This window comes from Diuraphis noxia, unplaced genomic scaffold, assembly GCF_037042655.1.
Source record: "Diuraphis noxia isolate RWA-SAM2 unplaced genomic scaffold, SU_Dnox_SAM2 contig0001, whole genome shotgun sequence".
NCBI classification, from domain to species: domain Eukaryota; kingdom Metazoa; phylum Arthropoda; class Insecta; order Hemiptera; family Aphididae; genus Diuraphis; species Diuraphis noxia.
Window position 1 is genome coordinate 14,265,507 of NW_028301711.1, and position 132,674 is coordinate 14,398,180.

General features: G+C 31.9%; 13 protein-coding genes, 1 long non-coding RNA gene and 1 pseudogene across 14 annotated transcripts; 7 read left to right on the forward strand and 8 right to left on the reverse strand.

The window, feature by feature from the left end:
• Positions 1 to 26,948: 26,948 nt before the first annotated feature.
• Positions 26,949 to 30,208, reverse strand: LOC107172066 (DET1- and DDB1-associated protein 1-like). Its single transcript, XM_089216490.1, has 5 exons — positions 30,128 to 30,208; positions 29,960 to 30,062; positions 29,221 to 29,350; positions 28,337 to 28,398; positions 26,949 to 27,092 (listed from the first exon to the last, which is right to left on the reverse strand). Exons 2-5 carry the CDS (start codon positions 29,960 to 29,962, stop codon positions 27,015 to 27,017), a joined length of 273 nt encoding a protein of 90 aa, XP_089072616.1. The 5' UTR covers positions 29,963 to 30,062; positions 30,128 to 30,208; the 3' UTR covers positions 26,949 to 27,014.
• Positions 30,209 to 39,928: 9,720 nt separating this feature from the next.
• On the reverse strand, positions 39,929 to 40,928 carry LOC149059856 (uncharacterized). Its single transcript, XR_016189772.1, has 3 exons — positions 40,817 to 40,928; positions 40,109 to 40,162; positions 39,929 to 40,018 (listed from the first exon to the last, which is right to left on the reverse strand). It is a non-coding gene; the product is annotated as an uncharacterized LOC149059856 (long non-coding RNA).
• Positions 40,929 to 48,479: 7,551 nt separating this feature from the next.
• LOC149059857 (uncharacterized) lies at positions 48,480 to 50,489 on the forward strand. The gene is made up of 2 exons (XM_089217841.1): positions 48,480 to 49,069; positions 50,400 to 50,489. Exons 1-2 carry the CDS (start codon positions 48,699 to 48,701, stop codon positions 50,425 to 50,427), a joined length of 399 nt encoding a protein of 132 aa, XP_089073967.1. The 5' UTR covers positions 48,480 to 48,698; the 3' UTR covers positions 50,428 to 50,489.
• A 349-nt stretch (positions 50,490 to 50,838) lies between these two features.
• Positions 50,839 to 51,273, reverse strand: LOC149059858 (uncharacterized). The gene has a single exon (XM_089216483.1). The coding sequence runs from the start codon at positions 51,271 to 51,273 to the stop codon at positions 50,839 to 50,841; it is 435 nt and encodes a 144-aa protein (XP_089072609.1).
• Positions 51,274 to 51,408: 135 nt separating this feature from the next.
• Positions 51,409 to 52,321, reverse strand: LOC149059859 (uncharacterized). Its single transcript, XM_089226562.1, has 3 exons — positions 52,033 to 52,321; positions 51,827 to 51,961; positions 51,409 to 51,485 (listed from the first exon to the last, which is right to left on the reverse strand). Exons 1-3 carry the CDS (start codon positions 52,319 to 52,321, stop codon positions 51,409 to 51,411), a joined length of 501 nt encoding a protein of 166 aa, XP_089082688.1.
• Positions 52,322 to 53,855: 1,534 nt separating this feature from the next.
• LOC149059860 (uncharacterized) lies at positions 53,856 to 54,595 on the reverse strand (annotated as a pseudogene).
• A 6,510-nt stretch (positions 54,596 to 61,105) lies between these two features.
• Positions 61,106 to 63,918, forward strand: LOC149059861 (uncharacterized; the record flags this gene model as incomplete). The annotated part of the gene is made up of 3 exons (XM_089226588.1): positions 61,106 to 61,350; positions 61,420 to 61,626; positions 62,132 to 63,918. Coding segments are annotated over exons 1-3 (2,151 nt in total), but the record flags the coding sequence as incomplete, so codon positions are not given.
• A 5-nt stretch (positions 63,919 to 63,923) lies between these two features.
• LOC149059862 (uncharacterized) lies at positions 63,924 to 64,612 on the forward strand. The gene is made up of 3 exons (XM_089226600.1): positions 63,924 to 64,375; positions 64,431 to 64,497; positions 64,609 to 64,612. Exons 1-3 carry the CDS (start codon positions 63,982 to 63,984, stop codon positions 64,610 to 64,612), a joined length of 465 nt encoding a protein of 154 aa, XP_089082726.1. The 5' UTR covers positions 63,924 to 63,981.
• A 19-nt stretch (positions 64,613 to 64,631) lies between these two features.
• Positions 64,632 to 66,233, forward strand: LOC149059863 (uncharacterized). Its single transcript, XM_089215981.1, has 6 exons — positions 64,632 to 64,901; positions 64,964 to 65,096; positions 65,149 to 65,325; positions 65,388 to 65,492; positions 65,553 to 66,075; positions 66,137 to 66,233. The coding sequence occupies exons 1-6, from the start codon at positions 64,632 to 64,634 to the stop codon at positions 66,231 to 66,233; spliced, it is 1,305 nt and encodes a 434-aa protein (XP_089072107.1).
• A 1,546-nt stretch (positions 66,234 to 67,779) lies between these two features.
• Positions 67,780 to 69,418, reverse strand: LOC107169171 (uncharacterized). Its single transcript, XM_089226604.1, has 2 exons — positions 69,101 to 69,418; positions 67,780 to 68,688 (listed from the first exon to the last, which is right to left on the reverse strand). The coding sequence occupies exons 1-2, from the start codon at positions 69,416 to 69,418 to the stop codon at positions 67,780 to 67,782; spliced, it is 1,227 nt and encodes a 408-aa protein (XP_089082730.1).
• A 2,846-nt stretch (positions 69,419 to 72,264) lies between these two features.
• LOC149059864 (uncharacterized) lies at positions 72,265 to 73,512 on the forward strand. The gene has a single exon (XM_089226610.1). The coding sequence runs from the start codon at positions 72,265 to 72,267 to the stop codon at positions 73,510 to 73,512; it is 1,248 nt and encodes a 415-aa protein (XP_089082736.1).
• Positions 73,513 to 73,796: 284 nt separating this feature from the next.
• Positions 73,797 to 75,597, reverse strand: LOC149059865 (uncharacterized). Its single transcript, XM_089226620.1, has 4 exons — positions 74,492 to 75,597; positions 74,347 to 74,427; positions 74,189 to 74,281; positions 73,797 to 74,129 (listed from the first exon to the last, which is right to left on the reverse strand). Exons 1-4 carry the CDS (start codon positions 75,185 to 75,187, stop codon positions 73,797 to 73,799), a joined length of 1,203 nt encoding a protein of 400 aa, XP_089082746.1. The 5' UTR covers positions 75,188 to 75,597.
• A 745-nt stretch (positions 75,598 to 76,342) lies between these two features.
• Positions 76,343 to 77,282, reverse strand: LOC149059866 (uncharacterized). The gene is made up of 2 exons (XM_089226624.1): positions 76,901 to 77,282; positions 76,343 to 76,670 (listed from the first exon to the last, which is right to left on the reverse strand). The coding sequence occupies exons 1-2, from the start codon at positions 76,993 to 76,995 to the stop codon at positions 76,343 to 76,345; spliced, it is 423 nt and encodes a 140-aa protein (XP_089082750.1). The 5' UTR covers positions 76,996 to 77,282.
• A 22,910-nt stretch (positions 77,283 to 100,192) lies between these two features.
• LOC149059867 (uncharacterized) lies at positions 100,193 to 100,789 on the forward strand. The gene has a single exon (XM_089226650.1). It carries the CDS (start codon positions 100,193 to 100,195, stop codon positions 100,787 to 100,789), a length of 597 nt encoding a protein of 198 aa, XP_089082776.1.
• Positions 100,790 to 119,908: 19,119 nt separating this feature from the next.
• Positions 119,909 to 125,151, forward strand: LOC149059868 (uncharacterized). The gene is made up of 3 exons (XM_089226661.1): positions 119,909 to 120,605; positions 120,714 to 122,428; positions 122,473 to 125,151. Exons 1-3 carry the CDS (start codon positions 119,909 to 119,911, stop codon positions 125,149 to 125,151), a joined length of 5,091 nt encoding a protein of 1,696 aa, XP_089082787.1.
• Positions 125,152 to 132,674: the final 7,523 nt, after the last annotated feature.

Sequence of the window (132,674 nt, forward strand, 5' to 3'; positions counted from 1 at the left end):
TTCTCCATTTACTGTAAACACATTAGGATAAACTTCTAATTTATCAAAAAACATCATAAGTAGTTTTACTCTTTCTTCATACAACGATTTTGTACCTCCATACAACGCTAGATTTTTAGCAAATTGCAAAAAATTATTTTTTGTATTGTTTATGTACGTTTTGTAGTTTTGATTGTCCGTATAGGAGACAGCAAGGGCGACTACTACGGAGTCAAATGGACATGTTTGGCTTACAATGTATGTTTTACCTTTAATTTTTAACTGGTTTGATATATTCCCGTTAAGAATTAAGGTTTTTTTATGTGACCTCATTCTTGATCTGTTAAGAATTCGATCTATTTCAGTGCATGGTTCTGTATACTTGGTTGGTCTGTTTATTTTTTCTCTTGGTTTTTTAAGTGGTCCAGTTTGTTTGTTGCTTAATCCTTTCCAAGTTTCTTCGGCACCCAAAGTACCATAGCTCTCAATAGATGAAGAAGATGAGTCATTTAAGGTATTATTAACATCACTTGAATCACTTAAATCATTTAAACTTAATACATTTAAATCTTGGCCTTTGTTTAAGTCTGAACTGATATTTAGGCCCACCTCATTATTTTCGTTTTCATCTCCTAAACTCATTTGTCTACTAGGTTTTTGAAGTGGTTTTGTCTGTTTCTTAGTTAATCCCATCCAAATATCTTCGTCACTCAAAGTACCATTGCTCATAACAGACGAAGAGGGTGAAGAATTTGAGGCATTATTAACATCACTCTCATCACTGGGATCTTTTAAATTTAATACCTTTAAATCTTGATTTTTATTTGAGCCTGAACTTATGTTTAGGCCCACCTCATTGGTTTCATTTTCCACTTCTGATCTTATATGTGTGACAGAATATGAGTTATTTGAAACATTAAAACTCTCACTGGAAATCATATTATGATCGTTATTAATTTTTTCGTTGTGATTGTTCACCATATGCTAGTTTCATTGAACTATCAATACTTATAATATGTGTGATCACAAATCTATCAGCAGATATCGGCCCATACTCGTGTCGTAAAATGTTTGACTTTAAGTTGGAAAAATCTCCTTCAACAGGTGCTGACGTTGCTGAATCGTAAGGAGACATAAAATACTGTTTCATCACATTGCTCCAAAGAGGAAACTGTTTACATAGCCTTAAAATATTTTTACTGATCTCTAGTGAATAATATGCGTTTAAACGGTTACCAACTATTGACGAATTTAAATTACATCTGGATTTTATATTATCTAAGAAATTTGCCATTTTTGATCCTAAGGTCTTATCAATTTTAATTTCATTCAGTGTCTCATCATCTTTATCACTTACATCTGTTGTGGTCATTAAATAAGATTTTCCTATAAAAAGATCAAATTTTAAAATCACAATTAATTTGTAATCACCAATATAAGAATGACTTGGGGTTTTTTTTAACTTGAATTCAATCTCTAAAAAATATATAATCAAATACTTTTTGGTAAACTATTAAATCCATTAATCTCTCTAATAACTATAATTTTAAGCAAACTCACAAAAATATTCCTACAAAATCTTATCTACAAACCTCACTAAAAATTATCTACAATCCCCATTCCATATTCTATTAAAATATTATATTATTTTCCAACATAAATCTCTTATCTACAAACCTCATTAAAAATTATCTACAATCCCCAATCCCCTTTCCATTACTTATAAATATATTTTAAATTATCATGTTGTCATTATTAATAAATAACTTGTTGTAACATGTAATATGTTGATACATTTTCATTTTAATAAATAAAAAAAAAAATATATTTTACTTTTTTTTAGCTATTAACAACTGAATTTTTCGATTTTTTTTTTATATTGACACAATTTTTTTGGCCGAATCAAAATCCTTGATAATGTAATACAAAGTTCCTCATAAGTTAGTCTTATAGTCGTTAAAAAATTATGAAAATATCGGTATAATTTTTTTTTATTAACGTTTGAAGTTCAAATATTGACAACAATTCGTCAAAATCACGAATATTTGCAAATTATTTTGTATAATTCATAAAAATTTTTGTATTAGTAGCTAAGAGTTGAACATTTAATACAAGATTTTCCATAACGATAAAAGTTTGATAAAATTGTTTATTGAATTTAGGAAATTAATAAGAACGCAGTTATTCTTTACGACTCAATGTGTTACTAATTTAAAATAAATAGATACATTTTTTTAAAACCGAATTTAGTTAATATTTTTACCATATTAATTTTTAACTTTTAGCTTAATTATATTATTATCAGAGAATATAACTAATTAGTTAGGTACACTAACGAATCGAAAATTACCTTTGATGTTTTCTATTAATCGTATTCTGGCATCTTCAGATGGGCAATTAACTTGTTCAACACCGTTATCATATTGTCCATCATATTCACTATATGAAACTGTTACAATATCAGTTAAATGACCTGTGAAGCTGCTTAAATCTTCAGATTGTATTAATAAAACCACGCATCTGTAATTATACAATGGCATTAGAAAATATTAATTGTAATTTTTAAACTGCCTAAGACCCTAGCTTCCATATTATAACAAAATGTTATATTATGTACCTACCTTACAAAAAAGTCTTTAAGGTGTGGTGTCCTTATTTGATTCCAACATTTCCATCGGCACACGAGCTTAATAAGATGCGCAATATCAATTCGCACATAACAGTTTAACATACGATCATTTGATGTCCCTTTTAATATATCCAGGCATACATCCACGTAGGCATGAAGTGCCATTCCATCACAGAATGCTCTTGTTATTCCATCTAAAAGAGCCATAGAGTAATCACAGACTGTTTCTTGTGGTGCTTTTACTCCATCTTTAAGCCACATATTCAGCCACGAAAAAATGGTAAATGTGTCCTGTTTTTCGCTTAACATTTGTGTGACTGAAACTTGAAATTTTTCAGAGGAGATAACAGCTTCATACAGAAAAATATGACTACTTAGTAAACCTTCTTTTGTCCTTTTTATTTTCTTTACAATGCTTCCTGTCGCATCGATTGCCATTCGAACGTAAGATTTTCGATGATTTTTATATATGACCAATTGGGATGGTGTCCAATAATGTGTTATAAATGGATCTGCACAAATTAAGTGGATTGAGCCAGCATATTTTGAATGTTTAAGTTCAATCAACGACATTATTGGACACTTTTCTGTTATACCCAATTTTAAGTCTTTTTCACTTTGCTTACATTTTCGTAATACATCTTTATTATACAAATTGGCAGGAATTTTTTGACCAAATTTTAAAGTATTAGTGGCATTTCTTCTCCAGTTACTCGCACAGTCATGTAATAGCTCTTTTCCTATATCACGACGCTTTTCACCATTCAACGGTCTTTTAGATGTATGTGTAAGTGTAATGTCCATATTTTCTATAACTATATTAACAAGTAATGGCATAGCTTCATCTGGCTTGTTATCTGCCCATCCAATCAATGTAGCACCACATTCTTTACAAAATCCGGAGAAATGAAGAAAATGTTTAGAATTACTACAATCAGTGGCCACTCGACAACGCTTATAAATAAAATTACAAATAATTTTGGAAATCTTAATTAAATAGTCATTGATCGTATTCGTCCAAATACCTTGTTTTAGAACCGTAAATGATTTTTTATTTGTTTTCTTACCATATTTAACTTGAACGGGACCCATTTTTATATAATCGCGATATGGAATATCTACTTTACAGATTATTTTTCCATCGGACGTACCCTCAGATGCTTCATCAGTTTCAGATGTATTCATGTTATCTGAATTTTCACCACCCTCTAAGGAATCATATACTAAAGGTTTGGAAACAATATTTCTAAGGATTGTCTGCCATGAATGAGGATCCTGGTAGACACTGATGAATAAATGTTGAGGTGTCAATTTCCTATCTAGTTTTTCACTAATTGTATTCCACAATTCATGTGAATAAGGAATAAGTTTGCCATTTGAAGAAAAGAGATCATTTGCCACTAATTTCAATTCTTCCAAAACAATATCTTCACTCACTAAAGGTTTTCTTCCAGGTTTAGCCTGCAAAAACCATGTTATTACATTTAGGTGACACAATTTTCCTAATAATTATTATTTAATTCATAATTGGTACAATTGAATTTATCGAAAAAAACACTCTCGTATGTATTTGAGATGTGCTGGAGTAAAAACAAATTTAGGGAACTGACTACTTACGTGTGTGAAGTTGCCCCCCCATTATGTTTAAATAAAACCGGGATAATTGTAAGTCGAAAAGCTCAATTAACTGAAATTTCATAATAATTCATAAAATTCTAGTATGATTGTTGAAAAATTCAATAATTTTAATCGAAACTTTGACTGGTTGTCATTTAGCCAATTTTGATTTTAGAGCTATGGTAAAAAGGACCAAATCGACTATTAAAATTATTTAATTAAGTTTTATTTTATTTGAGTTTAATGTTATGATTACAATATGTATATATAATATAATTTATATTACATAATTTATAATATACTGTTAAGAACCCCTGGCCATATTAGTTAGTATATAATATAGCTAGCGTATAATAATATTGTACAGCGGCGACTGTCTGGAAGGATTGCTGTGACAGCAATTCCAGACAAGCGCTGGCTATAGGCACGGCTCGTATAGCAAGCCGTGGCAGTTGGATTTTAGAATAGTAAGACAGAACATTGTTATTCTCTTCAGAACATTTTATTGTCAGACCATTTTCTAACTCATTATATTAATTCCATAAATTTATTGTAAGTTTTCTTTTCAAATTAAAATATAGAAAGTAATAATTAGTTCGAAGTGTTTGTTCTTTAATTGTGTGCGGACATCTCAGGATCGTCCGTAACATTTTGGTGGCAGCGGTGGGATACGCCGATTACCAGTATCTCGTTACTACAGACAATAATCGGACTAGACTTTCAGAAGTATATTGGAAGAAAAGTAAAACGAACAATCAGAAAAGTGGAGCCATCTGAAAACAGAACATTATACACAAATCGCGTAAGGTAACATTTAATAATATAAAATATTATAATTTTATAATATTTTATAAGGAGGCGTACATTGACATATATAGTATATACATCTATATGGTGTGTATATATATATGCATACTATAGCGTGTGAACGTGTAAACGCGCGATCAGCAAATTCCCGTTGTGGCGTATTACGTACATAGGTCTAAAAAAAAAAAAAAAGATATATATATATTGACGACGGGCAGCCGCCGTGGAAGTGACCCTGGCGTACGTTCTGCCGCCGCCGTCGTAGTGGTGACATCAGTGTCGTCGCCGCCGACGTTTGAAAACTGACAACAACACAGTTACTATGATAATACGTTTATCAGAGCCGCCGTGCACCGACGTCGTTGTTTATAAACACGATAGCGCCGCCGTAACGACAGAACATCAAAATATTACGATATATTTACGTAATCTAATCACCGAAGTGAAACCCAATAATTAAAAAATTAGTTATTGGTCCCCGCGCCAGCAGTTTCGGGGCGTAGAACATCGTTCCGGAGCAGTTAAGGTGTCGAAGAGGAAATTCGACGTGTTATTGTTCCGAGATCAATTCGACGCCGTTATCAGAGCATTCAGAACCATACGCAGTCGGACATCGAACATTTCATTTCATTGCATTTCAAAAAAAAAATTGTGGTGGTCGTGAGTATTTAGCAATAAGTTATTAGCTCTGTTTATAATTAAATATTTTTTTTTTTTACAAACATAGGATAGTTAGTATATACTGTATATTACGTAAGCCTATGGTAGGGAAGAAATTTATTTTTTTTTTTTTTGTGAACACATGTTTCTCAGTGTTTGATTATACTTATTTCTTTTTATTTTCTTCTCTCTCTTTGCGTTATTAGAGTAAACCTTTTATGAAGGTTTCAAGCCCATTTTAATGAGCACAAATTCGGGGAAGGATTCAACCACCAAGGGGGCAGATACGTCCATTTCTGACACCCCTACCCCTACACCAAGGGTGAGTTTGCCTGTAAGGTACTCAAATCCCGACAATCCCGATTCCGAGCGTCAAGTACACGAACTTTCCGTCGACCATTTATTAATTAGGGAAGCGGATTTGACTGCAGCAACAGATAATCTGTTAGCTAAAGTTAATGAAGAAATTAGTGAAATAGATTAAAGTTTAATTCACGTCGCCCAAGATACCACTTCAACAGAAAATTCAGAAAATTCTCGAGATCCACAACATATTAAAATAAAAACTCAACGGACCAATCAAGAAAAACTTTTAGACTGGTCTGAGCAAGATTACAATACAACGGAGAAAGAACTTTGTGCAATAGTATGGGGAGTTAAACAATACCGACCGTACTTATATGGGCAGAAATTCAACATTATTACAGACCATCGAGCGTTAAGCTGGCTTTTCAACGTAAAGGACCCCGGGTCCCGACTAATCCGATGGAGGTTGAAATTGGAGGAATACGAGTATGAAATCCATTATAAGCCAGGCGCTAACAACACCAACGCGGACGCATTAAGTCGAATCAGAACTGTCACGACTAGATCCAAAACTAAGTCAGAACTTTTAAGACTAGACGATAGCTCAACGTCTACAAATGATTTCGACAGAATTGAAAACACAGAATCACCTGAAATCTCAAACCCTTCGGAACCTCTAAGCAATACAGAACCTTCAGATGATTACCAACTTTTTCTCAATACCGAAGCTAAACCTACTACCAATGTAATTGAGCTAACAGGAAATATCTTCGATTCAGAACCTACTACATCAATAGCACAATGTGTTTCCGCCGATTTCAGTATGTCTCGAGGTATCGCTCTTCAAATGAGACGGAAGTTTGGACATGTGAACCAATTGCGACAAGAACAAAAATCAGTTACGGAAGTAGCTGTATTTCAGTTAGAACAAAGAACAATATTCTATTTAATAACGAAAGAGCATCACTGGCAAAAGTCTACATACAAATCAATCTATATTTGTTTACAGAAGCTCAAAGAATTGTGTATGGATTTAAAAATAACCAATCTCGCGTGTCCAAGAATGGGAAGTGAATCAGACGGACTACAATGGGAGATTATCCGAAACATGCTTCGAAATACCTTTAGGAATTCGAACATCAAAGTCTGTGTCTACACCAGAGAGCAGTTAACAGAAGATCAGAAAATACAGAAAATAAGAGAATTACATGAAAACCCTCTAGGAGGACATCATGGATTAACCAGAACGTTCAATAAGTTGTATGAAGAACATAATTGGAAGGGTATGAGAAAACAAATCAAACAATTCATAAGACATTGTCCGGATTGCCAAAAGAATAAAACAGCAACCAGAACACCAAAAGAGCCTATGGTGATTACCAGTACAGCTACCAGAGCCTTCGAAAAGATATTCCTAGATGTCGTCGGACCATTACCCCGTACACATAGTGGGAATTCTTTCATTTTAACGTTACAGGATGACCTCACTAAATTCGCATGGGCTTCCCCCATGGAGAATCATGAAGCAAATACGGTAGCACAACATTTTGTGACCAAATTCGTATGCTTACATGGAATACCGCAAAGTCTAGTGACGGACTGTGGTACGGAGTTCTTAAGCAACGTTTTTAAAGAGGTGTGTAAACTCCTCAAAATCCGGCAGACGTCGACTACACCTTATCACCCTCAGAGCAATGGCAGTCTCGAAAGAAGTCATCGCTCTCTAGCAGAATATTTACGAAACTTTATCGGAAAGGATCAGCTAAACTGGGATACAAGAATCCCGTATGCGATGTTTTGCCACAACTCCACTGTTCATTCAGCTACGAAATTCCAGCCGTATCATTTGGTTTATGGAAATTCTGTAAAAATCCCCACATCTCTCACTAACGAACCAGAACCTCAATACAATTATAATGACTATCAATATGAAGTCAAAAGACAAATGCAAGAAGCTCAGGCTTTGGCAAGAAGCAATTTGCTGGAAGCAAAGAGTAAGTCAAAAGAACAGTATGACAAAACAGCGAAACATCAAAGTTTTGAAGTAGGACAGAAGGTTTTACTGCAAGAAAAAGCCCCAAAGAACAAACTGGCCCCGAAGTGGTTAGGTCCGTATGAAATTTTGGATGTAAACCCCACAAATAAGAATGTAACCATAAAAAAAAGTAACAAGAAAAACCAGACCATTCATCAGAATCTACTGAAGTTATTTCATGAAAAAAAAAAATAAACCAGAAAATTAATTTGTTCTAGGAAACTCATTATGGCGTTCTTTGGAGTTTTCAAGAAAAATACATCAATTCCGAAAATTATAATCCTGATAATGTGGATATGGGATAGTACATCAGAAGCTCAAGAAAATTATAACATAACTACCTTCCCGGACCACAAAGGACTCTATTACGAATCTCATGGAATGATCAAAACTTCTTACACTGCATGGAACTTGGTAACGTATGTGGACATTAAAATCTTGACCACAAATTATGATAAGTTGATGACCCAGTATATTGAAATGGAGACAATTTGTAAGCAAATGATAGCAAACTTTTGTAATGCAGAAATAGAAAACATTTGTAATCAATTCCTTCACCAATTTTCTACTACAACCCGACCATATTTGTATGAAATCCAAATAAATCGTCGTAACGCAATGTTATCGATAGAACATAACTCAAACAATGAAATTCGAAATCGCCGAGGATTGGGAGGCACCTTCAAGCGCCTGATCAACGTTTTGTATGGTGTATACTCGAAAATCGACACCGAATTCATTTTTAACCAAATCTTAGAATTAACCAAAAACAAAATTCGAAATATTAATTTAGTCAAAGAAAAAACAAGAGTTGTACAAGCAGAAATATTGGACGCGAACCATACTTTGCAGGAAGTCACAGAGCATCATCAGAAACTTGAAAATAACTTACGGTATTTACAAGGACTGACTAAGGAAAGTATCGTTAATATTAACAGATTAGAATTCAAAAATAAGCTGTTAGAACAAGCCTTTTTATTTGAGGTAACTCTAAATCAATATGCTTACGAAACACAGAATCTTATTGCCATTATAAATGCAGCACTAGATGGCAAAATCCACACTAGCGTAATTACCCCCAGAAAATTGATACAAGAATTAAAAGAAATTAAAATCAACTTACCCATGGGAAATAGCCTCCCTATAGAACTAATACCTGAGTCCATGCCAAACCTTTTCAAAATCTCTGAAAAAACGATTTTTGTGCAAGACGAGTACTTAATATTCTCTATTGAGATACCTTTAGTTGCAAGTAAAGTATTTAATGTGTATCGACTCATTTCATTACCAATTCTATATTCTACCAATACAGTAATTTTAATCGAACCAGAAGTTGAATATTTGGTAATTAACAATGATAACGAGGAATTTTTCACTATAACAGGGAAACAGTGGGAAGCATGTGTAAATTTAGGAACCTATAAATTATGTAAAGGTGGTCAAACATTTCACCGCCGCTCGAGATCAAACCTTTGTGAAGTAGCACTTTTAGCATATCAGACAATCCCAGAAACTTGTAAAATAAAATTGGTAACATTAACAACACCCATTTGGGATAAGTTAATGGATTCCAATGCATGGTTATTTTATACACAACCAACTTTAGTAACTATCAAGTGTGTGGAACCCCCACAAATAGTAACGTTAGAGATCTCAGGCGTAGGAAGGTTGACTACCTCCCAGGATTGTGAAATCCATACAGATTATTCCATTATATTTCCGACAAGTAGATCTAATAGAAGTATCTATACAGATTTAATCCCGGAGAATAAAAAACATGAAGTATTATTATCAGAAAGTCTTAAAAATATAATTCCTCAGAACCTAAAAGACATAAGTATCATACACGATTTCAATTCTATTGCCAAAAGGTTAGTAGAAATAAGTAAATTACAAAAGGTGACAACAGACCCTTTAATAATATTTCAAATGGAATTTCATATGGTACTTGTGTATATTTTAATAATAACTGTAATATCTGTAGCTAGTGGATTAGCTATTAAGTTTAGAAATAGAATAATTAGAATGTATTCTCCGGATATACCGAATATTTTAACATTGAATAATCAATAAGTAGATATTATAAGCATAAAATTTAGTTGTTAACACATATTGTACGGAACATTTGGAACCATTAGGTCCCTAAGTTCCATTTAAGTTGGGGGGTGTTAAGAACCCCTGTTCATATTAGTTAGTATATAATATAGCTAGCGTATAATAATATTGTACAGCGGCGACTGTCTGGAAGGATTGCTGTGACAGCAATTCCAGACAAGCGCTGGCTATAGGCACGGCTCGTATAGCAAGCCGTGGCAGTTGGATTTTAGAATAGTAAGACAGAACATTGTTATTCTCTTCAGAACATTTTATTGTCAGACCATTTTCTAACTCATTATATTAATTCCATAAATTTATTGTAAGTTTTCTTTTCAAATTAAAATATAGAAAGTAATAATTAGTTCGGAAGTGTTTGTTCTTTAATTGTGTGCGGACATCTCAGGATCGTCCGTAACAATACTTATAGTATATTTATAGTACCTACACTCTGAAAAACATTTCTAAAAAATATTATCTTCATAAATGTATTAATATATTATGATAAATAGAAAGACCTGAATACTGGGTATTGAATTAAAAATATCAGGTACGAAATCGTGCGGCCGGCACATATCAACAAATAATATAGGTACCTAGATTATTAAATTAAAAACACATTGTAAAAGCAATATTATATCGCATAGCTGAGCAATGAAAAAAAATGTAATCATAAGAAAAATATTGACTAATATTAAAAAATTGTTTATTCATAATATATTAGGTATATTTTTGATATTATAAGATCATCGGTTATAGAAAATATTTTACCCCTCGTTGTTGATTATGATAATAGATAGGTAACGATAATAACAATAAGAGAGTCATTCAATCTAATATTGAAATATGCTTATGTAACTAATTACTATAACCTATAATAACTAAGTCTAAGCTACAAATGTTGATCGTACCATCGTTATAAAGTGGTTGAAATATAATATGTAAGCGTACTTAAGAAAAATAATAGGTAAACCTAACCTAACCATCAATTTCACGTATTCACCAAATTGTTCTATGAAACTTCATATTAGATTCTGAACGAAGTGATGAATGTATTGATTTTACAATGATGTGTGTTTTTTTTTTTTTTTTTGTGTCTGTGTACAGCATAACTAGTCGAAATAATGCTTCGATTTCAAACTTTGGGGGTGGTTTCCGATGTAAAATTGAAGATCCTTGGTACATTATAGAGGTCAAAAGTAAACATTTTCCAACAGTTTTCAAAAAATCGAGAAAAACAAAAAAAATATGACAGAAAAACGGGAATTTTTACGCAAAATCAGTTTTCGACCAAATCGATTTTTTTATATGGTTGTAATTCAAAAAATAATCACTTTAAATACTTGAAATTTTCACCAAATGTTTATGTTAGTGTTCTCTATATACAGTTTAATTTTCAAAAATTTTTGACTTTTTTTGAGTTATTTATAGACCACTGAAATTTACACTATTTTTGAGAATTTTTTTTTGAAGTGTCGGTAAAAAAAATGTTGGACGACCAAAAAAACTTGAAAATTTAATACAAGGTTCCTTATGAGTTTTTCTTATTGTAGCTAAAAAAAATTAAAAATCGTAAGTCACAATTTTTTTTAATAAGCTTTTATAGTTCAAATTTTTACGAAATATGTCGAAAACGCGAATATTTGCAAGTAATTTTGAAGTTGAAAAATCATAAAATTTTTTGCGTTTATAACTAAGGATTAAAAATACAGCACTAAGTTCTCCATAAGTTTTCCTTCAAGTAGCTATAGCGCCTATAGAGAAAACTCGAAGGATCGTTATAGAAAAAATTTTAAGTACGTTTGAATTTTAAATTTTTACGAAATAGCGTAACGATAACGATTTATCCTGAAACGATTTTAAATATTTGTTATTATTCAAAAAGTATAAGTCCTAGATACTTGAAAATTTTACTAGTTATTAGGATTGGTATTTTCTTTACATGATTAAATTTTCAAAATATTTTGACTTTTTTTGAGATATTTATAGACGACTGAAATTTTCAATTTGTCTGAAAATTTTTTTTTGAAGTGTCGATAAATTTTTTTGGCCCTATCAAAATACTTGAAATTTTAATGCAAAGTTTCTCATAAGTTATTCTTATAGTGATTAAAAAATTATAAGAATACATGGGCACAATTTTTTGGTATTAGCATTTGAAGTTCAAATATTGACAAAAATTCGTCAAAACCAAGTAAAAAATTCTTATATATTTTTCTGAATAATCGGGATAAACAAACAAAAATTAAGGGAAAACGGGAAATTTTACGCACAATCAGTTTTCGACAAAATCGATTTTGATTATTGATGTAACTTTAAAACAAATGACCATTGATACATGAAATTTTCACCGAATGTTTTTATAAGTATATTCTATCCGCCATGAAATTTTCAAAATTTTTTTACTTATGTTGTACTATTCATAGGTATATGCAATTTTTGATCATTATTAGTTTTTTTTTAAAATTAATATCGATAAAAATTTATTTTTTGGGTAGAAAATATTGAAGATTTAATACAAGGGTCTTAATATATTGTTACAATAGCAGTTGAAAAATAAAAGAAATTCATAGTCACAATTTTTTTTTATAAGCATTCAATTTTTAATTTTGACATAATACGTAATAATCACAAAAATTCGCAAATTGTTTTAAGCTAAAAATGCATAAAAAATTTTCTTTTTAAATCTAAGATTTGAAAATTTAATACAAGGTTCCTTAAAAATTTTTCAATCTTTATCACAAAAAAAATGTCCACCGGAAATTCAAATTAAATTTTTATTAGCATTTGAATATCAAATATTGACAAAAATTCGTCAAAACCATGAATATTTGCAAATTATTTTGTAGTTCAAAATTCATAATATTGTTTGTATTTATATCTAAGGTTATACAATTTAACACTAAGTTTTCCATAAGTTTTGCTTAAAATAGCTTTAGAGAAAATTTGAAGCGTCATTATAGGAAAAATGTTTTGAGCGTTAAATTTTTATGAAATCGCGTAATGATAACGATTTATCCTCAAACCAGGTATATTTTTATCTATGATAATATAAAGTATTATGAATTATGATAACTACATGCAATGTTTTTGGAAAAATTGATTAACCATGCCTTATTCAAAATGCGTCCTAATTGAAAAATAATTTATTTGTTTCAAAATAGAATATATGACAATATTTAAATAAAATATATCTTAGACTGACAAATCATCTCCGTTCAGAATCGTTTTTCGTATACAATGATACCTATCATTGCATTCAAATTTAATCCCATCCATTACAGTAACCTACTGTACAGCAGAGCGACATCCACGACTTACCCGCTTTTTTTTTTTTATTAATTTTATTAATAAGTACCTATACCTAACTAATTAACTAACCATCAGCGCTTAAGTCTAATTATATTATCGTACTCAAGGTCAAAAACTACAAATAACGAACAGAACAAAACATTCTTAGGTTAACTAAGTACAATAAATTATTATACAAAAAAATTAACTCGCCTTTTTTTGTTCCATAACGATGGTTGATACGAAAGATTATTCACAATCACTAAATAGTCTTAATTTATTATTATGTTCAATAATATAATCGATATTAGAATAATTACAATTATTTAAATAAAATTAAGTATAATAAATTAAGAATAAACTTCAAAGCTTACGTACAACTTGTACAAGTAAACACGTGTTTTACATTTTTACTATCTAGTATCTTCCGTCACTAAAATACCAACATGGTTTTAAAACATTGATTTGATAATGGATACTGATAACATAAAAAAAAACATCTCATAATAAACTGTTACAAAAATAGACATTTTTACATTTGTATTGTTCCCCGGTTATCTAGTATTCTAGACTCTAGAGTGTAATCACTAATCAGTAATCCAACATTCTAACTTTATAAAAATGTTTAAAATGACATAGTTAAATAATGGTTTTTTAATACAATAATCGATCTTTTAGTTTCGTGTTATTTAGCACACATTTAAGGTACATATGTTGCGAATTTCATTATTTAGTTTTATACTTCTAATACAAATTGATAATACAATTTTTACAAGGAAAAAAATGTTAAGGTTGAAATACGTATATAATTCAGCAAAAAATTGTCTAATTTGTAATAAACTAAATTAATCATTTACGGCAGTTACCTAGATTGCCTGATATGATGCTTTTCAAGTAAATTATCCTCGTGAATTAAGCATAGGTACCTACACTTTTCTATCAAAAACATTTTTGTTTAACAATATCAATGTTCAGTTTGCATCGTATTCAACATTCCACAAAAATAGGTACAGATGCATTGAAGCCCGAATTCAAGTATTACATCATTTAACATTAATTAGTAGGTGCAATTTAAAAAATACAATTAAATGTAATTATACTTACTTTCGTCATCTTCATAGGTGTATTAAAATGAATAAAAAAGTTAAATAAAACTTCACAATTCTAATCGGTACATTGAAAAAACCGGCAATAGACCTATTAAAATTAAGTCGTTTTCATCTAAACGTGTTGAGATGTCACGATTCACGATCACAAATCACAATGGTCAGGCGGGTATCATAACAAACATATCATAAATCACATAAATGATAAAAATAATGAACAATTTAATTGGTATATCATGATAACACTTCACACTATTCACAAAAATTAACAGATCAAAATGTTGGTTCATAAAAAAAAAGATAATGATATTTTCTTTACATAAATAAGTGTGGTGTATTATAACAGAATTTGTATTAATTACCTACACAGCCATTCGTTGTCTCCGTCTTATCAGTGCGTAACATGGAAAACTTTCGCCGAGCAGATCACATTTAACTCTGTCAATTCAAAAATTTGAGCGAATCGACCTATTATGAAACTTTATGGTAAGAATATAATCAGTGTTTGTATGTAGGATTTTTACAGTTGTTCAATTTTGTAGTAAGTTATAAATAAATAATAAATCGTAAATAAAACATGCTCATAACTCCTTTAAAAATTGAACAATCGTAAAAAGCCCACATACAAACACAGATAATGTTTTAACCCTCCAAATTCAAATTACATAATATGTAAATTCACTCAAATTGAAAAAATCGGAAGTAAACGTGATCTGCTAACCGTAAACTTGCTATGTTTCGCACTTGTAAGAAGGAGACAAGAAATATCTGTGTAACGTCCTCTTTCAAGAGTTTCAAGAATTATTTAAAGCATATTCAAAATTATCACATAATAGGACATGGATACAAAATTAAGTACCTGGTACTGGGTAGATAAGTAAATAATTATGTTATACAAGACAAGTTTAATATTCATAACATTATTTCTTAAGTTAAAAAACATGATGGTTGGACTTCACAATAAGTATCTACGCACTAGTATCGACAGCGTACTTTATTGTATTTTAATGGTTATCCGAAAGATTTATCATTGAAATATTCAAAATATAGCTAATATTCAATGTTTTAAAATTTTTTTTTAGTGTTAAAAATAAAAAAACATTATATAGGTATAAAATTATAAAATTATTTATTAAAAATATTCAAAAAGTAACAAATAACAAATAATTATAAATGCGCGGATCGAAATGATGAGTGCGGTAGGGAGGCGACTTGCAAATGTTGAAAACGGACTTGCTAATACTTGAAATTACTGGGGGATGTTTTGGTACAGGTTTGGAGTCGTTCGGGTAAATCGGTAGGGCCAACTTCACGGCAAAAAACCACCCCTGTGAGGAAGGGAGGAGACTTGCAAATGTTGAAAACGGACTTGCTAATACTTGCAATTACTGGGGGATGTTTTGGTACAGGTTTGGAGTCGATCGGGTAAATCGGTAGGGCTACGTGAAGTTGGCCCTTACTTTCATGTTTTTTGTTTTTGACGAAACTGCTGACTTGCAAATTGTATTAATGAACTTGCAATTACTTGCTAATAACTTGCTAAATATTGATTTATGTTTGAAGTCTTTAGCATTTGCTCGGAGGGCCAACTTCACACACGTTAAGTTGATGCATGAAATAATGGATTTAAAACAAGTAATTATTGATAATTTTGTTAATAGAATGTTGGGTTCTTAATAAAATATTATTTGCTTGGTACTAATAATGTAATTTAATTTATAATAATTATTAATTGAGTTAGGATGTTGATGACTTGCATTTTTTTCCTTTGATTCTATACAATGCTATCTTAGCTAAAAAATTTGATTCATGCTCCCTAGATAGATATTGTTTATTAATAAAATAATTCATATTTTAAATTACTATTATTTATTTAGATTTATTAGATTGTTTTTAAAATCATTTTATTATGTTTTTAAAGCATTTTTGTGTGTTTTTTTAGGTCATCAACATCCTAACTCTTTTTATTAATATTATATTAATAAATTAATATTATTATTGTTGTTTTAATTTATAATTTATGTATTACATTTGAACGATTTTTTAAATTTATATTTTAAATTAAAATAAAAACTAACCTTTAATTTCAAGGGCGTCTTTAAAGGTAGGACATGTCCCCCCTGTTATTAATAAAACAGATATCTATTTAAAAAAATGAAAAAAAATATATAATGTGTATAAATAAGACCCTCTATTAGATTGAATCTTCCTTATAATGGAAAATGTCAGAAGTCCCTGCTAAAATAATATAAGATAAATCTACCACCCTATAACGGAAAAAATGGTTGGTCTCAAGCGATTCAGTTATATAGGTTTTACTGTATGTATCAATACATAATAATTTTATTCTTATTTATACACATTATAAATATTTTTTCATCTCTTTAAGTAGATATCTGTTTTATTAATAAATGAAAGAATCAAGTGCTATGTCTATGTTAAATTGTTTACATTATATTATAGACTGGTTTAGTTATTTACGTTTGTATCAATATAATAAAATTTAACAAACTTGTTAACAAAGGGTAGTCAATGTATTTAAAAATACAATGTCCCCTGGATTTTTAAATATGGACGCCCTTGTCTAAAAAAACAACTTCTAACTAAGTAAAAAATTTGGTTAATTTTGAAATTAACTTATTAACTTAGATCATTTTATATTTAAGTAACTTAACTTCAACTATTAGATAAAAGTGGCCAGGTTTGATTGATAGGAAGTTAATTAATTCTTATTTATAATAAGGATGAATCAACAAAATAGAAACAAATAAACCAAACATGATAGACAAAAAACTGTAACAAAAGACTGTAACAAATAAAATAAGAGTGGAAATACAGAGAACATTTTTATTTTATATTTAATAATAAACATAATAATAATTTGTATTTATATTTAATTAATTTGTTAATTTGTATTAATAATTTTATGTGTTAATTGTATACTATATTTTTACAATGTCAATTTTAAATTTAAATAAATATAAATTGTATGTACATTTAAATAAATTTGTACAATTATTTACATTACATCATGTGTTATATGATGCATCACATGAGACCAAAATGTTCTGCTATAAGAGCATTTCTCAGACTAGAATTATTATGTTCTGGCTGGATGGCATCTTCTATATCCATTAATTCGTTAGTTAATAACTGTGTAATATTTTCAATCTCATCTGGTGGTTGTGGATCATTTTCCAAACGAGCAATGTAGTGAAGTATGGCACAGGACTGAATAACTGCCATTGACGTTTCCATTTTCAAACGGAGTCCAAAAAATAAGACAGGAAATCTTCGTTTCCAGACTCCAAACGTCCGTTCCACCACATTACAAGTCCTAATCTGAGATTCATTGTATAATCTTTCAGCCCTTGTTGTTGGATTTTCTATAGGTGTTAGTAAGTAATAGGATAGTGCATAGCTGGCATCTCCCAGAATTACACAATCTTTAAACTCATGGAGATCCATTCTTGCCCTGAGCCTGCTATTTGCAAAAATATTGCTGTCATGTGCTGACCCTGGCCAACGTGCCACTACATTCAAAAACTCCAAATTTGCATTAACCAAAGCTTGTAAATTTAGTGAAAAATACCCCTTTCTGTTTCGATATTGTTCTCCGTTTTCTCTTGATGGAGATTGCAACTTGATATGGGTACAATCAATTGCACCTATTACTTTTGGAAAACGGGCTATACCATAAAACTTCATTTTCACCTCCATAATCTCTGCAGTTGTTTTAGGCATTTTGATATATCTACAAAAACAAATTATAGATATATTCATATCAGATATCTGTACAGTGGCATAACAAAAATTTGGGCCCCCCGCAAAAATAAAAAATGGGCTCCTAAAGGTTATGTATGCTGTAGCTATGTATGCTTGATATACCAAATATAACCCTATAACTAAAGGCCCAAATTACCGTGCCCCCCTGCAATGCGGGGTCTGGCCCGTACTCAATTATACCACTGTGTCTGTACCCTTATTGTACTACATATTATAATTAAGTAACGGCCATCAGAATAAAAATAGGTAGAGTAATTTTGTAGTTTACAAAATGTTCGCAATGTAACAATTTTTTATAATTTAGGAGATTAATACTACCTACAAATATTACGACGAGTTTGTTTTGGCTATTATTATGAAATGTGATAAGATAATGTTCATGTTGTCGTTTATAAGATAAATATAAATTGCAAGTGACAAGTGGCTTCGCAAAAAAAAAATAGTCGATTAAAAAAAAAAAAATATGTATTTTTAATAAAATAACACAAAATGTTAATTAATTATTAAGTAAAAAGTAAAGTATGTATATATCTTTTTTTTATTCCGGAATACTAACGATATGTTGAATACTCTTCGCATAAATCAAAGAAATATATTCTATAATTATACAGTTACTTACTTATCACTTTTTTTAGCTAATGCATAGCTGACACGCTTTACAATTTGTCCAGCAGCTGCAACGCTAACACCACTAAAATCACCGGCTGTTGTTAGAAAATTCCCCGTTGCAAAAAACCTCAAAGTTAATAACAATTGAATCATTGGAGAAATAGCATTGTTTCTGAAATATTGGTTTTTAACATTATTACAAAATGTTTACAAAATTAATTAAAATTAATAGTATGTTAAATTACCTGTCTGTGGGGTATTTTATCAGATCAAGTAACTCTTGCAGGACCATCTCTACAGTTTGTTTCTTTAAACGAAATCGTTTTTGAAACTCTACTTCGTCTAATAACTCGAAGTAATTTTTGCGTTCTGCAAAATTTTTTTCTTTCCGAATAGGAACGTTAAGTTCTGCCATTTCATGTTCAAAGTCAGATGAATCACTATCTTGGTCAATTAAACCGTAGTTATGAAGAACTCTATCCATAATAATTTTTAATTGTAACAAAAAAACAAAACAAAAATGTATCCACAATACTACTTCGAAACTCCAACGTCGAATTAAAAACAAAAATGAATAATCAAATGATGATAAAAACTATTGTTGATAACACAAACCGAGAGATTTTATTTAACCGGAGGAATACCGGCCGAATTCGGCCGGTTAAAAATCCGACCGTAAAACTCCCGGTAACCGTAGGCGTTTCACATAACCGACGTATGTAAGAACCAACTGTCCGTTAAATTTCAGTTTAACCGCCGGTTAGTGCTAACCGACACTTAACCGGAGATTCAGTGGCGTATATCTATCTTCTCAAGTAATGCAACTGCATGGGTTGTCACAACTCGGGGTGGGTGGGGAGACTAGATGGGTTGGTATCAATGTTTTGTGTTTTCGATATAAAATTTAAATTATTTATAGATACTTGATATTTAACCTAACCTAACCTAACCTAACCCCGAAGGCGGCCTGGACGCGCCGCGTCATCCCTGACCTGGCAAGATGGCTTGGAAGGACTGTCCCGTGGGTGCCTCTGACGTTCCACATGACACAGGCACTCACGGGCCATGGCTGCTTTGTATGGTACCTCCATCGCATGAACAGGGCCGCCAGCCCTCGCTGCTGGCAGTGTTCGGGCGAGTCAGACACCGTTGAACACACTCTGTTCGATTGCCCCCATTGGGACGGCTTTCGCGAAGCCCTGAGTGCCAGGATTGACCATCGACCGAGCACTGACGACGTTCCGGACATCATTTGTGGACCGGCGTTCGAGCTCCTGCCGGCGGACGCTCACGGGAAGGATGCGATCCTAAGAGAAGCCGAAGAGCGGTTCAGGCTGTTCTACGGCATGGTGGAAAACATCCTTTCAGCCAAGGAAGAGGAAGAACGGGTGCGACAGGCCGTGAACCGACATAATTCACCATAGTTAATCGCAGCAACAATTGATTTGTAGTCTAAGGCAACTAGGGATTACCGTTGTAATGTATTATATAGCCCAATTGTTCATGTAATAGCAGCGAGTGGGGGATTGGCCCGCCGCTGCTAACTGTCGTATGTTTTTGTTTTGAACAATAAACGATGGTGGCTGGAGGAGAAGTACTGGCACCATAGTTCCTCCTCCAGTCCTCGATACCATAAGGAAAAAAAAGAAAAAAAAAAAAGATACTTGATATTTATATAAAAGATAAAAGTAAACCTTAAGATACTAAGAGTACTGAGAAATAAGTAGGATTTTGATGAAGTATGAAACATTCATTGTTTATACAGAACAAGATAAGCAATCGACAAGACATCCATAATCGTGCTAAATGGATATTTATTTATTGTGGTGCGGGTCCGAGCAGGAGATAGTTGATAAATCTATTTATATACTTACCTAATAAACGTGAATTATTGTAATACTGTTAACAGTTAATATTTTTCATGTTTACTACCAGTTATATCGATATCAGTCATATCAATTTAAATTTAATTTTTAATTTTTACTTATTACCAATATTATTATTATATATTGTTATATACGTTTTTGTATAAAGTGTTTTTGTATTACGAATCACGTTTAATTTATTATTGATATTATGAGTGACAATAAAATAAAAAAATGTCGTTGCGGTCGTACTCAAGCAAATTTGAACAATACAAATTGGCTTCGGCATTTAGAAAGTTGTACAATTATGAAGGCATTAAAAGATACGCGCTCTATAGCATCATTTTGCACGAAAAAACAAAAACTTGAACAAATTTGCGAAATCCATACAAACTTGGGTAAGTAGGAATTTAAATTTTAAAACTATATTATTTTAATTAAGTCAGTTGCGTATTTATGGGGGAAAATTAGAGATCTGCCCCTTGACTTTTTTTTCATTATTTTTTATGTTATACATATTACAATTATATAAGGTTTATGCAACTACCTAGGTTTTTACACAATTTTGGGGACCCGGCCGCTAGAAGTCACGACTTCCGAGTAAATTATTTGAGGCTCTACTATTACGAGTAGTTAGTAACGTTTTTAACACGGTTATCTTCACGGTGTATGTATCATGTTGTACCTATTGGTGATCCACAAAATATTGTGACAAATCAAAAAAAAATACAAAGTTATTGTAATTTCTTTTATAATTTTATGAAATGATCTACACAAAAAGTGTGTTAAAAAAATGCATGGGATGCATTCGCATACCCTTGCAACCCACAAATGAGGCCACTGTATCATAGTAATACTTAATGATTTATATACAAGATAATCATGAACAAAATTTGTATAACTATAAAAGCTATTAAGGTATGACAATCTACATTAAATACAAAATAACTTGAAAATACCTAACCCATGTAAAATGTATTTATGTGTCAATTATAAAAATTGTGTACTATTTAAATGGTACTTACTATTTAAAATAAACTGGAAAATCTTATGCGAATTTCATGTGAGCAAGATGTTGACATAGATAATGAAAAAATTATTAATTTATTTGCTCAAAAAAGTAATGTTTTGTCAAAGGCTTTACTCTTTTAACTGTACAATGTTTTCTTTATCATCATTATTCATATTATCAAATAGTTTTGTATTTAATAAATTTGAAATGGCTTGTGAATAATAAATAACATTTTTCTTTAAATAGTTTTGTGAGTAACTTTTGTTTATTTTGTTTATTTTCTGCAACTACTTATATTTGCCACTGTTGCTAGGTGGGTATGTCAAAGTTATCATAATAGTTGTGTCCATATAGCAAAAAATTGAGATGGGCGCCCCTGTTATAATATGATGTACCTAGTATGTGTGTTATAAATAATTATATTTATGAATGTTAGTAATGATACTTCCTAATAAATATGATATATAATATATAAAATAATATATATATATATAATAAATTGTAAAATTGTAGTTAGCTTCACTAAAATTATTCAGATTTCAGTTTTAAATTGTACATCTGTACCTATTATTATTATTATTATTTTTTTTTTTTGTAAATTAATGCAGAAAACACTAGTGAACTAATGAAATTAGATGTTGTTGATGTCCAACCTATCTTGACTACCCAGCAGTTAAATTCTCCAAAGTTATTGAACAAAGATATATGTAATAACAAACCAATAACATTGGAATGTATTGAAGGTAAATACATAATTTAAAAATATATTATGTACCATGTATGTTTTAATTATATTTATGAATGTTACCTACTAATATCAATAATAATTTTAGTTTGTTTCACTAAAATTATTCAGTTTGAATATAATTATTTTTGTTTTTTTGTGAATGAATGCAGAAAATACAAGTGAACTAATGCAATTAGATGTTGTTGATGTCCAACCTATATTGACTACCCAGCAGTTAAATTCTCCAAAGTTATTGAACAAAGATATATGTAATAACAAACCAATAACATTGGAATGTATTGAAGGTAAATACATAATTTTAAAATATATTATGTAGTATTGTGTTTAAAATTTATTTGTATTTGTATTTTATTTTTATTTTATAGAAAAAGAAAAGTACTTATTTTTGGACAATGATCCTGCTCAGTTTTGTTTAATAAAAGATCTTTCATATGAATTGATATCAAAAATTTTGGAGTTAGGTCCTTGCCAACCACAACCCGAAGAACTCCCTGAAAAATGTTATCCAAAAGATAATAGGCCATAGATTTATTCCAAGCTTATACAAAAAGAAATTACCAGATGGGTCAGTCATTAAAAGAGATTGGTTGTCATATTCTAAATCAAATATGCGAATGTTTTGTTTAAGTTGTATGTTATTTTCTGGAAAAGGCAAAGAAACCACAAATAAAGCTTGGATTCTAAATGGTTTTGAAAATTGGTCAACTTGTTCTCTCAGTATTACTGGTCATGAGGTGTCATCAGCTCATGTTTTTTCATCAATAAAACAAAAAATTAGACAATCTTCCTTACCACTTATACCTTCACTTACATCTAAAAAAAAGAAGTATTTATGAACCGTGAAATAATCAAAACACTAATTGATATGACCTTATACTTGGGACGTCATAACATAGCATTTAGAGGCCATAAAGAAGATCGGCAAAGCACTTTAAAAGGGAATTTTAGAGACTTATGCTCTCTTCTTTCAAAATATTCTCCTACACTGTCAAATTATATTGGTCAATTGGAAGAAATGGGATTAATGGGTTTATTTAATAAACGTCCTCAGTATTCATTTATCACATGTCATAGACAAAATGATTTAATAAATTCAATATCAAAGTTTATACAATTGAAAATTGTCAATGTCATTAAAAAATCAAAGTTCTTTAGTATTTCTATAGACTCAACCTTTGACTTGTCCCATAAAGAGCAAGTTTCCTTTATATTTAGATATATAGATGAAGACACTTTAGAAATAAATGAACGTCTTCTAAGTTTAAGAGATACACCAAAAACCACTGGAAAAAATCTTTTTGATACATTTAAAGAAGTTTGTGAAACTCATTGTCTTGACTGGACTAACTATCTTATTGGACAATCTTACGATGGTGCATCAAATATGAGAGGTCAATACAATGGCATTCAAAGCTTAATTATTCAAGAAAATCCACAAGCAATATTTGTTTGGTGCTGTAGTCATCGACTCAATCTTGTTGTCTCAGATTGTACAAGCATTTGTACAAATGCTATGGATTTATTTGGAAACCTTGAGAGATTATATGACTTCATTTCTTGTAGTAAAATACGTAGTTCATTATATGAAAATAATTTGAAAAAGTTGTATCCTGGTGAGCAAGTACGTAGATTGAAGAGAGTGTCCACTACAAGATGGATGTCACATAAAGCAGCTTTGGATAATGTTTTAAAAACTTTTTTAGCTATTATTGAAACATTAGAAATGATGTGTGATAGTAATGTTACATGTGATAATAAGTCAAGATCAGAAGCTAATGTATTTTTGAGTTATTTACTATCAAAGAGATTTGTTTATACAGCATTTTGTTTTAAAACAGTTTTTACCATTTTAGAACCGGTATCAAAAATTTTACAAAAAAAGACTATGATATTCTTTCAGCAACACTTTTATTACAAAGTAAATATGAAGAATTAATCCAACTACGTACAGATGAAGCTTTGAAAAAGATAATAAGTAATGCAGATGAATTTATTGAAAATACTAGTTTGGAATTTTCATCTTTAGTAGAAGGACGAGTTAGAAGAAAAAAAGTGATGTGTGGAGAAACAAGTCGGGATGAGCCATTGGTATGCTCTAATACAAATTTCCGTGTTAATACCTTTTTTGTAGTTATTGATCGAGTAACTTCTGAACTAAATCGACGATTTTTTGATCAAAGTGAAAATAATGTACAACAAATTGGTATTTATAAAGATATTGCACTCACGACTAAAAAACGAATAAAAGAAGTTCAATTAGATTCAAACAGACTTCCTAGTGATGCGTTTATGGCATTTTGTGGTGTGTATGGAAAGTATTTGAATATTAATGAACTTAAATCAGAGTACTTGACATTCACTAAATGCATTGATGCTTTTTTAAAAACAAATGAACTCCCAACCAGTCTCCATGATCATCAAAATAATGATATCAGTGATGACAGTAACAGTGATAGTTGTCAAGAAAATGAAGATATAGATGATGTGTTTAGTGAAAACCTCGGAAGTTTACTACCAATATTTAGGTTAGTATTATACTTAGAGTCTTAGAAGGTTGGTCTCATTAACTACCATGAAATTAATCAATCTAATTGTATCTTTAAATTATGTTTTTATTTATTTTTTTTAGAATGTTCATGAAAAATAATCTTGTTGGTATATTTCCTAATATATACATATTTTTAAAAATATCATTGACATTACCAGTGGGAAGCGTTTCTACAGAGAGAAGTTTTTCTAAATTAAAATTAATTAAAAGTAGACTACGTTCTACTATGACAAATGATAGGCTAGAAAGTTTAATGACTATATCTTGTGAATATGATATTAATATTGATTATGAAGAAGTAATCAATTTATTTAGTCAAACTAGTCCTCTATTGTTTAAAATATTAAATTATTAATTTTTCATCTCCTATGAGTATAATTAATCATTTATTGTATTTTTAATTTAATTTTAATTGTAGAAGTCTAATAGTATAAATTTAGTTTTTGTGTGTTTATTTAAATACCTACCCTAGTACCTAACCTAACCCTTTACTTAAAGAATTGGTTTTTTATAAAAAAAAAAAAACAAATAGTAATAGGTAAACAAAAACAATATTTGAGTTTATATAAAGATGGTAGCTGGCTCAACCCTTTGAGCTGTGGCCTGTGGGTGGGTGTCCATTTTTTTGTATTGCATGGCCTTCTAAACTTCCCATATACGCCACTGCGGAGATTGTAAGAACGTTATTAAATAATTGGAAATATGATATGATATGATATATGATATATTATATTTTGTTAAACGTTATGTTTTGTTTTGTGTTATTTATTTATTTATGTTTATCGTTTTCCGTTATAATTACGTTTACAAATTTCAATCGTTTTTTATCAAATATAACGTTATAATCATAACGTTATTATAACGTTTGCAAGCCCAGTGACTATTATTGTACATTAGTATATCATTACATGTGTTCTATATTTTATTTTTAGTGAGACATTTTGTATGTTACCAAATTCGCGTTCAGCAAAATCAATTCTGTGTTTCTATCTTGAATTATTACAATTTTACAATTTAAAAAATTTTAATATGAATAAAAACCTTAAAGATTAATTCTAATTAATAAAATATTCATACCTTGATAATAAGTTAATTTACTCTTATGTCTTATATTTGGTTAACAACACATATTGATTTTACAATGAGTATAATGTATGATATTGATATATATGAATATTGTACTATTTTCTTTACCCAAATCATAAATTTATTTATTTTAAACGCGACAATCTATCCTATTGAATAAATATTTAATAATTTAGTTTAAATTAAGGACCATTAAACTATTGAGCTTATAAATTTATAATAAACATGGCCTAAGCTAAATATAAATTTTATTTATTTTTATGTTTATGTATTGAGCTATGTGAGTTTTTGAATGCACGCCGGTACTCGTAACATAGTATAATATATACTTATACACAGAGGTGTTCCCATCAATTTTTTAGAGAGTATATTATATCATTAAATATAAACATTTAATACGATAAAAATATTTTTCTTATGGTTTATTATAATAGGAGTAAAGCCGGTAAAGAGCGTGTCAATAATAGGGAAATAATTTTAAACCAAATGTTTTATACATCCTATATATATATTTATATTGCATATATTTTGTCAGTTTTTAATATAAATTTCGTCAGTATAATGATGGTATAATATCGATCCTGATTGAGAGCATACACAGTATACCCATAATATTGAAAAATAACCTTGAGAGTATACGGCATAATGTATTATACTCTGTGAGAACACCCCTGCTTATACACATGTTAAAATAATCAGAAATATATTGTATTTTGTATTACATAAAAATATTTAGGCTAAATTAGGAATTTTAGTCAAAAACATTAAAATAACTTGAATTGGAATTATTTTATTGCAAGAAGTTTTAAAATATAATATCTGAATCTATAGTAGAGTTAAACTCTTGGACATTTTTTAGATGTAGAGCCAGATTCTTCACTTGTTGCTTCCAATGCTCTTTTTTTACATCCATGCTAGAATATAAATTATATATATTATCATACAACATAAATATTAGTGTAACTAATTTGATTATAATTTATAATTATTTAAAAATTAATATTAAGATTAAAAAAAGTTTTATAATATTGTTAAGTGGTTCATAGTTACTAGCTAAAAGTTAATAATATTAAAAAAATATACATATACCTACTAATATTTTAAATATTATTAATTAGGTACATATTATTATTAAAATTTGTGTATAAAAATGTAAAACCTAATACATTTATATGGGCATATGACTATTTGGAATACAAATAGTAATATTTCTGAGATTTTGTTGGTAACAAATTATGATCTGAAATAAAATGAAAGTTAAGTAAATACTAAATAGCTGTTTTTTTGAATTATTACATTTTGAAAAGTCTCATCACTACATCACTTAGAAGTTAAAATCTGAAGAAGATAATTTATTAAATTATGCTTGGAAATCGATATAAGTAATAACCTTTACTATGTGTAGTACAATTAATTTAAGTAAATAGGAAGGTTCATATAACATAGGACACTTTAAATTTAAGAAAACATTAACATTTTTAAATACTTTTCTATAACATAGCTTAAGATTGCATACTTCAAAACAACATTTTTAGGTAACTTGATATTTTTTACTCTTATGAATGATATGATGAATTTTTATTTTTCTTTTCCACAGCTGAATATTATTAAATGTGTTATAAAATACAATTTCATACAAGTTGTTCATTAGTATTTAGATAAGAAAAGTATTGGATATTTTTGGGAGTACCAGGGGAATATCTAAATTTAAATACTATTAACTCATTACTCGTTAAAATTTAGATTTTATACATAGAAGTAGTAAAAACATTATTCTACTTTGGAATACAGAATCATTTAAAAAATTGAAAAACAATTAAAATTACAAAATCGAAAAAAAAATTGTTTTCTTAAATTTTTGTTTTTATCAACATATAATTATGTAAAAATATTTTCAAAAATGTTAATAGTTTTTGAAATAACTAGTCTTAAATTAAATTAATCAACTGATATAAAAAGCATCGAATATATAATATGCCCTAATATATAAATATTTTATTAGTGCCTATATTGGATTTAATTGCAGAACAGAAGGTTTTATTTTTTTTTTATTTTATGAATATATCAAATAGCAATAAATGTTAAAATACGATATTATACTTATAAATTAGTTAGATTGAAGTTTTAGTTAAACAGGTACTTTGAATTATACATTTACCTTTTTATCCCATCGTTTATGTAAATACTGGAGTGACAAATGTGAATTGTCATTAACAATAACTGAAATTAAGAATAATTTAATTTAACTTAAAAAAAATAAAACATAATATTAAATGAGATACATATTATATTACAGTAATTCTATTACATTCTAAAATCTATACAGATTAAGTTCAAACTAATAGTTTAAAATGAATATTGTATATGATAAATATTAAGTGGATAAGTATTTAAAAAAAATGTGAATTTAAAAATAAAGAATGTAACAGTACATTCATTATTTTTGATGTTATGTATTATCATTGAGTTCAGATAGTATATAGATAATAGTATCTATACTCAATGGTATTATCATTATAATATATCAGTTTAAATTTATACATTTAATTATATAAGAAAGATCTAATTATCAAATTTTAAAAAATACCAAAATTCTATTTGAAAAAAGAAGACACATGCAAATTACCATATTACATTTAAAAATGCATGTGACATGAGTTCTCCTATAATGGACTTAAATTGTTGCATCATACTGATGAGTAAATTGACTATGGATGAAAGTTTATTAAGTCCATACCACTGAACTAAATATATGAAATTTGTAAAATGAGCTTATACGGTATGCGTAATATGCATTTTGATTTAATATTTAATATATAATAATATTATGATGAAACAATTTTAATTGATAACATTACATTTCACAATGTTTTCCAAAGACTCAGAATGCATAATATGGAGACTTCCTATCAGCCTAATATTTTGATTAATACATGTGTTCTATGTATTCAATTCAGTGATCCATACATAGGTACTTGCTAAAGTATATTATCATTTAAAATAGAGTATAATTTACTACGAAATTATAGAATTACTACATACTTTGGCTGGGAGATTGGTCATTTGTTGTTATGTAAACAGCAGCAGGTTTGTTAAAATCATTTTTTGGAATGAAACGGGAAAAATTGCGTTTGTCAATGGATGGTAAGCCATCCAAGAATTCAGCTATAGACTGAAACATATAAAAGGTCAATTAAATAGTTTATTCATCATTTGTAGATTAGAAAAAAAAATTATTCTGAATCCTCTATTATAAGCAAATATTTAAATACAATAAATCAAGTGTTTTGAAAAAATAATAGCTAATACTTAACATATTATGAAATTATGATTTATAGGTATATTAAATATAATCTTGTTTTTTTTTATTGATTTTAATTTTTTATACATTATAATTGCTTCAATAGAAGGTATTTGATTTTTGTATTTTTTCATATATATTAACGACAAATATTTTGATTTATATAATATACAATATACATATATTAAAATTATAAAATGCAGATAGGTTCTTTTACAATAAAGATAATAGCTGAACCGGGATAGGTAATATAGCTAGGTTTCAACAAAAAATATATGTACCTACAATAAAAGTCGTTTAATAGGAACACTTTTGGACCAAGGTGATTTGAGTCGATTGACCGATTGTTGTTAAATGGTAATTAGTTTTATATGTTATGAAAAAAAAATGAAGATCTAAAAAATCTAAAAAATGTAGATAGATGCTATGAATAAAAATAAATTTTGAGGGGGTACGTATACTAAATATTAATAAACTCACCATATCGGACGCTTCGTGGTCGAAAATATACACGGAAAAGTGTATGTCAACCAGGACGCTTGTTCTGGAAACGTGGGACGCTAATATTATCTTCAAATAGATACTGTAAAATGCAAATATAAGTTATGTTATATAGTTTTATTACTTGTGAGCAACAACGATTTCTACCAACGTCTGTCTGGTGAAGTAAGATACCGTTGTTTGTCGGAAAACGAAATTTTAGCTAGATTGTAGACAGTAGGTGATGAACTTACTGATGATTGATGAAAAACTGGATAAGGTATCAAAGTGGTCACCAGTGTTGCCAGCTAAACATTTTTCAAATCCCACGACGAGTACTACAAATTACCACATTTTATTATAATTTCCCACATAAAAAATTTGGCGCTCGCTGAGACGAGCGTCTGGAGACAGCACCCTCGGAGCAGTTTCCCTTATCACAATACCATTATCACATAACCAACCAAGATACCGGTTACAATGTTTAATACCATTTCTTTGGTTAATACTTTATCAGTATAGTTGATATTAAATTATTTAAATTATTACCATAACACAGCGATTCCCAACCTCGGGTCTCGACCCAAATTAGGGTCGCGGAGGTTTTTATGGAGGGTCGCGAAATTATGATATTTTTTTACGGGGGGGGGGGGGGGTCACCAAAAGTTAAATTAAAAATATTAGGGTCACGTTTACAGTGGCGTGCCCGTGAAATTTCAATGGGGGGGGGGGAATATATTTTATAAATTTTTTGGTAAAAGTACATTTAAATTAACTAGGGTTATCCAAATACAAAAATTGTTAAACATTATATGTTCATTCATGCATAATGAGTATCATTCTACAATTAGAATTAATTTAAATAGCCACACACTATTCACTATTGTTTAAATAAAATGACAAAATTAAACTAAAAACATTTATAACCTTTATTAAAATATTTAATATACAAAAGAAAAATAATTCTAAAAAACAACTTAATTATTCCAAACAAAAATTTAACCGCCTAGATTTTGTACTCATCTCATTAATGACTTCATCAGTATTTATTTTAATGTCTCGATGAATGTTCATCAGAGCTAAGCCGTTTAATCTTGCTTGTCCAATAGAATATATAAATGTTTATAAATGTCTATGGTAATATACTAATATCTAATAAGTTGAAGTCAACAAAAAAAAGTCAATGGGGGGGATATAACCCCTAAACTCCCCCCCTTGGGCACGCTACTGCACGTTTATAAAAGGTTGGGAACCGCTGGCATAACAGCATAACTTGTATAACAAAATATACATAATTATTTTGTCATAATTAGGGTCAGTCTAATTTACTGAACTGCTGAATTACTGAATTACTGAACTGGAGCCTAAGCGGCCATAGCGTGGGTTAATAAAGTCCGAATAGGGTAAAACTCCAGAATTACCATTGTAATACCCCCATACAGCTCCCCACCAAATTTCAGATTGCCCCGTCGAATTTTACCTCAAGGTTACCCGTCGCAGAAATATCCAAAACCTAAAAACTTACCCGAAAATTATGAAAATTTGTACACGGAATGGGATGTACCGTACTTAGATACGGTGAAAATTACTAGTTCCTACTGCGAAAACCCACCCAGTTATAACGCAGTTCAGTAATTTCTTAATGTACGCAAATCAGTAAAATCACGGCCACCGTTCAGGAAAACTGCTGAACCGCTCTCAAACCCATAATACTTTACCGAAAATTATGAAAATTTGTACACGGCATGGGATGTACCGTACTTAGATACGGTGAAAATTTCTAGTTCCTACTGCGAAGACACACACAGTTATAACGCAGTTCAGTAATTTCTTAATGTACGCAAATCAGTAAAATCACGGTCACCGTTCAGGAAAATTGCTGAACCGCTCTCAAACCCGTAATACTTTACCGAAAATTATTAAAATTTGTACACGGCATGGGATGTACCGTACTTAGATACGGTGAAAATTTCTAGTTCCTACTGCGAAGACACACACAGTTATAACGCAGTTCAGTAATTTCTTAATGTACGCAAATCAGTAAAATCACGGTCACCGTTCAGGAAAATTGCTGAACCGCTCTCAAACCCGTAATACTTTACCGAAAATTATTAAAATTTGTACACGGCATGGGATGTACCGTACTTAGATACGGTGAAAATTTCTAGTTCCTACTGCGAAGACACACACAGTTATAACGCAGTTCAGTAATTTCTTCATATATGCAAATCAGACCTACGCGCGAAATGATAAGAATCATGTATATTTTGTTGCATTACAACATTTCTAGGGCACTTACTAAAATAAAGTAACGTATTACAACAGTCAGTGACTTAGAATTTATCCAATTGACCAAGGTAAGCCGTTATTTAGATTTTTTGAATTGTTGAATGAAGCAGTATTTTGTACAACTCAATGATTTTATTATTTATAATACATTATACTTAAGTGCATTCTTATGACAACTGCTGAACTGCTCATATATATTATATTTTAAATAAGTTTTTAGAGCATTGCATTATTCGCCTACATCATAATGTGTCTTAACATAAAAAGGTCTTAAGATCGAGCCACATGTCCTACAAGATATCAATAAATGCATATCAGTTGTACCTTTTTGTACCTGTAGTGTATTGACATTGGTATAAGTGTCAATTTTTGGCTCCCAACGTTGTGTGTTATGTATTCTTGGAAATTAATTATGAGGGTTATAGATAGATAGTTACTAAAATAAAGCAATGTATTACACTTGAGTCACTAAGAATCCATCCATATATTGTATAATTGAAATGAAGGATTTGCCATTTGTGCCTGAATGGTAACACATAAAACGCATGAAGTTGTATGTATTAGTGTATCACCTCATTTAAATCAGAACTGTCATACCCAAATCAGTATAATTATTAATTCATCCTTCTTTAGGGTGTCTCACAAAGATCTGACATATAGAATAACTTTTGTTGTATTCAATATTTAAAAAAAAAAATATTACATATAATTCATAGACACTTGCGCTACCTACATTTTTAGCATATTTTTTATTTTTTAATACTGAAAATAAAAAACTTAGAAATTGAAAAAAAAGTCTTTGGATAAATTCAAAATAGCGTATTTGTGAATCGGATTATTAGAACAATTTTGATTGTAAAAAGATTTATCTAAGTCAAGTAGTTTATTCTTTATATTTTTTTTTCTAATTCAATATTTTCTTGGTAATTTGGAACATAATAACGTTTTAGAAAATATGATTTTTTTAGAATTTGCTAATATGAATATATTTCTTAAATTATTTTATAAAATTTACATTTTTTGTCATTCGTTTAATTTGCATAATCTTTTTATTTTTTATTTTTGTTGTCAGATCTTTCTGATACACCCTGTATATTATGTGCCATTGAGTATATATAGTAAATTAGGCTTTTCATTTTTAAATTAATCTTTATCATACAATGTTAGTTTTGTTATAAAAATATACTTATATATTATAAAGTAAGTAGGTTTAAATGTTTTTTTTTTTTTTTTTTTTTTTTTTTACCAATTAAGTAGAATACTTAACTAAATGATATTTCAATATTTGTAATCCCCAAATAAAAAAATTGTATGTCTATAGCGCTTTGAGCTTAATCTCATATTTTCTTAATAATTAATAATCTAAATAATCTCATATTATTATTATTATTTTTTTTTTACATCTATTAAGATACGGTGTCCAAGGCGTGGCTATGTCGCGACTACACTGTTTTTACCCGATTCCTATGGACAGGGGGTCTATTCTCAAAGGTATCGAAAACCACTTTCGATCAAAAACTGATTTTTCGTAAGAATTCTCGTTTTTCTGTCTTTTTTTTGTTGTTTTTCTCGATTTTTTTGAAAACTGTTGGAAAATGTTTACTTTTGACCTCTATAATGCACCAAGGATCTTCAATTTTACATCGGAAACCACCCCCAAAGTTTGAAATCGAAGCATTATTTCGACTAGTTATGCTGTACACAGAAAAAAAAAAAAAAACACACATCATTGTAAAATCAATATATTCATCACTTCGTTCAGAATCTAAAAAAGCAGGTAAGTAAGTGGATGTTGCTCTGCTGTACATTAGGTTACAAGTGGGTTACTGTAGTGGATGGTATCAAATTTGAATTCAATGATATAATATCATTGTATACGGAAAACGATTCTTATTGGAGACGAGTTGTCACTGACAACTTGTCAGTCTAGGATATTTTATAAAAAATTAGGGTGCTAGTGTAGCGTGCGATCTACCAGCTCGTTTCTGAAAATATAAAATATAAAAATCATCCACATAAAATAAGATTGGTTTTAGACACTTTAGTCGTCGTTAATTATGTATGTCGCCCACGTATCTTCTAAAAATGTACCAGCTCGTTTCTGGAAATATAAAATATAAAAATCATCCACATAAAATAAATTTGGTTTTAGACAATTTAGTCGTCGTTAATTATATATGTCACCTGCGTATAATGTCGCCATTCTAAAAATGCAATGAACAAATCTGGTTGACTTTTCTGCCACATCTTCCGGCAATACTGATCCAAATGTGACTGAAGCATTTGGATAGGTATGCCTCTCTTTTTCTTCAGTATGGATATTTTTGCATCCAACCATGATCTTTCAACACCCTGTGTGTGGGCACCTGTTAAGGGGTCAACATAATTTTCTTGGTGATAAACAGTTACATGAATGAACCTTTCTGGGGGTCTATTCTCAAAGGTATCGAAAACCACTTTCGATCAAAAATCGATCGTAAATATCGTCTTTTACGATTTCCGCAAAAATTACTATTCTCAAACGTTTTCGACAGCTAGTTCGACAGTAATATTCGACAATTCACAACGACAGTGAATTACGTGTCGAAAACACTTTACGACAATCGTCACTTATCATTATTATTATATTATTTTGTTTAAACTTATAATTGGTGAAATTTATAATTTACAACATTACAACCATGGCATTTGACCATGACTTGGAAGATTATATGCTAAATAACATCGGAAATATGGACATATTTAATATTATGAATATAGAAAATATACCAAGGCGTATTTTACTAGTGGAAGATCCATTTGTTGGTAATAATCATATTTATTTTTTTAACACAGATATATGAATATTAATATTGTTGTACAAACATTAACTACTATTGACTATTGTACCTACTAATTTCAAGATATTTGAACATAAGTATGTAATTTGTGATTTTCATAAAAAGAAATATGGTTTTAATTTTTAATTTTTCAGTTTTTGCTAATTTTGATGTAAATAGATAGATATGTTTGTTTTAACTATTGGAAAATTAATTTCAATGCCTAAGTTTTTGAAACAGAAAACTTTTCTATATAATCATGTACATTTTAATTTTTAGAACTTAGTGATAGACAATTTATTGGAACTTATCGGTTGAATAAGATGCTAGTTCGAGAATTATTAGACATTCTGACTCCATTTATGGTTAGTTCTGTGACAAATGCTGGCTTAAGTATACAAAGAAAGGTTTGTAATAAATAACAATGTTGTACAAATATAAGATTATTGTAATTATATTATATTATGTAATATTTTTTTGTTCTGTTATTCTTTAAGTTGTTAACTGCTCTAAGATTTTTTGCCAGTGGGAGCTATCAACAAGATATAGGGGAAAATAGAGGTTCTGCTGTAAGTCAACCTTCTGTTAGCAGATGCATTACTGAGGTAATAAATGCTTTTAATTGTCCAGAAATATTAAATAAATATATTCATTTTCCAAGTTCCCTTGGAGAACTCAATGATGTCCGTTTTGGGTAAGTATTCTGTTATTGGAACATCTTAGAAAATATTGCATTTATATACTTTCATTACTAGATTTTATGAAAAATTTGGTATACCTGGTGTAATAGGAGTTATTGATGGGACTCACATAGCCATAGTACCTCCAAAGTCAGAGGATATTATTTATCCGGAACATGTATATGTTAACCGTAAAGGGTATCATAGCATTAACACACAATTGGTAAATCTATTTTAGAGTATAATCAACATTTGGAATTTAAATATTTTTTTATACTGTGTTAAAGATTTGTGACTCTAATATGAAAATTTTAAATGTATGCGCAAAATTCCCTGGAAGCACACATGACAGTCATATTTGGCGTGTTAGTCCTGTTTTAGGACTATTAAAACATTTACACTCAATTGGACATACTTCTTATTTTTTACTAGGTAGGTACACCAATTTAATTCAAATTACTAATTTATTGGTTCTAGTAACTGTTGACTTATTTATTTGTAATTTAAATAGGTGACTCTGGGTATGGTTTAAGACCATGGCTATTGACACCACTTACAGAATATCAACCAAACACCCCAGAAGCTAGGTACAACACTTGGTTGTGTAGAACAAGGTCACTGATAGAGCGGTGTAATGGTGTTTTTAAAATGCGTTTTAGGTATTATTAAAATGTGATTATATATTTATATTACCTAGACCAAAAGATAGAAATGACCAATTTGTTTTTTTTTTTTAGATGTTTACTTAAGCACAGAGTGCTACATTATGCACCAGAAAAAGCATCAAGCATAATAAATGCTTGTGCTGTGCTTCATAATATTTGTATAAGCAACAATTTACCTATTATAGACAATGATGGCGAATTTGAAGAAAATGATTATGGCATTTTAAATAATGCAGCTATTAATGAGCCAAATGCAACCCGTGCAAATACAGAGCTAATAGCAGGAAAACGAATGCAACAACAAATAATTAATTCATATTTTAAATGAATTCAGAAAGCTGACAAATAGTTAAAACATTAATAGTTTATTTATTTAGATAAGCGTATTACTAACAATGTATATTTAATGTATAGGTTCATAGTGGTTAGTGGGTCTTACACCACAAAATGTATCACAAAATAATAATAATGATACTTAGTTTTTTATATAAACATTTAAAATTTAACTTTAACAAAATAAATATTACCTCAGTCTTGTAGTTATGAGTAGTATTTTATTACCATAAAATGTATCACAAATTAAAAATAATAATAATAACAATACCTAGTAATTATTTAAAATTTACAATTTAACTTTAACTTTAACAAAATAAATATTACCTCAGCCTTGTAGTTACGAGTAGTATATTATTACCATAAAATGTATCACAAATTAAAAATAATAATAATAACAATACCTAGTTATTATATAAAATTTACAATTTAACTTTAACTTTAACAAAATAAATATTACCTCAGCCTTGTAGTTACGAGTAGTCTTTTACCATAAAATGTACATATCACAAATTAAAATTAATAATAATGATACTTGGTTTTTTCATATAAACATTTGGAATTTAAATTTAAATTAAATATTATTAAATATTGTCTTATAGAATATTCAATTATAAATTTTAATTTTAATTTATAATATTTATGTTTGCTTCCATTAAAGCCAACTTCCTCTCTTTGACAATGGCAATCCTTTCTAAGAGCAGCAACTTCTGAGTGTAGTACTCTTTAAGAATTTTATTTCTGTCTTCACTTATGCTAATTACTTGTAAAGATGCATTGACAGATTTTTGAAAGACATCTAGTTTACTAGAACATTTTTAATTAAAACCACTTTAATTATGTTTTGTATGTATAAGTTTTAGGTATTACTTTCATACCTTGCAAAATACAAGTTCATGTTAGGTAATTTAAGTTTAAAATACATACACTCAACCATATTTCGAGTGTCCTTATTTAAAGTTGTAATTATTGAAATCTCTCTTTAAATCTGACTATCAAAATTAATGGGTAACATTTGATTTTTTTAATACATAGTATATGTCAAGGCCCCCTTGATTGAACAGAAATTAATATTTTTTATAGCATATGATTTTTTTACATAAAAAAAGTTTTATCCTTTCTTTGAGTGCCATTGTCACTAATAAAATATCAATATATTACCTGTTTTTAGTTTTTAATCCAACTTTGTCTTCCCTCTTGCTGTTGTCTTTACTGGTATTATCAGTCATAATAAAATCTTGTAATGGTCTGTAATAAAATATGATTTAAATATATTATCAAATAAAATGTGTAAAAAAAAAATATTTATAGTTACATTATGTCCGTAGACACAAGTTCGATTGATCTTGGTAGTGATAAATCTGGCAAACAAGTCTCTGTCTCACTTTTTTCGTAATCAACTTGTGATTCAACTAGTGGACTAAAAAATATTATATTGTTTGGTTTAAAAATGTAATTATTTTAATTACTACTCTCAATTGTTATTGGAATTTTCAATTGTTTTATTATAAATTATTTTATTAAATATTTAATGCTTACTGTAAACTATTGGTCGAAGAATCCACTGTAATTTCATATCCCTCAAAAGAGACGATGGGTTCAAGTGTATTTGGTTGACCATAAATTGGTACATCACCTATTATACCAACAATTTTTTCATCTAATGGTGCTAACTCATTCTCTAACTCATAGCTCCCTCCACCTGTTTTTCTAGTACTTTTTTTAAGTTCAATACATCTTGTTTTGGCATTACACTTCATATCTGTCCAACACTATTTGGTATAAAAATAAAAAATATGTAAAACAAAAATTAGTGATGAGTTAATTAATTGGTGTTAATAATTAATATTAGTCATTATTCATTAATAATTACTTTTCTCCATTTGTCAGCGGTCTTGTTAGCACCAACCATAGAATTTAATAACTGAGTTATTTGTTCCCATAAATTGTGAGCCTTTTTGTGGGTGAAGCTGGAGGTAAATTTACCTCTTTTTAAATCCGTATTATTCTCCATAAACTCGACGAGTGCTTCCTTCTGTGCATTTGTTACGGACCTTCCTTTGCATTTCTTTAGGCTCATAGTGTTATAGTTATTATAAATTTATAACTTCAAAGTTCAAACTAACTACTAAGTACCTATAAGTATTAAGTATTATAAATACTTTAGGCTTAGATAGTATTTGGTAATAAATTGGTATGATTTAATAATATTAATTAACTTTTGTTATCATTCAAATTAATGATAACAATTAAAAATGTCATGGAAAAAATATGATTTTATTCGACAGTCGAATGGAGTGTCGAAAGTAATTTATTATATTCGACAGTTGTTTGAGAATACGATTGATCGAAAATATCGATATTAACGATCGAATATTGTCAATCGAACCATATTGTTCGATTATCAGATTCGATACCTTTGAGAATAGGCCCCCAGGTGTCCAATAAGCGATTGCGGCCTTGCGGCTATGAAAGAGTCGCTGCGTCTGTCCTGCGGCTCTACTCAATCGAAAGCAGTGCACAGCGACAGTCGCCAGCGGCTTTTGCTATTTCTATTGTATTTTTGTATGCTAATAATATTTTAAATACCATGGCCGAATCGCAAAACTTTACCAAAGTTGTATTTTTGCCCGACCAAGAAGAGATATTCTTTTTACTATGTTGAGTAACTTATCGAATTAATGTTTTGATTTTCAACTTCAGTAGCTTTTCCTGTTCGAAATTGAATCTAGTTGGTGCATTGGGGAGGTCATTTTTTGAAATTCCCAATAGTTTTCAAAAGCACCGTGAAAAACCAACAAAAAAAAAAGCTGGTAAGTAAGTGGATGTCGCTCTGCTGTACAGTAGTTTACAAATGGGTTACAGCAGTAATGGATGGTATTAAATTTGAATTCAATGATATAATATCATTGTATACGAAAAACGATTCTGATCGGAGACGAGTTTTCTGTCTTGGATATTTTATACAATATTAATTATATTATTTAAAAAAAATGTAGGTACCTATAAAATAAATTCCAAATTAATTATAAACAATTATGTTTAAATATTATGTATCTGTTTTTTATTTAGTTTTATATGTATTTTTATTGTTTTACATTGATTATAATTTTATGATTAAAAAATATTACTATTATCGTATATTTTGTAACAAAGAATGTCTAAAAAAAAAAAATAAGTTTCATTGCTTCCTGTGTTGTGCTTCCTCGGCCACCTAAGTCTGAGCACGCCTATGCTTTTCAGCGTCGTCCGGGGTTAACACACGGTATGTAACTGAAAATAAACATTTTTAATTTAATAATATATTTTGTTACTTACAATAAAATATAATAATAAGTTTTTTAACTTTTCATTGTTATTCACCTGTATAAGGGCAGTCTCTTCTTCGGTGACCATATTCATAACATTTTGTACATTCTAAAATCATAAAATATTTTATAATTATTACAAATTACTTGCATAACTGCAGTAGCAGTGGTGGTTTATCCCAAATATGGGCCTGTGTGCAAAACTAAAAAATGGTCCCCCCCTTCGTTTTTTTATTAAATAATATCGGTATAGATATATAAATTCAAATGTAAAGTAAGAATTTTTATTCTAAAATTCTAAAATCTTATGCAAATCTACAAGGTACTTTCTATTTTTGTTAAAATTTTAATTACATAAGAAATAAGATGAAATTACGTCATACAAATAAAATAAAATAATAATGATAAGAATATAATAATAATAATAATACAAATTTAATGTTCGTTTGCGTGCTTTTTTTTCTAATTATTTCTTTTAAATTAAACTGACCAGTTTTTATTTTTTCGTAAATAACTGTATTTATTTATTTATATTCTTTTTTTTGTGGAACGTTGAAAAATAATGGCCAATACGCCCCCCAAGCCGAGGACCCGTGGCATTTGCACACATCGCACACATGTAGGACACTCCACTGAACTGCAGGTAGTATATTACAATTACGTTACATAATTGTTTTTTTAATTATATTTTTTTTTTTTATGAATTCTATTAAGCTTTAAAGAAATCATGGTGTAGAAAAAAAGGTAATGTAATAATACTCACGCCCTTTGAATAGCGTATTCAGCCGCCTTCCATCGCTACTGCCGCTTCTGCTACTTGGCGTGTTATCTTCAAGTGGTGTCCGGTCTACGATGATTATGTCGGCATGCCGCTCGCTGTCACCGTCACCGCCGCCACCACTATGACGCCCACGCCCACGATGATGTTCACCGCCACGATCTTCATCATATCTTAGTCTTTTACCGCCTCGATTGCCTTGCCGTCCTCGATCGCCACCACCACTACCATGAGGCACACGGACGTTGCCGCCGCCGCCACCACCACCACGACGTACACGATCACCTGCACCACCACTTCCACCCCTACGAAATCCATCATACCATCGTCGTTTTTCGCCTTTCCAGCCTTGCCGTCCTCGATTGCCGCCTTGCCAATTACGTCGTCCGCGTTCGGCACTACGACCACGTTGTTGTTGTGGTCCCCCACGGGAGGTGGAGGTCACGGTCACGGGAGGGGCGGTAGGAACGTTGAAATAAGTTGTAGGGGCCACATTGCCTGGTACCAATGGTAACTTTATGGTAAAAGTAAATTCCATCTAGAACATAAAAACAAATTAATTGATTTCATCCAGAAAACTATTGTACTATTGTTTCTTATACAAATAACTAGGTACTATGGAAATAAAAACCGGTAGTCAGAAAAAAAGCCAAAAAAAAAAATCCAGGAAAAAAAGCCGCGGGAAAAATAATCCACAGAAAAAAAAGCCATAGGAAAAATAACCCACGGAAAAAAAAGTCAAATTGCAATAATGTTCACACATTATTGGTCATATCAAAATAATTAAAGTATTATTCAACATATAAAATTATTAAAAAAAAAATAAGTTTAATTATTGGTCATATAACATATTGTATACATATGTATTATATATTATATTATATTATATTAATAAAAAATAATAATAATACACAGCCACACAGGTTATATTTCTTACACCCTAGATGGCTAGATATGTATAAGTATAATGTATATATTGCATATACAACGGTATATAGGGTGATTTTTTTTTAAATGTAAAATGCAGTATGAACTTAATAATTTCCTTAATATATTTAATGAAGGAAATCAAAACAGTTTAATTTTCCCTACAGGTGATGACAAATACAAAAAACATAAAAATAAAATAAAGGTTGTAAAATAAATAAAACCAATACATTCATTGCTATTTAGAATCTAAACTATATTAATTACGATGAAATAACAAATAATAAATAATAACATATATCATAAAATTTTAAATAATACCTAATTTAATACTTTAATTTTAATTGTTATAAATTTAATTATTGCAATTTTACTTTTTTTTCCTACATTCAAAAAAACCATACAAGCAGTTTGGAAAGTTGCCTATATTCTTATGACAAATATAGTATTAAAGTCTTATCGTGATATTATGCTATAAGCAAAGACCCGGTTATTTTAATAATACATGATCAATTTAGATGTGTACGGGGTAAAAATCGTCCGAGATAAAATTCACCTAGCGTAACAGGCGACAGTTTGATACGGAACTATCTAAACATATCCTAGGTACGTACTACGTACATTTTTTATACAAATGGTTAGTAATAAACTAATAATAATTAATAATTAATAAGAGCTGTACATTTAGTGCATTCAAATCTAACGAATGAAGTATGAAATTAACTCGAAGTATAGGTATAAATACAAATCATAAAATTCTCGTATGTGAAACATTTTAAATTAAAGATATTATTAAATTAGTACGAGTGTACAGAACGTTATTTACAAAATGAAAATTAAATAAATAAAAATATTTTAACAGATGGAATTAATTATACGTATGACGTATCTAAAAAATTAAATAATGACATCATAAAAATGCTTAAAAAGGACCTAATAAATAAAAATTCATAATGGCATTTCAAACTATGAGTCAGAGGAGATAATATGTCTTGTCTTAATAACGTAAAAGAATAATGTAATTTTCTACAAATTCATCGTCCAACTGTTCTAGTAAACAATACCTTATAATAATATACCTATCCAGTATCCATAATAGGTATCTATATAAATGTTAAAAATTAATAATAATAATTATTATTATTTCATTTAAATAAGTATGATAAAGTGACGGTAGTGATAGGTCTAAGTGTCTAACCACTCTAACCAGGTAGTTTATTATTATTTTATAACATCTATATCTTAGTCGATCGTAAACGCTTATCGTGAGCAGACGTGCACGACCTCCGTCCGTTATCGCTATTCGCTAATGGCGTTCTATTCCCAGTTAAAATATGTCCCGTAATATCCCAGAACGTAATCTATCATCATCGTCTACCAAAGACAGCGAACAAAAAAGCAAAATATTTGTTACTCCCAACAGATACGCCTCTCTCTCCGAAGATGCTGATTCTCCTCCGGAGGTGTTCAGCCCTCCACCCGTCAAATTGTCATCTCAGGATCAGCTCAATATGCCGCCGGCCAACATGGAGTCACCCTCTCCTACTAAAGTTCAGACACCTCCCTTTTACGTAAGTGAAGGATACGAAATTTCCACGCTCAAAAACGCTCTATTTGATATAACTGAATCGTCGAACATTCTATTTAAATCAACTCCCAAATATTTGATTATTCACGCTGGCACCGTAGTTGCCTGGAACACTATTTTTAAATACCTAGCCGATAACGAGCAGTTCAAATTCCATACTCACTTGCCCAAGCCATTAAAACCGTATAGTGTATTTATCAAACACCTCCACCCGTCTACGCCCGTGGAAGACATACAAAACTTTATCACGGATAAAGGCCATGAAGTTATTCAGGTCACCAACATTTTACACCGTACCAACAAAAATGCACTGTCTCTTTTTCGTATCGATCTAAAACCTGCAACCAATAATAGCGACATTCTTAATCTGGACTCGCTGTTACACACCAAAATCAAAATTGAACTTCCAAAAAAAAAACGTGCTCCTCCTCAATGCAAGTCATGCCAGGCTTACTTTCATACAAGTAACTTTTGTCACCATAACCCTCGGTGCGTCAAATGCGGAGATAATCACCTCTCCGCCGAATGCTCAAAACCACCTACCACTCCCGCGAAATGTGCATTATGCTCAGGTCCACACACAGCCTCCTACAAGGGCTGTCCCGTGTACAAAAATATCATTAAAAACCAAGCCAACCTCAAAGCAACAAAATATAATGAACTTCTCAAACATAAGAAACTTTCTCAGCCGATTCAACAAAAATCAAATTACTTAAATCCGAATACTGCTCCTACGCTCCCCCCTCTCCAAATTCCTCCTCTTCTTCCCGTAGCTTCCTATGCCTCTACCACTAATTCCAATAACAGTTTATCACATAATAATTTCCCAAACGATAATTTGTTAGCTAAGTTTATCACAGAACTCTCCGCTCTTATAAATCCACTCATTTCCCTCCTCACCACTATTCTACAAAAACAATTTACACCATAATCCAATTTCTTTTTCCCTCAATCAACTCGCTATATATTATCTTTATCAAATTAACTACGCACTCATTATAATTTACGATACTATTTCATTACTTTATATCATTAATTAATATTATATAAATTATCAAGACTCTTCTCAATGTATAATTATATAATTTTTTTTTTTTCTTTCTTTCTATTCTTATCTATACCATTGTAATTATATACTATTGTAACACCACACTGTCATTTATCTATATCTTGTACTTATATAATTGTCGAGCTATAATAGTTTTTACTGAAAGCTAATTAATAAAAAAAAAAAAAAACATCTATATCTATTGTTTACTAACAATATATCTACTATTTACACTATACAATAATATTCTATTGTATACAAAATTACGAATACAAATACGATGTAACTTTTAGCGTTAATGTATGAAATTCAGTAATTCTATAAAATAACTGGTTACTATACAATTACGAGTACTTTCAGTTAATGTATTGAATGACTAATGAGTCAATAAACACATACTTCAATTAGCTATTCTACATACTAACTAGATATTTTATAAACTAACAATAACGGTTTAGTTAATGTATTTAAAACTATTATCTATTGAATCTAACCATAAAATATAAATATAAATATTCACTTTTAAAAAGTAAATTCTGATTTATGTAACGTAAATTTATTAGAATTATTAAAATAAAAAATCAATAGTTATCAATAATTTTTAGAGTACAATTTTATTATTATAAACTTATTCTATCATTATAGTTACAATTATTAAATTACTATTTTTTTTTTACAATTTAAAATTTATTTATTAGTACTAGTACTAGTAGTATTAATACTAGTTACTTTTTGGCTGGCATTTAGAGTTACAAATTAGTCTTATTATTTTTACAAATAAAACGACAAAGGCAACAAATGTTGTATCTTGTATGTTGTCTAATCTACTACTGGTCATCTACATTGCGATATAAATTTCATACATTAACGTAAACCCAACTGGTTCATATTATTATTATTTATTATTATAAATTATATAGACCGTAGACACTATAGAGTATAATATAGCTTATTACTAATGAGTTGTTTATGGTTTATACTGAATAGCGACTGTAAATTTAATTTCTGGTAATACCACTGGACGGACTACGGACTGTACTGTTTAGATTGATTAGAATGATCGGAAATATTCTCAAAATACCCGTGATATACAATATAGTATAATATACTGTTATCGTGAGTCACGAATTCACGATACAAACAATCGACAAAAGCATAACGCGCTAACGCTGTAGACCCTCGGCAGCCTGCTGGTATATGTGTGTGTGTGTGTGTGTGTGTGTGTGTGTTTAGATTTGTGTTATTGCTGATTATTTAATATTCTACGTTGGCGATCGCCAGTATAACATAAGTTCCATGCTTATTCTTTTTCTAGGAAGATTTCTTGAATGTAAGTATTTATAATTATTATTATTTATTATTAAACGTGTTTACTATTTTAAGGCAAAAAATGTAGGGATACAGTAATTACTAATTTCTTTACCTTATATTATATAATTGTATATTTGTATTACATTAGTGACTAATTTTATTCGAGGAAGATTTTGAAAAAAAGTTTCTTCCTAGAAATCTTTAACTACCAACCAATAAATAATTACAATAATAATAATAACTAATAAGTAATATAGAAATGTTTTTTATGAATTTCAAAGTATGTACAATATTTCTTGTTTTATATTATGGCACACAAGTCACAAACACATAATGTATAAAATGTTAGGTATTTACAATTTTAAGGGGCCTGCGCGCGACCTGTTTTTTGCTCTAAAACATGCGTTACAGGAAAAACTCTCATGTCTCGTAGAGTGATCAGATTTTGATAATTTTTTTTTCGTTAAAAAGAGGAAAACTTTTTACTGTGCGCATGGATCTTTGATATTCAATATTCAATTTATTAGTCCTATAATAAGAGTTTGAATTTTACACATTTTTATATGTTTTTAATTCTTATATTATTATTTTTTTTAGCAATGTAATCAAAAATCGAAGTTCAACGCGCCCTGTAAAATATTGTCCTCTTTCTAACAAAAAAAAATTATCAAAATCTGATCACTCTACGAGACGTGAGAGTTTTTCCTACAAACCGTGTTTTGAGCAAGAAATTAGGCTTGTAATTTTTCTGCCTACCATTACGTTGACATGTGCATGCGCGTGCGTAGATAGACCCGCATATTACCGATGTCCCACCGCACTCACACTAATGATCATTTACAACTAACACAAAGGTATCGGGCGGCGGTTCCAAGTATACAAATTGCCTAAATGTTACTCCTTATTTAATAGCCGCGAGCAGACCCCTTAAAACAATTTTTATCATACGTTTCAGTAGCATAATTTTTTTTTGCCAGTTCGTTACACCTTGTATATATTTATATTTATATATCGTTTTTAAATGTTAGATTTCGATTTTATTTGTACCTTATATTTTTAAAAAAATATTTTGTTTAAAGTAAAAAATATTACAGAGTTACTGGAAGCAGAAAAATTAAATATAATTGACGCTATGCAATTAATTGAAAGTACAGTAAAATCTTTTGAAGAAATAAATGACGAAAAAAGATTGATGCATTAGTGGAAAGTGCTGCAACCTTTGCAAAGAATTGTAATGTAGAGCCTGAAAAAGATTTTAATAAACATCATCGACGTCGACTCAAACCAAAGAAAATAGACGAAAATTCTGAGACTGCTGCCGTGATTGACTTTTCTCAATTTTATCGCAAAGAATTCAAAATTCTTTTGGATATTTTTACATCGACTGTCAACAAGCACCTTCAAAGTATGGTTACATTATTACAACCTTTTCAAGAAACCTTCCGTATACCGACAGACAGGAAAAACTGCACAATAGATATGATTGAGGCTATGATAAAATTATGTTCGGAAATACTTTTGGATGAGCCAGAATGTTTACACTCTGAAATTCAAATCTTATTAGATGCTTCCAAGGAGTGTAAAACATTTGATGATATTTAAAAAAAAGCATGCGTGTTAAGAAATGTTATACCACGAGCATTTCGCATTGTAAAGCTAGTACTAACATCACCAGTGTCATCTGCATCCAGTGAACGTTCTTTTAGGGCCGATTTCACCAACGCAGTTAATCGCGGTTAACTCACCTTAATCACGATTAATATTGATAACCAGAGATTACGGATTTCACCAAACCCGGTTAAGCGTAACCGCTGCTTAATCACGATTAAGAACTAAGCGCCCAATTTCGGCCGATTATCGTCCTTAATCGCGGTTAGTTTTCGAAAATATTGATAATGTTATCAATTATTAAAATATTTTCTGTTTTGTATGAGGATTTTATATTTTGTTTAAACTTCAATTGTTTTTTGGTTTCAAATATATTTATATTTTTACAAGATGCACCGAGCTCGTAAACGTGTGTTTCAAATTTGTTTTGAAAACGATGAAGACGACGAAGACGATTTCATAATTTTCGCTGTTCGCCGTCCAAGATGGATACGGGAAAGAGCCGAAGACTTCGATAGTCTGGATGATCGGGATTTCATTACGAGGTACAGACTGACAAAACCTACAGTTTTGTCAATTCTGGCAAAAATAGAACATCATCTCGAGTATGAAACAGACAGGTCAGTCGGTGAAGTTGGAGCTTATAATAACAAAAACTTTTCAAAGTACCTATAACAGTTTTTTTTCCGACAGAAATAACTGTATATCCCCGATTAATCAGTTATTATGCACTCTACGATTTTATGCCACTGGATGCTTTCAAACCACTGCAGGGGATCTGTGTGGCTTTAGTTCTTCAACAGTAAATCGGATAGTGCATAAAGTTAGTTGTACTATTGCGTCCTTGCGTAGTCAATATATTAAATTTCCTGGAACACCAGAGGAAATAAGACGGAACCAGTTAAATTTTTACAGAAGAGCCAAGTTCCCAAGAGTCATTGGTGCTATTGACTGTACCCATGTGAAGTTGTGGGCGTTGTGGCAATCACCAGGTATTTACAAAAATAATTAATACTTAAACCTGTTTTTCTTATTAGTAGGTACAAGTTATTACACCCGTAGACACAATTTTCTAACAATATAAATGTAATTAATTTATTTTTATTTTTACAATTATAGTTACATTTTACATTAGTGGTCTTTCTTTCTGAATTGCAGGTGGAGAATCCGCTGAGCGTTTCCGGAACCGCAAAGGATATTTTTCGTTAAACGTTCAAGCGATATGCAATGCTAATTTGGAAATAATTGATGTTGTTGCAAGATATGATGGAAGCACTCACGACTCCAGAATATTTCGAGAGTCAAAAAGAAGAGCTTTATTTGAGCAAGGAGTTTATGGGGACGCAGTACTGGTAGGAGATAGTGGCTATGCCTCTGCAAATTACATGATGATACCACTACAAGAATGCCATACACCAGCGGAAAACTTGTATAATGAGTCACAGATAAGGACGAGAAATGTTGTTGAAAGATTTTTCGGTGTTTGGAAAAGACGTTTTCCAGTAATGGCTTTAGGTTTACAAGTAAAACTGATGCGTGTTTTCCCTATCATCACTGCAACATTAGTATTGCATAATATTGCCCGAATAGCTGGAGAAGAAGTCCCCAGAGGCTTTGATTTGATACTCCCTGCTCCTTGGGAAGAAATACTTGCCCAGGATAACATAGACATTGAATATGAGCCAAACCCTATTAATCGAAGAGTAACACAGCAAAACAGTGGGCGACAGGCGTTAATAGATGGTCACTTTGAGAGGTAAATTATGATTAAATACAATAATATTAATAAGTTGATTGCCCAATCAGAATAATATTCATAATAAATATAAGTACATAATATATAGAGCTTTGAATTTGTAAGAAAATTCATTTTAGTACCATCAAATTTATTTTTAATTTTTTTGTTAGCCTTTATTCAATTTTTTCTTTTTTTTTTCGATATTTTATTTATTTTCCAACTATAGTTTAAAAATGTATAAGAGAAAAAATTTACATTGCAATAGTTGGACACTCCCCAGCCATTGGCTGTGTTTAGTTAAATAAGTATTGACTATTGAGCTTAAAACAAGTAGAATAGGAATGCTTTTTAGTGAAATGTTAGATAGGTATTTGTTTATTATTATTTATTTCCAATTAACAAGTACCTATGAGGGTATTCAATATTGCAGTTAATAATTCAAAATTATAACAATACTATTGTGTGTGATAAAAAAATTTTACTCAATTATTGTATGATTGCATAATACATAATAAATTAACATAAAAAATATTTGTATTAATAAAAAATAATAAGATTTAAAAAAATGCATTACCTACATTTATTATGTATTAGTGAACAGCATAAAAATAATAGTTATTATAGTAGAGACTTGTAGTATAAACCTATGGTATAGTTACATAGTGCATACAGTTGCACTTTATAATAATATAAACTGTTCTATCAAATTATTGGTTTTAAAAAATCTTTAATCATAATTCACAAGTAGATCATATGATTCATGTCTCATGCTTATATTATTACACTACCAGAAAATCATAGAAATGTGTACACCTATAATTTCTATTTTCAAAAGTATACCTACATTTGTTTTACAATTACAAGTATGTAGGTACTTGTATCTATATCTTCAATTATTTGAATTAAATTATGAATATGTACATTCCATTTTAGACAATTGTCAATATACAGACCTAAATATTTAACTATATGTACATATATGTTTTAAAAATAGATGGGCAAACATTTTCACATTTTTTGTCAATACATTTACAAAATGTAAAATAAATGATTTATTTATTTATTATTTTTTAATTTCAAAAATTTAAATATATTGTATTCGACAAGGAACCTTCATAATATGAAGAATTATCCTTAATGTTTTTTTATATAGTTAATTAAAATGTTTCAATTAGTATAAAAAAAAAAAAAATAGAATCATTAATATCATAATTTTTTATTGAGATTTTTCCAGTCACAACTTTTATATTTATTTTTGTTGATATTATTAGATGTTTGTTGAATATAATCTAGGTTTATTTTAGAGTACCAATTTATTATCTAACCTTTTTCTTGTTTTTTGTTTCAGATTAATCACACATGAACAAAATGATTAGTGTTAAGCAATATGTTTACTCACCTACAACATGTTTTGAAAATAAATTATTGTTAAACCATATTCTATTTTATTTTTCTGTGTTCCAAACAAAAAAAAAAAATTATAATAATATAAAATATGATCTCTGATATCCTTGTTTTGAGGTATAATATATTTTATTAAACATAATATAAAAACAAAAAATTGAAATGTATAACATAAAAATAAATTTTCTGTGGTATATAAAAACATAATATTATAAAAACTTGAATTAAATCATAATAATAATAAAATAATAAAAACTTGAATTAAATCATAATAATAATAAAATAATAAAAACTTGAATTAAATCATAATAATAATAAAATAATAAAAACTTGAATTAAAACATAATAATAATAATAATAATAATAAATATAACAATAAATAATCAGTCTATGTTATCAGTCTCATTATTTCTGTCAAATACCCATTCTGTTCCAGTCTCACGCTGGATCTGGAGTTTCAGTATTTCAGTCTTCATTTTTTCTTGTTTTAATTTTTCTTCCTCTTGTAGTAACTTTAATTTTAAGATTTTAATCTGCACTTTGTGCTCTTCTCCAGCATCCCTACTCATTGCATCAAGAGATAATTTTTTGGCTTCCAAAAATGTTTCTGAAGCTAATGTGGTGTTCAGAACTGGTCTTCTTCGTGACACTCCTTTTTTGCCATCTACATCTTTTGGGGGAGTTAATACAGTTATGGGCTGAATGTCCTCTGACATATTAGCATTAGTTATATTAGTTGACATTTTTGAAGTGGAGGGTATTGGTAGGGATGCTTTTGGAGGCTGGCGAAGAGCAGCGGATATCTGAGTCTTCATCATGGCAGGATTGTATTGAGACCAATTATTTTGCAATGAAATGTCCTCATCTTCTAAATCATTATTGATATCCTATAATAACACAAGAAGTTATGAGGTATACTTAACTATAAGCTTTTGATATGATGGGATTATTAATTAATTAATGTTACTGACCTCAGGGCATAACACATCTTTTACAATAATTTCTTCAAACTCATTAGTATCTGTTTTATCTGTAATATATAAAAAGTTAAGTAAATTTGTCATTAAGATATTATTAAAAATAAACATATCATATAATATCGTAATCTAGTGTTTTAAGCTATAGTACAAAAAAGCTTTATATTTAAAAAAATACATTTATGTTATACACAAATATTTTTTATTTAACAGATAAACAACCCTATTGTTTATTTAGTTAGATATAGTTTTAAAAATATTTTGGTTCTATTTCTGTTACTATGTATTTTATTTTAAAAAGGATCATTTTTTTTTTATTATTTAATATTAATTTCTTAATATTTTTATGAATCAAATAATGTTATAATTATAACTATATAATAAATAGACATACCAGTGGTGATGTTGCTCATACCCTCTTCATAATTGTCGTCATATATATTATGAAAGGGTTCGACATGTGGCCGAATAAGCCCCACAACCATGTCTACTATTGGATCAGCTACTACTTTCCTCGCTTTTCCTCCTCCTAAAAAAAGAATAGAATATCAATTAATAAAAATGTCAAATCACATGATTTATGTAATGTGTATGTATTACCTGTGCCGTAATTATTATCTGCTTGCATAGCTAATGCCGCCTTCGCCTTCCGCTTAAGATTTTCCCAAAGCGTTTTCAAGCTATGGGAGTCTCTTGGGTAAGTTGATGATGTCGCGGTGAATTTCTCAGCAATTTTTTGCCATTCAGCGTTTTTTAATTTCACACTCACCCCATCCGTCTTCTTGCATTCAATAATATTGAAGTGCTCAGTTACTAAGTCCAAGAGAACTGACTTCTCCACGTACTCAAAAGTACGCTCTCGTTTCCTCTTTAAATTTTGACTGTCCATAGTTTAAATTTGATGACGTATTAACTATTAACGGTAATGTTAATTTTAAATTCAATTTGGTATTGTAAACTATAAAATACAGTACAATATACGTCTATACAGTACTACAGTGTACAGATAAAAATTTTGAAATTGAAACACGAAAAACGATCAACGAACTGTTGTTATCTTATCAGACGACACAGCTGACCATGACTATAGATACTAGTAACGTTAATCACGATTAATACGGTTAATCGAGGTTACCGTAATCGTGTTTAGTGGAACCGTGATTAACGTGGTGAAATCCAATTGAGAATAAATCACGATTAACTTTTAACCATGATTACTGAAATCGCGATTAAAGCTTTTTTGGTGAAATCGGCCCTTAGTCGTTTGAAATCAGTTTACAACCACTTACGCACGACAATGAGTGACGAGAGACTTGATTCTTTATTGGTACTATTTTCAGCTCGAGATATTGTAGATAAAATAAATATTCGGGAAATCGTTGACAAATGGTCTCTCCTCAAACACCGGCGTGTGAAAATATGAGCTACAGACTAGTGTTTAGTATTAATAAATAATAATTAGAAATTGTGTGACTACTGACTATGTATAATAATATTAATATAAATTGTATACTAAATATATATGTTTTTGTTTTTTATATAAATTATAATGATGATAACTATATACAAATTTAATAAAGTATTTGAATACGTACATTTGTTTTGTATTAGCATTTTACTCATACATAAAAACATAAGTATTACTACATTTTTTTCTCGTGATATTAATGTAGTCGGCAATTTTTCAAACTGATAACCCCCCCCCCCCCAAATAGGGGAGCCTCGGAACGCCCCTGATTACATATGTTTTTGTGTACTTTATTTTAATTTACTAATTAATAATACTTCAATTAATTTTCTATATTTAGGTTTTTAAATTTAAAAAAATCAGTACAATACAATGCATATTTGACAGTGATGTCCACCACTACTAATAGGTAACAAAACAGCCTGTGTTCCTTGTAAAAAAATCATAACCTCTAATCACATTTCTTAGTGTACAGAAAATAATATATATTAATATATATATATTGTATCAAACCACAAGACTAATAAAAATTACAAACAAATGGTGATAGGTCATAAATACATAAATAAAATAAAATAGAATAAATAAGTACAAATTAAATGTAATATATTGAAAAAGATAATATGAAAATAAAAATAATTGCACATTTTTAATTAAGTATTATATAACATTTGTGAGTATTAAATTGAGCACATATGTCACATGTCTTTGTGTACAATAACAACTTAAAAAATATATATATATTTAATAATTAAAATAAAGATACAAAAAATAACAAAAAACAAACAAATCCTTCAAACACAAAATTTGAACACAAAATTTGAACATCAAAATAATTGAACACTGCTAAGTATTAAATATTTACATACTTAAATCATATTTCTTTGTGTACAATAACAACTTTTAACCTACATAATATATTAAATTAAGATAAAAAAATAATTGAGTGTTTGATTTACCTATTGTTATTGATTAAGACGATTAAGTACTCCTTAAGTAGTTTATTTTTTTCTTCAAGCAGATCATTTTTTCTTTTTCGCTCAACAAGTTTTGAATTTTGAATGTTTAAATAATTTTCATAAAATTTTTGTTTGTCGTTTCTTATCATTTCAAGCACATCAGTTCTGGTACCTTTTCTCTTTAAATTCCTTACATTTTTTTTTTTAATTGGTTTTCTTACCTGGTCTTCAACAGGCCGTAGAGGACCAATATTTTCAAATTCTTGTTCATACATTATATTTTCATCTATAGTTCTTTGCAGAGCTGGTGTCTCATTACAGGATGTTGATGTACTTTTTATAACCTCAGTTTCGGTCAACAGAATATCTGAGTTAATTCGTTTGGATTTTTGGAATATTTCTTCCATTTGCTCCTCAAATTCAAAACTTTTTCTTCTTTTCTCAGTTTTTTTATTATTGTTAACAACAGATTTATATGATCTAACTTAATGTCTGAAACTTGTTTTTTACTTGTGGACCTGATAATTTCAGTCCAAATTCTGCATTTAAGATGGTAGCTATATTTTCATATAGAATTTTGAAACTATGGATTTTACTCCCAACGTTCTTATGGTTTTTTTTTATACTCATCAATTAGCTTGAGACTAACATTTCTTGACCAATGTGTATATTCATTAGAACGACTTGGAATAGCTGGAGTCTGGGTAGGATTATGCATTATGATAAGTTCACTCAATTTAAAAAAAAATAAAATGTTTAACAAATAACAGATAAAAACATTTCATTAAAAAAACTAAAAACTATTATATTTCAATAATATCTTTGGTTGTTAAAGTATAATTTTTGTTGAAACTGCACTGTGTAAGAAATGTATAATTTACCTCATATTTATTTTATACCTAATATATATATTATTTACTAAAAAACTAGAAAGTAAATTTACTTAAGAATAATATTAACTTATCTGTTGTCTTAATGATATTAATTAAGTATTTTCGCCCCCCCTTTTTTTAAGTATCGTTCTTTAGGCTCTTTACCCTTCAGAACAAAATAATTATAGTCACACTAAATATGGTGTTTCAAGCGATTATAGACTTCTATTTTCAATTAATCTAATTAAATTTTACTAGCCTTCATAAACGGTTTCCATTATTATTTTGTCAACGTATCTTGAATCTTCAGTGCGATTGTTTAAAAATACTCAAATAAAAAATACAGGTATAATTTAAAATGTGTTATTTAATTTGAATTAAATAGTAGGAAAGTGATAACAAATATTGAATAATCACGTATAATAAACAATCTATTATCTAATAAAAACATTCACATTCGTGTTCCAGCGGATCACATAATTTTATTGTTAGATACCAACTTGTTATTTTAGACGCTTGCGCATTCAAATTAATATTAACACCTTTTTTGGTTTTTTGGGTATATTTTTAAATATGTTTGTTTGAAAATAGGTATATTTGATATATTTAAAGGCCAGGCATATATTTGCATATTTTGAATTTTTTTAATGCATATTTTAATGATATTTTGGTCATTAACATCTGAGCTCTAATTATCACTGTTATAATTCTTCCTAAATTTAGAATTTGATTTTCAAAAACATATTTTTAATTGTTATTAATGTTAGTATAATATAATTCTATATTGTAAATATAATATTATTTTAAGAATTATTGTTTTCATATTAAATATGCTCAACTTTTTTTTTTTTTTTTGGTTGAAATAAAAATGCAATATCATAGGTATGGGTTTTGTTATCCTAAAAATTATTTGCTTTAACCTCAAGGGGAATCTAATCTTAGTTTAAAACTTAAAAAAAAAATTTGTTATTTGAGAAAATAATTTTAACCATTGATGATACAGAACGACAAGTAGCTAAAAAAGATCACGATGAAAATATTATATTTTCTGTGCGTATCAAATTTACAAAATGTCTTCGTTGTTATATTTTCTGACCTACATACAAAACAGAAAATATTTCAAAAAATTGGTAGGCATTGATTGATTGATCATTGTGCACATATTATGTTAACACTGAATAACAATAAAATTATAAATATTACCGGTCGCGGAGGACAGCTGGTCACACACACACACACATAATTATTACCGTTATAATTATTGTTTTATTTTTGTATGTTTTAAATTGTATCCCGTGTGAATTATATAATATAAAGATAACCGCCGCTATCGCACGCCGCCGGATCGGCTGCGCAAATATTATTAGCACGGCCGCCGTGACTTTTGTCTCGTACCGTACGTTGTTCCGACACCATAATATCATCGCGTACTTAATAATATTATTTTATGAAGTTTTTATTCAAAGGTTGTTTGCCATTATTGTTTTTTATATATTATATTGTCGTGTCAGAAGGGCCTTACACTATAATTATTGTTTTCTTGGTGCTAATTGCTAAAGACATCATATATTTATATTATTTACTATTGTAAGCCATAAAGGCCAAATATTATTATATTATTGTTAATTTGTTGTTATTGCCGTCGTGTATTATTTTATATTATTTAGCACAGGACCAGCTGGCCAGTCTGCGCTCCACAAATTGTGAGTTTTTCTTATTACTATCAGGCCTACGACACTCTCCCAAATCCCAATGTTAATTGAAAAAAGTGGGGACATGGCCTTGAGCTCATGGGTACTACCATTTTGTTAGTTATGAGAATCAGCTGACGGCTCATATCAGATATTTCAATAATTGATAGTTGATACTTGATACCATTATGATAACACAGAAATTTTATTAATTCCATAATTTATTATTTATTATTATGCTTTAATAAATTATATTATATCGTCAAACATGTTTTTTTTCATTTTTGTGCCTGTGTGCAATGTTTTATAATAATATAATATTAAAGTAATGGTGTTAAGCCGGATTCCCACGACTGGTGTATTTGGCCAATATTTGGCACTGGTGGTTACTTGCCATGCCGTCGGATCGCCATACTTGTACAATTATTTGTCACTGGTGTCGTTCCCGGCGATTGTCGGTAAATGTGACACAAGTCAAAGGAACGGCCAATATACTTGTACTATTGATCCCACGACCGGTTCGTATAACAGCCAGCAATGGGAACAGACAACAGTGTACTTGGCTACTTGCACTAGTGCTCCGGTATTGGCGTACTTGTCAAGTACGCCAGACGTGTGAGCACCATATTCGTGCACTGGTCAAATGTACAATTATTGGCGTATTTGGCAAGTACACCAGTCGTGGGAATCCGGCTTTACATAATCACACATTAATAGAATTAGTTTAAATAACAATTGACAGAAGACATTCTTGTTAACGTGGCTTGAGAGAGTAAATAATAAATTGATCCAACATAGTAATGTCTTTAACTTATAAATATACATAATTTACAAAGGTTAGTGAAATAAAAAGATTCATATGAGTATGTATATGGTTGTATTTTTTATTATGAAGCACATAATAGCAATTTTATACATTCATGGATAATAATAAAAATGATCAATATTTAAACGTTAGAATTTTTAAAACATGTAGCACCATCATAACACCAAATAATTAGTTAAGGGGATTCGATAATACCGTAATGTTCTGCCTTTGTCTAACACACACATGAAATAGGATTTTGTATATGTTTTTTGCCAAACATACCAATTGATCTAATGAAGCGATAAGAATTATGAAAACAGATTTTAATTAGTCGTCAAGTCTACTTGAAATCGACTTTCTAACATATTTGAAATCTGATTTTAGAATTCTTATTACTTCATTAGATCGATTGGAATGTTTGACAAAGCACACGTCCAAAACCCTATGTCACACGTGTGTTTGTTAAAGGCAAAAAATAACAGTATTAATCCCTTAATAAAATTTACAGATTGGATAATATTTGTAATTTTCTACTTCGACTACCTGTACCTAATGCCTTAATACTTTTGTTTGTTCTATTTAGAGTACTGAAAATTTTATATCTGAGGTATAAATTAATAAGATATGTTCTAGGGAAATTTTCACAAGGATGAATCAAATAAACATTGTTCATAAGAGAACGAAGTTGTTTACCTACATTTGCTCTTGCAGCCAAGGAAGTAAAATTTTGATTAAAAATTGATTCCAGAGTAAAAACATATTGGTAAAAACTAGAGTCAGGCATCATGAATTTACCAAACACTGAAGAAGTATCTTGTTCATAATTTTTTAACAAACAATAAAACGTTTCACTTGTTAAATTTGTGGTGGCCTTTCCAAAATTGAGACAAGTGTCACAATTATGTACTGCCATACATTTACTTATTAAATATCCACAAACATAGGCTAAGGCATTTTGTTCAGGTAGATCGAGTATTTTATAACTTGTTCCCTCAACAGATAAAGCTTTCAACACAATTGGATTTTTTTCTGGAAATAGTGCTTCTAAATCAACAGATGGTGTATCATTTATAGTAGTTAAAATTTCATCTAAATCAGCTATACAATTAGCTCCTTCAGAGTGTTCAAAAAAATTTAAAGAAAAAAGTTTTTTAAAAGTACGTTGGAATTGGATGGGAGTTGGATTAATACAATTTCCATTTTGTATACGTACAGTTCCAAAAAAGTTTTCGAGTGAATCTTGATTTAATCTATAAGTATATAGTACTAAATCCTCTGTAGGATATTCTTTCTGTACATTTTGAAAAAGTCTTAATAAACCTGCTATTGACACTAACCATCCATTAATGAATTTCAAATTAAAACTTTTATTAATAACTACCCATTCATTTTTAACTGTGTTATAACGTTTTATCATTAAACACTTAAAATATTTAAACATTGATTTTAAGAATTGTATTTGAAAATCAGAATGAATAAAAGGTAGACAAAAACATTTGGAATTGGATGGTTCCTCTTCAATATTTATTTCAGTTGAAATTGGTCGAGAATTGAATATATCAAAAAGATTATCCATGGAATTAATAAAATCAATTGTATGAATAGCTTCACCTGTTAAGTCACCAGTCAACATACAAGTTTCCATTCCAGCAGCTACAGTTTTGCTAAATACTTGGGAAGCAACTTTAACTTTCATTTTTTGAAATGAATTTGGATTAAGATGAATGTCAGTTAATTTAGGTGCTAAACGAATATTACGGGTCTTATCTGCTGAGTAAAACTTTTCTAAATGAACTTTTTCAGCAATTTTATTATTACATTCAAATTTATAGTTGAAAAAGTTATTCCTTGTTGCTTTAAGTAAATGAGGAGGATCGAACATAAAAACAATTTCTTTTCCAGATACATTAAAATAAGGGGTTTCTGGTGTAATACCTTGTTGATCAGCAAATTTTTTAAAATTAGACCCCAAATCAGAAATCATTACTTTAACATTAAAAGATATACTGGATAATTTTGAAATACAGTTAAAAATTATACTTTGCAAATCATAACCAGAACAATTAGACGCAACAAAAAAGTAACATAGAGGCTGCTTCCAAGTATCATGCAAACCACGAATCATAATTACCATTACTGATTTAGCTAGCTCATGTGTTGTGATGGAGCCAGTGTTATGATATCCAATAATTTGATCTTTAACAGTGTTATAATAAAGAAAAGCTTTAATAGACATCTCGTCTACACATAATACACATTCTTTACTCTTTGCAGACATGGAACTACCTTTTAAAGTTAATACTTTGAACACCAAGTCACTAAAACCAGGATTTATTTCCCAACGTTCAGTGACTCTTTGTAAAGTTCTTATACTTGGCAAATTAAAAGATGTTTTAATCAAACGATATACTTTAGGCCCAAGAAAATGAATTTTAAGTGCAAATTGTTTCACTGAATTAGAATATCGGAAACCTTTCGTTGATTTGATATTTAAGGAAGGTTGTGATTTAACAAACTTAGCGATGCCAGGCCTTAAAAATTTATCACATAACTCATGGAAATCTTGAATTGTGGGATGTTTTGCTTTATCTACAGATTTCTGTAATTTAGTGAATTGCCTAAGTAAGTCTTTATATTGATCATCTTTATATTTCATACTTTTCCTAAGTTTACGTTTACGGGGAGTATCTGATGATAACTGTAAAGATGTTTGTGTCGAAGTCATTGAATAAGAGCTACTTGTTGATGCTAAAGACAAATTTGAACTACTTAAATTACTTTGGTACTTAAGTGACAATGGAGTTGAACAACTTTCAATAACAGTAGTATATAATAGAGCATTCAGAAGGCTGCCCCTTGCAACCCTTGCAACCCTTGCAACCCTTGCAACCCTTACAACCCTTGCAACCCTTGCAACCCTTGCTGCCCTTGCTGCCTTACTGCCCTTGCTGCCCTTGCTGCCCCGCTGCCCTTGCTGCCCCTCATCCTCGTCTTTACTCGTCCTCGTCGCCGCCCGATCACGCACGTACGCGACGTATATTTACCCCACCCCACCTCATACACCTCCTGAACCCGTCTACTCATCACGTGACCGATACATATTTTGTATATTTACCCCCATAACATTACATCATAACATATAATGAAATCACTAGCTTTCACGAAATTTAATTTTAGCTGTTAATGAATAACCGATCTATAATACAAAATATCTTAATCGTTTAACAACAACAACAAATTAAAATACCTATTAGTGAATAACATGCAATGGAATCACTAGCTTTCACGAAATTTACTCTTACATCGAATAACCGATCTATAATACAAAATATCTTATTCGTTTAACAACAAATTAAAATACCTATTAGTGAATAACATGCAATGGAATCACTAGCTTTCACGAAATTTACTTTTACATGTTTAGTATGATTTAAATAGAATTATTTATTTATATTTTAAATATCATCAACTATAATATTATTATGAAAGTATTAACCAGTATAACACATACTTATCATTTCCATGTTTAATATATCACAAATACAATTATTTATTTATATTTTAAATATCATCAACTATATTATGAAAGTATTATATAGTTAAATGAAACAATACTATTACTGTAACCAGCTATTAATAATGTCTTAATCGCTTACACGTTAGCTCTATATTGTATCTCATACCAATTAATAGACTCATCAACACACATATTGGCTCTGTAAGAACCGACATTCATTCAGTCTGTTCTCAGTCTTACACAATTGTAATTCTGCACTACGTTTCTATCAGTCTTATAAATTGTTCTGATATTCGCTCTACGTTTTTAAAGTCTCCAAACAATTATTTTACCGTTTACATTTATCTACTATTATTTTTCATTTACCTACCGTTAAGTGTTTTTTTCACAGTGTTTAATTTTAAACATTATATTATATTTTTCGTTTATTCCTTTACTAACTTAATATGTTTAACTGCGATCAGTGTCCGTCGGTGTTCGTGCGTAAATCCAGTTTAATCGTGCATCAAAATAAACATGCAGGTGTACGTTTTCCATGCACTGTATGCCCTTCAACATTTTCATCCAACCCACATCTTATTAGACATTTGAAGAACATTCATGGTATGTATTAATAATATAAAGTTTTATTATTTCAACCTTATACAATATTAATTTAATATTTTTCCTAAGGTATCGTCAACGTTCCGACTCACTTGAGACCATTGCCAACTGCACCGATCATCGATCAATCAACACGATCAAGCGTGATTCAATTTACTCCAGCTCAAGTCCAGATTGCACCGGAAATATCTGTTCCCGATGTCCTGGCCGGTGGATCGAACATGTTAACCGAAGACGAAATGTGTATGGAAGCCATGGACGAATTTGAGGATACAGGTTAGTTTTAAAAAAATATATACGGAATATAGTTTTTAAAAATAAATTTTAAATATAAATTCTATATTTTTTTTATTTTTTCAACGCGTGATTTTATTATATAAATTCTATATTATTTTAAACTTATCAAGTGGTTTGTGAAGTGATCAATGGTATAATAGTTGGAGTATTCCGGCATTGTATCGATCAATTCACTCGTCGCATCCTATGGTATAATAGTTGGAATACTCCAACTATTATACCAGTTGTCAGATCGTTTGATAGATTTAATTTTTTCAACGCGTGATTTTATTCTATGATATTTATTTTATCAGCTTAATTAATTTCTAAGTTAAATTAATTTTAAAAATTATAAGTCAATACATTTTATTTTTCAGTCATGATTTTAAAAAGACATATATTATTTTATAAGCTGTATAGATTTTATTTCTCACTCGCAGGTTGATTAGATTTTTATTAGATTTATTTATTAGATATTGATATTAGGTATTTTTTATTTTTAAAGATTCTTACACCGTTGCCGTTAACGGGAAACGTGTTTCGACTGCTAACACCACCTCAGCTGCTAGGGTAAAAAAGACGCGTATGGAAATGGTGAAGGCCCCCGGATTCGTGGAAATTTCGTCGTCTGCGAGCCGTAAAATCGTGTGGTACTATGCTAAAAATATCGGTAATACAATGATTTATTCAGACTTTCTTCGACCCCTCATGCCTGAACTAATAAATTTATTAAAGACCTCCATACAAAAACACGCAATAAAATTTAACCTTAAACTCGAGGCGATATACAACCGGCCCAACGTCCCCAATTCATCGGAGAACCGGGCGTTCAAGACAGTAGCAGTTGAAATTTACCCTGACAGCGATTTTAGAACTATTGTAGAGAGGGCGTACATGAAGTTGGTTCAGGAGAAAGACGATTACATCGGGAGAGGAAGCGGTTTCGTCCTAGAGTCGATAGACGGACTATTAGTAGGGGTGTATAAATATATGCCGATGGGTGGATCGTCATATATTCAGTTACCTGAATATATCGACAGGAAGCGGGCCACCATCAACCCACAAAATATAGACCAGGAGTGCTTTAAGTGGGCAATTTTAGCGAGACATGTTACGGGGCCGTCGGCATTTCGTGTGGAGGGAGATAAATATAGTCAGCATGAGGGCAAGTACAATTTTGACGGTATTTCGTTCCCTACACCTCTGTCGGATATCGGAAAATTTGAGAAAAATAATAATAACGTCTCCATAAATGTATACGGCCTCGACAAAAAGTTCCAGGCGCCCCGTAAGTACCCAACGTATGAAGTGTATCCCCTGCGTGTGGTCGACGAAGAAAAAAAGGAACACTTCGACTTGTTGATGGTAACGGACGGTGACAACTCGCACTATGTGTACATTTCAAATTTTTCCCGGCTTATTCGCAAGCAGAAAACGAGACACAATGGGAGTGTCATTTTTTGTAAAAGGTGCTTCACGTCATTCGACAACCAAAATTTAAAATACAAGTTGAGCGGACAGGAGGCCCTGGACCAACACAAATTGATTTGCGGGGCGCACAAACCAATTTTACCGGAGATGCCGAAGGAGGGTGATTGTGTTGAGTTCAGGGCGTGGAAAAAGACAGTGCGGCATCCTTTCGTTATATACGCAGATTTTGAGGCGATCTTGGCGAAGTCGGAGGAGGCAAGAGGGTGTAGTACCACGATTATTCAAAAACACGAAGCGATGAGCTACGGGTTTTTGGTGAAGGCAAGCGATGACGTGCCGGCGGATTTATTGGTTCAACACGAGATACCGGCGGGGCCGGTAATCTATAGAGGTAGCGAAGACAGGACGGATGTGACGAGACATTTCATGGAGTCGATAGTTGAGGTGGCCCTGAAAATCGAAGGTCTGATGAAGACGAATATTCCTTTAAAAATGACTAAGGGTGAAGAAAAAACACACCAAGAGTGTATAGAGTGTAATTTATGCAAATGCATATTAGTCGGGGACGATAAGGTTAGGGATCACGATCATCTGACGGGAAAATTTAGGCAGACCTTGTGTTCTAGATGTAACTTAGAGTTACAACAGCCTAAATTTGTCCCCGTTTTTTTCCATAACCTTTCCAACTATGACGCCCATTTAATAGTAACGGAACTTGGGTATGATACACAGACTATCAACGTTATACCGAACAGTGAGGAGAAATATATATCTTTCTCGAAATATATAAGTAGTACCTTCACTGTTCGGTTTATCGACACGTTCCGATTTATGGCGTCGAGTTTATCATCCCTGGCTGAAAATTTAGTTACACCCGAACATGAGAACTTCCGTGAGACAGCCAAACATTTTGTCGCCGGAGATATGCCGCTCGTGACTCGTAAGGGGGTGTACCCGTACGAGTACACGGATAGTTGGGAGCGGCTGGAGGAGACGAAGCTACCGAGGAAGAAGGATTTTTACAGTACATTGACAGAGACCGGGATTAAGGAGAAGGAGTTTGAACACGCGAATGAGGTCTGGGACCACTTCGGCTGTACGACGTTGGGTGAGTACAGTGACTTGTATTTGAAGATCGATGTGCTGTTGTTGGTGGACGTCTTTGAAAACTTCCGCGATGTATGCATGAGGGCTTATAACCTGGACGCCGCCCATTATTTCACCGCCCCAGGCTTAAGTTTCGATGCGATGCTTAAGTTCACGGGGCAAAAGCTCCAGTTATTGCATGATTACGATATATTGTTGATGTTCGAAAATGGTCAGTATATTTTTTTTTTAAATTAATATATAATAATCTTATATATTTGTTATAGGTATACGTGGAGGATTGGTGCAGGCGAGCAAGCGATATGCAACGGCGAACAATGTAAAGACCCCGGGGTATGACGAAACGAAGGAGAAATCGTGGATAATATATCAGGACTGTGAGTATATTTTTTTCAAAACTTTTTAATTTTTTTCTTACTAAATAATATTTTTAAAATTGTATAGGTAACAACTTGTACGGGTGGGCAATGTCCCAGTACATGCCGTACGGTGGGTTCAACTGGGTTGAACCTACATTGAACGGATTGAACGATTTAGACGACACTTCACCCATAGGACGAGTGTACCCAAGACACTTGCATAACGGACATAACGACCTGCCTTTCCTGCCGCGAAACAGCGTGCCTCGAGGCTCGAAGGTTAGGAAGTTGATGGCGACATTTGAGAAAAAGGAGAATTACATCATACATTATAGAAACCTACAGCAGGCCATTAAGAATGGTTTGATAGTTGAAAGAGTAAATATTTGTATTTTATATGGTTTTAAACAGATTTTTAACATTTCTCTTATTTTTTATAGGTACATAGGGTTATTCAGTTTAACCAGTCGGACTGGTTAGCAAAATATATAGAGTTGAACACCGAGATGAGGAAAAGAGCTACAAACGCGTTTGAGAAAGATTTTTTTAAGCTGATGAACAACGCTGTATTTGGTATGTTACTTTATACTATTTATTATATTTTATTAATATTTTATTTTTACAGGTAAAACAATGCAGTCTAAAAGGAAAGAGATGAAGATGGAGTTGGTGTCGTGTGAGAGGAGATTACAGAAACTCATTAATAAGAGTACATTTAAACACTGTACTACTTATAATGAGAATCTTAACGCCGTAGCGCTTGAAAATAAAATTATAAAATTTGATAAACCTATATATATTGGTAAATATACTTTTTAAATTACACTTTTATCATATATTTATTAACATATTTATTATTTACAGGATTCGCTGTACTAGATATTTCAAAAACAATGATGTATGAGTACCATTATGATGTCATGCAGAGGCATTATGGAGACAGGATTAAACTAATGTATACTGATACAGGTAAATATTATATTAAAACTATACTCATGTATATAATATATTAATATCATTCTTTTTCAGATTCACTGATTTACCATGTCTATACTGATGACTTTTATATAGACTTGGCGGTCAACCATAACTTGTTGGACCGGATGGACACCGCTAACCTGCCCAGTGACCATCCATGCTATGTGGCGGAAAGAAAGAAGATCCCGGGATACTTTTCCGATGAGGTGGATGCTAATGCTATTACAGAGTTTTGTGCGTTGAGGGCAAAGTCCTACGCTTTTAATGTATATGCAGGAGAAGAGGATGCGGTGAGAGATAAGAACGACAAGGATAAAGTTGGTGGTGAAAAAATCAAAGCGAAGGGGATAAGAGGTCATGTGGTTAAAAACCACATGACTCTTGAGGATCATAGAAAGTGTCTGTTTGATGAAGAAGGAGTGGAATTATGTACAGAGAATGTTTCAATACGGTCATTCAATCATCAACTCATGACGATAAAGACTAAAAAATTAACATATAACAGCTACGATGACAAGAGGGTGGTGCTAGTTGATAAAATACATACACTAGCACATGGACACTATAGTATAGAGTAAGTTATTATAAAATATATATTTAAATTATTTTACTAACATTTTCTCTTAATTTTACAGAGGAGATGATATATGGTCTGAACTTGAGGAAGATGGAGGGGACTGGAACGAGGAAGAGAAAGGAATAATGAGAGAGCTTCTACATTACATAACCTGATTTTATATATTGTATATTTTTTTTATTGTAAATATTAATATATAGTTTGTTATATATTGTAAATATTATCATGTTATATAATTAAACTTGAGATAGATTAATGTGCATATTTTTGTAAATGCAGCACATAAACTTGAAATTATTGTAAATAATATATATGTTTTATTAGTTTTAAGTTAGATTAGTACATTTCTTGTATATATTTTTGTAAATGCAGCACATAAAATTGAAATTATTGTAAATAATATGTATGTTTTATTAGTTTTAAGTTAGATTAGTATATTTCATGTATATAATGTGTAATTGTTAGATGTTTAAATTTTTTTATGTTTATAATGTATAATTGATAGATATTTAAGTTTTTTCATGTTTATAATCATGTTTTTCTGTTTCAGGTATAGATGGAAGCCAATATTAGTATAATTAAAAAACCTTAAAACATAAATATGTTAACATATAAAATAAAAAAACAATGTTAAAATATAATTATGTTTATTAAATAAAATGTATACAACACAATTTTTTAAGAATTATTTATAAACCATTTTCTTATAGCAAATACTTTATAGAATGTACATTGTATAGGATTAAATTCCATATGAAAAATACAACAAGGTAGAGTTTCATCGTCACATATTTGGTCCAAACGTGGACATCCAAGGTCTTCGATGTTGATGAGTGCGACTTGAGGTATAAATTCCATAAGAAGTTGTTTTTTCTGTTCACCTTTGACATAAATGCATGTGAACTTTAATGAATTCAATATTCTACTTAGTTCTTCATACTCAACATCACCATATTCTATAGATAGTTTGTGATAGTTACGTTCCAACCACTTGTTAGTTTTTCGACTCTTATTGTCCTGTATAGTTTTTGAATTTTTAAAAATCCAGTGTTGAGTTGCCCATGTTTCTGTATCGACTATAGATAATTCTTTAATAAAATATTTATTGCCTGCTCCAAGAACGCATTGCATGTCTGCGATAGCCGACGACATAATTACAGGTTTATAACACTGACATAGGACTACCAAACACGATGGTGTATACAGCTCGACTGAAATTATTTTTCAATACCGCATGACTCTAACCAACTATTTTATTCTGAACAAAATCAAGTTTTCGTATTATTTTTGCTTTCCAGGATTATCAAACGTGAATTTAATTCTGAAATGTATGCTCCATGATTCGGTAATGAATTTTCATCAAATATTCCGGTTATACGATTTATTTCAGCTTTTAATTGGGCCACGTCAAGTCCCTGGATAGCGATCGCTGTACTAGTTTCTGCACAGTCATTAAATAGCTTCGACATACGATTTTCACAATTTAATAAAGACTTATTACTTGATTCAATATTATTTTCAAGCAATTGTATCTTATCACGTATATTAACAATATTACTTTTCAAAGTTTCAATTTCTTTTTGTTGGAGTTTCACGTCATTTAGTATCGTTTTGTTACTTGACTGAATATCTGATATAATTCTTTTAGCATCGCTCACCTGAGAACTACCGAACACGTTCATAGTTATAAAACGATTGACACTATTTTTTGACATCACGTGTATTTATCCAACTATTGTGTGTATTATCGAATCCTAACCACTTGACATACATTTGATTCTGTTTTTTACGTATAATTTTTTCAATTAAATATTCGTTTGGGAAATTAGTTTTGTTTATTTCTTCAGAGTAAAAAAAACCTGCAATAGGTTTACCCATATAATCTTGTAGTTGATAAGTAACGGGTAATGTTTTATTTATTTTGATAATCTCGAATATTTCTGTAGACCAGTTTGGTAAATAACCTTTTGTGAACACACCCTTTTGTGTACTGATACGAACGTTATCGCCAACTTTAAACTTATTTTTTACAGTATTAATTTCACGATGTTTTATTACCACCGAAGCGGGGTTGGAATCTGCTTGTATTGGTGTCATTCCTATAGTTCTATGGTATGAATTATTGTATTCGTCAAGTAACTTTGGTAAAATTGAAACCCATTCGTGAGAGCCACGGGCAGTGAACTCCTTATACATTTTTCCCTTCAAAGTACGATTGAACCTCTCTGATATGCTGGCCTTTAGAATACTGAAGGTCGAGTATTTATGTATGCCATATTTGATCATCAAAGCGTCGAAAGTGGTGTTGTAAAATTCTTTTCCGTTATCGAGTTGTAAAAGTTTCGGTGAACGATCGAGTAATATTGTAGCCATCGCGCTAGTAACTTCTTTACCCGATTTACACTTTAACGGTTTCGCCCAGGCTCGTTTAGTAAAACAGTCAATCACAACCAGGATGTACTTGTAACCACCATTTATCTTTGAATATGGTATCATTTCAACCAAGTCAGCTTGCCATAAATCATTTTTTCCATAAACGTTAACTCGACGCCTAGTGAAATTTTTCCTTGCTGGTTTGTGAAGTTCGTTAGCGATTCCCCGTTTAGACATCTGGAATTCGCTTTATTAGTCCGGCCTCGTGTAATTCATCGAAAATCGATATTATTTCGTTTGAAACACTTGTATTGCCAGCTGCTTTTGACGCGAGAAGTAGACGTAATCGATCGACCAACTCGTTTGGATTGTCCCAATACACTAAGTTATTTTTCTGTAATTTTATAGACAGCTCGCCACCCGAGGGGAATAATTTACTAATAATTGTTGAATATTTAGTACCACCCTTTTTTATTTTATTTCCAACTGTAGATAAGTGTACCGATGTTTGAGTTAATATAGATTTATACTCATCTAAATCGTTTTCGGTATAAACGAGTGGATTTTTCAAAAATAATAACTGTATAAGACCCGAGGTTAAGGTATAAACATTACTGTCGATAAGTAAAGTGTTTTCTAAGAATTTTACTTCTTTTTTACCCAAGATAATATATCCGTTTGGAAGTTTTTTCGGACCATAGATTTTATCCAAGTCTGTAGACTGAAACCAATTTTCAATTTCTTGTTGATTGTAGTCCAAAATCGAGTTTTTCGATTTATTGTCAGTATTTTCTTTGTTCAATCGAGGTTTATTTGATATTTTAGTTAAAGGATCGATAATTGGTTTTAATGTCTGTGTCATTAATTGTTGAACATTATCAGAACCGGTTTTTAATGCGATATATTTACGTTTAATACTTTCCTTAGCTTTAACTAACTCATCTAACACAGTAGTTGTCTCCGTCATGACTGCGTTTTAAATGATAATATTTATTATTTGTAGCGTCTTATATAACTACATAAGTATCAAACCCAAAACGATAACGCCCGTTATCACGCTCACTATCTTTACAAATAACAACAAATGTAAACCTCTCACGGTTCCAGCACGTCGCACAAAATTGTTTAAATTGTATATATGACATATCACCCGAACAGTGCTCGTTGTACACATGTTTTAAATTTGTTTCGTCCTGTTTGAATAATACTATTAAATTTGCATTATCACGTATAAGCTGTTTAGGGACTTTTGAGTAACTCTGGGCCAGATAAAATGCATCTATTTTATTGTGACGACCTCGAGAAAAATAATCTCTTATAACGTTTTGGTGTTCACCAATAACATCGTCCAAGATAAAAATTGAGTTTGGTAAAACTTTCTCGGGTGGAATTACTTTATCATTCTCGAAAAAGGTAAAAATGTTCATACCGTCTATTCCGTCAATAATACGTTTCAGTAATTTATATTTAGGTTGTTCCAGCGTCTTGGAGTATATGTAAACGTTTTCAAATCGTAACCCATTTTCATCGACTAGTAGAAAATACATCAGATTGGTTTTGCCACACCCCGAGCTGCCAAGTATCAACGACCTTATCGTATTTGGAAAAAGTTCACCGTGTCTCATCAAAATTGTCTCGGGAGAATCAATATTATAAATCCGGAGTTTTTTCTCTTGTTCAATAAAGCGCATTTTTTTTAAATTGTTCACTATAAATACAGCTGCTATGTTAGCGAGAGCGTCACACGATGTCTCCTGTTCGTAAGCGAAACAACAATAAGGGTTCCGGTCTAATTAACTCTGTTATAAATCATTTACCAGTGGAATTACATTTACCTGGTTATAGGTAAGTCACTACATTATATTATTAATAATAAATCTACTAATAAATTATATATATTTGTTTCTAGATTTGCCGGTCCTGGAACCAAATTAAAAGAAAGATTAGCTCGCGGAGAACGTGGAATAAACAGACTTGACGAGTTGGCTAGAGCTCATGATATAGCATACGACGAAAGTAATTCACTAACTGATCGGCATAGAGCAGACGAAGTATTAGAAAATCAGGCTTGGGAGGTTTTCAAATCTAAAAACACCGGTATTAAGGAAAAAGCCGCGTCTTGGTTAGTTACTACAGCTATGAAGGCAAAGCGTAAGCTGGGTGCTGGTTACGGATTTAAACAAATGGTGTCGGCAGCTAAAAAAGCAATCAAAAATAAAATGAACGAAAATAATATTACAAAATTAGTAAGAACATGTCTGTCAGCTGCGAAAAAAACTAAAAATAAAAAATCTAAAAATAAGAAAACTAAAACACCAAGAATTATACCAATACCTAAAAAGGGTGGTATTTTACCTTTAATTCCTATTTTTGCTGGTTTATCTGCATTAGGGGCGCTTACCGGTGGAGTAGGTAATATAGTAAAAGTCGTGAAAGAATTGAATTCTGGTAAAAACACTCCTATTCATTTAGGCAAAGGATTATATCTTACTCCTCACAAGGGCAGCTCTTATAAAATCGTAAAAGGTAAAGGTTTATACCTAGCACCGCATAAGGGTGGTTCAGTTAAGAAATCCAGGTCAAAAAACTAATTTCCACGTTACCCGATAGAGCGTTGTACGATTACGAGATTATAAAATACGCTGTCTTGTTGAAAATACCTCATTTCATCGGTGTATTTGCAAGAGACAAGTTGCCTCGACGTGCAAAACATCAAGAGTCAGCTGTAGTTAATTTAGACATCGAAAACGGAACAGGTACTCATTGGGTAGCGTATAAAAAAATCGGAAAACAAGTAAAATATTTCGACAGCTACGGAAACTTACCCCCTCCGCTGGAGTTACAGAAATATTTCAACGGCTACAATATCGAATATAATTACGATAGATATCAGAAATATAATACAACAAACTGTGGGCACTTGTGCTTAAAATTTTTATCATGTGTACTATAACGTTAACCGGTAACTCGAGCGAATTGTCATGTGACTTTTTTCCACCCATAGAAGTCAGTAAAAATGCAAAAATTTGTCTGTTAGGTTTTCAAACGAATAATTCTATTCCTAATGTAAACGAAAAGTGTAATAAAATATGTTTCACATACAGTAATGATAATAAAATGAATAGCGATACCTATGTAATACCAACAGGCTCTTATGAGTTGAGTGAAATTGAAGCAGCTATAAAACGTCTATTACATAATACCGATACTTTATTCGAGTTGAGAGCAGATAATAATACACTAAAATGTACAATGTTTTGTAGTGAAACTGTAGATTTTAGTATGACTAATAGTATAGGACAGTTAATGGGGTTTAAAAATCGTAAATATGCTGCTAATGTCAATCACGAATCAGATACGTTGGTCAATATTACCAAAACAAACTGTATATATATCGATTCAAATCTGGTTATGGGTTCATTCGTCAACGGTAAGCAGTGCCATACAATACACGAGTTTTATCCGAATGTACCTCCAGGCTATAAAATAATAGAGGTACCAACACATTTGGTTTTTTACCCCATTAATTCTACATCTATAACGCACGCAAGTATAATTTTTAAAAATCAAGACAACGAGCTGATCGATCTACAGGGCGAACCAGTATCAATACGATTATTAATTCAAGACTCGTGATGGGGCTTCAATTTTATAATATAAATAGACCTGTATATGAAAAACCCGTTAGTCGTGCTAAAAACACTAACAAGGTAACAACTCCGGAGAAGAAAAAATATTCGAGACGAAAACAGACTAAACATAGTCTAACACCTGATAATTTGGCTTTTCTACGCTCGATAAACGTTATTTAATATGGACGACACATATTTAGATGTCACGGCTGGATACATCGACGATTGTAAAATAACTCAAATCGACTATCATTCTTTTTTACCTTATTCGACGTCGGCTCTTTCTAATAATGATGAGGTGCGTATTGCTTTACATAACACAGAGTCTTATACATTACCGTGCGAGAGTTATATTTACATCGAGGGGTCAATAACCAAACCTGCAGAAATAACTGATGAGATTAGATTTATAAATAACGGACTGGCATTTCTTTTCGCCGAAATGAAATATGAAATAAATGGTACTCAGATTCAAAAACTCGTCAATCCAGGTATAACGACCACATTAAAAGGATATTGTTCGTACAATAAAACAAATATTTCTTCACACCAAAACGCTGGCTGGGACAATGATTTTAAAAATGTGAATAAAGACTTTATCGATGGTGACAATTTCAATGGATGTATTAATCTTAAAGATTTGTTTGGTTTTTGTGAAGATTATAAGCGAATTTTAATAAATTGTAACCAGCAGCTCATATTAAATAGAGTGTCTATCGATTTAAATGCAATCAAACAGTATAAAAATAATGAAGTTGTGGCAGACGCTCTTAAACTAAAAGACGTTAAAATTAACATAACAAAAATATTGTGGCGGATGCCTATAGTGAGAGTTAGCGATCGGGAAAAAATTCGACTGTTGAAAGTAGTCAACAATCAAAAACCTCTGACATGTGCGTTCAGATCATGGGAACTTTGTGAATACCCGTTTTTACCTCAAAACACTTCACATTCATGGAAGGTAAAGACATCCAACAAGTTGGAAAAACCTCGATATGTTATAATCGGATTTCAAACTGATAGGAAAAATAGTTCGAGTAAAGCAATGTCATATTTCGATCAATGCAAAATTAAAAACTTAAAGGTTTATTTAAACTCTGAAGTATTTCCCTACGAAGATTTTCAAAACGACTTTACCAAAAATAAGATGGCTACATTATATCGCGCGTTTGCAGAGTTCCAAAAATCTTACTATGGGCATGATGATGTGACACCTCTATTGAACCGTTCAGATTTCAAAAATCTGGCTCCAATCATAGTCGTTGACATGAGCCGACAAAACGACAATGTGAAAATGTCAACTGTCGATCTCAGGATTGAAATAGAAGCCGACGTAGCGTTTCCAGCTTCAACTTCAGCATATTGTTTAATATTACATGACCAAATTATAACTTATAATCCATTTAATGGAGAAGTAAGAACCTTATAAATATTTAATGTAAACCTTATTATTTATAAATGTTAATATTTTTATTTTATTTTTATTAACCTTTTAAATATTTATTGTAAACCTAGTTATTAATAAATGAAAATATTTTATATATCATACTGATTAATATTATATATATATATATATATATATATTCGAATTGTATCTTATAATCCACTTAATAGAGAAGTAAGAACTTTATAAATATTTATTGTAAACCTTAATATTAATAAATGAAAATACAAATTTTATATATCATGTTTTATTTCACATAATTTTAATTTCTATAAATATTTAAAGACTTTACGTTTTACTCCGTCTAATGGCGTGAGGTGTTGAGCACCCTGTTTACTTGATGTATCTGAGGGTTTGTCAAAAAACGATGGCGATGGTGTTAACAGTTTGCGTTTAACGTCCCGCTTGTTTAATTTTTTCGCGGTTTTACCGCTTGTGAAGTCGAGAATAAATGGTGGTTGGTTGAAAGACGTCGGACCGTCGTTCTCATCAACTGCGGGGGGCGTTGGTCGAGATTCGATGTATTGAGGTGTTGTATACCATGGAGGGTACTGTGCATCATTGTCCGAATTACGTCTACAACGATTGTCTACGTCTGTATGCTATACAAATAATATTTTGTTAATATATATTTATCATAAAAATTAAATGTGAGCATTACCATTGATTTTGTTTTCTGAATTGATGTCCATGTCCCCTGTGTAGGATTGATTTGTGATAAAAATTCATTGATACCGCATTCCTCGTCAACCACCTAAATAATTATTATAATTATTAATTGTGTAATTTTTTTTTTTTAATTTATAAATTATAAATTACCCTTGCTTGTGAAAGGTCCATTGGAGACAAGCTCGAATATCTCAGAGGTGAAATGAGTCTCATTTCGGATTCGGTAAATAACTATAAAATAATAATAAATACAATAAATATTTTTATGAGTGATATAATATTTTTTTCACATTACCTCAGGTGTGTTTCGTGCCCTTCTACGATCTATCCAAATTCTAAGTAACTGCATAGGTGCATACATCTGGATTTGATAGGTCAGGTTAGGAGATGTAGTTGTGTTTTCTAAAGGTGTACCCAACTTTATGAATACTTCCATTTCATGTTCAGTATTTGGTGGTTTGGTATCTTGTAAACTAGTTTCTTCTAGATAATCGCAATACTCATCGATTTGATTAAGAAGAATGGTTTGGATGAATGATTTTTGAATCATAGTTTTTGAAATACACCATTCTAATTTATTTAGCTCAATCAAATCTGCACGATTCAATAAAACTCTGCATTCGCTTTTATTTTTACATTCAACAACTAGATTGTTTTCACCCTTGTACACCATACTCGATATTAGAAATAAATCAGTTTCGAGAAAAGTTATTCGTTTATTTGTTCGTGGTGTTTCTAATATAAATGATAATATATTACCGATAAGAGCAAATATACGTCTTAGGAAATCTGTTGTTAATTTTATATGTCTCGATGAAGTGATTAAATGTATAACAGTTTGAAATTCATCAGTTGGATCGATACCAATATGCACAAACTTACGTGCTGTAAAGTCTAATGTATATGATGTAGATTCCATAAGATATGCAGGTGGTGTCGGTGGAATGTATGTATACGACTTCTTTTTGATATCAACAATTGGACCGGCCATATTGAAAAATAAAAACACTTGTAAAAATTAAAAACCGTTGTAAAAATTAAAAACACTGATGATTTTAAATAACGTTGAGTAAATTAAAAATGACTGTATGAAAGAAGTAAGGTAAAGTACGAGTATAGCTCTCTGGAACAGACTGATTCGATTTGGGTACACTTAGTGGCTTATATGCTTATGGAAAAAGTGAGAAGGGTTATTATATTGTACATTAATAAATAATTGTATTCGTATTATACTAAATATGTAAAAGATAAGTAGGTGTTATACTTAATGATATAATTATGTATACTGTATAGAGTAGCTTTATAGTATTAATATCTTTAATAGCTGGTTACAGTAATAGTATTGTTTCATTTTAACTATATAATACTTTCATAATATAGTTGATGATATTTAAAATATAATTAAATAATTGTATTTGTGATATATTAAACATGGAAATGATAAGTATGTGTTATACTGGTTAATACTTTCATAATAATATTATAGTTGATGATATTTAAAATATAAATAAATATTTCTATTTAAATCATACTAAACATGTAAAAGTAAATTTCGTGAAAGCTAGTGATTCCATTGCATGTTATTCACTAATAGGTATTTTAATTTGTTGTTAAACGAATAAGATATTTTGTATTATAGATCGGTTATTCGATGTAAGAGTAAATTTCGTGAAAGCTAGTGATTCCATTGCATGTTATTCACTAATAGGTATTTTAATTTGTTGTTGTTAAACGATTAAGATATTTTGTATTATAGATCGGTTATTCATTAACAGCTAAAATTAAATTTCGTGAAAGCTAGTGATTTCATTATATGTTATGATGTAATGTTATGGGGGTAAATATACAAAATATGTATCAGTCACGTGATGAGTAGACGGGTTCAGGAGGTGTATGAGGTGGGGTGGGGTAAATATACGTCGCGTACGTGCGTGATCGGGCGGCGACGAGGACGAGTAAAGACGAGGATGAGGGGCAGCAAGGGCAGCGGGGCAGCAAGGGCAGTAAGGCAGCAAGGGCAGCAAGGGTTGCAAGGGTTGCAAGGGTTGCAAGGGTTGTAAGGGTTGCAAGGGTTGCAAGGGTTGCAAGGGTTGCAAGGGTTGCAAGGGTTGCAAGGGTTGCAAGGGGCAGCCTTCTGAATGCTCTATTATATACTACTAATAACCATTTGTGATACATCAGTTGGAATCTCAACATTATTAAAACATTCTTCGTCACAAACATCTGTTACAGTGCACATAGATACTTGTCCCTCAGAAGTTGCGGTTTCATCATTGAAAGTGACAGTATCAAGCTCTGCATCGTCTTCCTTCTTCTTTGTGGGCATAGCCCCACTGATAAGACGCACTTTCTGTCGCCCCACTGATGACGATGTAAAGCATGTAGCATCAAAATGTGCAGAACAGACTCTTTGAAACTGGACATCACAATTCACCAAGTCATTACGACCAATTAATGATGCCCATTGATTAGACCTAAAACAATACACAACACCATACAACTTGTATAATTTTAATGCACTTAAATGTTTATAAAAAATACTGTAATATGGAAATACTAAACACGATACCTAATAACATTGTTCTGTGCTAATAATCAAATTTATAACCCAGTGATAAAGACAAACTTTTCTTTAAAAGTCAACAATTCTATAATATTAGGTATATAATGAATAATATAAATTAATAATTATATTTGTACTTACTCTTCAACATTCTTCGGAAACCTGAAAAACGAAACCTTGGATTGTTCCTGTCCAGTCTTGTTGTAACAAAACGATGCAGCACACGTCATAACCATGATTGTTTTAATTATTATTTATAATTATAATTACTAACAATAATTAAAACAAAAAAAATTACTGAACGTGTTTAGCGAAAAATTATAAGTTAAATGTTGTAGTAAAGCCGTAGCCCGTAAGCCGTTTAGTCAAAAACGTAAACAAACAACAAACCGTTTATCTCAAAAAAAAAATCGTTCATAACAACACTTCTAAACCACCAGGTAATCATTTACAACTTCAACACTAAACCACCAGAGATCGACCACCAAGCAGGTGGGGATTGCAGAGTGTCGCTTCTATATTGTTCTGTGTTACTACTATTTATTATTTATTTAATTATTATACTTATTTTTACTCTGTTGGGTCAGAAGGGCCAAAATATTATATATTTATTTGTCAACCATAAGGGCTGCACATTTATAATTGTATATTTATCTTGCTTAGCCATAAGGGCTTGATTTATTGTTATTTGTCGTGCCAGAAGGGCCGCGTATTATTTTTATATTACAATTTTTCTATATAAGCTTACAGCTCTGATAGCTACCTAATTTATATATTTTATTCTGTTTGGTCATAATAAGGGCTGTGCATCTATGTAACAGATTTTAATTATTATACTTATTTTTACTCTGTTGGGTCAGAAGGGCCAAAATATTATATATTTATTTGTCAACCATAAGGGCTGCACATTTATAATTGTATATTTATCTTGCTTAGCCATAAGGGCTTGATTTATTGTTATTTGTCGTGCCAGAAGGGCCGCGTATTATTTTTATATTACAATTTTTCTATATAAGCTTACAGCTCTGATAGCTACCTAATTTATATATTTTATTCTGTTTGGTCATAAGGGCTGTGCATCTATGTAACAGATTTTAATTATTATACTTATTTTTACTCTGTTGGGCCAGAAGGGCCAAAATATTATTTATTTATTTGTCAACCATAAGGGCTGCACATTTATAATTGTATATTTATCTTGTTTAGCTATAAGGGCTTGATTTATTATTATTATATTATTTTTATTGTGCCATAAGGGCTATACATATTTATTATATTCTGTCGTGCCACAAGGGCCGTGCATTATTTATATTTGTATTGATTACTTTTACACGAGCATCAGTTCTAACTGCTGTGATTTTATTATATATTTGTGCAATTATTATTATTGTGTATTATACAGCAACAGCAGCTTATTACTAGAAACTTTGTTACTATTTATTATTATTTGTTTTATTGTACACACCTACATATATACACACATAACACAAATAACACACGTAAAACACAACACGCACTACATAGCTCGACAGTATTTGCCCGGCATTCCCGACCACTGCTGTTCGAGCTATTACACCAATACACACCCAGCTAGTCCTCGTACATTTAAGATCTAGGTGGTAGTGGTGAACAACAAAGGTGTCCGGGATGCGCATATTATTTTTATATGCCTTCGGCCCTAACATATATAATTAAGGATATTTATTAATCTTCAGTTATAAATATAATATTGTTCAGACGAACTTGTCTAATCCAATGCTTAAGCCTAACTTTGTTTCGCTTAAGCAGCTGGATAGTAAATCGGTGTTCTTAAGTCTCAACAATAATTAATTTAATTCTGAAGAAAGCATATTATCCGTATACATAATATTAGGTTAATTTTTTTTTTCTAGAAATATATATTTAATTAATGATAATTGAATTTAATATTATATTATAATATTTCATAATATTATTTATAATGTTAAATGTGCACCTGAACAATTTTAATGAACGTAAATTAATATTATCAGATGATCAAAAATATGATGTAGAATGTGAAATGGTATCTTCAGGTACATCTTTAAGTGCCCCGCCACACTACTCCGGTTTCACCGGACCGGTGAAAACGCACTGCTCGTTTCGCGTCTGGTTTATCAAAACACATTGGTTTAGGTTTAATCCACCATACTATTCCTGTACGTTCATGTCCGTTTTTGCGTCAACCGGAATGAACGGTGCTCGATGCGTTGAAAACGGAAAGGGATAGACGGATGAAATAATCAAAACACATAATTTCATACCTGTCACACTGTTACGTTCTAATCGGACTGCGGTTTTCGAAATTGCAATTTGTGATTTTTTAAGTTATATTTCCTATTGAATACATTTTCGATTGGTATCATGTTTGACACTGATAAATTTATCCAATATATTCAAATTTCAAAGTTATAGCTCAACATGGGAAATGGGCTCCAAAAAATATTCAGACAAGCATCTGAAACTTAAAAGTTGGATGGACATCGGGAGCTCAATGTATTTAGATAAGAATGCGCTGGAAAAGAATAGAAAAGATGAAAGAGGTAAGAAATTAACACATATATTATGTGAAATTCTAAATCAGTGTATAATATAGGCATATGATTGATATTAGTATATTATGATTTATATGAATCCACAGTTTTTGTACCTATAGAAAAACTATTAAAATTTAAGTTGAAATAATACGACAAAAATGAACATTATACAATATTATATTATTCATCAAATTATTAATACAATTTAATAATATATATAAATAGATGTATTATTTAATATATATATTAAATGTAAAACATTTAAATGTAATATAATATTATAGATATTTAATATTTATACAGGCAGGCCTGCTACGGAACAAACAACCGTCGATAGAAAAAGATCTTTAGAGACCACCAAATAATATTGGGAAAAAGATGCGTTGTGACGAGTGAAAATCACACATGATGAATAGGAATGCCCGTTCAACGATGTGATTTTCATTCGTCTAAACGCACTTACGCGGACCAACCAATGACGGACTAGATTGTCGAAAAGGCTATAAATACCGGACACTTTCGACAATCTAGTCAGTCAGTCGTCCAGTCAGTAGTAGCCAGTAGTCAGTCAGTACAGTCAACGTTCAGTTCACACTCAGAACAGCCCAAGAACCCAAACCAACCGACAGGCAACAGCGCCACAAAACAGCAGTTTTCACCGCTTCTCAACAGGCAACAGCGCCCACTGATTGTTTTCGATCACCGTTCGACAGGCACCAGCGCCAAAATCAGCAGTTTTCACCGCTTGTTTCAACAGGGCACCAGCGCCCACAGGTAAGCCGCCGCGAAAGCGTCGCAAACCGTCCTTCCGAAACAGCTGTCGTTGGGCCACGCCCCCTCATTGCCACAGCATCCCATCCCTCCCTACCAACGGAAACAGGAAACCCACACTCCCATTCAACACCTTCACACCACCCGAATAAAACGCTCTTTTCAGAGCGACAGTAAAAATACTGCCACTTTCGCGGTGGGCGGTCGTAAACCGCTTAAGCGTAAAGGAGGTAGCGCCTCTGCCTCAAACCCAAAACAAAAATTAGCTCGCCAACGCTCAGCGCCTCCCTCCCCTTCACCACCGCCAAACTCCTCTGATTCCGAGACAATCGAGTCCCTTTCTGATTCAAGCTCCTCCACCATGTCATCCTGTTCCTCCGACAAAGCTCCTACCTTAACTGCGTTAACTAAACCCACTTCACCATCCGTACCAAAAGATAACTTAACTTCACTACAATCAAACCTCCGACTAAACTAAGACCTCCACCCATCATTCTATCATCCAGCTCCTGGCGTAAGGTCGCGCCCGTCATCTACGGGCTCGCAAACCTTACACCTTCTACCCTAACAGCAAAAGCAACAGCAAGCAATCAAATTACTCTTCAGACCACCGAACCGACTCAATTCCGTCTCATCCAAAGTACCTTGTTACAAAATGGAACCGACTTCCACACCTTCTTTCTCCCTGAAGAACGCTCTGTCAAGGTCGTCCTGAAGGGAATCCCTAGTGACATCCCGGTCGACGAGATCAAACAGGAACTCGAAACCCTCGGCTTTTCGACCACCTTCATCCACCGTTTTGGCACTCCCGACAAACCAATTCCCCTATGTCTTGTCCACATTGCCGCTGATCCGAAAGCTAAAGACATTTTTCTTTTAAACAACCTATTTTATATTTCCATCTCAGTAGAACCCTTGAAATCCTCCGTACCTTCCCAATGCTTCTCATGCCAACGCTTCGGTCACGGCTCCCGCAACTGCGGACACCCGCCGAGGTGTGTCAAATGTGCTGGCAACCATGCTGCTAAGGACTGTAAAAAAACCCGGGAAGAATCTCGGACCTGCTGCAACTGCGGCGGCCCACATACCGCAAATTTCCGTGGTTGTGCACATTTCCTATCGCAAAAACCACTCCCACCACCAACCTCGGTCCCAATCATTCAAATTCCACAAACCCTACGCCCTGTCCAACAAGAAACCCAACAACCACCCAAATCTTCTCCACCACCTCTAGCCCCTCAACCGACTTCCACAATTTCCTACGCCTTAGCTACTTCAGGGTCTCCTCACACTCCACGTACTTCCCAAGCACCCAACTGGACTTAACCCTCATTCTAAACTTATTAACCAACCTCCTGACTGCCATATCCACCAACCAGGATCCGCAAACACTGATCGAATCGACCATAAAGACATTCCTGACCATACTCACTCCCCGCAATGACTAATTTAAAAATTCTATTTTGGAATTCGAACGGCATAAAGCACAAACTCAACGAACTACAAGCCCTCGCACTTCATCTCAAAACTGACATAATCTTACTTAACGAAACCCGCCTATCTCCTTCTACCGCGCTAAAGATTCCTAACTATTTCACTTACAGAAACGACCTACCGACCATCCGTGGCTCGCCCCCTCACGGCGGCACTGCCGTTCTTATCCACCGACGCATCGTCCACCAACCTATGACTCTAAACACAACCATTCAAACATCTTCTGTCCTCATCAAACTTAACAATCACGAAATACTTATTTCAGCGGTATACAAACCTCCCGGTGCTACACTCACAACAAACGACTTAGACTTACTAACTCAAAGCGCGGAATGGCAAATTTCGGCAGGCGATTTCAACGCCAAGCACCTGATGTGGCACGGCCACTCGACGAACGCGGCCGGCCGTACCCTCTTTGATCACGTACAACACTCAGACTATTCCGTTACTGCCCCCTCATCCCCCACTCACTTTCCGACTTACACTCGCCACAGACCCGACATACTCGACATCGCACTCGTACGAATACCTTACGCAACCCAAATCGACAACATCAACGAACTATCTTCCGACCACAACCCTATTCTTCTGGAGACATTATGAATCGTCTCATCGTCTCCTCCGGCTTCAAAGCACTTCATAAACTGGACCAAATACAAAACTATCCTCACCAACTTACCTAACACCGCCGCGCTACCGACCAATGACAAACCGTCAATCGACCTAGCAATCGATTGTCTGACCAAAAACTTACAACAAGCGATTGAAGCAAGCGTATTTACTCCTAAACTTAAAAATTCATCCTTCATACTACCAGACTACTTAAAACTGGAAATAACCGACAAAAACCGCCTACGCCGTCTATGGCAAAGAAACCGTGACCCGACCATTAAACGCCAACTTAACGCCAAAATCTCTCTAATCAGAACCCTACTCGTAACTCACAAAACTGACCAATGGGACACCTTTCTAAACTCTCTTGACCCACATGACAACTCCATTTACAAACTAAACAAATGCCTCCTCCACAAACGTCCAGCATCCATCCACTGACCGGCCCTAACGGCCTTGTCTTTCCTGCCAAAGACCGAGCCGAACTGATAGCGAACTCCCTCGAGCAACAATTCCAAACAAACCCCGGTCCCGACATACCAGAAGTAACCGCTCACTACCAGTCACTACAAAACCTAAATACCACAAATTCTAATCTATTCACCACCCCCGGCACCATCCAAAACATCATAAGTAACCTTCGCAAAAAGAAAGCCCACGGCGACGATCTCATCACCAACACGGCTCTTAAATTTCTACCCAACAATATTTTACTATCCCTAACACGAATCATTAACAGCTCCTTCAGAATCTGCTACTTTCCACTCGCCTGGAAAAAAGCAGTCATAATTTCCATTCCCAAACCAGGCAAAGATCATAAAATACCCGCAAACTACAGACCAATAGCTCTCCTCTCCTCCTTATCTAAAATCTACGAACGTCTCATCCTCACTCACCTTCAAAACAACCTTCGAGACAAAATCCGTCCAGAACAATTTGCCTTCAGAGCTGAGCACTCTACTACCCAGCAACTGACCAAACTCACTAACCAACTCAGCCAGAACTTTAACAACAACATTAACACCGCTTCTATATTTCTTGACGTGGAGAAAGCTTTCGACAGAGTCTGGCACGCTGGACTCCTTTACAAACTTTCTCAACTCAATATCCCGATCGAAATCGTTAAAATCATCGAATTCTTTCTTACTGACCGCACTTTCATCACTAAAATTGAAGACTCCTTCTCGTCCATCAGACACATTATCGCAGGCGTCCCTCAAGGATCCTGCCTTTCACCAACTCTCTATTTGACCTACATAAACGACATACCAACGACTCCTAAAGCTCTTCTCTCGTTATTCGCCTACTTACGACAAAAACCAAAAACGTGCAGCAATTCAATTACAACAACAACTTAACGTGGAAACCATTTGGTTTCACAGATGGCGAATTAAAATAAACGCAACCAAAACTGTAGGTATAATTTTCGGACGTTCAAATACCACACATGTACCACCATTACTACTCGACAACCACCCCATTAGCTGGTCCAACCAAGCGAAATACCTCGGCGTTACCATAGGGCGCAGACTCACCTTCGGCAAACACATCCTTAACATCACTAAAAAGGCCACCCGCACCCGAGGTATGCTTTACCCCATACTAAACGGCACTAGCCCCGTCCCAATGACAACAAAACTAACCATTCTTAAACTTTACGTCGCTCCAATCCTAACGTACGCTGGCTCTTCGTGGGCTCCCTTCATAGGTCCCTCACAATGGAACCGCATTGAATCCGTCCAAAACATCGGCATACGCACTATAACGGGTCTGCCTTCCTTCGTTAAAAACTCGGTCCTTCTAAAATCCACTAATTTCAAATCTATTCAAAATTCTATTCGTTCCCAAACCAATTCAATGTTCTACAAAAACTCTTTCTCAAATCACGACCACATCCGACTTTTAGGCAAAACTCACACTCCTCCAACTACCAAACGCTTACTCAAACCCTACCCACTCACCTGGGTAAATCAATAAAATAACTAAACCTTCCAAGTAAACTTCCACCCACTAGTAGAGGCATAAGCCTGGAATAGTTAACGGCATAGCCACCCCCCCTCAAAGCAAAGCAAAAAATCTAGTCAGTCCACTTCAAGCCTTCAAACCGTCTACACTACCAACGATCCAGTTTAGTTCAGACAATCGAAGACCCGGACCACACAACAACACTAGCAGCTCAACGACGATACGCCGCTCCACGGCTACAAGCATCGTCTGACCGACGAACACCGGCGCAACCACCACTGTACGGCGAATATCAGTGCCGACCCGCAGCTCAACGACGATACGCCGCTCCACGGCTACAAGCATCGTCTGACCGACGAACACCGGCGCAACCACCACTGTACGGCGAATATCAGTGCCGACCCGCAGCTCAACGACGATACGCCGCTCCACGGCTACAAGCATTGTCTGACCGACGAACACCGGCGCAACCACCACTGTACGGCGAATATCAGTGCCGACCCGCAGCTCAACGACGATACGCCGCTCCACGGCTACAAGCATTGTCTGACCGACGAACACCGGCGCAACCACCACTGTACGGCGAATATCAGTGCCGACCCGCAGCTCAACGACGATACGCCGCTCCACGGCTACAAGCATCGTCTGACCGACGAACACCGGCGCAACCACCACTGTACGGCGAATATCAGTGCCGACCCGCAGCTCGACGACGATACGCCGCTCCACGGCTTCGAGCATCGTCCGACCGACGAACACCAGCGCAAACCACCGCTCCACGGCGTGTATCAGTGCCGCGGCCAACAGAACAGTCCGGATTTCAATAAAACGGCCCTTTTCAGGGCCAACACTTTCACCACCCAGGGCACTTATTTAAGTTGACCTTCCCGAGCCAGGTTCGTCGTCGGGGTACCACTTACCTAAGTTTGTACCGACGACGGCCGGCTCCCGAGCCCAATATTTGTAACTAAACAAATCTAAAATCATATTGTAGTGATAGAGTCCGGTAACTACTCGACTACTACCCAAGCGCCCCCGATTGTGTCGACTCACTTATATAAGTCTGGTCGACACAAATCGACGCTTTACTCACCCTTACATTGTATATATATATATATATTATAAATAGAAATAGAGAGATACCTAATTACCAAAAAACCAAAGTCTAACATTTATTTAAGACACGGGCCGTCCATCCGGGTGAACCGTTTCAGGCCCCTGCTTAAATATTTCAATATCAATTTATAAACGTTTACAATTAAAAGATATTTTATAAATGTATGTTGTAAGAAATTGAAATCGGCTTTCATAATATTAAAATATTAACGTTCTTTTAACAACAAACAATCGTACCACATACAAATTATTATTTAATATATTAATGAAAATACAAAAAAACGTGTACATCCTCGCTACGGCGACGCAACAACAACAAAGACAACCTCAAAACAATAAAATAATAATCATAATCATAATAGTAATAATAATAATGATAATAATAATAATAATGATAATGATAATAATAATAGTAATAATGATAGGAACACTATCACAATTTATAATTTATTACATAAAAAAAATTATGTATGTATATAATATGACGAATGTTGTTATTGTATTTATGTATACATTTACTGAATTATAATAATATAATATTAATAAATACAGCTAGAAATTTATAAACACTACTAATTGTTATTTGAGTAAAACAATTTAAGTTAAGTAGCTCAAGATTAAATTTTATGAAATTGGAATGGCACTGATCCAGGTCTCATTAAATAATTTGCAAAGTAATCCCTAACTTCAGTTCCTTGAGTAGGTACGAGCACCTGTAACACGAATTTCAATATTATCCAACATATTTGTCTCTGTATCTTCATTATTGAAGCCATCTCTTCTTCAAACAAAGTTGAGTAAAACACAACCCGATTTAATTATTTCGTCCACAAAATCGGGCTTTACTTGTATCTATTGGTGTACAGTGGCGTAAATTGGGTGGTGCAAATGTGGCACTTGCACAACCACGTTTGAAATGTGGACCACCACAAGTGCAAGCTTATATTTTTGCACCACCAGAAAATCATAAAAATTTGTAGAGGTACCTATAGTTAATTATAGTTATAGTTAAGTAAATATTAGTTAATTAAACAAGTATCTGTAAACATATTTTTATTGGCGTCTAAAGTATTAGAATAAAATAATAAAAAATTCCAAACTATTTTGAGTTAGAACTTCATAAACATTTTAGGTTCTGAGCGGAGCGATGAATGTTATCATTTTACAGTGATGTGTTTTTATTTTTTTGTGTCTGTGTAAGTTAATTTAAAACAAATTACTATAGCATTTTCTATACACGATACAATTTTCAAAATATTTTGATTTATTTTGAACTGTTTACGGACATTTCCAGTTTCCAATTTGTTTAGTTTTTTTTGTATGAATGTCAATAACATTTTATTTGTTGGGTAAAAAAGATTGACAATTTAATAGAAAGCTCCTAATATATTGTTACAAAGGCAGATGAAAAATATTAAAAATACGCGGTCACAATTTTTTTATAAGCATTTCAAGTCTTCAAGATCAAATTTTGAAAAAAAAAAACCATAGATTTGACTGATAAATACATGCTTGAAACTTATACCGAATGATTTTTTTATCATTGAACATTCATTATTTCAAAAATTATTAATGTTTTTGAAAATATTTTTTTTACATTGTTTCAAGTTGTTTCGCTTGTCTAAACTCCAAATGCTTATAACTGATTAACTACTCGACGAGTAGTACTCGTCCTAAACTCTTAAATTTTTATGAATCAAAACACTTAGAAAAATATTGCGCTTTGGAATATGAAATTAAAACTCTATGTTGTCATCCAAAAAAGTAAAATACTTAAAAAATGATAAGGATAAAAAAATTTAAAAATATAATTTTTTAATAAAAACGTTGGTTTTTTAACAACTTGAAACTATGTAAAAATTATTTTCAAAAACATTAATAATTTTTGAAATAATGAAAGTTCACTGATAAAAAAAATCACCCGGTATAATAAATCTGTTATACTTAAATTATAATCTGCGTGTTTCATTTGTTTTATATTACTATTCACGAATTAAGACAGGGCCTAAAATATATTTAATTTCAGGGGACACACTTATTAATTTAACTGTCAAATTTGGACTTTGACAGATTTTTATAGCAAAAAAAAACCTGTGTTGGCTGTAACTCCCAAAATCCGCCTTCTTTTATGTACCACTTATTACCTTACAGTTTACACATTAATGATATTTATATGATATTGGTACTAAAAATACATAAAATAAATACAAGTATAAGTTAAAAATATTTTATTATAGTAATATGAAACAACTTAAAATGAATAATACTTAATAGATAAATCATCAGTTGATTGCTTTAGTCGATCAGCTTTAGCTTCAGGAAAAACACCTTGATACCACTCTTGGTTGGTCGCTTTTTCATGCACCTTACTATGCCACTGTTTTTCGTTCAACCATAACAATACAGCTTCCTTTGGATATTTCACTGTCTTGTTCTTATTTTGATAAAAACTGTTCTTTTAAATCTAACATTTAAAAATATAATACAGCGCTCTAGATACTCTATTAAAATAAATACAAAATAGTACACTAAAAATTATTCTAAAAAAAGCGGGTAAGTTGTGGATGTCGCTCTGCTGTACAGTAGGTTACTGTAATTGATGGGATTAAATTTGAATGCAATGATAAGTATCATTGTATACGAAAAACGATTCTAAACGGATATGATTTGTCAGTCTAGGATATATTATATTTAAATATTGTCATATTATATTCTATTTTGAAACAAATATTTGATTTTTCAATTAAGACGCATTTTGCATATGACATGGTTAATCAATTAGTGTAGTTATCATAATTCATAATACCTTATAATATTATCATAGATATACATATACCTGGTTTGAGGATAAATCGTTATCATTACGCGATTTCATAAAAATTTAAAACTCAAACGCTCAAAACATTTTTCCTATAATGATGCTTCAAATTTTTTCTATAGCTATTTGAAGCAAAACTTACGGAAAACTTAGCGTTAAATTTTATAACCTTAAATATAAATACAAACAATATTATAAATATTGAACTACAAAATAATTCGCAAATATTCATGGTTTTAACGAATTTTTGTCAATATTTGAAATTCAAATGCTTATAAAAATTTAATTTGCATTTCCGGTGGAAATTTTTGTTTGATAAAGATTGAAAAACTTGTAAGGAATCTTATATTAAATTTTTAAATCTTAGTTTAAAAAAGAAAATTTTTTATTAATTTCTAGCTTAAAATAATTTGTGAATTTTTGTGATTTTTACGTATTTTGTCAAAATTCAAACTTTGAAGTTTGAATGCTTATAAAAAAAAATTGTAACTAAGAATTTCTTTTATTTTTCAACTGCTATTGTAATAATATGTTAATAGCAATTTTATTAATATTCGGTGAAAATATCATGTATCAATGGTCATTCGTTTTAAAGTTACATCAAAAATCAAAATCGATTTTGTCGAAAACTGATTGTACGTAAAATTTCCTGTTTTCCGTTAATTTTTAGTTTGTTTATCCCGATTATTTAGAAAAATATTAAGAATTTTTTACTTTTGATTCCCTGAAGTACAAACTAGATTCACTTTCTGATCGAACGAGGTACTGAAGTCAAAAATCGAAGCATTTTTACTCCCCCATAACGTAATGACAAACACAAAAAAAAATATTCATGGTTTTGACGAATTTTTGTCAATATTTGAACTTTAAATGCTAATTAAAAAAAATTGTGCCTATGTATTCTTATAATTTTTCATTCACTATGAGAATAACTTATGAGGAACTTTGTATTAAATTTTAAAGTATTTTGATAGGGCCAAAAAATTTTTATCGACACTTCAAAAAAATATTTTCAGACAAATTGAAAATTTCAGTCGTCTATAAATATCTCAAAAAAAGTCAAAATATTTTGAAAATTAAGCCATGTAAAGAAAATGCCAATCTAAATAACTGAAAAAATGTTCAAATATTTAAAATCGTTATTAAAAAAAATTGTCTCACGACTTTTAATTTTTTTTAGCTACAATAAGAACAACTCATAAGGAACCTTGTATTAAATTTTCAAGTTTTTTTGGTCGTCCAACATTTTTTTACCGACACTTCAAAAAAAAATTCTCAAAAAATTTTGAAAATTAAACTGTATATAGATAACACTAACATAAACATTTGGAGAAAATTTCAAATATTTACAGTGACTAGTTTTTGAATGACAACCATATAAAAAAATCGATTTGGTCGAAAACTGATTTTTCGTAAGAATTCTCGTTTTTCTGTCTTTTTTTTGTTGTTTTTCTCGATTTTTTTGAAAACTGTTGGAAAATGTTTACTTTTGACCTCTATAATGCACCAAGGATCTTCAATTTTACATCGGAAACCACCCCCAAAGTTTGAAATCGAAGCATTATTTCGACTAGTTATGCTGTACACAGAAAAAAAAAAAAAAACACACATCATTGTAAAATCAATATATTCATCACTTCGTTCAGAATCTAAAAAAGCAGGTAAGTAAGTGGATGTTGCTCTGCTGTACATTAGGTTACAAGTGGGTTACTGTAGTGGATGGTATCAAATTTGAATTCAATGATATAATATCATTGTATACGGAAAACGATTCTTATTGGAGACGAGTTGTCACTGACAACTTGTCAGTCTAGGATATTTTATAAAAAATTAGGGTGCTAGTGTAGCGTGCGATCTACCAGCTCGTTTCTGAAAATATAAAATATAAAAATCATCCACATAAAATAAGATTGGTTTTAGACACTTTAGTCGTCGTTAATTATGTATGTCGCCCACGTATCTTCTAAAAATGTACCAGCTCGTTTCTGGAAATATAAAATATAAAAATCATCCACATAAAATAAATTTGGTTTTAGACAATTTAGTCGTCGTTAATTATATATGTCACCTGCGTATAATGTCGCCATTCTAAAAATGCAATGAACAAATCTGGTTGACTTTTCTGCCACATCTTCCGGCAATACTGATCCAAATGTGACTGAAGCATTTGGATAGGTATGCCTCTCTTTTTCTTCAGTATGGATATTTTTGCATCCAACCATGATCTTTCAACACCCTGTGTGTGGGCACCTGTTAAGGGGTCAACATAATTTTCTTGGTGATAAACAGTTACATGAATGAACCTTTCTGGGGGTCTATTCTCAAAGGTATCGAAAACCACTTTCGATCAAAAATCGATCGTAAATATCGTCTTTTACGATTTCCGCAAAAATTACTATTCTCAAACGTTTTCGACAGCTAGTTCGACAGTAATATTCGACAATTCACAACGACAGTGAATTACGTGTCGAAAACACTTTACGACAATCGTCACTTATCATTATTATTATATTATTTTGTTTAAACTTATAATTGGTGAAATTTATAATTTACAACATTACAACCATGGCATTTGACCATGACTTGGAAGATTATATGCTAAATAACATCGGAAATATGGACATATTTAATATTATGAATATAGAAAATATACCAAGGCGTATTTTACTAGTGGAAGATCCATTTGTTGGTAATAATCATATTTATTTTTTTAACACAGATATATGAATATTAATATTGTTGTACAAACATTAACTACTATTGACTATTGTACCTACTAATTTCAAGATATTTGAACATAAGTATGTAATTTGTGATTTTCATAAAAAGAAATATGGTTTTAATTTTTAATTTTTCAGTTTTTGCTAATTTTGATGTAAATAGATAGATATGTTTGTTTTAACTATTGGAAAATTAATTTCAATGCCTAAGTTTTTGAAACAGAAAACTTTTCTATATAATCATGTACATTTTAATTTTTAGAACTTAGTGATAGACAATTTATTGGAACTTATCGGTTGAATAAGATGCTAGTTCGAGAATTATTAGACATTCTGACTCCATTTATGGTTAGTTCTGTGACAAATGCTGGCTTAAGTATACAAAGAAAGGTTTGTAATAAATAACAATGTTGTACAAATATAAGATTATTGTAATTATATTATATTATGTAATATTTTTTTGTTCTGTTATTCTTTAAGTTGTTAACTGCTCTAAGATTTTTTGCCAGTGGGAGCTATCAACAAGATATAGGGGAAAATAGAGGTTCTGCTGTAAGTCAACCTTCTGTTAGCAGATGCATTACTGAGGTAATAAATGCTTTTAATTGTCCAGAAATATTAAATAAATATATTCATTTTCCAAGTTCCCTTGGAGAACTCAATGATGTCCGTTTTGGGTAAGTATTCTGTTATTGGAACATCTTAGAAAATATTGCATTTATATACTTTCATTACTAGATTTTATGAAAAATTTGGTATACCTGGTGTAATAGGAGTTATTGATGGGACTCACATAGCCATAGTACCTCCAAAGTCAGAGGATATTATTTATCCGGAACATGTATATGTTAACCGTAAAGGGTATCATAGCATTAACACACAATTGGTAAATCTATTTTAGAGTATAATCAACATTTGGAATTTAAATATTTTTTTATACTGTGTTAAAGATTTGTGACTCTAATATGAAAATTTTAAATGTATGCGCAAAATTCCCTGGAAGCACACATGACAGTCATATTTGGCGTGTTAGTCCTGTTTTAGGACTATTAAAACATTTACACTCAATTGGACATACTTCTTATTTTTTACTAGGTAGGTACACCAATTTAATTCAAATTACTAATTTATTGGTTCTAGTAACTGTTGACTTATTTATTTGTAATTTAAATAGGTGACTCTGGGTATGGTTTAAGACCATGGCTATTGACACCACTTACAGAATATCAACCAAACACCCCAGAAGCTAGGTACAACACTTGGTTGTGTAGAACAAGGTCACTGATAGAGCGGTGTAATGGTGTTTTTAAAATGCGTTTTAGGTATTATTAAAATGTGATTATATATTTATATTACCTAGACCAAAAGATAGAAATGACCAATTTGTTTTTTTTTTTTAGATGTTTACTTAAGCACAGAGTGCTACATTATGCACCAGAAAAAGCATCAAGCATAATAAATGCTTGTGCTGTGCTTCATAATATTTGTATAAGCAACAATTTACCTATTATAGACAATGATGGCGAATTTGAAGAAAATGATTATGGCATTTTAAATAATGCAGCTATTAATGAGCCAAATGCAACCCGTGCAAATACAGAGCTAATAGCAGGAAAACGAATGCAACAACAAATAATTAATTCATATTTTAAATGAATTCAGAAAGCTGACAAATAGTTAAAACATTAATAGTTTATTTATTTAGATAAGCGTATTACTAACAATGTATATTTAATGTATAGGTTCATAGTGGTTAGTGGGTCTTACACCACAAAATGTATCACAAAATAATAATAATGATACTTAGTTTTTTATATAAACATTTAAAATTTAACTTTAACAAAATAAATATTACCTCAGTCTTGTAGTTATGAGTAGTATTTTATTACCATAAAATGTATCACAAATTAAAAATAATAATAATAACAATACCTAGTAATTATTTAAAATTTACAATTTAACTTTAACTTTAACAAAATAAATATTACCTCAGCCTTGTAGTTACGAGTAGTATATTATTACCATAAAATGTATCACAAATTAAAAATAATAATAATAACAATACCTAGTTATTATATAAAATTTACAATTTAACTTTAACTTTAACAAAATAAATATTACCTCAGCCTTGTAGTTACGAGTAGTCTTTTACCATAAAATGTACATATCACAAATTAAAATTAATAATAATGATACTTGGTTTTTTCATATAAACATTTGGAATTTAAATTTAAATTAAATATTATTAAATATTGTCTTATAGAATATTCAATTATAAATTTTAATTTTAATTTATAATATTTATGTTTGCTTCCATTAAAGCCAACTTCCTCTCTTTGACAATGGCAATCCTTTCTAAGAGCAGCAACTTCTGAGTGTAGTACTCTTTAAGAATTTTATTTCTGTCTTCACTTATGCTAATTACTTGTAAAGATGCATTGACAGATTTTTGAAAGACATCTAGTTTACTAGAACATTTTTAATTAAAACCACTTTAATTATGTTTTGTATGTATAAGTTTTAGGTATTACTTTCATACCTTGCAAAATACAAGTTCATGTTAGGTAATTTAAGTTTAAAATACATACACTCAACCATATTTCGAGTGTCCTTATTTAAAGTTGTAATTATTGAAATCTCTCTTTAAATCTGACTATCAAAATTAATGGGTAACATTTGATTTTTTTAATACATAGTATATGTCAAGGCCCCCTTGATTGAACAGAAATTAATATTTTTTATAGCATATGATTTTTTTACATAAAAAAAGTTTTATCCTTTCTTTGAGTGCCATTGTCACTAATAAAATATCAATATATTACCTGTTTTTAGTTTTTAATCCAACTTTGTCTTCCCTCTTGCTGTTGTCTTTACTGGTATTATCAGTCATAATAAAATCTTGTAATGGTCTGTAATAAAATATGATTTAAATATATTATCAAATAAAATGTGTAAAAAAAAAATATTTATAGTTACATTATGTCCGTAGACACAAGTTCGATTGATCTTGGTAGTGATAAATCTGGCAAACAAGTCTCTGTCTCACTTTTTTCGTAATCAACTTGTGATTCAACTAGTGGACTAAAAAATATTATATTGTTTGGTTTAAAAATGTAATTATTTTAATTACTACTCTCAATTGTTATTGGAATTTTCAATTGTTTTATTATAAATTATTTTATTAAATATTTAATGCTTACTGTAAACTATTGGTCGAAGAATCCACTGTAATTTCATATCCCTCAAAAGAGACGATGGGTTCAAGTGTATTTGGTTGACCATAAATTGGTACATCACCTATTATACCAACAATTTTTTCATCTAATGGTGCTAACTCATTCTCTAACTCATAGCTCCCTCCACCTGTTTTTCTAGTACTTTTTTTAAGTTCAATACATCTTGTTTTGGCATTACACTTCATATCTGTCCAACACTATTTGGTATAAAAATAAAAAATATGTAAAACAAAAATTAGTGATGAGTTAATTAATTGGTGTTAATAATTAATATTAGTCATTATTCATTAATAATTACTTTTCTCCATTTGTCAGCGGTCTTGTTAGCACCAACCATAGAATTTAATAACTGAGTTATTTGTTCCCATAAATTGTGAGCCTTTTTGTGGGTGAAGCTGGAGGTAAATTTACCTCTTTTTAAATCCGTATTATTCTCCATAAACTCGACGAGTGCTTCCTTCTGTGCATTTGTTACGGACCTTCCTTTGCATTTCTTTAGGCTCATAGTGTTATAGTTATTATAAATTTATAACTTCAAAGTTCAAACTAACTACTAAGTACCTATAAGTATTAAGTATTATAAATACTTTAGGCTTAGATAGTATTTGGTAATAAATTGGTATGATTTAATAATATTAATTAACTTTTGTTATCATTCAAATTAATGATAACAATTAAAAATGTCATGGAAAAAATATGATTTTATTCGACAGTCGAATGGAGTGTCGAAAGTAATTTATTATATTCGACAGTTGTTTGAGAATACGATTGATCGAAAATATCGATATTAACGATCGAATATTGTCAATCGAACCATATTGTTCGATTATCAGATTCGATACCTTTGAGAATAGGCCCCCTGGTACCATGGTTACGGTTGCTTTGGACCTGTGCCCCCCATCTGTATTTGCTGGTGGCTTATCTCCACCTAACATGCGACCACGGTTATATTTTCGACGACCGGCGAAGCGGGCTTCGTCTATTTGAATGGGGATGGCGTGTGTACCAAGCATTTTTTTTTTTTTTTTTTAATTACAGCAGTGCACACTTCACGACACGATCGTTTTGTTGGATCTTCCAGTAAGTTCAGCCGCCTGAATGAGAGGTATTTTGATGATAAACATGAACACTATTTCTATAATCTCGCTAAGTGTTAGATTACATGTTACTCTGCTATTGAGGTCTGTAAAGTGAAAAAAGGTATTTCCTTGGCGAACTGAACGAGAAGTTTGACAACCTTTTTTTGGGCACCTGAATTTAGGCACAAATTCACCATTACGGTTCTTCCGTCGTTTTTCATGTTTGTCATCGTCGTTTGTGCCACACTTATGGCAAGGGTCAATATTTTTCACATCTTTTAAAAGTTGGTGTTCTCGTAAGATTGCAGTGCACGCTTGCTCTGAACTTGCAACACGAATATAAAAATCTTTGAGAAGCATGACGGAATTATCTAACAAAAACAAAAAAAATACGTGCGTCGTCGAAATCGGAAAGCACACTAAATTATTATCGACTATCGAAGACGAAATATAACGTTAATGTCGTTAACAATAAATTATCGATTTCTTTTCGCTCATGTACGATAAAGCGATCAATATTATCTTTATCATATTATACAAAAATATAACTTCCCAATTTCCCATACGAATTAAAAGTTAAATTTAAGTTAAAACATTAAGTTAGTTAGCTCGTTATTTTTTTTTTCAAATTAACTTTTAACTTAACAGGTTACTTTTTTTAAGATTAACGTGTTAATTTCAAGTTAATTTTATTCAAAAATATTTAAATTACGTTAATTTTCGTCCAAAGAATAATGCAAATACATACAGTAAACATTATTATGTGTATGGATTTTTTATTTTGAAAGTTAGAAAGTTTTAATTTTAAACTAAGTTAAGTTACATTTTTTTCAAAGTTAACGTTTAACTAAACGATTAACTTTCAACTTAACTTTATTATTTTAAAATAATTGAACTTATCGAGTTAAAAAAAATCGTTATCCTTGGTAATAGGTATATATATATTACAATTTATAATTTATAATTTATAAGTTCAAAGCAAATGGCAACAGTGCTTCAAAGTTGCAGATAAAAATCGTCGATAAAGGTAATGGGTAGATCATGGGTAGAACACACGTAAGCGGTAGATCGCACGTTACACTAGCACCAAAATTAGTTATATTGTTATTATTAAAAAAAAAAAATGTAGTTACCTATAAAATAAATTCCAAATTAATCAAATCAGATCATAATGTTACGTGGAACCTTGTTTTAAATTTTCAATCTTTAGCTATAAAAGTTTAACCTTTTATAAATTGTTAACAACCAAAGAATTTGTAAAGTATCAATCAAACAAATTTAGTCAAAATTTGAATTTTAGATACTTATAAAAAAAAAAGTGTCAATGTATTTTAAATATTTTACAACTGCTTTTAAATCAACGCATGGGGAACCTAGTATTAAATTTTCAAGTTTAATACGCAATAAATAAAATTTTATCGACATTTATAGAATAAAAAACTAAAAACGGGAAATTTTTATATGTCTGTAAATAACATAAAATTGTTGAAATATTTTTAAAATTGTATCATGTTTAGAAAATTCCAGTTTAAACATTCAGTGAAAATTTCTAGCTTTTACGGGAATTAGTTCTAGAGTTACACCAATATCTGAAATCAATTTTTTCAAAAATCAATTTTTCGTAAAAATTCCCGTTTTTCCTTAAATTTTTTTTAATTTTCCCGGTGCTTTTGAAAACTATTGGGAATTTCAAAAAATGACCTCCCCTATGCACCAACTAGATTCACTTTCCAACCGGAAATGAAATTGAAAATCAAAGCATTATTTAGACAACTTATCCATGTACACAGACACACAAAAAAAAAACATACACCATTGTAAAATCAATACTTTCATCGCTCCACTCAGAATCTCATATAAATTTGCTTTATCATTTTGCAAGCGTGGCTGAGCAAGCATTTTCTTTCGTTGACCCTCCACGTATGGTCCGTCGTTCCACTGCTAGTAGGTGAATAGGAGAAGTGTAGGCTATAACCGCCAATGCTGTGTACGACGACAATACGCATATTACTCGAAGTAATGATCTCCTGTGGACCGCCTCTAGTTTCTCTATTGCTTTCGTTGAAGCTGACTCGATCCAAAACGGTGCAGCGTAGAGCAGGATCGATTCCACAACACTGGCTAACAGTTTCCCTTTTGGCTCACTCGCTCCTCCGATATCTATCTTACTCAGCTGCTTGGTGACTTTAGCGGATCTTTCCGTGGCCAGGATAGCATGGTCTTTGAACTTCAGCTTAGAGTCGAGTTGCGCCGCCAGGTATCGTAAGCTTGTGGTCGATGGTATATTATACCCTCCACAGTTTATATACATCGTGTTGTTTACTTTCTTATTGGTGAACTTCACTGCCTCGGTTTCCTCCATCGCGAGGCACAATTCATGTTCGCTCATCCATGGTTATGGATACGGTATTATTGGTAATTTAAGTAATATATTTCATATTGGTCGATATTTAATATTCATCAAAAATTAATTCGACTACCATATAAAAAAGGGTTTGTAGTGATGCCATTACTGCATACTGATTAAAAATATTTATATGTATCATAAAGATAAAAAAATCATAATATTTATGTATTGTATATAATTTACCTATGTATATAAATTAAAAAATAACAGTGATATATAGCAACAGCACAGCTCCAAATGTAGTACCTATCTATATACATTAATATAGATACCTATGTTATGTATTATAAATATTATAAATATTATAATATTATTTTTATGATGTTTTACTTTATAACATAGATAATGACTGGATGGTATGTAATCAAGTTCAGAAATGAAAAGAATGTTAACGAAATCATCCCGAGTAATTAAATAGTAAACTTTGAAAAATGTCATTGGCCAACAAAAATTGGATCCATTAAATTGCAAGCAGCAATCGAAAATAGATTGACACCATAATCAGCTATGGGGTGGAAAACCTATCTTATAAGAGTAATATGTAAACATATGTTTCTTACTTATGATGATGCATCAAATTTTGCTAACACAACGCTTGCACTAAGTTCATCTGAAAGTGATGCTTTTGTTATTAAAAATGCACTAACAAAACGTAAAAAACAGAATAAACTATTGAATTACAAAAGCTCAAGTAGTGATGAAGAACCCTCTGATGTTGAATTACCATCACCAATTTCCAGTGTTTACAGGTAATATATTTTATTAGGTATGTAAAATATATCAATTTATTTCTAAAATGTATTCATGATTTACAGGGAAAATGTCTGAACAAACCAGAAGAAATTCAGTAGAAGAATCAGATAATGAGCTAAGACAGATTGATTTCAATAATGTATCTAATGAACTTCAATGTGTTGATGATGAAAGTAATAACTCGATAAATAAGTATATATTTACATTTTTAAGGTTCAGATTCCACAGTTTATTTTTTATTTAAATACCAATAGAACTGTCATTGCGGTTACAAATGCTATATTACTGCTGGTGTGTGTACCGGATTGGAAGCGGCTGCGGCGCTTTGACGGTGGCGGTATGTGCTGACAGCTGCGGCGATAAGACGACCGAACACTGCTAGTGACCCGTCTCTTTCCCTTTTGGTATGATTATAATAGTTTTCCCCTTGTATGACCCCCCTTAATATGTTCCCTAGACCCGTATTCCTCCCCTGCATAACATAGTTAGGAACTTTTTATATTATAGGGCTGCGATAACTTACATTTTTTCCCAGGACCACATGGTCAATTATTATATTATGTATTCAGTCTGCGGGTTATTACATTTCTTATGTCTCATGACAAAAGTAAATTTTATTATTATATTATATTATATTGTAAATCTGCGGATTACTATATTCTTTCTGTCTCATGACAAAAGTTAACTTTATTATTATATTCTGTTCCTTCAGAACACATGTTTATCTTGGTGGTTAAAACAAATTATTATTAACAACATTAATATATCATGTGTCCAAGATTTGTATCTGGCACAAATAAATCATTATCATATTATTGAATTATTTAAAAAAGAAAAAAAAAATTAAATTATTATTCTATTTCTCGATAAAGATGACAATGTTCACTATACAACAATAATTAAAAATTTTGTTTTTCCATATACCTTACCATTAGTAAATATTTAATATTATGTCCCCTTAACGCCCAGGTTTATATTATTATAATGCTCTCCCTAACTTCAATTAAAATATTACTATGATTAGTCGGTCGATTGTAAACTCCACCGATTTACAGGTAGTCGATTTTTGGGTTGGATTTATAACATGTAAATTCCACCGATACATTATTTTTACCTGAAAAAAAAATGTAAACTCCACCGATACGTATTTTTGACCTGAAAACACGTAAACTCCACCGATGGTAAAATCATCAGATTAAAACTATATTTATAGTGTATACACATCAACTTTCGACTGACTTATCTTAAACTTCATCTTAACGACCGCCGATAAAATCATATCGCGATATCGCGAAACGAATGCATTCGATAAAATATTGTCGGAGACACATTTTAGTGCGTCCGTTGATTTCAAAATGAACACATTAAGTGAATTAACCAGTGAACGTGGAAATATGTTGCTTTGTTTGAATAATTTTAAATATTACAAACAAACAATTTTAGAGTCCGGTGAAGAAAAGTGGCGGTGTCAAAATAAAAAGTGTTCCGCGGTTTTAAAAACAATTAATTCTGGAAAAAATCGTTTAATTACATTTCAACGAACAGAACATACTCATGATGCGTCAACCGAAAATAGCCTTCAACGACAAGTGCTTAGTACTGGAGCAAAACGAAAGGCTGTAGAAAATAATTGTGAAGCACCAAGGAAAATTATCAAACACGCATTAGACGAAAATTCATTGGATAGAAATAACAGTACAATACAGGTTAGAGATGTAAACTATGCAAAAAGAAATTTATACAATGCTAGGAGAAAGACAATACCAAAAATACCTAAAAATTAATTTGACGTCCATATTTTTTTAAATGAAACCCAATGTATGACGAGTAGAAATGAAAATTTTCTTCAATACAATAGTAAAGAAAATGGTATTATTATATTCTGTAGTAAAATAAACTTTGAGGCTATGTGTAAAACAGAAATTGTTTACATGGATGGAACATTTACATATTGCGTAAAGCATTTTTTGCAGTTGTTTACTATACATGGATACCTAAATGGCCATTACGTTCCTTTGTGTTTTTGTGTATTAAAAGATAAACACGTGTCCACTTATTCTGAATGCTTTAAAATTATTAACGAAATATGTTCATCTTATGGATTTGTTTTTGAACCAAAACAAATCATTATTGATTTTGAAAAAGCAATACACAACGCATGCGATTTAATTTGGCCAAATGCGAAATTGATGGGTTGTAGGTTTCATGTTACACAAAGTTGGTGGAGAGCAATCCAAAGATTTGGTTTAACTGAAGATTATAAAAAAAAAACCGAAGTAGGTGATTGGCTTAGAATTTGCTTTGGATTAGTATTTTTAGACTCTGAAGATGTTTCTAATTTTTTTGCAATAGAATTAATGTCTATAAAGCCCGAAAGCTCCAAATTAACACAATTTGCAGATTATATTTTGGACACCTACATTACAGAAGAAGCATTATTTCCACCAAATATTTGGGCTCAATGTAGTGCTGAATTGAATTTAACTACGAATGCATGCGAGTAGTTTCACTCACATTTAGCTCAGTCCTTTGCTAACACACATCCAAATATACATCACTTTACAAAAGCTCTACTAGATATTCAATCATTCACTTACATTAAATTAAACAGTATTAATGAACCAAATAACCTTAGAAATTCACAATCAAAGACACGCCAAAAATATTTAAACACCATCATTTCGTCATTTAAGGCAAACAATATTACCATTATGCAATTCGTCAAAGCTGCATCTAAACATTATCAAACCAAATTTTAAAACCAAACAAATTTTTTTAAAACCTAAATTTTCTTTAAGTAATTATTTTTTTATTCATTTATTTTAATTAACATTATTTTAACTACGAACTAGTGATCACTATTAATTATTATTATATCATTTATTTTAATATTGTGTAAAAAAAGATATAAGTATCTAAATATAATATATACAAATAATAAATCTGTAATGTTAATACGTATTGTTAATAATTATAGATTTTTCTATTTTTTTCTATTTGATTTTTATATGATTTTTTTTTAAAATTATTGTTAATTAATAATTGTATATTTTTCAATTTTCTATTATTGCTATTTGATTTTTATATGATTTTTTTTATAAATTATTCTTAATTATTATTAATAATTATAGATTTTTCTATTTTTTTCTATTTGATTTTTATATGATGTTTTTTTTAAATCATTGTATTTAAATACAATAAATATAGGTATTATAATAAAACTGCACCCACATAAATTATGTAATCTTAGTTAATCAGATTGGATTTGTATTACAATTTTAAAAAAAAAACATACCAGTGGAGTTTACATTTTTTTTTTCAGGTAAAAAAAATGTACCGGTGGAGTTTACATTTTTTTTTCAGGTAAAAAAAACGTACCGGTGGAGTTTACATGAAAAAAGGTCTAAAAAGGTCGCAATCGGTGGAGTTTACATGCGCCCGATTAGTCTGTATACCAGGTTAATAAACAATATATTCCCTTTTATCTAACATAAGTATGTTCTCCCAACTATTCCCCTTATTATTTTTAAATTGTTATATCCTCAATGATGACTGAGTTTCTGTATAAGAAGTTGGTTAGCCCGGTAGCTTTGTCCCGACTAGGGCCCCATTACATTGTTATATTACAAATTATTAATTAAACTTATTTTTGTGATCTTGTTTCAAGACTGTTAAACTAACTTAACTTTACTATTATTATCTGTCTTAGGACATTTAGTTAACCTTTATATTCAAATATTATATTTCCTTTAGTATACCCCGTATAGTTAAATAGTATTTTGTTAAATTACAGTTATTGTCCACTAAATTATCCCTCTTATAGGATAACAATTTATATTATTTTATTAGTATATCGTTATTACATTAATATTTCTTGTGTGCGCAGTGCATATAATTTAACCTATAATTTGTTCATTAACTACGTTTCAGTTATTCTATTTAATCACTACACTATTAGTATATTATAAATTAAATTAAGTTATCCTTTGTGATTTTAGTTAAAACCTGCTACATTACCTGGTATATTATTGTTATTTGTTAGATTAAATTTCCCCATTACCCAGTACAGTGTCTCTACACTTATTCTAATATTATTAACTTTCATATCTTCATTATACACATTGTATGTGGTAGTAAACTAGTAAATTGAATCTTATATTTCATCGCTCCATTTATTATTATTCAATTCAATTAAATTTTTTTATTCGAGTGCGACTTAAGTATTATTTTCATTTAGGTCAGATCTATGCTCTGATGTTTCCTAATTAACATTATAAATTATAATCTTTTCTTGTTCTATCTCTTTTCTGAGAATTAAAATATTGTCCCCAATAACTGTCACAGGCCTAACATTTTTAGTGTTTCCCCTATCACACTGTAACTACTACTAGCTTTTGAAATATTATCTTTACATTAATATCCTGCTTTTAAATTGTATTATATAATTTTTGTCAATCGATTCTATTTTCTATTCGAATGCACGGTGCTGGTAAACGCATTACCCGCCAACCGGATAGGTATAATCCCTCAAATACTTATCAGTCTCCAATACTTCCCTCAACAGATTTTGATCTAACCATGGCTGAAAATGATGATACCAATCTCTCTCTCCTTAGCGATTCCCCCCCTCTCTCTCTCACCTCTCTCAAAAAACTAATTGACGACATGAATGTGTCTTTCCACCAACAGCTGGATAATTTTGCCCGCAAGTTTACAGAGCTTGACAACAAATTTGATGAATTATGCAATAGGGTAGATGAGATTGATACAGACCACACCTCTAAACTGACCCAAATTCAAACTAATTTCCATTCTGATTTTCTTATTGTCCAGAACAGTCTTACCGAACTACAAAGTGCCAACAACACCTCTCTAGCAGTCACTCTAAATGAAAGCATCAACCATATTAATAGTGTTCAGCGTAGCATCAATTCTAGTATTCAAACCCTTACTGATCGTATATGTTGTGTAGAAGGTCAATCCTCTCGGTTAGCTGCCCTGGAAAATAAACTACATGACTCTACTTTCATTTCCCCTCCTTCACAAATATTTCAACAATCAAGACACTCTCAACCTTCCCAAACCTCTTTTAACAATATTCTCACTTCAACAGCAGTACCGATTCCTTCTCAGCCCAAACTCCCATTAAATGAACCGCATAAAACAATAAATCTGTCTCGCACTCTCTCTAGTAATACATCCGATATAGCTCTGGATCAGAGTCGAATTCCCCAGTATGATGGTATGTTAACACCCACACACCCAGCTGATTTCCTGGAAAAGGTTGACCAGTATTTTTCAATAATTCAAGTTTCAGATCAACGTAAAATCCATTTTGTTAGTGACAACTTCATACATAAAGCTTGACTTTGGTATGATACTCTCCTTCCCCCTCCTTCAAATTACAAAGATTTTGTGCCTCTGTTCCGCCAATACTTTTGGTCCAATAGCCTCCAACGCTCAATACGGAATGAGTTGTACCGTCCACATTTCCACCGTGACTATTCCACAATGACCGAACATGCTATGGATTGGATAAATCGTGCCCGCCATCTTCAACCTCCAATTGACCAAACAGAAATGGTTGATCAGATCACGTCTCATTTTTCTTATAATATAGCCCTGGCTTTAAGAGGTCTCCGTATAACCACCACTAACGATCTTATACAACAGTTAACATATCTACAGTGTGCTCATGCACCCTCAAACAATAATAATGCTCCCTCAAATAATAGTAACAACAATAATAATACCCTTTCTAATTCTCGTCAGCAAAATTCTTATAACAACCCTTCTAATTCTCGTCAACAAAATTCTTATAACAACCCTTCTGGACAAAACTCTCAAAACAGATACCCTTCCCGTCAACAAAACAACTATAATCGACCCCAATATAATAATGTTCAATCGTCACCATCTAACCACAATGTACCTCCTCCGGAAAACTAGTTTCGACCAGACCCGCGAGGACGTGTACTGTGTCCCCATCAAATAGTCCTCTAATATCAATACTCTCTCACCCTTTAGATCTTTCTCAAGAAATTGTACCTCCTCCGAATTACCGACCTGAGATCTCTATCACACTTTTTAATACTTACTACAGTGCCCTGCTGGATTCAGGTGCCTCTGTCTCTGCTATCTCTGAAAACCTGTTCAAAACCTTAAAAAATGACCCTTCAAAACATAAAATTCCCCTCTTCCCTCTAACTGGTATTTTGCTAACAACCGCCTTGCATAACAAATCTGTCAAAATTAATTCACAAATTTATTTAAATTTTTTTATTAACGGCTATGAAACTTTTGGTATATTTTTAATTGTTCCCCAACTCTCCACTCCCTTAATACTAGGCACTGATTGGCTAATTGAAAACGGTGTAATTATTGATTAAAATAAGAAGGAAATCTCTATACCTAAAATTCAACATTCTATATCTTTCAAATTAACCGCAGATCATGACCCAAACAGCTTAGTTAATTCATTAAAAAGTATCAATATCTCAGAAATCTCCCCGTCAATGTATGAACCTCTAATAGACTCTGAATATCAATCTCTCCCTTTTAAAACTGAAAAGAATATCGCTCTTAATGGCACTCCCCTTAACACCTCTCAACAAAATCTAATGACCTCTCTCTTACAAAATTTCCAAGACATTTTTCAAGACAAACCTGGCCTCCATAAATTCTTTTCCTATAAATTTAATGTTAAACCTCATGAACCTTATAAAATAAAACCATACCCAGTTCCTTTCTCCCGGCGTCCTGCAGTTCAACAAGAAATAAATAAAATGATTGAATGGGGGGTGATTGAACGGTCTAGCTCACCATACAATAATCCATTAGTTACTGTAGTGAAGTCTGACGGGTCTATTCGTTTGTGTTTAGACGCCCGTAAACTAAACACCATCATACTCCCTACTCGCGATGCATCTCCCCCTGTTGATGACATCCTTGCCAAGTTCAATAACAAATCTTTTTTTTCTTCCGGCTACTGGCAAATTCCCTTAGACCCCTCCGTTCGTAAGTATACTAGTTTTTTGTATGATGGTCGCTCGTATCAGTTTTGTGTTGTCCCTTTTGGCCTAAATATTTCTAATGCTGCATTTGGCAAAGGCCTAGAGGTCGCTTTAAATGATTATTCGGTTCCTTGTCCCTCTCCCAATGACATCCACACTTATGTTGATGACATTCTCATCTCTTCTTCTTCTTTCAATGATCATATCACTACTTTAAAATGGATCTTTAATAAAATTTCTCAAGCTGGTCTCACCTTAAAATTTAAAAAATGTCATTTCAATAAACAACAGATTAAATTCTTGGGCCATTTCATATCACCTTCTGGTATGATTATGGACCCTGACAAAGTTAAAGCCATTCAAAATTTTCCCGACCCTCGTAATAAAAAAGATTTACAATCATTCTTCGGCTTCTGCAATTTCTACCGCAAATTCTCCCAAAACCACTCCTCTCAACTATATCCTCTTTCTCACCTTATATGCAAAGATACTCCCTGGGTTTTCACAGGACAAAATCGACTCGACTTCATTAAAATTAAAACTGCCTTCGCAAATCAAATTTCCCTAACGCATCCAAATTTTAACATCCCTTTTTGTATCTAAACTGATGCATCCTATATAGGCCTCGGGGCTGAATTATTTCAACTTGACAGTGAAGGGCAACGTAACACCCTATCTTTTGCCAGCCGATCACTTTGTGGGGCCGAAAGAAACTACACGGTGTCGGAGCTCGAACTACTCGAACTACTCGGTATACTCTTTGCCTGTCAAAAATTTAAAATATATATACTAGATCATCCTGTTCATCTCTATACCGATCAAAAATCCCTAACATTTTTATTTTCCTGTAGATTAAAAAGTACCCGTCTCACCCGCTGGACTCTTGCGCTACAAGAGTTCAACCTTACAATTATTCACTGCCCCGGTAAAGACAATCCGATTGATACTCTCTCTCGACATCCCCTCGGTCGTGATGACCAACCCCCTAAAGCTTCCCCTGCCATCTTACATTATACACTCCCACCACCTATTCCCCCTGACATTGTTTCCCTTTTAAATAATATTGCATCCGAACAACAAAAAGATCCCAAAATAAAATTAATTATCTCCCAACTTAAAAGTTAAAATCAACTTCCCTGGCACAGCTTTTATATTTTAAAAAATGATATTCTCTTTACCCGACGTTCTCAACACGAACCCCACTGGTCACTATTTATCCCAAACCACTTGTTGGAACAAGTTGTTTTATTGTTTCATAAATATTATGCACATGTTGGTCCTCTGAAAACTGCCCACACCTTAAAAAATATCTGTCATTTTCCTTCATTCAATAAAACTATCCGTCGCATTGTGCAGGAGTGCAAGATATGTCAAAAGTGTAAACCAAAGACTATCCACGTTACCGGCCCCATGCAATCAATACTGTCCTCAAAGCCCCTTGATAAGTTGCTGGTTGATTTTTATGGTCCACTCCCCACTGGAATGTTCCAATTTGCATTTATATTTGTTATTGTTAATAATTTCACACGTTTTATTAAATTATACCCCCTCCGTAAAGCCAATTCAAAAATTTGTATAAAAAAACTAACAACCGACTATTTCCCCACTTTTGGAGTTCCTCTTAATATCGTTTCAGACCATGGTAGGCAATTCATTAGTAAATACTGGCAAACTTCGTTAAAAAAATATAAAATCCAGGTAACCCACACCAGTATCTATCATCCCCAGTCAAATCCTGCCGAAAGAGTAATGAGGGAACTAGGTAGAATGTTTCGGACATACTGCCATACCAAGCATTCAAACTGGCCTCAATATGTTCCCTATATTGAGTGGACACTCAATAACGTACGCCACGAGTCGACCCATTATACCCCCTCAGAACTATTTCTCAAGCAGTCTCAATATAATCCTCTCACAAAATTCATACAGTTCCCTTCAGAAGACATACTCCCCGATTACAACAGAAAATTAATATTAGCTAATGAAGTCCAAATATCAAAATCAGAAGCCCGTAAAAAACGCCATGAGAAAAAATTAGGTACTCCCTCCTTTAAAGTAAATGATCTAGTCCTCGTCAAAACACATAAACTCAGTAATCAGGTCGACAAAAAAATATCAAAGTTCTTTTTACTCTATGATGGTCCCTACAAAATAATCAATGTTAAGTCTGTCAATGCTTATGAATTAGTTCATCCCGAGGATCATACGCCACAAGGCACTCATAATATCGTTCATTTAAAACGGTATCAACAGAGCCCAACTTAGGGGGGGGGGCTAGGGGGGCTGCAGCCCCGGGCCCCGATATTATTTGGGGCCCCGAGCCTCTGTTGATATTTAATTATTAAAGTGGCATTTTGAAATAATTGTATGGTATTATTGGTTACGTAGTTTCGTTAGTCACGTAGGTATCGTAATGGAATTTATAATAAATTATTTTCTAATTGATAACATAAGCTAATAAGTTTTAAGATAAAGTTGGTCAAAAGCACTTTATTAAATTTCTTTATTTATATTCATATTTTTAATTTCATCGTTTCATTTTTATTAATATTTATTAAGTAATTAAGGTACGTTTTCCTTACAGAGTCCGGACCTTGCGGTTAGTCGACACTAGACGCGGCATTCAAACGCTGCGTCAAAACGGTTTTACAAACAGCGTCTAAACGTCGCGACCGTTCCAAATTTTTTACAAATATTCAATCGAAAATAACCAAAACCAAATGTCAACTTTTTTTCTAAATTGTTAAAAAACTTTTACAAATCAAAATCAGGAATTAAGAAGTGTCACCAATCAGTCGATCTTTATTGGACTGTTGGTCGATCGCGATAAAAGTGTAGTATACACGATACATTATATTGTATGAACTTTATGTTCTAGTATAAAAAAATGCAAATAAATAAATATATGTCGATCTTCAGTTTTAAAATTAGGAATATATTATTATTATGGTATAATTGATTTATAATCTTAAATAAATTGAATATAACAAATCTATATAGCATAAAGACTACATTTATAATTTAAGTTGATTATTTAAAATTAAGATAATAATTAATTTTGGGGCCCCATTAAAAAATTTGACCCGGGCCCCAAAATTCCTAAATTGGGCTCTGGGTATCAACCACCGACCCAATCTGATGGGTAGCAAACACGTGGTGTGTTCCGCCTGATCCGAAACCACCACTGTGTACAAGCCGCGCTTCATCGCGATAGCGTGAAACAGTTCTGGTTGTATGGGATGTGCTCTGCCGAACACGGGGACATCCTCGTACGCTAGCGCCAATCAATACTAAGGTGTTTGCACAAATGGTTGTGACGACAATCAATCCCGGGTCATTTAATTCGTAACTTTCCGCGTTGTCCCCCCCTCGTCCCCTTTTACTCCGCCTATTTTCTGTTTCTAGTACTTTCTTTAAATTCGTTGGCCCCCCTTCACCCCAGCTCGGTAGGACCCCCGTCTGGCAGAGAGGGACTCTCTGCACGGCAAAGAGTCTGCGACACTCTTCTCGTAAAAAAACCGGTGTTGTAGTGACATCCTGAACCAGGGAGGACACGACCTTGGACCGATCAGGTGCGGCAGCCTTCGGGTCTCAGCGGTTCGCGTCTACCCATGTCCGGGGCGGTTGGTGTAAAAGCTGGCTTCCCTGGAGGTGTTTGTGTAGGCGCGACCGGGTCGATCACTCTGCGGTTCACTGTGTCGTGTATATCTATGATCTGGAGGGACGACTCCCTCTGGGAGTAAAGGGGCCACCAGACTCCGCTCTTGACCGCCCTTTCACTACAACATGCAGGAACTTTCTTGTTAGCCCCCCTAATTCCCCGGTAGGTCCCACCATGACTTGTCATGCGTGTCAAAAAACTGTCCAAAGTATTTTACGCAGTGTAAGGTCACTGATACCTTGCCTGTACACAATAGTTTTATTTTTATTTTTTTTGTCTTGCCCCTTCTACACTACGACCCCATAGTGTGGTCGTACCTATTTCTGTCATGACCCCAGTAAAGGCATAGACAGATCTAGAGTCCCTATTTCCCTGTTAGGTTTCCCTGTTAGGTTTCCCTGTTAGGTTTCCCTGTTAGGTTTCCCCCGTTAGGTTTCCCCGTTAGGATATTTATTTGGTTCTGTGGTATCATCATCACTCCCCGGACTAGTCAGGATAGTAAAAGTTGTAGGTTTTCCAATTTTCCATTATTAAAAGTTGTAGGTTTTTTATTATTATAACGTGCCCCGTACACTGATGTGTAGGATTTTTATTATATTATATCATTTTTTTTTTTAGTATTATGACATTGATCATTTTGCATTTTTTATTATATTGTGCTGGTTTTTCTATATTATTATCAAGTGCCTTCGCACTAACGTGCGGTAAATTTATTATTATTAGTGTGATGTTAATACCCTAAACAATTATTTATTCTTGAACCCCAACCAGTTATTATATTGTTTCCCCATTAAAATTATTATGCTATACTCCTTTGTTCATTATATGTCTATGATCCCCTAAAAAATTCAGTGCCTTTCATCTACAACAAGTGGTTTTCCTTACTCATGTAACAACTTCAACAACTTGTTGGGGGGGTTATGTAACGTCACAGAATTTCAGGCCTTATTATTATTATTATTAAACCACTGGGTATACCCAATACCTAGGAGATCAGCATACCTGTCGGCCAGTGACCATCCCATTAATATAATAGCGCGCCCGCGATTACCACTATGTTATGCAATAACTGATCCCCGACCTCCCCGCCTGCAACAGTGTTCACCGTCGTCACCGTAACATGTCTTCATCGGCTGCCGTCGGCGCCTCTGTCACGTCCGTCGGTGCGATCGCCGCAGTGCAATTATTTTAATTACCCATATTATTGTAAAAACCCGCAATACGCCTACCCTGACCTTCCCTACTACGACATCAATTGCGACAACAACGGCCAGCGACCGGACACCGTTCGCCAGCCATCTTCACTTTTTAAACCAACGTATTCCCGTCAAGACGTAACGAACACCACCGGCCCACTCATTCTGCGGTCCGATCATCCTCGTGGTCAATAGTCAACTTATAGTTTTTTGTATTGTCATCCATACTCGTAATGTACGAAATGATGGGCTAAGCGACAACGTCGGGCCCGATGTCGGGCGAAGCCTCCGTTTTCCCAATGACCGACGCCGATGGGCCATGTCGACCACGTGTCTTGGGGGTCGACGGCCAACTGGCCAGCCTATCCCAGCCGTCGGTCATCCACACTTTCGTCATCCAGCCACAACTCAAGTCATCATCATTTGTGTAATGTACAAAACTATTTCCCCCAATATTCCCCCCTTTTCATTTTGATTATGTATCACAACTTTTTCTTTTCTTTTTTCATTTTGATTATGTATCACTACAACGTATTTCTATTTATGCTCCATTTTTCCTCATAGGTGCCCCGGTAACCGTCATGCGGAGCCGTGGGTATTTTCCTTTAACACATGTAATAGTATAATGTGTCATACCGACGTATGATGATTATTCCGTGCCGGTAACCGCTTGTCGGAGCCGTAGCATTATATTATATACTTTTCCCTGTAATTTGTGCATTTTGCCATGTGCATTATATTATATTCTTTTCCCTGTAATTTGTGCATTTTGCCATGTGCATTATATTATATACTTTTCCCTGTATTTTGTGCATTTTGCCATGTGCATTATATTATATATTATTTATTACAACCATGTAAAATATATCCCCATAGTTATCCTAAGACTTTACGCCTATTATTTTATTAATATAAAATTTTTTGTTTGTTTTCCCCCTTCTAAATAAATCTTTGGCGTTCATTCGCCACTGCGTGTATCAAAGCCTGCGAGTTCCACCGACTTGACCCTCGGGTCTCACGCGGTGCGGCTCACAGGTCACGAGGAAAGTGTTCCCCTTTGCTCGTGGGTGGTTTACGGAGCCCTAAAAAGCTCCGTAATCTCACAAGGTTATTGCATATTTTTGCATATTTTGGCAAAATTTAAAAAATGTATAAAATAATATTTTGTCAAGTAGAAAAATTAAAACTAAATTTCATAGTCACTAAATAATAATGTATATATATATATTTATTTAAACCTTTATAAGATAAATAATCGATTACGATTAAAAATTCATTTTATTCCTGGATCGAAAGGTGCAACACTTACTACAAAATTAAACGAGCTTTCCAACAAAAATGAAGGTCTGAAGATTCTACGAAAAATTAATTCAGTGTTATTAGGCGAAAACGATCAGCTCGAAGATCTTTATCAAGATCCGACAATACTAAGTTGCTTCAAATATGCCCCAATAACTTCGGTTGACGTCAAACGTTCGTTCTCAGTCTTTAAAAATATGTTAGCCGATAAACGACACAGCTTCACAGAAAAAAAACTTGAAATGCATATAATTATTCATTTTATTAATAAATAAAATTTTAAAAATAAATTAAGATTTTCAGAAAATTCCCTAAATTTTTTTTTATTAAGTATTTAAATAATTAATTATTATAAGTTTTACTGTAAATTTTAAATAAATAAAAATGTTTCCATATTTTTTAAAATATTTTCATGATTTTGACTGCATATTTTCATGATTTTAACTGCATATTTTTTGCATATTTTCATGATTTTTATTACATATTATATGGCATATTTCGATACTTATAAGTGCATAAAAATCCGCGCTTTACTAATGAACATGTGATTTCTACAGATGTACAAAACTTTATTCATTCAAGTTACCAGTATCTAATGAAGACACTTTGACTTCTCTTACTGAAGCTTTAGCTGAAAATTCTTTTTTCAATAATGAAACTGTAAGTTATTCATAAAAATATTATAATCTTGACTTCAATAATAATAAGTATTTGAGTAATACTGTGAATGAAATTGTTTTCTAGATTATAATGTTAAGTATGATTGGTGGATCTAGTTTCTAAGAGAGAGTGAGACGAGTTCTAAGAAAATTAAAATAAAGGACGAATTTGCCAAACTATTTAGTTACACCGGGCACAAAGGAAATAAAAAAATCATTTAAAAGTACTACCCTTTCATCATTACTAATTAGTAAGTATGATATTATTTAGATGTTCCACAATATTATTTGTTAAGATGACGCTACACTGGCATTTGTTGTTTTTGTCTTACAAGTGCGTAACCATAAAAGAAACTACCTACCTAAGAGTATTTTAAGATATTCAAACAATTTACAATTTTAAAATAATCATAACTCTAGCTTTAAAATTAAAATATAATAAAAAGCCTATAAGATGCCCTAGATAATTATTTTACATTTCAATTTTATAAGCAGTTAATTCATTTTAATTTTTAAACGTGATCTGCTGAGCTTAAATTTTAATATTTTACGCATTTGTCAAACAGAGACAGCAGATATCTGTGTAGTGTTCTCTTAAGAAAAAACTTGATTAATTTGTTAATGTTTGTTTTAGAAGCAATCCAATCAATATGTACAAATGCATCAGTGAAATATATTGAACTAGTAACAAGTGTTTGGCTCACTAAGGCTGGTGAAAGATTTAAACCAAATAATGATGCATCTAGTTAAAACAACTTTAAGATTAGAAAAATAAGAATTGTATATTTAAAACACTATATTGTACCTATTTTAATTCATTATTATAAAATATGCTGAAACTATATTGTATCATTATAATTATTAATTATTATTATTTTGTTATAATAATTTAAATAATTTATGAGTATGTTTCTGCAAAGTTTATTTTGGTTTTTATTTTTTAGTTTGACAGATTTAAATATTGCATTTAAATGCGAGAATTAAAAATAAATAATCCATGTAATAAAAGTTTTTTAAATAAATAATATAAAATATATTATACAGATATATCTGTAATCTGAAATAAATTAATATATTCACAACCAATGGATATATGTTTTATAATAAATAGAATATGAAATTCATCATTAAATAGTATTTTAGTAATAATTTATTGGAACAATTATGAGTTATTCATATATTATTTAATTTCAAATGCCCATTGAATATTGTATGCATAATTTAAATTATTATATGAATATTCCTATAAGATTATTTATAGTTGATCCGATTGGACTAGATATTCATAGACTATAGGTGACTCATTTTGCAATTTTTTCACATTGTATGCATATTAATAGAAGATCTTTATGCGAATGAAGAATATTCATTACACTTTACATATATCTTAATGAATATTCTATTATTATCTTATTAACACCCCTGTGTTAATTGGGCATTTTCGGATTATCATCCCCTACATTTTCTGGATAATCATCCCCTATATCATTCAAAAAATGCATCCCCTAAATTTATAGCTATAATTTCCTTGCTTGTGGCGCATAAAGTCCGAGGAATATCGAGACAGAAATCAAAAAAATAAGGCATACAAACATTTACTTGATAAAATGAGAGAAGTGGAAGCAGATGCTACTATTCAAATGGTTAAGAATAAAATTGATTCAATGCGAGGTTGTTTCCGCAAAGAATTGAAGAAAATTAAAGATTCACAGAGGTCAGGTGCAGGAGAAGAAGACGTGTATATCCCACATTTGTGGTACTTCAAAAATCTGATGTTTCTAAAGGACCAAGAAACACCACGAGATGGTATATTCAGTATAAACTTCACAGATGATACTGTAAGTATAATATTAATTTGCTATTGTTTAAGTATTAATTTAATATAATGTATAAACAATATTTTACAATAGGTATGAAATATACAAACATAGTAATATGAACTTGAAACTTTATTTTAGATTGCCTACTTTTATAAAAGTATAAAAGGTATCTAATATATAATATAATAGGGTAAATTGTGCAGTTATTGGCACCCTTTAGAAAAGTTTATATTTGTTTCCATGATATTTCAGACTTAAACATAGTTGAAACTTCTATTAAAATTTTCAATGATTAAGCAAATAGATAGATAAAAGAAAGATATTAGCTACTACCTAGGTTTAATAATAATTAAAAAACACATATATAACCACCAAACAAAGTTTAAACTACATCTAACTGTAGAAAAATATATATATTTAATTTATAATTCTTAATAAAATAACTAATGAACATATTAATTTTGTTGTAAAGGTATTTTATAATTTATTATTTAACTACCTATAATATACTTCACTTAGGTAACTCATTCTAAAATTCAAAACATTTTATTTAATCACAATATATAGTACTATATTGTGGTAAGGTGTCAAATAGATGCAAATTATAAAAAACTAAAATTAGTAGGTACATCTAGCAGCAATAATAATTATACTAAACAACTTTAATAGGCAGGTACCTATTATAATGTAGGTACCTAATAATTTAGTTGAAGTATTTGATTATAATAAGAAGAAATAATAAAATACATTTCAAAGTTTAAAATATTTATTTGGTTGTAATTAAAACAGTCTTAGTTTTATTATCACTCATTTAAGTCTTATAATGTTCTCAAATTTAATAGTTAACAAATAATACCTATTAAATAAAACACAATTACATGATTTAATTTTCATAATAAAATTTAAAAATATTTACAATTTAGAACTCAATAAACTAAAAAAAACATTGTACCTACCTTGTCATAACAATAAATATTAAATAAGTAGGTAGTTGGTACATGTAAAAAAAATTGTAATATATTAAAAAATCTTTTTTTTCTATTTAACAACTGATTCTATTATAAAATATGTTTAGGATTAATTTTTCTTATTTATGAAATTTTATTATGGTTACCTATTTCAATTATTTATTTTATACTTAATTTTTTTAGATGGATTCGCAAGTAGGAAGTCTTGAAACGGAAAGTGTATGTGAAGCATCAGTTGATAAAGAATTGATAAGTACACCGTCAGCGATAACTTCTGCATCATCTATTTATTCCAATACTTCAATAAAAAATAGACCAAACTTTAAACGAAAATGTAATAAAGCTGAATAAGTCTTGGAAAAAGTATCCAAGCAACTGGACGTTGAAAAAGAAGACCGGTAATCGGTAAAAATATCGCTTTTAAATTGAAGATTTTCCGAACGAAGCGATGTTAGTAACTGAAAAAATTATTAATGATGTTTTGTTCGAGGCACAGATGGGAAATATAACAAAGCACACCCGTTTCAATCTACAAGATAACCGTACAAATGTTCAGCTTTTTCATACATTAATACCAATAGACTCAACGCCAAACAAATCTAACAGAACAGTACTATTCAAACTTTGGATAGGATCTAAATAATACATATGTACACCTTGAATAATATAATATTATAATACTATTAATATTTTGTATATTTGTATCTTACAATATTGTTATAATTTATACAAGTGTACAAAAAATACAACACTCAAAAAGTTAATTTAATTTTAAAATGTCTTACTTGTTTTTTAAATTATTTACCTATTATATTTTCTAATAATACTTCTAAATTAAATTATTTTGCCACTCCACAGCACCTCCACTGATGAAATATTCTTTGTATGCATTTCGAACTTCTTTTGCTGACTCTGTTGCATTTCTGTTATGACCTTTTTCCAAACTTATTAGACAACCCATTGTGTCTGGTGGTACATCAAATTCTGTATTTTCTACTTCGTAGTTGTTCGTAGATACTTAGAGTTCACCTATTTTTTTTTCGCAAAAAGTTATGGAGTACGCAACAAGCCATAACAACTTTTTCAATATTCTTCAACTTGAGATTTATGGGGTGATTGAAAATTCTAAATTTTGAAGCCAAAATTCCAAAAGTATTTTCAATAACTCGACGTGCGCGAGATAACCTATAATTAAAAATTATCTTTTCTTTATCGAGTTCTTTTTGGCTAAAGGGCTTCAAAAATAATTTCTTAAAGAAAATGCTTCGTCACCAATAAAAACGTAGGGTAGGAGCTTGTTACTATTGATCGGACTTGAAGGTTGAGGAATTTTCAGCTCATTGTTGATAAGTTTATGATGAAATAAAGTATTTTCGATAACTCCTCCGTCAGATAATCTGCCATTTGCACCAAAATCAATCATCACAAATTCATTATTGGCGTTAGCGGATTGCCATTAATACAAGACTATAAGTTCCTTTGTAATTCCAGAAGTAGGAACCACAGTTTGAAGGTGAAATTATGTGGACATGTTTGCCGTCTACACTACCCAAGCAATTTGGAAAATTCCACCTTTGTTCAAATTGAGTAGCAATAGCTTTCCATTCAGTTTCATTATTGGGAAACTGAAACAATAATATTTATAAATGTATTAGAATATACTACAAAATATTAAACATACAAATGAAATAATAAAAAAATACCTTTAAATATTTTTTTCTTAAAACTTTATAAATAGCAGAACATGTTTCAGGAATTATTTGTCCTAATGATTGTGCCGAAATCGCTGCTGTGAATTTTAGATCTTCATAACTTCTTCCTGTTGCCAAATATCTCAGTGTCACCGTGAGTCTTTCATGTGGAGAGATTGCTTCTCTTAACTTCGTGTTTTTCTTCATTATCAAAGGAGTTACCAAGTTCAATAACTCAAAATAAGTATGCTCATCCATTCTTAAATAATTAAATGTACGTTATACATATGAGAAAATTTTTTTCTTTTTAACAACCACTCTTTAGTCCATACCGAACGTTTTCTAGTCTTTTTCTTTGATAATATAACACTTGCCACAGCCACTGCTATCAATTGCGTCGAATTCATGGTATACGAAAAAAAATTAACTATACCTCAGCTGAAATAAACTTAACTAAAACTGAAGCATCACTCGATTTTGCAACACGAAGTGTGTACAACTGACGATGCAGCACGATGAAAACTGAGGTGTTTTATCGTAATGTATGAGCAAAATCATTCAACGATGAAAACCGACGTGTTTTCTGTGACGATGAAAACCATCGTGTTTCATCGTAGTAGGTATATGGGGGGCTTTAGGGCTCGAATTGGTATATGTAAATATAATATATATAAATGTACTTTTTAAAACTGTACCTATTTAGTTTGTACCACACAGAATAACGTTATACTTTTAAATACAAAAAAACAATGATATACATACAATTTCTAACTCCTGGTTCCTAATGTAAGTGACCACATGACTGATTATTGAGATATAGTTTTTGTCGTCACCGAATAATCATTATTCATTTGTGAAAATTAGGATCTAGCCCCCCCCCCTCCCCACAATTAAGTTTTTAGAACTGTCCCCTATTGTAGTGAATTTAGGTATATTTTTTCATTTCAAAATTATGAAGAACATTTTTTTAAATTACTAGGCAATAGGCATTTTTCAAACATGGTAAAACCACTAAAAAAAATAAACAAAAAAGTTAAATAATTTAAAATTTATCAAAATATTTTTAAAACACCATTGCCTATCTCTTAAAAAACTATATTATAATTAATAATAATAATTCAATTAGTGTTCGGACTTCGTCAACCTGTTCACGCTGTTATGTCCCTCTGCCCCAGGTTGGTAACACTGCCGGAGAGACGCTCCTCTCCACCCCGGTCGCCGGTCTGCAACTCGCAACGGTCGCGGTGTGTGTTTTCGACCGGGTGTGTGTGCGTCGTCGTTCTTTACTGTTGTAGCACACAAGTCTCCATGCTCGTTGCCGTTCGCAACTGCCTTTGTATTACATTTTTGATATAATAGTCATTTTTGGTCCGTGCAAAATTGCTAGGTCCACTTGCGAACTCGTTCTAGTTCAAGTGTTGTCGGTCTCGTTGACCATAACGCACGTTCGGTGTTAGTCCGCTCGTGCGCATACTGCAGTTCGCAGCGTGAAGGCGGATCCTATTCACACCGTCCAGCTCGGATCTAAACCTCGTGGTTCTTTTACCAGTTCATAACTAAATATTATTATATTTAGTGGTCGGTCTGTTGACCATCAGCAGCTCGCTTCGCTCCAGCAGTTCACTGTTCATTATTGGTTGCAGTTTGCATATCCAGTGGAAAACATAATATTTGTTCCGGTCAACTCAAGACAACGTTCAACATCTTCTCCCTTGTATATATATATATATTGTACTGTTCAATTGTTCGTTATCTTTGGAATTGGCCATATGTAAATAAATCAATATTCTGGTATGGGACAGAATATTTGTTGTCATTATTAATTTGTATTCTTTAACTGGGACTGATCACCTCGGTTAAATTAATATTGTTATTCATGTGTAATAAACCATTTGTATATTGTTGTTATAATTATCTTGTACATTTATTATATTTATTAGCTCATTGTATCTAGTCCAGGGTGTGCGAGTTCTAACCGCAGAGACAGGAGCTCCTAGTGCGAACATTTGGTAGCAGAGCGTGGTTTGAAGTTTATTGTGCAGCACTTCCTCGGATTTAAGGTACTTTATTTTATAAATATCATACAAGTTTTAAATTCCTTTATTTACCAATTTTTTTTTTAATATCATCAGTTAGGTGTTATTAGTTTAATAAGCAATTATAACATTATCTTGGTGTTTTTACACATAATATTTAATGTTTATATATTAATAGTTAATTATAGGTAATATTTAGTACTCAACTATAATAGTTAGTGGTTGACTATAGTATAATATTTTATTGAATTTTGATATTCATAGGCTTATGTTTGATTGACATCTAATATCTAATTATTATATCTGTTCAGTTGTAATATATTTGATATTTGATTGTGATAGTTGATTACAATAATTGATTCTCATATCCAATATTTAATATATTTTAATATTCAGTTTGAATATTTAACACCTAATTATATTATTTATTATTAGGTTTTAATATTTAATATTCACTTATAATAGTTAATAGTTACTTTAATATATAAAATCAATTGTGAGCACAGCTCGTGTCTTACAAAATATTAAATAGTTCATTAGGCACTCCCTTATTTAATATTGTTCAATTATTTTTAAGGTTCTTGAGTGGGTGTCTTATTTTATATATTATAATTATTTGGGTATATCTTAAGTGTTATAACTTGGTTGTTATATTATTAATTTGTTTTTGGTGTTATATTATTCATCAGTTATTAATATTTGATGTTGTGTTTACAATAGTATTGTTGTTGTAATATTTTTTTTATTATTGATAGTTCTTTAATAATTTTTATATTTGATTCTTGGTTGGTTCCTTTTGTTAATATTTCAGTCAAGTCATAGTTCTGTGATTGATATATTTGTTATTATTATTTCTTTAATTTCTCTTAAGGTTGTTATAGTTTCTTAGTGTTTATTTACTACCGTTTAGTATTTACTATTCAAATTTAATTTAAGTGGTTGATTTGTTCTAGTTGTTTATTATTTTATCAGCCTTTATTTTGCCATTGTTGAGTGGTAGCAGGTTTATGCTATTGTTTTGTGGTACTTTTGCTATTGATCTTAACCAATTTGTTTAATTTACTATTATTCTATTATTTGAATCTAGCTAGTTGGATTTAGAGTCAATACTTCCTTTTATCATATTGTTTTATTTGTGTTGCTATTCATTGTTATCTTATTTATTTATTTTTTTTTGTTTGATATTATTTATTCGGGTGGCTCACTTGATTAATACTTAACATCATTCTATATCCTTCTATTATCACAGGTGTTGTCTGAATATTTTATTTTGGTTTATCATGGCTGACACTGATCGCTTGAACCGTGACAAGCAACGCGCTTCTAGAAGGCGTGATGCGGCTGCTAGCCATATTGAGGCGATTTACTCTTTAGGTATCGCTGCGTCAACGGACAGTTCTAGTGTATCAAAGTTTCTTTTAGCTGCTGAAGATCTTCAGAGCTATTGGTCCAAGTTTACCCTTGAAAATGATTCACTATTGGAGGCTATGATTGAGTTGGGAACGGATGATGAATTTTCAAATAATGTAGAGTTGGAAGTTCATAGTACTTTCCTTGATGCTAAGGCTTTAGTGAATAAATTCAAATCCAGTTCGGATAGCCATATCTCAGTCAGTGAGGCTAGTAATAGTGATAAGGGTGATGTGGCAGTTATAGATGATAATGCTGGAGTATTAGTGAACCCAACAGCTCAGGTGGGTCCTGTTATTGCCAGCATGGAGTCTTCTGGTTCTAATGTTCAGTTGCCAAAGATTCCACTGCCTACTTTTGATGGTCGTCTTCAATCTTGGCCTGATTTTAGGGATAGGTTTTCCGTCTTGGTAGGTCAACGGTCTCATCTAAGTAATATAGAGAAGTTTTACTATTTATTAGGATGTTTGCAGGCTGGCCCTACTGATGTAGTGAAGGGTATTACTGTTTCGGAGACCACCTATGATCTTGCTTGGTCTGCCTTAGTCCAGAGGTATGATAAACCTCGTCAGTTGGCTACTAACTTGGTAAACGAAATCTTAAATGCTTCGAACAGTCATCAAGAATCTCCGGCGGTATTGATAAAGTTTTTAAATTTATTTTGTTAAAATATAGCGCTCCTTAGATCGTTGAACATCGCCGATTTAGGTTCCTTTTTATTATTTGCAGTCTCAGTTCGTTGTCTGCCACCAACTACGCGTCGTTTATTTGAACAAGGTAATTCCGTTGACTTTCCTACGGTCGACAGTTTATTGTGTTTTGTCAAGGATCGGGTAGAAATACTAGAAAATTCTGGATCAGCTCCGACCCATTTTTCAGCTAAACCCCCGACCAAGGCGATAATAAGTCTACCTAAGTCAACAAACCCTAAATCGCAAATTGCAAAGGCCTTCCGAGGGCATCAGAGTTCTCCTGTGGCGTTAGTTACCAACAAACAAGATGAGGATCCACGCCGTTGTTGGCAATGTAATAGCTCTCATTCGTTAGCGTCCTGTTCTGAATTTAAGGGTATGACCATCGATGATCGCTACGTTCTAGTGAGTAAGCATCGATTGTGTATGATTTGTTTTGACAATAGTCACTGGGCAAACAAGTGCAAATCGTCGTGTTCCATTTGTCACGGTCGCCATCACCATTTATTACATCGTGACAACACCCATGCAAAGAAATCGTCGTCTAAGGGCCCAGTTGCATTGTTGGTGGATTCTCAACGTTTTCGCTCGGTCTTGTTGGGTACCGCTTCGGTCAAGGTTCGCGATATAGCCGGATGTCTGCAGCCAGTTCGGGCTTTAATTGATCCTGCTTCGCAAGTGAGCATCATCACATCAGCGTGTGTCAAGCGTCTTGGCCTACGTCGTGAGCAATGGACGGTGCCAGTAGAGGGACTGGCGGGTCAGTTGGTACAGTCTATCGATGGTAAGGTGCAGATCAGCATCCAGCCGGCTACAGATAGTAGTATGATAGATTTGGACACGTGGTCTATGCCCAAAATCACCGGTCCGATGCCGTCCGTTCAGTTACCTGCCTTTGTCCGTGACAAGTGTTCTCATCTAGTCTTGGCAGACCCTAAGTTCGATTCACCAGCTCCGGTCGAATTACTGCTTGGCGCGGATATGTTTGCTCAAGTGCTCCGTAGCGGAAGGGTCGACTTAGGTATCGGTTTACCTACAGCCTTCGAGACTATCTTTGGTTGGATTATCCTTGGTCCAATTGGTCATCATCCGTCGATAGCTCCTCCACAGATTGTGATGACTTCTTTATTGGTCACTTCCATTGAGTCTTTAGTTGAAAGATTTTGGGAAGTTGAAGAACCCGAAGAAGTGTCATCGTCGTTCACAGAAGAAGGGAGATGTGAAGAGATTTTTTCTCAGGAGACCTATCGTGACCGGTCCGGTCGATTTGTTGTTCCACTTCCGTTTCGCACCCCACCTACTTCTCATACTTTCAATGGCTCCCGTAAATTGGCTCTTACTCGGTTTGAGCATCTAGAACGCAAGCTGGTGCGGGATGACGCCTTGTATTCGGTGTATAAGCAGTTTATGTCTGATTATGAATCACTTGGCCACATGTCAGTTGCTAAGTCTCCTGGTACATATTTCCTACCTCATCATGCAGTTCACAAGATGGAAGGGGACAACGTCAAGCTCCGAGTTGTGTTCGATGCGTCAGCTCGACCGCCATCTAACCCCTCTCTCAATGACACTCTGTTAGTGGGCCCCAAGCTTCAACAGGATATAGTGAATATTCTGCTCCGGTTCCGTCTTCATGCAGTTGTCTTCACTGCTGACATCTGCAAGATGTACAGGCAGATTTCGTTGGCTCCAAGTATCGTCAGTACCAACATATCTTTTGGCGGGCTTCTCCACATGATCAGGTTCAAGAATTTGAATTGAACACGGTCACATACGGCGTCTCTTCAGCTCCCTATCTAGCTCTAAGGGTGTTGAAGGAAATAGCAGGACTCCGTGGTCAACAGTTTCCTTTGGTCCAGTCAGCTTTACTTTATCAAACCTATATGGATGACATATGTACTGGTGCAGATTGCATTAGTGATGCCCAAGTTCTTCAAAGAGATCTAGTTAAAATTCTTGGTCAGTTCGGCCTGGAATTAAAGAAGTGGGCGAGCAATTCATCTCAACTATTGGATCAGATACCGTCAGAAGACAGGGCAGCCGGTTCTCTTCCGTTTAACGACGACAACTCGCCACAAGTGCAAGTTCTAGGCATGAAGTGGAATCCCGATGAGGACACCTTCAACTACAACGTCAGTTCGACGAAGTTTGTGTCATCTAAACGCAGTATGTTATCGGTTATCGCTCGGATCTTTGACCCACTTGGGTTTTTGGCCCCAGTGATCTTTTATGCTAAACATCAGCTGCAGCGCGTTTGGCAAGCCGGTGTTTCGTGGGATGAACAGCTTCCGTCAGCGTTAGAAAGGTCTTGGATGTCGTTTGTCAATGAGCTACATTTTTTATCCGCGATTCGGGTACCGAGGTTCGTTGGTACATCCGAAGATTCCCATTATGAGTTGTGTGGTTTTGCAGATGCGTCGACTAAAGGTTATGCGGCCGTTGTTTATTTGCGTGTGTCAGATCGTCACCACCAAGTTTCGGTGTTCTTGCTAGGTAGTAAGACCAAGTTGGCCCCCACCAAACCCATGTCCATACCTCGTCTCGAATTATGTGCTGCTGGTTTACTTGCTCGTTGGTTAAGTCGTATCCAGATCACCTTGTCGTCTCAGATCGTTATCGACAATGTTTTCGCTTGGTCAGACTCGTCAGTAGCGTTGTCGTGGTTAAACACACCACATCAGTCTTATAAGATCTTTGTATCGAATCGCGTTAGCAAGGTTTTGGATTTATTACCGTCTTGTCGTTGGTTTCATGTCAGTACGGATATGAATCCAGCTGATTGTGTCTCCAGAGGGTTACGTCCTGGGGAATTAGCTCAGCATGATCTCTATTGGTCGGGGCCTGCTTTTCTTCGCCAGTTCGGTGAAAGTTGGTCGCCAGAGGTTACATTGATTCCGTTAGACCAGTTACCTGAGGTCTCCGGACCTGTGTCCTGTGTTGTTGAGACAACGGGGGAGGCCGTTGAGTGGTTCTCACGCTTTTCCTCGTTGAATCGTATGTTGAGGGTTGTTATTCGTTTACAACGTTTTGCAAAACTGTGTCGCAAGGTGCCAGTAGATACAAGTATGTTTTCGTATCAAGATTATAGCGATGCGCTATTGGCGGTTGTAAAATGTTCTCAGGCTACATACTTGAAAACTTTACTTCAAGAACTCTCCTCTGGCAAGGATATTTCTTCTCGCCCACTAGCTCGACTGTCGCCGTTTATTGATAGTTATGGTGTCATTCGAGTAGGAGGTCGGCTTCGGCATTCCTTGTTGTCAGATCGGCGTAAGTATCCAGTTCTGTTGTCCAAGTCCTCTCATTTGTCGTTACTCGTTGCTCGGCATTGGCATAAGTTTGCTTGTCACGCAGGTCCTCGTCTCATGTCAGATCTGATATGCCGACAATATTGGATCGTTGGTGATCGGTATGTTATTCGTCGTGCAATTGGCGAATGCACCATTTGCGTTAAGTTATCTGCTCGAAACATTCAGCCAATCATGTCCGATCTACCTGATGTTAGAGTTCAACAATGCCATCCATTTTCTAGTGTGGGTATCGATTATGCTGGTCCTCTTCTCGTGAAGGAGACGAGTTTGAGAAAGGCACGACAATGTAAGGTCTACATTGCGGTGTTCGTCTGCATGAGCGTCAAGGCAGTTCACCTTGAACTTGTCTCAGATCTGACGACAGATGCATTTCTAGCGGCGTTCGACCGCTTCGTAGCTCGGCGAGGAATGCCAGCGGCAGTTTACTCAGACTGCGGCACTAATTTTGTTGGTGCGTCGAAAAAATTATTTGATCTAGTTAATGATCCAAGGAACCGCGAACAGTTCAGTTCGGTGGTTCCATGCTCGTGGCATTTTAACCCCCCTAGTGCGCCCCATTTTGGTGGGCTCTGGGAGGCCGCCGTTCGCTCCACAAAGCTCTTGTTGGTGCGAGTGGTCGGCAACCAGGTGTTGTCATATGAGGAGTTCACGACAGTGTTGTGTAGGATAGAATCAGTTCTAAATTCTAGGCCACTCACACCGTCATCCAATGACCCGAATGATCTAGATTGTCTTTCTCCCGGTCATTTCATTATCGGTCGACCCTTGTGCGCAGTTCCAGAGCCAGAGATCCCTACCAGTTCAACGAATCTGAGAAACCGTTGGAAGCTCCTCCATCAGGTTTTTCAAGCATTTTGGCGCCGTTGGTCTAATGAGTATTTACATACTCTACAGACCAAAGGGCGGTGGTTAGTAGGTGAAGAAAATATAAAACTTGGTGAGTTGGTAATAATTAGGGAGAATTGTTCCTCGCCGTTAGTTTGGAGACTAGGTCGAGTCCAAGAACTGTTACCCGGTCCAGACGGGATCGTGAGAGTAGTCAAGTTGCTTACTAAGCAAGGTATCACTACAAGACCCGTAGTGAAATTAGTTCCGCTCCCTACTCAGTAGTTTTTATTTCAGTATACATTCACTTTTCTATTTTTCCTTTTTTTTTTTTTTTTTTTAATATGTAGTTAGATATTTATATTTTAGTGCTATGTTAATCAATAATTAAATTTTCTAAAATTATTACCATTAAGGTTTACTTGCATAATGTTATAATTGCTCATTAATAACACATTCAATTTTCTTGTATACACATAATTCCGCATAATTAATATTTTTTTTTATTTTTTTTTGTATGGTGTTTATATAATGTCGTGCTAGGACTCCTTGGGCTCGGGTTGGTTCTTAATTCGGTCGTCCTTGGGCCAGGACAATGTTTGCTATTTTATTCATTTTTTTATTATTATATTCATTTTGTTATGTTAATATGATATGTCTCATGTTGTTTATTCTTTTGTATTACAAAATGCCACTTTGTTTTGTATAGTTACGGACAGCTGTTCAATTGTTAAAAAAAAAAAAATGTATTCCCTCCCCTGCAGATCAAGATAAGTTCTATCATCGTTTGGATAGTTCGGATTCGGCTACGGTTCCAGTTCGGCTACAATCAGTTCGATTAAAGCTCCAGTTCCAGCAGCTCGCAAGTTCCAACCTCATGACCATCAGTCCGAAGATCATGTTGTGATACACGCGGCGTATCCCAAGGGGGAGTATGTTCGGACTTCGTCAACCTGTTCACGCTGTTATGTCCCTCTGCCCCAGGTTGGTAACACTGCCGGAGAGACGCTCCTCTCCACCCCGGTCGCCGGTCTGCAACTCGCAACGGTCGCGGTGTGTGTTTTCGACCGGGTGTGTGTGCGTCGTCGTTCTTTACTGTTGTAGCACACAAGTCTCCATGCTCGTTGCCGTTCGCAACTGCCTTTGTATTACATTTTTGATATAATAGTCATTTTTGGTCCGTGCAAAATTGCTAGGTCCACTTGCGAACTCGTTCTAGTTCAAGTGTTGTCGGTCTCGTTGACCATAACGCACGTTCGGTGTTAGTCCGCTCGTGCGCATACTGCAGTTCGCAGCGTGAAGGCGGATCCTATTCACACCGTCCAGCTCGGATCTAAACCTCGTGGTTCTTTTACCAGTTCATAACTAAATATTATTATATTTAGTGGTCGGTCTGTTGACCATCAGCAGCTCGCTTCGCTCCAGCAGTTCACTGTTCATTATTGGTTGCAGTTTGCATATCCAGTGGAAAACATAATATTTGTTCCGGTCAACTCAAGACAACGTTCAACATCTTCTCCCTTGTATATATATATATATTGTACTGTTCAATTGTTCGTTATCTTTGGCATTGGCCATATGTAAATAAATCAATATTCTGGTATGGGACAGAATATTTGTTGTCATTATTAATTTGTATTCTTTAACTGGGACTGATCACCTCGGTTAAATTAATATTGTTATTCATGTGTAATAAACCATTTGTATATTGTTGTTATAATTATCTTGTACATTTATTATATTTATTAGCTCATTGTATCTAGTCCAGGGTGTGCGAGTTCTAGGTGCTAACCGCAGAGACAGGAGCTCCTAGTGCGAACAATTAGTTTGATGAAAAATAATTTAACATTATAAAAGTTTGTATACATTGGTAGTAGGGCCAAAATAAAAAAGAGGTCTAAAAATACAGTAGGCTACACCTAAAATGCAGGTCTATGAATTGCCTATGAATAAAACGCTAATATTAAAACAAAAGGTTTATTAATTTATAAATTAAAAAATTAGTTTTAACATGGTTTGTATAGGAAAATGTTAATATGTAACACGGATGACTTGCAGCGCTCGGCGGTTTTAAGAACTACACCACTGTCACAAAATCTGACCGAAAATATTCCTTCCGACGCATAACCTGTTCTTTATAATCGTGACAACCGTGGTAAAATATTAAAATAATTGAATGATAATAATTATTATTATCAGTGCAGTCGATAACGTAAATTACACAATATGATGGTGTAGTGTAAATATTATCTGCACGAGTGCAATAATAATACGACGCTGAATGCACTATTTAAGATAAAGTTTATCTTAAACTTTGGTAGTGTGTGAATACGGCATAACAGAATACATTTTACCACGACCAAATGATTGAATTCTTATATTACAAATATTATATTTTTGATATAAATACGGCTAAGGGAGAGGGTTATAACACCCAAAACCCCCCTGGCTACGCCACTGAGCGTTATTACCACGAGTAATATAATTCAGTCGAAATAATAAAACCCACTGGGTTCTTCGATTATAAAAACTGACAAAATAACGTTTCACAAATTGAGGAAATTCATTTGATAAATTGTGTATATTAGCTACAACAGAATCTTGAATTTCTTCATTATCAGCATACATAACCTAAATAGCAAACCATTAAGAACAAAATATAATTACACATATAATATTATATTATTAAATATATATAAAACCATATATTAACTTAATATTTATGTGAAAAAATATTGTATATGGCATAGTTTATATATTGTTTTAAAACCTAATTTGATAAATAAGATGTTAACTAAGTAGGTACTTATACTAAGAGTAAAAAAGTTTATTGAGATTTATGGTATATCAAAACCTATGGTCTTGAGCAGTGTTGAATCCAGACAATTTTTCTGGGGGGGTTTTTTCATTGGTGAATGGTGATACGTAATTTTAGTGTTATGAATTATATTTATTAATTGGTAGTTATTCTTATTACAATTTATAATTTAAACATTTCAAATTTATATAAAACTACAAAACAAATTAAAAACAAATTATTTATTTTTTACTTTTAAATTAATCTAAGGTTGTCACAAATTATAAATCGTATTACCTATTATTATTAAAATTTATTGCAATTCAGAAATTATAAATATTTAAAAAGTTTTAAAACAAATTATTAAATTTTAAATTTTTAAATCAATCTAAGGTTAATCTAAGGTCGTCACATATTATAAATTGTATTATTATAATTTATTACAATTCAGAAATTATAAATATTGAAAAAATTACAAAATAAATTAGAAACCTATTAATTATTTATTTTTAAATTAGTATTGTGCATTTAATAAATAGGTACATTTTGTTGAAAGTCAGAAAGTTGTATTTGTCAGGGGGGCATTCGCCCCCTCACCCCTCCCTGAAGTATAACTGGATTCAACACTGGTCTTGAGGTATATGGTTTTTGGAATTTGTAAGCCAACGCCATTCCTTTTGTCCAACATGAAAATGACATAATAATTGTATAGATTCAGGGAATATTTCTTTCAGTGCTTGTTTTTCAGCAGATGAATCATCTGTCATAAAGATTTTAGGAGCCTAGAATATTAATGGACATTTTAATAGGTACCTACTTAATTTGGTGTTATAAACTATCATAATCCATAATATTATTTTGTTTATTATTATTGTTTCATAATTGTTTTGTTTTTTGTATTAATAATATGTTAGATTACATTAATTATATACAATTTTGAGACATATTATTAACACTTACATCAGATTTACCAAAGCACTTAGGAAATGTTTTTTTTAGAAACCCAAAAGCAGCCTTGTAGCTTTCAGTTGATTGGCCTTGATGTAGCAAAATGCCAAAGACACTGCACCAGCCTTTGTTGCAGTCAACAGAATAGTAATTGTAATTAGATTAAGTACTTGAATAAAAAATATTTAGATATTTATTGAAGTATATTTTCCAATTATATACAATTATAAGAAGGGTGCAAATATATTTAAAAAAAACTATTAAAATATTTTCAAATGCTCTTTTTTTTCTTATATAAGCAACATTGGTTTATTAAATAGTAAAGTTATCAATAGGGTGGTTTTTTTATTTGTATGTGGAAAAAATGTGTAAGTTCCAAAATAGTTCTGCGATAGTCTTAATCCTTAACCAAAAATTATTTTTACTCATTTTTTTTGTATTAATTTAAAATGTGTAGCGTCCCAGCATACAGGAGGACAAACGACTGGTGTTGAGGTAGATGGATTGAGTGTAATAAGTATAACAACTTAATTTGTGATTAATTATTAGATATTTATTTGATTACTATGTAAATAAAACACTTTTTACTGCACAAATGATTTAGTTACAAAATATTCTAAGTCCGAATAATTTAATTGGACTGGTGTCTGACGTCAGTACATAGCAAATGCACAATAATAAAAATTAATATTTAAGTTTTTTGAATTATTTTTATCTAAGAACTAAAATTTATTTAAAACTGTAATATAATATTATATCATCATACATTGTATATTATTCTGTTATAATATTATATAATAAATATTAAGTTGATTGGTACCTAATAATTTTTGGTTTGACCTGTAATGATTTGTTAAATATAACTAAAATAAACTAAATTGAATATTTATTATGTATATGTATATTCCATATCCATTACACTTGGGTATTATCAGTCTATTCATTCTAATTAATATGCATTAAGTAACTACATATTATAATACTTAACTTACTTTTCTGGTTTTTGTAATTACCCAGTGCCCATTGACAATCCAATGTGTACTAGTTTTTTCTTGAAATAGCTGTGGAAATTCTGCAACCTCTTCAGCATTGTTCAAATTGCAACGTATCACATTTTGTTTTTCATTTTCATCTTCAACTAATTTGCAATGCAAATTAGTGTTTATACTATTAATTTCCACCAAAATGCTTTTTAGACTCATGTTAATTAATTGTTAAAATAGCAGAATAAAAGTTCACAAATCATAGTGCTCATAATTATGTTATAAAATATATAAATAGCAAATTTATAATTTATATAACAATCTGGCGGGGAATTCAAATAGGCTAATGAAAAAGCATTATTATAGAGCCTCTCTGTGACGTCTAGGGTTTCTTATATCGCCCATGGTACTCGATACCTAAATATATGAATCATAAATAAATAATAATAATAAAAACATACCAAAGTGTAGTCTAGGTCTGCATCCGAATCATCGCCAAAGTCAGATAAATCATCATCAAATGACATAAAAAGAGCATCAATAATTTCATCGTTCTCCATTGTATATTATACATCAATCGTCGCGCATCGTAAATGAGTCAATGTGAAATGAAATGGAAAATAATATGACAGTACCTACGGGCTATTCAAATATACTATTGGCATTGAGTACCATTACCATGACTGATACTTACTAGGAATCGGTTTATTTTTCTTAAAATAAACATACAATTATACCAATAAGCTTATAAGATGAGAAAATTATTAGAAATATGGAAAAAAACCCAAGGCCTATGGTGTAATCTGTCCAAAAATACATCGGCGTACGTGACGAAACCAGTGAGTACCAGTAATGGTACTCATGGCGTTTGAGAAAAACCTTATAAAAATACTCCAGCAGTCAAATTGTTAGCATTCGTAGACAAACGTGGCAGAGACCCTTTTTAATTGGTCAATACTCATATACATGTTGGAAAGTGTATCTTTTCATGTTCGCACAAATTACATGGCATGATTCTTCTGGGTCAGTGGCCGGGCAGAGTTATGAGTAATATATGTTTAAAAATTTTTCGGGACGCCATATGGCTTTTTTTCGGACGTATGTCACACAACAGATCACTAGCAGGTCGTACATATAGAGATATTTGATCCGCAAACGATATACGGCAGAATGGACAACGGCAGTTTTATGTTTAGCGATCATCAAACTAAGGACGTGTGCTAAAATACTAGATGGCGCATGATATTCTGTTCACGAATTTGGCCACAACCGCAGCGCCTGGACAGATTTACCGTAGAACAAAGTATTATGTATAATATAATGGCTATTCAGAGTTCTATTCAGCATGTTATAATATTGTAACATTAATAAAAATGAATTCATTCACGTTCACGTTCAGTCCTTAAAAAAGGAACTCGTTCAGGGTTCACGTTCACGTTCTTTGAAAAAATGATCATGTTCATAAGGTTGTTCATCTAATTTTTTGTTTATAAATAGTTTACCAGCAGTTTGTATAAAAACCCATAAATATGTAGGTCTCAACCCAGAAATAAAAACAATTTAGACTTTAGAGCATATACATTTTCTAAGTATTTAAATTATATACATTAAACATACATATTATATTTATTACCTAAATATTAAATAAATTGAGCGTCTTCAAAATCGTTCAAATTCATTAAAAATATAAAACGTCGTTCACGTTCAAGTTCTATTTTAAAAAAATGAGCTACGTTCGCGTATCGTTCACTAATTATGAACGTAGACGTGTGAACATGCGTTCATAAACGATGTTCTTTGCAAACACTGCATATAGCCCCTTGACTTATTAGAATTTTTGATTTTGTGAAGTACTTTTTATGATTTTACAAACATCTGATTGACTTATGACAGATGTACACCGTAAAAGTTTGCTATGAGATCATATACCGACGTCTATGAGGTATCACTGTCAATACTTTGCACCCAGAGTTTTTAGGTGAATCGTTGCAGTTATAATTTTACAGCAGTGCTCTTCGCCTTTTTATCTGATTATTTATAACACGAGTAGTTAATAAGTAATAATTTACTATAGCGTATAATTCTAAAATTGTATGTTGTATACACTTTTAATAGATACGTAGTCTTTATTATTTTTGAATTGATAATAATGTCTTCCATGAACTGATATTAAAGCCAGTTAAAATTATCAATTGAATTTCAAAGTCAAATTATATTTTACCTGCGGAAATTTTGAAATGTATACTTTAAATATAACTAAGTACCTACTTAGGTACTCATAATAAGTTCGTTATAGATAGTCCGCATGACTAAATATATTTAAAACTACATAAATATTTAACTACTAAAAAATAGCGTTGTAAGCACATCAAGAATAAACAAGTGTCGTGAATGGTATTGAGTTTTGAATGCGTATCACCGCTTATGTTACTGTTTATAAAATTACGACCAATTAAGCAATATATTAACAAAAATAATTGATTTTCAATAATCATATAACCATGTAATATTCATTTTTAAATGTTTACTTACTTTACAACATTTAAAGATCTGTAAAACATATTGATTGATTCATAGATGGTAAAATTATCAATAAGAATAGTATTGTAACATAATATAATAAGTTTGTGGTTTCAAATGTTTTCGATTTAGATTCTTAACAAATGCTGTCTAATTTATTTTTATATTTGTTGTCTTTTTTATCTTCAAGTAAAAATTGTATGGATAACTCGCTATCATAAATAAAATAGTGACAAAAAATCCAAAACAGTTGATTTTGGATATTATCATCATTGAATATATAAGAATTTGGGACTCAGATATGCATTCATTTACTAATTTTTTTTCTTTGACTAAAATACCATCGTACGCCATTAGATTTTCGATTAACTGCAACATATCTTTACCATTTTTCTTATTTTCACATAACGCAAACATCAGTGTTTGATTATAAAATGACATATCAGCAATTAATAAATCATAATTGACCACGATCGTAGAACAAATATTTATAATGGATAGAAAAAATATTATATGAAACATTATCATTATTATAATCAAAAAAAAATATGAAAATATTA

Bases quoted from the DNA above. Each gene is read 5' to 3' on its own strand.
- LOC149059859 (XM_089226562.1), bottom strand. From the start codon at position 52,321: ATGGACAGTCAAAATTTAAAGAGGAAACGAGAGCGTACTTTTGAGTAC. The intron at 51,962-52,032 runs GTAATACATACA...TTCTTTTTTTAG, and splicing joins AGATAATAATTACGGCACAG to GAGGAGGAAAAGCGAGGAAA. The intron at 51,486-51,826 runs GTATGTCTATTT...TATATATTACAG, and splicing joins TATGAGCAACATCACCACTG to ATAAAACAGATACTAATGAG.
- LOC149059862 (XM_089226600.1), top strand. From the start codon at position 63,982: ATGCCGCTCGTGACTCGTAAGGGGGTGTACCCGTACGAGTACACGGAT. The intron at 64,376-64,430 runs GTCAGTATATTT...TATTTGTTATAG, and splicing joins ATTGTTGATGTTCGAAAATG to GTATACGTGGAGGATTGGTG.
- LOC149059867 (XM_089226650.1), top strand. From the start codon at position 100,193: ATGTGTAAAACAGAAATTGTTTACATGGATGGAACATTTACATATTGC.
- LOC149059858 (XM_089216483.1), bottom strand. From the start codon at position 51,273: ATGATGAAGACTCAGATATCCGCTGCTCTTCGCCAGCCTCCAAAAGCA.
- LOC149059863 (XM_089215981.1), top strand. From the start codon at position 64,632: ATGTCCCAGTACATGCCGTACGGTGGGTTCAACTGGGTTGAACCTACA. The intron at 65,097-65,148 runs GTATGTTACTTT...TTATTTTTACAG, and splicing joins GATGAACAACGCTGTATTTG to GTAAAACAATGCAGTCTAAA. The intron at 65,326-65,387 runs GTAAATATACTT...TATTATTTACAG, and splicing joins TGATAAACCTATATATATTG to GATTCGCTGTACTAGATATT.
- LOC149059857 (XM_089217841.1), top strand. From the start codon at position 48,699: ATGATGATACCACTACAAGAATGCCATACACCAGCGGAAAACTTGTAT. The intron at 49,070-50,399 runs GTAAATTATGAT...TTTTTGTTTCAG, and splicing joins ATAGATGGTCACTTTGAGAG to ATTAATCACACATGAACAAA.
- LOC149059868 (XM_089226661.1), top strand. From the start codon at position 119,909: ATGGCTGACACTGATCGCTTGAACCGTGACAAGCAACGCGCTTCTAGA. The intron at 120,606-120,713 runs GTCAGTTGGCTA...GTTAAAATATAG, and splicing joins CCAGAGGTATGATAAACCTC to CGCTCCTTAGATCGTTGAAC. The intron at 122,429-122,472 runs GTCAGTACCAAC...CCACATGATCAG, and splicing joins TTTCGTTGGCTCCAAGTATC to GTTCAAGAATTTGAATTGAA.
- LOC149059864 (XM_089226610.1), top strand. From the start codon at position 72,265: ATGGACGACACATATTTAGATGTCACGGCTGGATACATCGACGATTGT.
- LOC149059866 (XM_089226624.1), bottom strand. From the start codon at position 76,995: ATGGTTATGACGTGTGCTGCATCGTTTTGTTACAACAAGACTGGACAG. The intron at 76,671-76,900 runs GTAAGTACAAAT...GTATTGTTTTAG, and splicing joins TTTCCGAAGAATGTTGAAGA to GTCTAATCAATGGGCATCAT.
- LOC107172066 (XM_089216490.1), bottom strand. The intron at 28,399-29,220 runs GTATGTAGTAAT...TCTTAATTTCAG, and splicing joins TGACCAATCTCCCAGCCAAA to TTATTGTTAATGACAATTCA. The intron at 27,093-28,336 runs GTAAATGTATAA...TTTATATTCTAG, and splicing joins ATAAACGATGGGATAAAAAG to CATGGATGTAAAAAAAGAGC.
- LOC149059865 (XM_089226620.1), bottom strand. From the start codon at position 75,187: ATGGCCGGTCCAATTGTTGATATCAAAAAGAAGTCGTATACATACATT. The intron at 74,282-74,346 runs GTAATTTATAAT...ATAATTATTTAG, and splicing joins TGGACCTTTCACAAGCAAGG to GTGGTTGACGAGGAATGCGG. The intron at 74,130-74,188 runs GTAATGCTCACA...TTATTTGTATAG, and splicing joins TTCAGAAAACAAAATCAATG to CATACAGACGTAGACAATCG.
- LOC107169171 (XM_089226604.1), bottom strand. From the start codon at position 69,418: ATGACGGAGACAACTACTGTGTTAGATGAGTTAGTTAAAGCTAAGGAA. The intron at 68,689-69,100 runs GTAAAATTCTTA...AGCGAATTCCAG, and splicing joins TTATCTTGGGTAAAAAAGAA to ATGTCTAAACGGGGAATCGC.